Consider the following 144179-nt stretch of genomic DNA (forward strand, 5'->3'; position numbering starts at 1 on the left):
TTTATTTAGTCAAGAAGAAAACCTGACAAAGTTTAAAGAAAGCGGAATAAAAGTAAATGGATAATTTCACTGTTTTTAGAAACAAAAATTATTTTTTGAACAAAAAAGTTAAACAGTTAAAGGAAAATTTTAAAGACAGCCTATAATGTAGTATAAAATTAACAATTTTGTAAGGAATTCAAATTGATGACAAAAGATTCACAGCTCAAGTATTGTTTTATTTAGAGGCATCTATTTAATAAAACCTGTGACATTTTTGCTGTTCGTGAAGGAAAAGATTAACTGTAAAAACTGCAAAAATACCAGGTTTAATTACATGAATTTAGATTAATGAGGTGATTGCACTGCCTGCTAGAGAAATAGCAGAGTTAGTTGGTCAAGCTAGTTGAAATACCAAAAGCCTAGCTCCTGTGGTACCACAATCCTAAGAGGTTGAGTTAGTTGCCAAAGAGGGAATGTGTGTTCTGTAGACATGGTTGGCAATGAAAGAAATCACTTTTTTTTTTTCCCAAGAAGGGAACTATACAAGGGGAAAGAGGTGCAAAATGAGGAGATTCTTCCCAAGATTCACTTATACCCCTATATCAGTACATTAGGTCATCAGAAATTATGCCTAAGTATCCTTACAAAAAGGCAGCGAGTATATGCATTTTGACTTACTCTCCCCTCATAGTTTGCTATGAATTTGTCCAGAGGCTCATTTGCTCTGTCTCAGAATGGGTTGTAGGGGGGTGGGTGTGAGCATTTTCTTCAGTGTAAAGTCTAACGGGTTAGTTTTAATTTATTAACAATATAAATTGCCAGATTTTGAACTGAGTGTACTAATACACCTTCCTGTTGATTTCCAGGAAGGGAGAGAAAGGGGCACTTTATAGAGAGAGGAATCTTTAGCTGAGGAATGGAATGGGCAGCTGGAGGTGGTAACTGTTTTAATTTCTGGGGGGCAAGATTTGCTAGAGTTTGTCTGTCAGCAGGCTGTGTGTGCCTGCTGTCTGACACGTTTCTGGGTTTAGTAATGTCTCTTAGTACACACACGACTGATTTTGGAATCTTCTGTAATACTCTTAATAGTTGAGTTATGTTAGGTATCCAGAGAGGACTGCAACAAATACTGTAAATAAACTTACTATGTTTCGAGCAGAACTCAGATTGAATTTACTTGTAAGCTTGTTGGTCATACCTATTCCCTTCTGGGTAGAACTTTGCTGTCAGTGATTAGATGGACTGGTTAAGCAGATCAAGCATGTTCATGTGATAATGTGACAGCAGAATTGGTTGATATAAGGCTTGTAGCTGAAGGGGCATCTATCCCCATTACGAGGAGCATTACAAAAGGATACAGATTAAACATTACTATGTTATTTCTTCAAGAGTGGGGAAAGTTAGAGAACTAGAATTTCATAATCACTTATATATGAGTTACTTTTAATGCTTTTAAATACATGTTATATAGAGAATGTCTGTTATGTGCAGAGAGACTGACTGATATTTAATCCCTGACCAGTAATTCTATTCTCTGGAAATCCAGACATACAAGTCTGTGTACTAGAATTATTTTTTAAGATAGGAATAGTATTTTCAACTACTAGGGAAGGCAAACCACCTCAATCAAACCATTTTGAGCTCATTAAGAGTTAGCAGTAGAATAAGCAATCTTTTAATGATGTTAGAAATGAAAGGTTGCATCATTCATGTACTCAAATAACTAGATTTGTATAGAGCCTAAACTGTGTCAGACCAAGGATTTTAATACACTGGAGGAAAAAAGTACCATCGTACCACCAAAAGGCATAAATTTGAGCTTTCTAGAGCAGTTCAAGAACTGATGAAAATAATGTGCTATGCCAAAATATATAGAGAAAAAAAATATATGTAACAAAACTTTTATAAATTTTTGTGTATTAAAGCTCTTTCAAGGGAACTGTTGTATTTCATTATTAGAGAAGACAAATGGTGTATAAATATGTAACTGATTGGTAGAATGGGTGTCAAAAGCCAGAGCTCATCTAAGAGGAGAAGTGTTTTAAGACACTAATTTTTCCCTGTTGTGCCACTAAGGATGTCATTGCATTGCATTTTGAAAAAGACTTTTGGTTAAAGTCTTTGGTTGGGTTATCAGGCTATTAGCAGGAATTATAAGAACTGCAGAAATCTGAATGAAACATAACTTTAGTTATGAGTTGTATCATCATGCTGTATGCTTTGTGTAACTCCTGGATAGACATGGCATTCAGGAAGAGAAGCTGTAAAAAGGAGATCAGAGCCTTTCATTTGTTTGGTTTACAGTCTTGTGTCATGCAGTTGGCAACACAACTGTCAGTTTTTTGTGGTGATAGTATGGCTTTGTCATAATGCTTAAATAATTCCGAAGAATTCTCAAGGATAGAAACAGGGTGCAGTAAAAAGGAGTTCAGATCTAAACCAAGTGTCACCTTTTCTGGACAAAAAAAGTTTGTGTGCTCTCATTTTTTATGTTTTCATTCCCGTAAAACAGTAGCACAAGGTCTGTATTTCAGCTAGCTTTTCGTATTTTATGAAGAGTAGTGTTTGGGTTGTACTGATGGAGTTGAGTTCCTGTTTAGAAAAGGACACAGAAGCTGCTTGGTGCTTTCCAGTCACTTCAGCTTCTGAATTTCTTGTAGCTTTCAGGTAAATATGACTTGTTTGGGTTTATTTTCTGTGCCTAAGCATAAATGCATACTATCCTTAATGATATTAATGAAAAGAACATTTAATACTTTTTGAAGATTGCTTTATGGTATGTATGCCTTTTTTTGTCTTCAGTCTGATGTTAAGGTAACGTTTTGCATAATGAGGAAATAAATTTTAAAATAGTTCCTCTGAGTTAAGATTTCTTCAGTTCAAATGCTTTGAATATAAATTAGTAGAAAAAATTGCTGAACATAGATCAAGGAGGAAATGACATAACATTCAGTAGCTTTAGATAAGTTGGTAAAATTTTGAGGATTAGCATTTCATCCACTCATTGAAGTACAAGTCAGCTGGTCACTAAGCAGGTAATTTCTCATACTGAGTTAGACATTTCCTTTTCAGTAGCTCATGCTTCTCTTCTTTTGAGTCCTTCATGAAGCATTATATGCTTACATCAGAAACTCAGTTCTAAAACTTGATTTCTTACTGATTTAATTTTAAACTCTTTGTTCCAAGGGTATTGCTTTACAAATTTTTCCTGGTTGGTTGCCTATAATGTATAAAATAATAAATGCTTCAAAACACCTAAGAGTTCCTGTTCTTCTGCCTGGTATCTTAAAATCTTATACCTGTTATTAGACAGAAGTTTCAGAACCAGGATCACTATCAACTTCTTGTGTATATTTAGCTGTTATATATGGAGAAAGAGATGCAGATGAAGTGTCATACAAATAACTCCTTGTACTGTATTTCATCTTTATCTCATTTTTAAAATAAATATTTTCAATTTCAGACATTTATATGCGTCTCCAAATACAGAAGAAAACTTTTAAGACTAACTGTAATGAAACTTGTGCTGTGAATGTAATTACTCTTTTACATCTTCTATCATTTAGTTTAGATATATTACTTTAAAAAATATAAATAGAAGGAAGTATGTTTTCCAAGAGTAACAACACAGCATGCACGACAAAGAAATCATATTTCTAGGGGTTTTATAGTCCTTGGTGTTAAAAAAATGCCTTCAAAGACTAAACATTGTATCAGTTGTGTTAATTTTCTTGTGTATCTTGCCTTACTGAAAATTAAACACACTGATCTTCTAAAGCATAGATGAAAAATTGCCAGAATAAAGTAGTTTATGAATATGGTTATGTAATTAATCATAGATGATAGAGCATAGTTTTGTTTGTTTGTTGGTTTTGTTTTGGTTTTGTTTTTTTCTAAAAATTACTTTATTAGGTTGAGAGTAAATTGTACACTAGGTTTTGGACAGTTTGAATTAGCACAAACAGGTGCCACTACTAAATACTTTCTTTCTGCACTTGCCTGCTACACAGCAATACATTAAAGGCCAGGCTACTTTATCTGAGCTCTGCAGTCTGAAATGAACCCCTTCATAGTCATTATAAACAGCAGTACTGCTATCTTGATTATACAGATTATATTCTTGAGAAATGATAGCTGATCAAGCTACATTAAAAGGGAACTCTAAGACCATAAATTCCAGCATTCAAAATTCCTTAGGTGGTTTTAGAATTAAAATAGTTAATTTCTATAAATGGGGAAGCCTATCAGAGGAATTACATTGTTCTCATTTTATTTGCTGGGAGTGAGTGTTCTAGTATGTCAAGGTAAGGTTATGCTTGTCTGTCACCACATTACTATCTTCTTAAACAAAATAAAAATCTAAATATTGTTAATCTGCAATGTAGCTTGTTGCCATTTTCTTGTCTTTTCTTGTGGGCTATGATAAAACCCTAAATGCTAAATAATTTTACAGCCTATCTCTTCTGCTGTTGACATTAAGTGAATGAACAGTTAAGATTTCATTTTACTTAGGTTTGTAATCTGAATTTTGTATTAAAATAAAGTTTATTAAATACCTAATTAGTTATTCTTTTCACCAGGATATCTGAGTGGTTTTTTAACAGCATTGAAGTTATCTTCAGAATACTCCCCATTTTACTAGGGGAAATGAGGCCAAGAAATTTCATTCCCAAAAGGCAAAACTACATGGGAAATGCAAATATCCAGATTAAGCCACTGCTCTTTTCAAGTGTTTTGATATCTTTATAATGTTGTACATTTTTTACATATGGTGCATTTCCATTTGGAAGCACTCATTATTCTGCAGTGCTGCAAGATCTGACTCCAGTTATTTCACATTGCCATGCAATAGAAAACATGGGACACTTACATCCTGCTTTTTTCCACTCCTTCATGGCATCGCATTGACCATCAGATCCTTTATTTATTTACCTATGCTTCTATTTTCTGGTTTCCATTGCAACAGCTGTAGCTTTCTGTTTCTGGTTTTCCAGTCTGCATGGGCTTCCTCTCAGCTATTCTGTGTTCAGATGTCAGCATTCACTTTGTTGGCTCTCCCAAAATGCCGTGTGGGCGTTAACTTCCAAGCAGTTGCTCAGTTTTCACGACTGGGTGCCTCATAGCATGGCTTTGCCAACAAGCTGTAATGGCAATTTCTGTAGCACTTTAGAACTTTTAGATTAGGATAGACTTGGTTCTGTGCAGTTGGGAGAGTTTCCAGCTAAGCTGACACATAAGAGTTATAGAGATCTAAAAAAAGAGGAAATATTATGAGAGTAATTTTGCCAGCTTCTGATGAGTATGCGTGAACTGGAATTCTCAAAATTAATGATTTAATGTAGTTTTTCATCCTTATGTAGTTTATTACTGATGAGGGAAATTTTTAAAAGGATACAAGGCAGGTTTTGATACAGAAATAACCTTCCTGTTCAGTTTTCGTGTTCCTAGAAGCAGTTTTACAAATCTATGTGGTTATTTGAAACATCACTTACAAAATACTAAATGCATACATAGCCTTATTATTGTAGTTTTAAATTTACTTTTTTTGAACCTTAACAGAAAAATTCAACTTGAAGAAAACTATCTAACAGTTTAAGAATTTATTTTGTGATTTATTTACTGCAGTTAAAAGAAGCAGGAAAAAGTATTGTAATGGGAAGATGAATTCTGAGCACTGCTAACTCCTGCTGTTATTTATGGTAATTGCTATTTGGAGTTTCACCTCTACAAAGAAAGATTATTTTTTTCGTTAACAAAATGTGGGAGAAGTCCAGATGAGAAAGCAGGCATTAGATGGCACAATATGAAAAAAAGAGGAAAAAGGATCAGGTAAAACACCACATGGAAGAAAAAGCTTTCCATAACATAATTATGGTTTATCCTTGTTCTGCATGGTAAATTTATAAAAGAGGTCCATAAGATGGTTGGGAATTTTGTGGACTGATCAAGTTAAACTTAATAATATTAGTAGAAATATGGAAGAAGTAAGAAATTCCAATATTGGGTGTGTTACTAAGGAAAATACCATTTCTATTAATGATTGAAACAGAAATTGGCAGTGGTAGCTCAGAACATAATGCCTTTTATACTTGTGGAAAACATGACACCTCAATTCAGTGTTGGATAACAATGTGCCAAATATAAAAAGGGATTTTCATTTGGCATTTTAAGTACTCATTCCTGCTTCTAATAATGGTATGAGGAAAGCAGTTCCTATTCTGGCTGGATGAGAAAATGTCTATAAATGAAAATTAGTAAAAAATTGCAATTTTTTTTACCAGCTAGTATAGTTTTCAGTGTAAACTCCTTTTTAATGGCCTTTTCTAGTTGTGGTTGACTTTTAAGTGGATTAAGTATTTTCAAAGAAAAATATGTAATGCCTGTTTATTTCAAGACAAGCACAATTCACTTCCTGTCTGTTAAAAATCTTGGTATTTATTTCCAAGAATATTTCTATTTATTATCTTGTCTTCATTTATGTAGGTTTGTTTGAATTTAGCTTCCAGAAAACATTATAGCTTCTTACTCTATAAATTAGTCTGAGAGTTAGATGATGAGGTGCCTTACTATTTCCCCTTTCCTCTCAGAAATATGGTTTTATATTATAATGTTCGATATCTGCTATTCTGTTCATTGAAGTCAGGGTGATCTATGAATCCAGTGACATTTAGATCATGCTCTTTTATCCTGATGGGCAGCTGCCAACATTCTAAAACGTTTTTTTCTAATCACCAAACGAGAGAATCCTGGGTAGAAAAGTTTGGGATTACTTTGGTTAGAGTATTTTAAGTTATAATTCAAGACACTTTTTTAATTTAAAAGGAAGTATAAAAGTTTAGAGCAGGATCCTTTCTTGTGCTGCCATGATTCTTTACTTTAGGATTGTAGTTCACTTAGAAATCTGGTTCTGTCATGCAGCTCCTCAGTTTGTATCATGTTGCAACTCAACAATTTACTGAGCAATTACTCACACTAATGGAACAACTTGTAAGTGACTGCTGATGACTGTGAGTAATAGTTTTATGGTATATAAGCAAGTTAATTCTTAAAAAGTCAGAGGAATTTAGAGTCCCCTCTCTAAAGCTGGCCAACAAATAAACCCTGTCATGTCATAGGTTTAAAATAATATGATGTGGCACAATGAAATACATATAATAACTATTAGAAATTTTCCATGTTGTATATCTACCATTGTATTTTAATTAGTTTAATTTTGGCTGCTCCAGGTTTTATGCATAAAAACGTCTAGATGTTTGATTCATATCACCTGCTCTGAAAACTGTTTTTTGTATAGTGCTGAAGTCTTTGCATATTAAATAAGTTCATTCAGCCTGAGTAAAATAATGAGAGACTGTCAAAGCTGGTATATATTGAATCTCTGTTTATATATTAATGTGTACTTCAACTATTTACTGATATGATTCCAGGTTTTTTAAGGAAAGAATATTAGTCTGACATAAAATGAAATATCAGAAAAGAGCAATTGTACTTAAGCAGCAGGAGAACATATTTTAGCAAAAGCATTATCTGTGTTACGTGGTTTAGTATATGAATTTCAGGGGTTTATAATAATACTTTTGCAAATGTATTTTAAACATGTAAATAAATAGTTAGAAATGCAGAATTTGGAATGCAACAGACCTTTTAAGTGGAACAAGTACAATCCAGGATCTTGGAAACTGCTGTCCCACATGAATATCACCGGGCTAGCAAGAGCGGTAGTGAACTCAGTACTATGTACAGTATAAATAATGGTCATATTTTGAGCAGCAGGCATCATGACCAGCTGATATTTTCTTTCCTCGGGACCAGTTGTTCCCAAGAGTGCATGGCAGGAGCCATATGATCTTATCAACACATTTGAGAGCCTGACCCAAACACTGACAGAGATTTTGCTGCAGCAATGACTGTCATAGAAGAAAGTCGCCCTTTTGCACAGCAGTTATCCAATGTCTACTTTACTATACTTTCACTTTTTTGTTTTAAACTTTTTGTGAAGATCAGCCTGGCTATACTTAGTCATTTCTACATTGTGAAAGGAAACCGTAAGGAAGCAGCAAGGATAGCTGCTGAATTTTATGGAGTTCCTCAAGGACAAGGTATATTTGTACATACTCTGTTTTCACTACTGTTTGGGGATTTTGTTGTTTAGGTAATTACTTATCTGCTAGCCTCTTTTACATTCAGTTTTTCAAATTATATGTGAGGTTTTTTTTCTGTAGTTGTTGTGTTTTGTATAACAAAAATTATCTGTAGTATAATTATCTGTAATAATATAATAATAATTATTATATTACTATTATAATATTGCAGTAATAATATCTGTAGTGTAATTATCTGTAGGAGTGTTGTTAGATTTTGTGAACTTTTTAGTTTTTTGGGTTTTTTTTAGATTAATATTAAGTTCAAAAAAATCAGAAAAATGGAAATATCACAGCCAGTTTTCTATTAGGATAGAGGCCTATATTTAAGATGGCTGTATATAAATAAGATGGCCAAATACTTCCCCATACAGGACTTTTTTCCCAATTGCTCCTGCTATTCCCCAGCTTACCATGCATAGTTGAAATTTTCCATGTTTGACATGTGATTATTTTGCACCACTCTAGTGAAACTAGTCCAAACATTTGTGAAAATTATGTCTTGATTAAGGTAAAACTTTATTATAGTGATTTCTTCTGAGAAGATATAGTCCTCATGTAGTTTGAATAAACTGTGTCTTGGCAGATATCAGGAGCCTAAGTAACACTTTGTCAGGGCCAGCTTTTTGGCTTGTGTGTGAAAACCCTTCAAATTTTACTGGATTGAAAGTTCTTGTGAAAATTCCTTTTGCTGTTCACAAGCAGAACTTTAGCAGAACTGTTGCCCCAAGCTCATCTGTAGTGATGTACCATTTTCATTCAATTGTTCTTTTGCATTACAGAACACTTTCTTCTAAACTGTGGCTTGCTGGTACATGACTGAGCCCTGATTTTGCTCAGCTTGGGATCCTTGCTACCTCACTTGTCTTCATTGTTGTCCCTTGTATTCTGGGATGGCATCAAGCTGAGTTAGGCAGTGGAACAGGAAGAGTTGTCTTGCCTCTTACTGCCTTTACTCCTCATCCCTAGGTACCACAAATGTGAAGACATAGCCCAAGTTAAATGTAATGGGAGAGACCATAGAAATGAGCCAGAAATGGCTTCAAAATTGAAGATTTTTTCAATCTTCAATGTTGGGACTAAAGTTAGATATTTTGTGTGAGGGTGTTAAAATTTGCAATCCAGAAAGAAAGGCTTAAATCCTAAAGTAGGAATTAGCTTACTTTGCAGAAGATTTACTTGAGATGGATTTATACCATGTGTTTTCTGCACAAGCTCTGAAACTCAGTGTTTTTTACATCTGAGCCTGTTAATGACACCATTTGAACTATTATGTACGTGTGTGTGTGAGTATATGTGCAGATATATAAGTGTGGGAGGGGGTGGGTGTGTATGTATATTATTCACTACAGTAGGATAGGAAGAGCACAGACAGGAATACTTGCAGATAATGGGGAAGGCCTTACTTGAAATCAAGATTTTTTTTTTTTTGCCAGAAACTGCTGGATAGCTCTAAGGCAGCTCTTTATGGGAAGACTGACACACAAGCTGGGGACAGAAGGAAAGAGACTTGGGAGGAACTGGAGAGAAAGGAATAACATGCATTGGGCTGGAGAGTAAAATAGTGTCTATGGTGTTACCTGTTGCAGAACCCAGGAATCTGTAATTCAGTCATGTGTCAAAAGTCTCATCTATTATACATTATTAAGCATTCTAGTGGCTGGCCAATGCAAAAGATGAAAATCTATCACCCTTGCAGGTTACTGTTTTGGTCATGTAGCAGAGTTTTTTATTGATTTAAAGGATCAAACATATGGTAGATTTTATAGTTTTCTGCTTGTTTTATTAAAAGAAAATAGTTAATTCAACTGTTTTATGCTAAAATTGTACTTTTTATGTTTCAACATCAGTGTGCCTTCATTTTTCACTGTCCAGCTTTCAGTGGTTGGTTCTGGATTTATAAGTTGTAAGCACATATTCATACATAATCTGCTATTCATCCATTTGTTGTGACTAACAGCAGCAATCATTACTCTTTGGGATGGAAATAATTCTCCTCAAAATTGTTATCTTTTCTTAGTTTACTTCTGTGCCTGTGGAAGGAGATATGCTAGTGTCTGAACTCTATGGCATGTTGTGGGATTTGATTTGTTGGTGTTGGTGAAACACAGGGATGCCTCAGTAGACTTTATATAATTCATGTAGCAAAATATCCTGTTAAAAGTGACATCTAAAAGATGTACAGTAAGGAATATGAAGCATGAAACAGCTTAAAACATTACATTGTAAAATTAAATACTGAGTGTCCTCCTAATTAGTGATCCATTCTGTGTTTTTTCTCAAGTAGCAGAAAAACCTTGGCAGAAAAAAACAATGCAAAGAACTACCAAAATAGATAATTAGCCTAGCGTCTGTCATTAGCTAATTGAAGTTTATAGTATTTCAATAAGTAATTCAAATTAGAGAAAATGTTTCTTTTCATTTTCTAGTTTTAACCTGATTACATACTCTCAAAATTCTGTTAGCACTGGTATTTTAGGTTTGCTTTTAATAAAAAAAAAAATTACTTATTGCTATTGTAATGTCTTAGCTAGGATAGAATGCTATAATTTTGAAGAAAAAAACCAAACCTTTGGAAATAATGTGCTACTAGGCACTGGCATTATTTCATACTTTCTAAATTGACCCCTTAAAATAAGTTAAAATAAGTTTAATTGAATTAAAATAAGTCTTTTAGGAAGTCTGTTTAATTGAGGATGTTTCAGGTACAGAGCAGTAGTTTTTGGTGGACCTCCTTTCATCAAACTGAAGGTGTAGAGGTCAGTTTTTACGTTTCAAGGCTGACTTGCTTAGGTTTGTTACTTTTTCTTTATTAAGAATATTAAGAATAAAATTTTCTTTATTAAGTATAAGGAGACAGCTTTGCCTGTGTCATCTGCTTTATATGGTCTTGTTGCTAAGTGTTAGTAGTGAAATGGGTCATACTTTGTTCCTTAATATTTCAGGAATATTTTCATTTTCAGTAGTCAGCAATCTACACTCCATCTATCCTTTGGATCTCACATGTATATGAATGGAAGGATAATGTCACAATAACTAATTAGAAATTATACTGTTTATGTGGCATCAAAATACAGGAACTAGATCAGTGTTCAGCATCAGCTAAGCCCAAAATAGTGCATGTAAAAGCTCTACTAATTATAAGGCACATTAATTTGTTTAAGGAAATAATGTCTGAGTAAAACCTTTGTGTGTAGCTGAAAGGTACCTTCAGAGGTGAATTGAATGCTCTAGGATCAAATATACATGAGTTGTCTGGCAAATGTTTGGCTAACCTGTTTTTAAAATGCTTAGTAATAGTAATTTCTGCGGCATCCTTATGCAACCAATTGCAGTTTTTACTGTTCTCATCACTAGACTGCTTCCCACTTCCCCCAAGACTGACCTAAATCTTTATTTCTGCAAACTAAATACATGAAATATGACTGTTTCTCTCTGTGTATGAGAAGTAATCAATTTAAGGACTATTATCATGCATTTTCCTACTTCTGCTGTTTTCTTTCTTTTTTAGAATAATGTAAAAAAGATTTAACTTCATCTATCCTCCTAAGTCTTATTTTCTAGCACCTGGAGTTACTGCAGTTGCTCTCTCTTGGACTTGTGCCAGTTCATAAATAGTTTACAGACATCTTTACTGATGTCTAATTTCCCATGTTAAACAGAGTGCTCCAGCTGAGACTTTATGAGTGTAGCCGGGGGAACTATTAGTTGTATACAAGTGGAACACTTATGTCATGTGCCATGTATATGGCACCCTATGTAATACCTCCTGGAATGATGCTGCCCCTCAGCAGTAAAGTATTTTGGATAGAGTCTGTAGCCTGTAAACCACATGTTAAAACAAAGTCACTGTATTGTTCATTTGCTTTTTCCTCTCTTAATACTGTGTACTGGCCTTCAGCTAATTTCATGCTGTCTTGGAATCAGACAATTTCTCCCTTTTACTTGTCTGTTTTGAATTGTTTCCCTCTGAGCAGTTGTAGCATCTACAGTTTAGTATCATCTACTACTTGCATAAAAAGAAATACATTATTCTATCATTCACAGTATTAGAAGCTTGGATAGCACCAAATGCAGGACAGAACTCTGCAGTCTTTTACATTTGCTTGAAGTGAAGACCTGTGTCCTAATAAGTTATTGGAGTTTAATACTTTTTTTTCAGTGAAGTCAGTGTTATTAGTACCATAAAAAAATGAAATGAAAAAAGGATCCGTTCTATTATAAAGGTGTCATTTGTTGGGTTATTTTTAACTTTGGCACTAATTCTGTAAACACTTATATACACTTCCCCCATTGATTTGAAAGGACTGATTAGTTGTTTGGAGCCAAGTGCTTTGCAATCAGGGACTAGAGTTGTGTTGAAAATAGGTTGTGGTGACTAGTGTTTATTTATTGTGTTGAAGTGAACATTTACATATTCATTGCATTTAAAACTTTGCAAAAGTCAACATTTTATTCTTTCTTAGTGGATAGTCGTAGTGAGTATATGTTTGTTCCATTTTAAAATTCTGTGCCCTACAAACTGATGCAGAAGAATAACCTAGCTTGAAAATTAACTTTGGGTATATTTAGCTCCTTAGCAAACTATGTGTAATGACAGTGATCTGCACAGTAACATTTCTTCTCTCATGGTATTTCCGGATCCGTGAAGAGTTTATAACTCAGCCTTTTGTACAGCTGTTGCTGGATGAATGCTGGAGGGTCAAAAGCAGCTTTTAGACTCTTCCTACTGTACTGGCTAACTGGTCATATCATGAAAGTCCTCTGTGTATAGAAGCACTGGGTTGGAGCTTCAGATGAGTTTTATAGTTTCATTGCTTTGGGATGAGGTAGTAGTGCTGTGATATGAGGTGATTTCAAAGTTTGTGTGTCAAATCTAAAGAATTAATCAATTATCAGATATTTTGGGTCTATAAGATATAAAGTCTGCCAACAAATACTGGTAAGATCTTGGTTTGTATGAAAAAGCCTATATTTCAGTACTATAGATAACTTAATAGAAGGAGGCATAATTCCCACTCAGACTTTTTTATAAGGCAGAAAGTGTTTTATCAAAAGTAAACCTGATACTCAGTTTTTGTCAAAATGTATTTAGGTACAAGCAGAAAGTGATAGAGAGGAACCTTCTTATGAAAAAAAAATAATTTGCAGAGGTTAACATAGCATAAACAACAAACAGCTAGTAACATACATATACAGATACCTGGGGTCTGATAGACAGGCTAAGTAGCTCTGAGAATAAAAAATGACTTGTCTTAAATATCCTAATTTTTAATGTCACTTCTCTTCAAAAAAATTTGTATAAAATTTCACTTTATCCATAATTTCACTTTATCCATCTTTAACAATGTAAGTTAAAGTTATTTGAAGGCAGAAATTGTCTTTATAGTATGCTTATTAAAATACATGCAGAACAGGAGAGGTGAATATGCCCTGGTTTCTTCTAAGCTTAAAAAAATTTACTCTTGAATAACTGCAGCAAATTCTAAGTTACCCATCTTTGCTGTATCTGCCTTGGAAAGCTCAGTACACCAGTTAGGCTAAATTAAGCCATTGCCAGGACTGTGGTAGTTCAGTCTACTGGAGTCTCCATCTTCTTCCAGAAACAGGTAGATACTATGAAGTTTTCTGTTTCCTATTTTTTTCTTGTACACTGAGAACTGCTTGAGTAGTCCCAAGAGACTGGTCCTTAAAATACAACTCATAAATAGGCAATAATGCCATGTTTCACAGTCAGAGATCTACTGTTTAGAAGGCTTGTTGTGAATGGTTAGAGGAAAGTTTTCATATTTATTTTATCTGAACAAATTGCAATTGATAATGCCACTCAGCAACAGTTGTTAGGTAGGGAAGATCAGCATGAGACATTTTCTCAACTTGCATTCCACAGAGATCACAATTCTATTAATAAAAGCTATACAAGACCTCTCTCAGCTTCCTGGATACAATAGAGATTCATTTAGCAATGACAGGAATGTCGTATGGCATACCTATTCACCATACCACTTCTGTAAGGCACCACATTTAGCATTTGTTTTTCATTTGCAGCACATAAGCTAACGGTGTAAAAATGCTTAAGATAGTGTGAATATTCTTTTTTGAAAGTTTAGAAGGGGGGCTTTTTTGATGGAGCTCATCACTTTCTCTTGTATGCCAAATAACTTTGCCTAGTATGACAAATGGCTGCCAAAGGAGAGTCATACTTCACAATAAAGCCAATAAGGCACTTTTTTTTGAAGGAAGAAAATAACACCACGTATTAGACAAATACCAGGACATTCCTTTTTGAAGAACATATTCTACTTTAAACAGGTTTTGCTCAGCGTTGTCTGATGCAACTAAATTGGCATGGCCAGGGCCCTGACTTACTTGCAGCAACAAAAATCAAGAACATCTGTTGGCGAGCATGTTACTTTTAATTCAAATTTTTCATTTTTTACATCCCTTATCTTAAAGAAAATTTCTGAGGCCACAGAAACTCCTAGTGAGTATGTACGCTGGAGCCTGTTTGCATGCTTGCCTCCCTGACAGAAACTGATACAGCCTGTCATATGGATTTGTTTGTGGGGTTTTTTTACTCTTCCATGTATGTCAGGACCTCCTTGAGGTCCACCAGCTGCATTTTTTGGTTGGTTTTATTCAGGTGTGTTTCCTTGAAATGTATTTTTTTCTGAATATGGACCTTGCCACCAACCTAGGCCCCAAGGAGTGTACACTCTAAATTCATATGGAAATGCCCTTCATCAATTGATTTCTGTATTTTTCTGTGTGAAATGAATAGTAAGCTTATGAAATACTATAAGTACAAAATGAACATTATGAACTCCGATGTAGCTTAAAATCTGGGGTTTTAAAGGTGCATAGCAATAAGTCTGAAAGGCAATCCTGGAGCAATCTGTCTGCAAGGCTTTAAAGATGTTAAAGAAAATATGCAGAAGAGTGCAGTACTGGCTTGGGGCAAGCTCAGTTGTACCATCTCCACTGGTCTTTCTTGCATTGGTGAGGCACAAGGCAACAGGGGAAGACCAAAATAGCAAAGCTCCGTGAAGGTGATGTTCCTTCCTTCAGTCGCTGGATTCTTATGGCCAGGGTTTTGCTATTCACATTCCTCTCGCGTAGGGGATGTTCTCAAACATTCACAATGCAGGCAAACAGCGAGTGAACTTCTGCCAGTTAGATGATGATGGCTTGAGGGGAATTGCATAGCATGCCTAAGTACTGAGCTCTGCCCATGACTGCAGCAATGCTGGCTGGTTGGCCATAAATCCTTTGTGGCATGCTGCATCTGTTGCACTAGTGGATGTTACTCTGCCATGTCTGGAGTCTTTCTGGCAATTGATATGCTCTCTCTCTTTATGGCTGTTCTTTCACTGTAGTTGACTGAAGATTCCTTCTGGGGTGCCCTTTACTGCTCCTATGCTGACTACTGGTTTCATGCCTGTGAATTTCTTTCTGTCAATATCTGAAGCTCAGGCCTTCTTGGTAACTGATTTGCTTAGGTTCTGCCCCATGACTTCTGTGATTTAGTTTCGTTTACATATTAGCAAGTATTCTGTGTTACTGCTGTCTTGTGTGCGTGAAGAGTCTGACAGGTACACATTGCAAACAAGCCAAGAAATGTAATAAATGTGTTATTGTTCCATATTTGATTTCTGGGAGGCCTGAGACAAAGCCTTTTTTCATATCAGAAGTTTAAATCTTTTTTCAACCTTCAGTTATGATTCCCAGCATCCAGGGACACAAGGTATAACAACTACAGAAATCTCAGGAGAAGAGGTAGGAAAATTACTATCAGCCAGCCATGCTTTAGCTAACATCATCATCATCATTGTGGTCATTATCATCATCATCATTCTGTGATTCTGTAGGTGGCCTTATCACTCTCTACAGCTCCCTGAAAGGTGGCTGTGGTCAGGTGGGGGTTGGTCTCTTTCTCCAGGCAGCAACTGGCGGAATGAGAGGACACAGTCTCAAACTGAGCCAAGGGAAATATAGATTGGATATTAGAAAAAGTCTTTTACAGAAAGGATGGTAAAATACTGTAATGGTCTGCCTGGGGAAGTAGTGGAGTCACTGTCCTTGGATGTGTTTAAAAAAAGATTGGATGGCACTCGGTGCCATGGTTTAGTTAAGGTGCTGGGACATAGGTTGGACTAGATGGTCTTGAAGATCTCTTCCAGCCTACTGATTCTGTGATTCTGTCATCATCATCATCATCATCATCATCATCATTATTTTCTACTACTACTACTACTACTGCTGCTGCTACTACTACTACTACTACTACTGATTTGGATTTCCAACTAAGATTCAGTAATGAGATTGTATTAAGAGTATACAATAGACTTTTTTTAGTGCTTCTAATGATGTAAAGCAATGTCACTTTATGCTTAAGTAACTAGTGACCATGAAAGCATTATCTACCTATCTGCTGGTATTTGTCAAGAGGACTGGTTGGTGACCTGGTTAATGCCTAAGCTTCTGGTTGACTTAAATCACCACCATACTTGCCATGAAGAATGGCTTGATGCAAGAACCTATTTAACAAACAAAAAGTTGTTCCAGGCCTTTCCCTGTTCTGCTCCTAGAGCTTTGTCCCTGTACTTTTATGGTGCATTTATGTTCCTTGGCATTGAGCTGGCACTGCAGAATGTAACAGTGGTACCACTGTGGCCTTGTAGGATGCTGTTTTTGTCAGTAACCACAGTTCCTCAATCCTTCCTAAAATTTGCTTCATCTTGGCATCTTCTATAGGGAGGAATGTTCAAGATTTATTCTGATTCATTTTCGGCGATATCAAATGGCAGGCCACTCCTGAGGTCCTGGCACTGAGCCACAGGGAGCCTGTCTGTCATTTCAGTTTTGTGGTTGCAGGGTGTGGATCACATGAGCAGGAAGAGTCAGTTTCTAGTCCTGTTCCAGAATGTAGGGTGGCAGGTTCCATGCAGTCACTGTGACCCCATAGTTATCCTGATCATGAAAACAGAGTAACCTGAAAGTACAGAACAGTTTTGGAAGCAAGGTGGGTCATCAGTTTTCTGGTTTGAGATGGCTGCACACAGAATACTGATCTGTGACATTTCAAAATGGTGCAATTATGTGCAATTTTTCCTAAGATAAATTATTGTTATAGGAGTTTGGACTGTATTGCATTGGACTGCATGGTATGTTGAAAGGTCAAGAGGGTCTTGGGTACTGCTGGTTGTATTAACACATTTTTTGTGTGTTACCACAATTGCATCTCTGTTGCCTTAAAAATAGTCTTGAAAATAAAATGAGTTCCCTGCTGAAAGGGAGGGACAAAAATTTACTTCTATTTTCATTCCCATCTGTTGAGAACTGCTGCCCCTTTAAACTCAGAGCTATGTGCTGACATGGAAATGTTGAAACTTTATTGACATTTCCTTCTATCAAAATCTGGACTAAAACAATTTTGAAAGTTTCCTTTAACACTTCTTCCTCTGGGTTATAAATTTGGACAGAACTGATTATTAATGAAATGTAACATAGTGCTTTATTTAAAGCTTGTATGCTAAATTAGGTTAAAATTCCAAACCCATCAGTAAAGTCCTCTGGTTTCCTTACTCTCAAACTGTAGCATCTGCTGATTCCTCTGGCTACTTTTTTGAAGATAACTGTATTACTTCCATGAGTAACTGTAATCTAAATGCTGACCCTAATTTCTTGTTTGTCAAGTCAGGAAAAATAATGGTCAACTGTATTTTTTACATGCTTGGACACCTACTTAGACTTCTGTGAAAGGTTTTCTGGCAGATTTTGCAAGAGTTTTGATGTGTTCTATGGAGAAAAATCTGAACAACAGAATCTCAAACTAAGCCAAAGTAGTTTTGCAGTTTTGAATGTTAATATTTTTATTACCTAATGAAGTTGAAGGATACTGATTTTTATTTTGTAGCTAATGTAGTCCAGGGCATAGATGTTCAGGCTGACATGAGAAAGATCACAGCAGTTCCATTCAGAGGTGGAAGTGAAATAGCATGGTCTTTCAGCCTTACACCATGGTTTTAACCATGTTGATTCCCTCATCTCAAGTATATTTTTAACATCATTTCAGATGATTTTTGATGCTGTTTTAGTTTTTTTGGGTTTTTTTTTTCAATTTTGTATTTGTGAACAAATACATTTGTTTTTTACATTTGTTTACAATGTATTTGAAGTCTTATTAAAGACTTTTTACTGGAGGTTGAATGGTTGGGCCTAGCAGAATTTAGTGAAAAGTTTCTTCTAGAGTCCTGAACTAGATAAGGTTTGCCTTCTTTAAAGCACAAAAATGCATATTTCTTAATGTCCTCTAGAGTATTCAAAGTAACTCAATAAGTGGCAAGCATCTGTGGAATATCTCTGTGTAACAGAGGTACTTTTCCTGTAAGCCATGCTTTGAAGGTGGAGGGTTTTGGGGGTGGTCTAACTGTGTTGGTAGCTCATTGTTTCCTGTGCACTTGTCTGCACAAGAGAGCCGCTGATGCTGACTCCTGTGGGGCTCTGCCTCTTTGAAGCCATGGCAGCTGTCTGTGTACCTGCTGCTTTCCTGCCAGTCACACCTCCCAGACAAGTAAGAGAGAACAGAGGCTGGAATCAATGTGGAAAGCATTTGTATGAAGTACTTCCAGGTTTGTTCCACTCCTGTAGAAAGGCACAGATTCATTCTCAGCTGACAACCTCACCCACAAAAACTCCCACAAAAAAATGTAGATTTTTTTCTTGCCAGACCACTGTCAATTCCTGCTCTGCAGTCCCAGATGCTTTGCTTGATCCTGATCCTCACCACCTTCTCCTGAGAGTCCTGGAATTCCATTCCAAATGGAAATTTAAAACTGAGATGAGCCTCAGAGCCATGGCAAGTGCAAAAATGTCAGTGTTTATTTCTCACAGGAGAATAATGCTGGTATCTTCCTGCACAGGCAAATGTGTACACATCCCTAGTATGCTCTCCTGTTAATTCCTCTTCCAGTATTTGTTTACTTGGAAGAAAGCACTACAAAGTAACATATAATTCTAGTATTAAAATAATATTTTTATAATGTCCCTTTTATAAGTTTCAGATTTACACGCAGAGTCGTGATTGCTGGATATCTTGAAGTGTTTATTTCAGTATGGGAGATATTCTGATTCATTCAGCTAGATAAAACCTGAGGAAAACAGTTGTCTGAAAGCAGCGTAATGTCTGTGAGAGTGCTGTTTTCTTCTTGTGAGAAAAGCAGTAGCCCACCTGCTTCTGCTCTGTAAAGGGTGTAGTGTGATTCCAAGCAAGACAGTTCTCTTGTGCGGTAACTTCAAGGTGAAATTTGCAGCTGCTCCTTCTTCTTCCCCTCACCCTACCTAACTATAATCGTGCCTCTGATTTTCTCCTAAAAGAAACCCAAGAGGGATATAGAAAATTTCACTAAATATCTGAGCATTATTTCAGAATTTTAAGTTTTGTCAGGTACCTGAAAAGAGTAATATTAGTGAAACTCAGCAATATTGATTTGCTTGTTAAAAATTTACAAGTGGCTAATTTATATATCTGTAGAAGGACATAATGAGGAAATGCCAGGGAAGTAAGGTGACATTTTAATATGGTATTATTACAGAGAAATCAGTGTCTTCTACCATGATGGAATTTTATAATTGATTGCATCTCTGCAGATTTCTGTTGTATAGTATCAGCCTGATACATGGTAATGAACAATAAATTCTAGCACACTTAAAAAAAATATTGCTTTGTGCTTCTTCTGACAAGTCTACAGCCTTACTTTCATAATGGCATCAGACTTTCAAAATATTTTATTTTTTTTTTACTCAAAGCATGCTTTTATTCAGGACTTAGTTTCTGTTGACATTTGTAGGATAACTTGCCCCCTATGAAAAAAAACAAACAAGAAACAAATCACAAAAAACTGGGAGTGTTTCATAGTTTCATGGATTCTCCTGAATTCTAAAATCACTCCTAATTGTACATTACATACGAGTAAAACCTGATGCAGCAGTAATTGTGGTTACTATTATTAAAAGAATTTCCATTCTGATAAAATAATTTTGGTTTTCTCTTTTAGGCTGCTCAGTACTCAAGCAGCAAAATATTTGAATACTTATGCTTTAAGAATCTGTTTCTTTTTTGTATTAAATGATTAAAAAATTAACACCTTCTTTCCATTTAAATCATGTAAATAGTTAAGACTCATGCTGTAGCTAAGCTGATTCTTTCTCTGTTTTAAAAATAGAAAATGCTGGAGCAGTCCTTCCCTTCCCCCACTCTGTAGTCACTAGTCCAAGCTAGTAAATGTTACTGAATGGATTTCAGTGTTGTAGCCATTCTACAGTAAGTACAGCAAGATTCTTTGTGAAAAAGCGAAAGGAGGAAAAAAGGTAGTAGGAATCATTTGTGGATGTTCGTCAGAGCAGAGTACCTGCACCAATGACAGACAGGCTTTCCTCGAGAAACAAATCATGACAACAAACACTGCTGTTCAGAGGAGCCAGAATCTCCCCAAAAGACGCCTAGAAAGTGTAGGGGAGTGTCCTGCAAAACGGAAAGCTAGCTGGGGTATTCTGACCAGCCAAGGTTAGTATAGCAGCCATTTCAGAAACCGGGTACTGAAATATGCTGAGCTGACCCAATTTATGATGGTCTAGCTATAAAACTGAATTTTGTTGTTTTTTATTTTCTAGCTGTAATGTGAATGCATGCTTTTGTTAGTGGCACTTTGTTGTCTTGCATGGGTTAACAGAAGGGTACTGAGGCTATTTTTGTTCTTTCTGCTCTCTTATCAGCTGATCTAAAATACCATTTCTTGTTTATCTGCCCTATTTGTTTTGTGCAAGTGTTTAAGGCTTGACTTACCCTGACTTTTGCTGTCCTGTCGCAAGGTAACTGGATACTGAATGTTAATTGTTTACTATGAGGAACCAGGGAATGAAAGGAGGGGGAGGAATAAACTTTACATATAACTTCATGTGTGAGGAGTCTATAGATAGCTGAAATACGAGGCAGTAGACGAACACAGGTGACAGAATTGTTGTCCTGTACTAAGATACTAAGGACAAAGATATAATTGTAAGGCTTTGCATAGAGAAGTACTTAGGAGGTATTTAAGTTGCTGAACACTGACATTTTCAGCAATAAGGAATAAATTCTGTTGGAAGTATTTAGGACTCCTATTGCCTATATATTTTCCTGTATATTTTTTTTCATCGTCCAAGTGTGTTAAAGGGAGCTCTGAGTAATTGTAAGAGCCTTAAGAGGAATTTTTTTTAAAGAGTGATCATAATTCCATTTAATATTTGTGATATCGTAAGGTTTAGAGTGAAACAAAAAAAAAAAGAAGTCAAACTTGAAATTTCTGACAATATGATGTAAAATAAAAAACTGGAAATGTTAAAACAGTCAGTGAAAGGAGTAGACAGGAGTTCATATGTTGTGCATAAAGGAACTGTGAATTTACTGTGTAAAATATAGCTATATGTTATAGAAATCAGAGTTATTCTTAAAATACCTTTGATGATTTCCAGTATTGACAGTTTAAGACCTAAGCAATATTCAAGAATTTAAGCACCAGTTTCATTATCTTCTGAGTAAATATTTGAATGCAATGATACTGTATGGTTGCATTTATTCATCAGCTTGAATACGCAGAGCATCTTTTGCCCTCATGTTTTTCACTGTTTGGACTAAGATTTCCTGACCTAAAGAGCATTTTTTTAATGGTCATTTTAGCTCATTAGGTCAGTAGTTTCCAAAAAATCTTGGACAATATCCCTCAGCTGAAAAAAAAATTCACAAGAGTTTATCAGCATTAGTACTAGCCACTCCATTATATGGTTGAAGGTTAGGCTCTCTTGCTACTCATACAAAGAAATAGCCACAATTAGTCTAGTTTTGAAATTCTCAGAATCTAACTAAAATATGGAAATTAAAATTTCCTGAAGAATCCATATTAAGAGGGTCTAGCTGCTTAGAACCTCTTTGTAATTGCCGTGCTAGGAAAGATATACTAATTTATTGATAGACATCCTGAAGGACTGAGATACTTCTGTTGCACTTAAGGCTTCTAATTGTTGCAGTTCATTTGAATAACAAGTATCTCTTTTATCAAGTCTGAAGGATATTTTTTTCCCTCTTTATTTCATCCATGGAGGCATCCAAATCTGACTTGGCTCCACAGGCACCCCTGCAGAGCAAAAGAAGAGAAAGTCGTACTGCAATGCAGTCTGTAATTAAATAGACAGATTGGAAAACGGACTGAAAGTGATACAGAGGGTAGAATATATCATAAGATTGGATACAAAGGTGAAAGGATAGAGTCAAAATGGGAAAAGGCCTTCAGCCTACTGGCTTGAGGAGCCACAACTCCAAAATCTCGTGGATGTGACAAAAATCACACACTGGGCCCAGCTTTGCTGCACAATTGCTTGCTGTTTATAAGACTTGGGGTTAGGCCCTGTGCTGCATTCACTCTCAGGCAGGCTGAGAAAATACAGAGAATTCTCAGCACAGTTTGGGAAAAAAATTTTGTGCTTTGAATTAAGGCTAAGACTGTGTTTGTGGAGCAAAATTATTCCAGACTTAAATCTTCAGAGTCTGAACTCAGCTAAGAATGTCCATATGCCTTTTCTGTCACCTTCTAGTTGGGAAGGGGACTGAAAAACCCTTACTTTGTTTTAGTGACTTGTCCAAGGAAATAATAACAGCCAAAGACTATTACCAGCTGCTCCTCTTACTCAGGTCCAATCTGATGTGGATCCAGTAGATGACTGAATTTGGAGATTTTTGTGATTTTATATCTTGGCATACTAGGTAGGGCACACAGACTATGCAAGCTACTTTAGGTTAGAAAAATATCCAGACAGTTGTTGATGCTTCAATAAGATGGAAAAAACAACCTGTGCATGAGCAATGGACGTGGAGCTGTGGCTGTGCTTTCATGTGACACATGAAGGGGCCTGACACACTCCTTCCCACATGAGCAAGGCCAAGCACAGAGCCAGCATCAGCTGCTGCTGCTCCTACCATTGTCATTGCCATCATCTTTACATCGTATAATGTTGCTTCTGTTGGGAACCAAGCAAGCTGTGTTTGGAAATTGCTGTTGTGTTATTCTAGGCTTTTTTATAGAGTTCAGTGGCTCGTGTTTCTGTGTGAAAAGTATGTTAAAGTGCAATGCCAAACACTCTAAATGTTACCTGTGCCACACTGATTTGACCATTCAGTGCATTATACCTCAGTATTTGACAGCACAGTCACATGCTGTGCTCTTGCACTGAGCCCCAGCCTCCTTAGCTGTGAAACATGAATGGTGATCTGAGAATGCATTAGGTTTATACTCTGAAAAAACATACCCTATGTCTTTCTGTTTGATGCAAAGGTTAGAAGGCATGCAGTGAATGGGAGGGAGAAAGGGTTAACATTTTAATGTCTCTAAAAGTAAATTCCATTATTGTCTTTGCTTTGGCACCTGTGTGTTTTAGGACCAATCCTCTAATGTGAAAGCTTTTTGGCTGATCATGGTTATTATTATCTAAAGCTGAAATTTCAGCTCAGAGCTCTCATAGCCACAATTAAACTGTGCTTTTGGTGTACACTCTAATGTTTAAGAACTCAGAAAAAAAATAGTCTGTTAGAATGATTTTATAATTCAAGCATCAAAACTCTGTGTATTGATTCTTTAGTTACACAACAGTATGAATGGATGATGTTTTGATATAGGTTCAGCAGGGCAGTTGAAGTATTCTTTTGTTATAGGGACAATACCATGAAAAAGGCGGTAGAAAATTAACAATTTCACAGTGAGTTTATCATTTGGATGACATGTCTTAAAGGGATCCTGCTAGATATGGAGATAGAAAAAATTTTGAATTAACTTATTCGCCAAATACAACACTGGAATGGCAAAACTAATGTGTAGTCATGTGGTGCAGGTACATTAGAGACACAACTGTGTGGGAAGGTAGATTTGCTATGTATGGTACTTAGGAGTAGGAATTTGTTAGCATTTACATTAAGCTCTGCAAATTGTGAAAGTCTACATTATGATAAACATATAAAGTATATAAAAAGTATACTGGTTTGAGCCAATCAAGTTTTCATTGATTGTATGAATATGTATATATATATTTATATACATTTAGTAATATAGTTAGAGAATTTTCAGATTAGTTGACATATTGAAATGACATGTAAATTCCACTTGAACTACATCTCTTCTTTCAGACATATTATAATAATCTCTAGCCTAAATTCTGCTTCTCTTGGAGTTCTTCAGTGCTTAAACTAGTGGCTTCTGTTTTTTTGGTCATATTTAAATATGGTAATTAAGCATCATAGATGTATTTTTTAAAGTTTAAATCCTTCATTGAAGATTTTTTCAATAGTTTTCCAACATTACATATCAATTAAGTAGTTGACATGCTTCTTTATCTTATAAGGGATTTAGACAAATCAGTAATTTTATAGTGCCACAGTAAAAATCTGTTAGAACCTAATTAGATATACAAAAAAGCAGACACTTTCAACAACTGGAGTGATTCTGTTGATCTTGGGACTCTGTTGTTGCAGAGTTTTTCTCTTTAGTTATTCATCCTGCCTGTTGCTTCAGTTGCCAGAAGCAGAAGCACTTAGAATCCATCTTAAGAAATAAAAGGGAACAGTGCTTGTCTTAATACACAGCATTTGTTGATTTTGCAGAAATAAATATTAGCTACGATGCTTTTCAAATACTCCCAGTAATGAGCTGTGTCAGGATTCTATTTTCAGGTGTTTTTTGATGATAGTGCTTCTTCTGATGACTGGGCCTTGATCTATTTAGCTGTAGAGCAGTAATTTTTTTAAGGGCTGAGCTCTGGTATAAATACTTTCCCAATGAAGTCAGCGAGAAGAACTTCATTCACTGCAGTCCTGCTTTTGAAAATCTAACCTTTAATGTACTTTTTATACTGAGTTTGGGTTGTTTTGTTGCTTTTTGGTGGTTTTTTTTTGGAGACTTCACAAAGTTTTAGAAATAAATACAAAAAGGAATGACTTGACTGGAGGTAAAGACAGTTGTGAAATTATTTTTACTTCGTATTTTACTACTATGATTATAATTGCAGGAATGACTTATAGATAATTGCAGGTAGAAGTAAAGGAGTGAAGTCTGTAGGGAAACATGAGGAAAGTAACATTAATGACTTAGAAATGAATCAAAGTCATAACTGAAAAGCCCTATTTTTGGACATTTTCACTGCTGAGAGTAGCTATCAATGCCCCAATTCAACAACCAAAGAATATTGTAGAACATAACTGAAGGAATAGTGAACTACTAAAAGAAAAACATAGTTCAGGTACAGCAAACAGCATTTGAAACATTTTCAGAATATCTTTGCTTTTCTTTTCTAGATGTATTATGAGTAAGTAGTAAAATAACACAGGGATATTTGGCAGTGCCTCCCTTAAAATCTATGCACTGATTTTTGAGGATACAAAACTGTATCTCTTTGAATGAGGTTAAAAAAGAAGGAGCTTGTCCCTCAGTTTAATCATGTCAAGGTTCTCTTGATTTCATTGTGAATTTCTCTTCTGTTGAAATTCCAGTTAATTTGTCTTGGAAAGCCAGTGCACAGATACTGCCCCTTTGAGAAGCTGTTATGGTGAAGAAAGAAATGTGAAAAACTGGCAAAAAAAGGCAGCAGACTTTTACCCTAAGAAACTGACAACTTGTACACACTCATATGCTCAAAACTGTCTTTACTAAAGGCTGAAAGTTCGTATTACAAGGAACTGCTGATCTTCCAAACATAGCCAGAGTGTGTTAAGGACAGGTCCAACTAGCCAGAGCAGATTTTTTTTATTATTATTATTGTTGTTTTATTTTTTTTTTATTTTCCAGATTGAAAGAAATGAGTAGGATTTATAATTGCAATTGGCTGGAAGTGCCATGGGGAGATGGAGATTTAGGTATTGTATAATAATTTGTAATTTTTTTTTAACTTCACCTGTTAATGCAGTGAATATATTTATTCTTTCTTGTTAATACTTACAAAGCAATGATGCTTTGTAATAGTTTGCCTTTCTGGTAAACTATACCTCAGAGAACTTGAAACTAATGTGGCTTCTGTATACAGTTAGAGATACTTTGTATTCAGCATTATCAGGGACAGTATCAGTAGGGAATTAATGCATTATCAATTTTGGAATAGACTGTGTTTGCTAATACTGCTGTTACAAACACAGTGAATGAAAGCGTTTATATTTTTGCTAATGACTTCTAAGTGAGAGGCATTGTAATTTGTAGATTAGCAGAAGGCAGTAATCTAGGCAAAGAATTTAAAACACCTTTGATGTTTATTTATGGTAAATATTTATGTTGAACATATTCCCTGTGTAATATGTCCCTGTGGTATTTAATGATGAATTACTATATCAACAAATTAGTTGGAATGTGAATTTTCTTTTTTCAAACTTGGTCAGCACAAAATAGTTCCACAACATTTTGCTTTTAGATTTTATTTGTAGTAGAGATGACACAGGTATTTTGATTTTATGGATTTATCAGAAAAAACTGGCTGCTGAATGTCTCATCCTGATGATAGGGATGTAAGTTGGATCTAGGTGCAAGCCAGAACTTACAACAGGATCTGGCATCTTTTGATTATCAAATGTCACTGGAGTAATTAATAGACATTCTTCTGATCCATCCAAGATGGAAGGAGGTGAAGGAAATAAAGGTGAAAAATTGTTGCTTTAAGATCCTTCCTGCATCTTTGTTGTGTTTATACATGGCAACAAAAAAGTCTGAAAAGTAAGTGCATTTAATGGGCATAAAAGCTACAATATTCTTATGATTTTATATGATGTTTTTCCATATAATCAGTTAAGTGGCTTTTTTTTTTTTTTTCCATTGAGTAGGATAAGCTGTCAAGAGAGAGATGTTCTCATCTATAGAGACTGGGGGGCAAAATACCAAAAGCAACCTCTAAATACAGATTTAAACTTGAGGGTTTTTTTCAGCAGTCAGCCAGAGAACATCATAGAACATAACAGAGACATAATAGAAATCTCACTGGTTTTTTTAAAGTCAGGTTTATAAAACCTTCCGCTCATATTTTTAAACTTCTGTGATCAGCTCTATGTAGTCTCATGATAATTTAAATAATCATCTTTGCTTTTGTTTTGCCAAGTTTTTGCTCTCAGTAGTATTCAGTAGTGCTGAGTCACAAAGTGCACTATGTTCTCCAAGATGCCGTCATACGTCTGTGTAAGTTTTAGCCTCATTCACTAACACCAGTGGGAAAATGGAGGTTTTATCTACAGTTTCCTATTGTGCACCATTTCATATGTTTTTAACTAGGCCCTGATTTCTTTTCAGGTTGAGCAGCCTTAATTTTTTTGTCATTCTTGATGTGATCTGAGGGGGGTGTTTATAGTAAACAAAAGGGTACTTTCTGAAACAGGCTAGTGGACAGAAGGAGTCCAATTGGAAACAGAAACAGTGTTTATTTCTGGGGTGTAGTTATCTTAGAGCTTGGGCTGATGACTGCCAGTGATTGAGCAACAGCCTTCACATTTCAGATGCATTGCGTTGTCAGTAAATGCAGCGGCTGGCTCTGTAGGCAGTCCCTGTCCCTGGCAGAGTCAAACCACACGCGTGGAAGAGTCATCTGCCAGTGTTACCAATTCTGCATTCCAGGCTAATTCTCTACGTATCTTCAGGAATTTTGGGCAGCTTGATATAACTCACACAAGTGATTGCATTAGTATTTTACAGTTCTAGTGATTTTGTTCTTAGAGGAATAAATACTGAAAATTCATAATACATTTTGAAGATGTTTCTTCCTTGCACAGCCTCTCAAAACTGAATTTTCAAAATTCCTGCCACAAATCAGTATCAGGTCTGCCTGCAGCCTTGGCTGGCTAGAAGGGTCCTGTCAGTGTGCAGTCATCTAGAGGAAAGGGCAGGTCCTTCAGCAAGAGCTTCAGGATGTCTCTGGAAGCTGGGTTGGGAGTTATGGAGGGTTATGTGTGTGAATGCAGGATTGTTGTTGGGTTACTATTATTTTTTCACCTTTCTCTTTTGGGGGTGATAAATGAAAATAAAGGCCAAACCTTTACAGAAAACTTATCTAATTATTTCTAGGCTTAATAGTTTATGGAATGAGAACTGAGACTGTGTATCTTATTTCTACTATAATAATTTTTTTCACTGTGATTCTCACTGTATTTCTCTCTTTGCACTTGTGTGGTAGCTTCAAATTAATCTTACCATGCATAAAGATTCCCACATTGCTTTTCATATACACCAGCTTCTCTGTAACTTCTTCAGGCAGCTTTCTGTCTGGTTTAAGTCTAAATAATCCCTATATTCCAGCTACAAAGTTTTGTTATGTGTATTAAAAATGAACAATGCAAAAATAGAAGTGGAATATGGTAATTAATGATTTTATTCAACCATATTACTGATATCAATATCTCAATATTTTGTTCTGTGAACAACATAGTGATTTATTAGAGATATTTACAATTAATAATAGAGCACTTTTTTATTGTTTAGAAACTAATCATTTGAGTTTCTAAAGAGGAAAAACTAATTTCATAGGACATTTGACTTCATTCTGTGCATCATATTTTCTGCTTTGCTCTGTGCATTCCAAACCCTTTCTAATTGATATGGCTTATTCAATAACTGTTGTTATTATATAGGTTCTTGGGCAGATCGCTCACCTCTGCATGAGGCAGCCAGTCAAGGACGTCTTCTTTCTCTAAGGACTTTATTGTCACAGGTGAAGACTCTGTTTTTACAATTGCTTTTATTTTATTATTTCATGAATGTTATTTAATCTCTCAGCAGAGATTATTAATGCAGATTTAGTATGCTTTGTTTTGCTTTTTTCACTTGAGTTTTTCAGACCAATACATATTTAGAAATTTTTCATATTATATAGATATAAGCTAGTGTTTAAAATATTTCCTTTGTATGTTTTAACCCTCTCCCCCCTAAAAACCCAAAAAAACTCCAGACACACAAAACAAAATTGTATCTAAATTTATGTCAGTCTTCCCTTCTTTTATGGTATAAATCAATATAATTTCACTGATTTAAGCCTTTGGGTAAATAGTCAGGAAGATACCAGTTAACAGGAAGAATCAATGAAAGGTTCTGGATTTTGCATTGTTGTAATTTAAAAAAAAATGCTAATATCAAAGGGATAGACTGTAAATGCTAAATTTTAATATTATAATATTGTCCTATTACCTATTTCAATATTGAGAAATTATACCATAGAATACATTTGATGAAAACAGGTAGATAAAATTGTTAGTTCTTAAGAATCAAACAACATCTACTGCAAAAAATTTAGAGGGCTTGGTGATTTTCTCAGTCCAGTAAGTGTTTTCTTTGCTAAAATTCATAGCTTTGGATATTTCAGAGCTTAAGTCACAGGATCATAGAATCACATGAGAGTTTAGACTCAGGTCTTTGTGAGGTTTTAAAGACCACCAAGAGTGGAGATGCACCATCCTTTCCCTCATCTGTTTCAGGGTTTCACTGTCCCCCAGTTAAATTTTTTTTCACAAAGCTTCTTGGAATTTTCCATGTTCTGGCTTGGGTCTGTTGCCTTTTGCTCTGTCACTGAGCATCTAAACAGTCTGCATTATTTTATGCCTATTCCTGATTAAAAATAAATTCTCCCTGAGGATTAATTTATTGCAAGTTGAGTTTTAAGCCTAGTTAGAGTATTGTAAATTATTCATTTGAACAGTAGTATGAGGAAATGGCTCTTAATAGGTTTTGTATGATCTTTAAATACCATTTACATCTGTTTTAGGGATACAATGTAGACACACTAACAATTGACCAAGTAACTCCACTCCATGAAGCCTGTCTGGGAGATCATGTAGGATGTGCAAGAATCCTCCTTGAAGCAGGAGCAAATGTAAGGCTTTGGTTTTGTTTTCTTTTATATGAAGTCCAGTTCTATCCTTGGTTTAACTGAGAAGGATATTTATCTTGATTTTAATGTAATTGGTCTGTGCTTACCCTATTGGCTGTGTTTATCTCATGTAATTACAGCTGCCATCTGAATGCTGGCAAATGAGAGTGCTGGGCAGCCACTGAGACAGTAACAATTTGGAGTGAATCTGTTAGCAGAAATTTGTTATTATATTTCTCTTCTAAAATATGGAATGCATTCCTCTACTTTACTTGGTTCCTCTTGCTTTGAGTGGTTTTTAGGAGGTGGTTCTTTTAATCTTCAGAATGCCTGCTGTCACACTGCACCTGTATGGTCTTAAAATTCTTTGGTCTGAGTAGAGAAAAAGCGCTGTCTCTTTTCTGTACTCCTGACATAGGCTGTCTTATCTTTTATCCCAAAATGAAAATGGGACTTTACAGATCAGTTTCAGTGCAATGTCTGCTGACATCAGAGTTCAAGTGCATAGCTTCCCAGGTCTCTGGTCTTTGTAATGGAAATATTTATTGTTCTTAAAATTCAGTTTTCAGAACCATGTGGAATATGTCTGTGTTATTATAGAAAAAGATAAAAAGATACATAGATATTTCCAAAACCAATTTCTCCCTACTTCAGGTAGCACAAGATAAAAAAACTGTAAGAAAAAAATTTCATTTTCCCACCTGGTTTATTTTTAGTATTTTTAATTGTTTTGTTGGGTTCAGGGGGTGCATGAAAGAGGATAGGCCAGAATCCTGGAAGGAGCCTTCTTCCTTTAGTATTATTATTAGTAGTATTATTTCTGTCCCTTTCTTTAGTATTATTAGCCCTCACAAAGTTGCCTACTTTGTCTCCTTACTCTCTCACACTTATTTGGAAATATCCAGTTGAAGAGTGAGGTGGTGAGGTTGCTATTAAAACACTTGAGCCTATGCTTTTAGCTTTGTCTCCATCCTGAGAAAAATCACTTGAACCTGGAGACGAAAACAGAAGAAAATGGCAAATAATCCTCAATTCTTGTCAGAGCTGTGGAGAGAAAATCCCTTTATCCCGTTAGTAGCCAATGTTTAAACTTTCTGTATCAGCAAAACAGGCTCAGTGCAATGATTCTTTTTATTTTAAAATTATTTACTGCCCAGATGTCAATCTTTAGTATTCCAGGTGTATTTATCCAACATAGTTTAACAAGAATAATAGTAAACTAATTCCAAATGAGAAGCATGGTAAGAGGAAGACAGTTTCACAGGGGCTGGTCAGTTAACTTGTTATTTTAACTAGTACATTTATTTTTTTTTTTCATTTTATGCAATTTATAACTATTTCCTCTTTAAAAATCTACCTTTCTTTCAATTCTTTTTGTAAATAGATTTTATATATTCTAGGTAAATGCTACCACAATTGATGGAGTGACACCTTTATTTAATGCCTGTTCGAGAGGCAGTGCAGCATGTGCCGAGCTCCTGTTACAGTATGGTGCCAAAGCTCAGTGGGAGTCCTGTCTGCCATCACCAACACATGAAGCAGCCAGCAGAGGTAAGAAATTACCTCCTCAATAAACATGGAGCAGTTGAGCAATGTCTCAGCAAGAGGGTTAAGAAATGTGTGTGGTTTTGTCCATGGGAGAGCGTACTGAAGTCGAGCAAACTGTCATGCTTTGTACTGACAGGTCACAGTGAATGTCTGGAGGTACTGATATCCTGGGGTATAGATGTTGACCAAGATCTTCCTCATTTAGGAACACCTCTGTATGTAGCTTGTGTTTCACAGCAGATCCATTGTATTCGAAAGCTTCTTTATGCAGGTATGTCATGATTTAAATAAAAATATTACTGGTCTGTAAAATAAGCATATTGTGCTCGCCTTTGAAGTCAGCTGTGCTCAGCCAATTGAACTGGAACCCTTGCTTGCAGGGTTCTACTTCAAAGTTTATGCTGATTCATGTTTTCTTATAACTTACTATATCTTTTATTTTTTGGTGCCATAGTAAGCATAAGAGGAAAAAAGGAAGCAAGACCAGTAAGAATGAATGTTCAAAATTTTCAGCACATACAGCAGCTTTATAGTATTAATTTTCTTTAGGAAAAACAAGGGAAAAAATGAGCTTTGAGAAATTTCATATAGTAATCATTGAGATTTCAATCAAACTATTTTAGCAATGAAGTCCCACTTGCTTTCATTCTTCAGCAAGTTCTGACTTTTCACAAGGCATAGAGGCTGAGTTGCAGAGGGAAGAGGTGAGGTAAAAGGCATCTGATCCTAAATTTCAGATTATTTATTTAATCAGTGGGTAAGAGATGTTGAAGGCTCGCTCTGTTTCAGCACAAGTCCAGGAACACTACTGTCATAGCTGAAAGACAATTTTCTGTATTTCAGGTATTTACATACAGGGCTTTTGCATCCTGCAGAGCAAGGAATTAAAATGTATATGTGGATAATTCAGCCTTGCTATCATTGAACCAGAATAGTTTTTTTAGTTGATTCCATGCTATATTTAGAACTTAAACAAGCAGTTAAAGTGTTTCTCATTGAGTCCATCTCCTTGGATGATTAATTACCCTATGTCATGATTTTTTATGTTTAAGAACAGCAAAAGTGTAATTAGAATATTTTGGGATTCAAATACTACCGTACAGAAAAAACAGTAACTGAAGGGCATATTCTACATTTGCTGGTGCCCTGAAGTAGAAAAGGGTACTGAGGATATAAGTAGCTATTTATTTAAGTTAATTTTTTTTCATATTTTATCAGTTTGTGAGAATGTATTAGAAGTTAGAAAGCAGATAGACAATGAAATAAGCAAAAGCATGGTACTGCAGAAGCATGTGCAAATTGTTAATGTTAAGAAGAGTGAATTATTCAGACTTCAGACCCAATTGCTAGACCTGTGACATTATTAACTTATTTTACTCAAATGGGCATTTAAAATGCAAAAAGTGTTGATTTAGGGAGGAGAGCTGGTACAGAGGGCAATTTTTGGTCTCACAAGGTCAGTAAGAAGTCTGAAGAAGGCTTGGTTTTAGATGAAGCAACAGCTTGCCTGCAAGGGAAATTCTTCCATACTAGCTAGTTTAGTTTAACTCATGTATGGATTTTTTTTTCTTGAATATGAATGCATTAGTACAAATTAATTTAGGCCATTTTAATTTAAAACATGTTAACAATTACCTATTAATATTAAAGTGTAATAATTAGAACCCATGGATTGGGAGAATTAATGATTTAGGGTTTTTTTTTCCTATTAGCTTTCTTGACTGTGCATCTCACCTTAATTAAAATTAAAAAAAAAATTATAGATTAATAAAAAAAGGTTAGATGGGATGGCAATCTATTTCAAACCCTTTGCAAGCTTCAACATGTGAAAAATTATAAAGTGTCCAAGATTCTTTCTTGATTTGGTGTGCTTACAAAAATGTACATACAAAACTTCAGTTTAGTGTTTTGTTGGTTTTTTTTTAAGACTCAAATAAAGAAAATATGTTTTTTATGTAGTGAAAATTGTCTTAAATGTGTACAAAAAGTGTTTTATTGTGATTAGGCAATAGTGATGCTCATGTTCTCTGACTGGTACCTGATACCTCTTAATCTGTTTGTACTTAGTACTTAGGTAATAAAACCTAGGATAAAAAAAAAAAAAAAACCCAAACAAAACACTTACGTGATTAGTTATAGATCTATGCAATAAAATTAATGAAGTGGCTAAATGCACTCTGGTATTCCAGGCCAGTGGTGGTTTTTCTTTGTTTTGTAGCCTTGTCTTTCTTACTCAATGGCAAATTTAATTATCTTCTTACGTCTCTTTATGTGCATCTACCCACCAGGTGCCAATGTACAGAAAGGAAAGAATTTGCAAACTCCACTCCATGCTGCTGCCCAGAATTCTAGTACAGAGATTGTAAACTTACTCCTCGAATTTGGGGCAGACATAAATGCCAAAAATTCAGATTTTGAGAGGCCTGTTGATTTAGCTGCCCCAAGCAGTTTAGTGGAGAGACTGCTGCTCTTCCACGAAGGTAAGTTTTACATGTTTATATTTGAAACTGAAACTTGTATTATTAAAAAAAACAAACCCACCTAGAAAAACCCCCAACTTAACAGTCCAAACAACCCATGTTATAGAAGGTAACACTGTGCTGTATGAAATGAATAGATGAGCATTCAGGTAATTTCCTTTCTAACTACAAACATACTCAGCAATATTTAGCTTCAGGCCAGAGCCCATTGACCAAGCAGCATCAGAATTTATACAAGCTGAAAAAGTATAGTCATATGTTTATTGGGTGTTTACACAAGTAGACATTAAAGCTACATTTTTATTCATTTTTACAGACCTTGTTAAAAAGAAACAGGTTAAATTTCAGGTTAAAATATTTCATTTTGGTCAGCTGTCATAATATTTTTAAATATATATTTTATGTTCATATAAAACAAATTATTTTGATTGTGGGCAAAAGGCATAAGAAGTGTAATTTTCTAAATTTTCTTAAAAAAAATTATAAAAACCTGAGAAACAGGAGACTAAAGAGTCTATAGTCCCTCAAGCCTCTTAAAGGTCTATCTGCTTTGGAGAGAGAGAATATTCCAAAGGGAGCTGGACTTGTTCAGACTAAACTATGTAGAATGTAAAAATAAGCCACAAGAGAATGAAACTCCTTGAATAACCATGGGCACCTCTTTAGAGGTGAACTGACAAGTAAGACTGATTCATATTTTCCTTCGAAAAACAACTCTGTAGTCTGAATGCTATTAACAAAACCCCTCTAAAAACTGTCTATTTTCACAAATTTACTAAGACTAGTAGTGTTTTTAAAAGTTAGAGCAAATAAAAAAAATTACATGGCTTGAAACAGATATAGGTTTATTGTCCAGAGAAAATAGCAGTGTTCATTTTGAAGGAGTGGGGGTTAGAGTGGTAAAGACATGATTAAATAGTAAGACCACTAAATACGGTCTAGGATCTTGGAGTATTTTGCCTGGTTATTCTTGTTGCAGTGATGCATTGGTAGTGCTGTAGCAGGTATGTAACCTGTTCTGTGAATAAAAAACCCCAAAACAACAAGTCTGCAGGTTTTAAAGTTATTGACTTCAGATATTTTCTTGGAGCTGGTTTTTAATTTTAAAAAACTGACCTTGGCTTGCTTTCTTTAGTATTTCCCTACCTATTATTAAGGTTTAAGCAGCTCCAGTCTTTACCTTTGAGGGAAGAAAGGCAATAAAGGAAAGGGAATGAAGAAAAAGGTCAAATTTGAAAAATGTGAACTTTTTTAAATTTTTTTTTTTTTTTAATCCCATTATTGTGCAAGACTGTTGTAAAACAAAATGCTGGCTTTTATAGTTGTACAATTGAACTCTTTTCTTTATTGTTTGCAGCTACACCATCTTCTCTTTGTCAGCTCTGCCGACTATGTATCCGAAATTACATAGGAAGAGCTAGACTGCATCTTGTTCCACAGCTCCAGTTGCCAACAATACTTAAGAATTTCTTACAGTACAGATAACATAGTAATTAACTGATAGAAACTTAAATATAGCAAGTACATTTTCTTCTCTCTGTTTATTATGTTTTATCTAAAGAACTGCTGGGCGGAAAAAAAAAAGCCTTTTGCATATTGCTTAAAAAAATTGTATCTTTGACACCTGGTGTTGGTAATGTAATAGTAATTGGGAGCCATTCAGCAACTAGTGCCAAGGTGCTAATCCAGCTGAATTAAATAAGTGTGCTGATACTCTGGGACATGATTGTATAACTTTATCTTAACCCTTAATAGCTTTAGTGCTGTTAACTTTAATTGTGTTCATGTTTTTAAAATCTGTTTGACACACCTGAACCACAAAGAGTTTCTTCATTATTATTTGTTAAGTTTGTCCATTTGTATTTTTAAATTTCTGTTGTTTGTGTACCTAAAAATATTTGGTGAGGGGTGCACTATATGCATTGATAAAAATAAAACAATTAGACTTTGATTCTTTTTCTTTATATAAACAATTCATTAATCACAGTGAGGAGCTTCCTTTACTCTTCCTCACTGCCTGTGCTGTGAATTGTAATTAAACTGATGTGAACACAAACTTAATTTTTTGTAGAATTCTGTTTATTGGTACAATTAGTAACTTACTTCTCAAAAGCCTTACCGCAGAGATACTTTTGATATACTCCTGTAAAACAGAATTACATGGAAACTTCCCTTATCTTTTCATAAAAATGCTGTATCACAAGCATTTAATTAGCATATTAAATAATTATTTGCCTCAGAGAGAGGCATATTTTAATGTGTAGTATCTGTGAGCTTTCTGAAGTGGAGATGTGGATACTGAATCCACAAGCTCGAGTTCAGGAGGTGATTACAAGGTTTCAAACGTGTCAGTTTTCTGTATCAAGATGGGTATATCTTGATAAGGACATTACTTCTCTTACTATCCGTTTTGTAAACATTTACCTAGCTCCAAAAATCCTATTGCAAATTCCCAGAATACCCCAGCATGCATTTCTGTGAAAAGGTATTGTTCAACTCTAGCCAGAGATGGAATGGTGACACCCCCAAGAGACATTAGAAAAGCCTAGGGCTTTGCTCATGCCCTTGAATTTTTGATAATTGTGATCTGAATAGATGAAAATGCAGCACTTATCCTTCCCCACTTCTCATTTGGTGTTCCTTTAAGAACAGATTACATTCTCAGCGACTGATACTCAATTCCTACAAACTAAAGCATGGGACACCTGAAAACTTGCCATTTGTCCTTGGTGATTCACCCTCTTCCATTCCTTTTCAGTGACTCCTTTCAGTATTTATGTTTCTACTGGAAAGATGCTAAGTGAGGAACTAACTGTAGAGGAAGCTTTCACAAAGAGGAATGCTTACTCAGTTGCTAAATTATATGCACCTAATAAAAAGTGTTGTTGTCTCGACACTGTGTTAAATAACCTTAATTTGTTTCTGTTCCCTGCAAAACCTCTAGTTAGGGGTCTTTTCTGGAGAAGGAAAGTCAGATACAAATATGAGGAGCTGCTTAGGAGTCCATCATATCCTAAGTCTGTACTGGGGTGAGTGTAGTGTTTTTTGTTTTCATCCAGGAATCAGCAGTTTGTGTTTTTAGGTACACTATTACTGTGTGTTACTTTGACAAACAAGCCAACTTTGAACTGCCAAGCCAACCACAGCACTGTTGAACCTTTCCACGTAGAATGAGCTCATTTAGAGCCCCACCTTCAGGTGTACACATTGCTTTTCAAGTTTGATCCAAAGTGGCAAAAAAAGCTCTCATGTTCTATACACCTGTATCAGTTTGGAGCAAACATGGCCATTCTGCTGTTCGGAACACAACTAGATAATGTTAAAATTTTTGCTAAGAGTCACACCTGAGTCCAAACCATCTCATTGCAAATAGGTGTGATCATGCACTTGTGGTATTTGCAATATCTATTCCCACCATCCCCCCTGATCCCTGCCACCATCCAAAGAGCAAACAAGACCATCTTTGTCGTTTACAAGTATTTGGTGCTATTTTTTTCTGTAATTATACAGAATAGGAGACTAGTCAAAAGAAACTGGCTTTTGGTAATACCATTACTTTGATCTCAGGCAAGAGGCACTTTTCAACATAAACTTAAATCTTTTGTGAACAGATAATTACGTGAAAATTGAGTTCATTTTGGCAAGCTGAACCGAGTTGGATGGGGCATTGTTTCTGTTACTATGTGACAGGGACAAACAAAATAGGGAATAGATGTTGTTGGCCTGGCAGGACTATGTACTGGAACAGGTTTCTGGCAGATCAGAGCATGCTATTGCAACATACTAAAAACACAGAGCAATGAAATACCTGGTGTTAGTACTTGGTAAAAGCCATTCCAAAAATAATGCCTTGTTTAGCCAGAAATGAAAGGAAACAGGTTTGTTACTGTTCTCGTGCTGTGAGGGCCATATTCCAATGTGGCTTTGATTGGTTGAATTCTTAGTATGAAATAAATGTTAAGTAATGTATTAAAATACTATGAACCAGGATTTGAAGCAAACATTCACCCAGGTCAGAGCACTGTTAAAGATTGTTCCAATAAAGCCCTTATTAAATGAATTGTTATACCAGTTAAAAAGTGTTCTAAGGCATTTTCTGGAAAAAAAAAAAAAAAAGAAAAAAAGAAAAAAGTAGTGTAGTATGTCAATTCTGGAAAGAAATCAAGCAGTGAAATCCTGTAGGCTTGTTGAAAGTATTCCAGAGACCCAGAGTGGCTACCTCACTAGTGGGTGAGAAAGCAGGTAGAATACAATGATACACTATTCTCTTTGTGTTTATCCTGGGCCTGTCCTGGGGTTGGGGGCCGCTTGGCTCTGGCCATGCCCAGTCCAGCATCACTGGCCCAGCCTGGCGAGAGCCCCACACAGGGTGGAACAAACAGGGCATCATTCCAGTCCACAACGTGGGTTTAAAGTGCCAAATCTCCTATCTCAGACTGCAGCTGCCAGTGAAGCTGTCTCTGAAGCTTATAAACATGTCAGCACTGTTGGACAGATTATTTCCATAGAACAATGGATTTGGTTTCGCAGGGATGTTGAACATAACTGAGATTTAATAGTAATTGGAAAGCAGTAGCTGTGTAGCTTCATATGTTTTTTCATTTAAATGGAAATATGACTTTTACAGAGGAGTCAAACAGTCTTTTGAAGACAAAGTATTCTTTAATATTAAGGGGAAGATACCTGTATTTGACTTGCTGTACTAGACAATGAAGCTACATATTAGCAAACAATCTGAAATTATTTTTGAAAAGATGAACTAGTTGACAGTTGCAACCACAGCTGTAACAGCAGACACAATTACAACCTTTTCTGCATATTCCCCTCACTCACCACTGTACAAACAACTTTAAGGAAAATGCAACCTCATGTTATTCACAATGACTGTTACCTGATGGATCCCCAATATAAAAAAAAACCACCCTTTGACTTCATTTTTATTACTTTAGTAAGGATCTTAACCCTTACTCTGTAATTTAGAGGGAGTAGATTTGCCCAAGATTCCATGTTAAGGCACAATTTATGTGCAACACATTGATGTAGTTACACTACATATTTAAGATATTTTAACTGTGAAATATTAGTAAAAATACTTGTGATACAACAAAAGATTTTAAATATAGTAGAATGGTAGTTGAGTCAATGCTTCAGATCCCAATCATCAGTCATGGGGCTGTGTGTTCAGTTCTTACCTTTGCTCTCCACCTCTGTATCAACAACTTTTACATATCAGGTTGTATGATTTATGTATTAAAAGACAGGTAGTCTTTCATTTGACAGAAGCAAGATCAGATACTGACTGCTGGAAAATTCTTTCAAAAACTATGAATTTTAACTTCTGAAACTGAATTCTTCTTCTGCAAGCTCCATGGAACAAACAAAGGAAAACCATTTTCAAAGAATACTTGCAGGAAATAAAAGATTTGGTTCCAGCACCCAAGTACATACAAATATGGGGATTTTAGGGTACAAAACAGCTGTATTCCCTCCACCCAATATATTCTTATATCAGAAACCCTGTAATAATACTCTAGAACATTGCCAGAGTTAAATTTTGCCATTTTAAAGAGGGAGGGAAGAAAACAACCCAGGATTTTCTTTTATTTGTAATCTCCTTTCCAGCATGGTGGCATTGTTATTTCTATAGTTAAATCAGGGCAAGGCTTACCTCTGTATTGAGGATTGTTTGATAGGATCTGCTAAATAGAGACCTGATACTATTTACAGTTTTACAACAGTTGCTATAGAAAAAATTCTGCCAATTTTTAATTACAGCCTCTTTACTTTTCATATAACTATCAGGAATTTAAATAAATTTAAAAATTTGTTTTAAAGCAGCAGCAAAAAATGTAGGAACAGATAATGCAGATTTCTGCTTATGTGCCATCAGTTAAGCTAATAAAGAGTATTGTAACCAAGGCATCTTTTCTACAGGTGAGCAATTCTGATTATAAGAATAATTAATAATAATAATATATTACTTATAATTAAATTCCATACTATACACACCTTTAAAGTTTAAATATTTTTAGTATTCTATTGCCATAACTGTTTTTCCATTTGAGCGCAGATTTAGTAAATAAAAATATATATATGCACAAGTATTTATTTCTGGTCTGTCATACCATATGCATGTTTATAACTAATACAAAATGTAAAAAGAAAACAAGCATTTAAAATGTACATAGCATAGTTAAATAACTTCAATAAATATGCTGTTTGTTCCTTACAAAGCCTTTGTTTAAAAAAAAAAAGTTTATAAAGAGTTTTAGCCTCTAGTGAAAGTATAACAGGGAATGTTGCCAAATATGATCCTATTAGAAAATAGAATTTTGTAATCTAGATAATCTAAATAAATAGATAATAAATAGATATTTATTTAGACAAATTTATTTGTCTAAATAAAAAAAACAAAAGTGACCTTCTATTTGTACTGCTATTAAAGCATAATAACAAGTGGATGAAACAAAGCATCTACTCTTTAAATTTTACTTTTGCTATAGAACCCTACACATAAAAATTAGTTTAAATTAAAAAGGGGGACAGTGTGAAATAGCCAAAATATTTCAGTTATTCTAAAAACAGGTTGCAGTTGCTGTCAATAAAGTCATATTTGGAAGAGTATTTATGGGTTTCACAGTTTGTTATCAGTATTTTGGTAATGTGTAGATAGTTGCTTACTTTACTAAGCACCTATTTACACAGAGTTGACAAAAATAATTGTCTGACGACAATATTCTTACTAAAAAAATGGCATGGCTATATATGAAATTAGGACTTTTTCTTTGGATTATCAAATAACTTTTTTTCTTTGGATCCTCAACAAACATTTGTATAGAAATCCTTTCGTTCTCATCCTATAATTTTCAAAGTTCAAGTAACTGACCTTCAGGAGGAATCAACTACCACCTTTCTGTCCTTTGACTATCAAGGTTAAATCAGCATTAACCCCCAGAGTGTTATTTTAAGCACTGTAAAGTACAGAGGAAACACCTCATCAAAATGGGTTAAGTCGTATTCCTGTTCCTAATGGTGAAAAAGGATTTGCTTTGGCCCACATCAAAGCATCGTTTAGTGAAATAGCAGATTTTCCATCTTCAAGGAAGAACACAGGACCCTGTAAAGCAAAAATGTTTGGGAAGGGAAAGAAAAAGAAATTATACATGTATTGTATAAAGGCCACAATAGAAAGCACATTTTATCTGAGAAGAACATAAAAACCTTGTTTAGACCTATCCACTATGCTCACACAGAGATTTTTCCCCACTCACTTAGAACTTTGATAACAGCTACACATTATGAATTGAGGGCACTTATGCTCCCAAATCTGTCAACCCAACTTCTCATAATGTTTAAATTTTTAGTTTTATGTGTTTTGTTGGTATTTTCCATATGCTTGTCAATGATTCCAGAATTAAAATTATCTTGAATTAGAAACTGAGGTAACAAACACTTTTCTTCTGAATACCGTCCATATTTCATCATGTCTGTCATTATTTCTGCTGATCTGTGCTTTTTCCTATCTGCAAAAAAGCCCTGATATAATGCCTCTATAAATTGTTTGAAAACAGAGTCTACATGCAGTCCACAGAACACTTTGAAATACTCACTATGAAAAGGAAAAAGTACTTGTTCATGTGATGGAAGAGCTATTTGCTAATTTATTAATTTGACAAAATCTGCTCTTAAAGCTGCATTTCAATTTCAGTGCCTTCTTAAAGAGTTATGCTCTCCAACTTTGCTACGTAAAACTTGTCAAGCCATGCAAGTAGGCTGCTCTACTTTAGTATTAACTGATTTTGATTGTTGAGCTGATCTGCATGCCTAAAGCCATGACTCCTAATGTATGCTAATCCAGAAATAAGGATCCTGTAGATGACAAGCTGGTGACACCATATTTGCTATTCTTGTTGAACGCATTGTAACAGTGGCAGCTTTACATGGCTGTTAGCAAATGCTGAGAGTACAGCCATTGACAGAAACCACTGATCTAATCTGGAAGTGTTAAGAGCAAGTTTTTTGAGATTCATGGTGAGAAGTTTAGAATTTTGTTTACCTCAAAAATCCCATTAGCATTTTGTAAACTCCAGTTTTTGTCACAAAACTATCCATCCCTCTTAGTCCCTAAACCACCCTGTTACTCTTTGGGCCAACATCTTCCACTGGACAGAGGAAACAGACTCGGCATCACCTAGGAAATTAAATTCACACTGAGGCATTGTCTGGAGTCAGTGTTTTCAGGAGTAGTGTTTTCAGGATCTTTCAATTTTCTCTTTAACAAAATAACAAGATATGTTAAAGAGGTGTTACAAGGACTAATGTGTATTAATCATAAATCTCAATGTGAGTGATGAATAAATCTATTTGAATATTTAGTCTTCTAATATCTGGATTTAATTAGGCATGAATTCCAAGTTTTATACTATGCATTTCCACAGTGATAAAAACCAAAACCAGAAAAATGTTAGTATGTGGTTGAAGACAAATAATTTCCTGGCTTTTATTCAAGCTGTGTTGAGGGAGCAGCCAGTAAGATACATGCACTTTAGACACAACATTTGGCAAAGGAAATCTTTCCCATGGAAATGAAAAGGTTTGGTATTTGGGAAATGACAACTATTTGATTGGACAATTCTTTATGCAGCCTTTCTTATATAGAAGATGTCACTGCCTGTCACCTTTAAGTCTGCTCCTGGACCTTTTTCCAGCCAAATGGTGGGAGGGACCTTTGATTTATGGCAACCTCACAAGTAGTCAATGCTATCAGCAAGAAAGAATACTTCAGCTCTCCAAAACCATACCTGGATCTTTAGCCCAGTCAAACAAGAGGTATGAACATCTGAATGACTGGGAAGATTTGAGCCAGTGACACAGTCTGGCCCAACCATTCCTTTCAGAGGCTCCTCCTGAATTCGCGATACTAGTACTGAATACAGCGCTCTCTGTGATTCAGAGGGTGGGGTGCACGGCAACTCATCCGCAGGCCTATGAACATAAAATAAATTTGGTTTTCAACTTCACTTCCTAATTTGTGTTAGAAATTAAGATCCTCAAAGCAGTGACATTCAGACTTTACAAAGGCAATAAATATACAACAAAACAGTTAAATACTATGAGTCTTACTCATGGTAATTTTATATTTTTCCACCTACCTATTTGATTGTGTGCAAGCTCTCCAAGCATCTAATTCCTCAGAAAGCTGTTCAATTTTCAAAGGTACAGATACTTCCCGTCTTTTTAAAAGCTGACTGAAAAGGAATACAAGTAGTTAAAGTCCAAACCAGTCCTGATAATGACTACTTGCTTATAAGCAAAATATGATAGACAGTAATAAAGTAAAATTATTTTTGATTGGATATGAACTAATTATTGAAATAAATTAATCCTGCACAATATACACTATATTAAACTTTGATAACACTCATACTAGATATAGAAGTATAGCTTTTGATTTAAATTTTATCTTAATTATCCCTATTTACACCTTATATAATTTGCTCTATTTTTTTAAATTTTAGGCCATTCTATATTTTAAGGGTATATGTATTTATATTTCTTAATATTGTCAACTTTACTAAAATTAAGGATCTAATTTGCCTATATATGCTCCATATGGCAAAAATGCAGTTAGAGAAACACAGTTCAACACATGTTTTGGGACAGCCTTGTTTCACCTGCAGAAAACAGTTTCAAAGCCCTTGCAGAAGCCCTTGCATTTTTTTATTTATCAAAATATAAGGGGCAGTTACTACCTCACCTAATTCAGCCATCTTTTGTTTGTGTTGTGTTGTGATATTGTTGATTAAAAATGTCCTGCTTAAGCATGTCAATTGTCCAACTTAAGCAGGTAAGTGTCCAGTTTAAGATGGGCTGGAAACTAAAAATCTGTGAGTCCTGAAGATATTGGGCAATCCAAGAAGAAAACTTTGAGCTGTATTATTCTGTAGTTCTTTATATCCCAGGATAATTGAAAGCTTTACAGCCAAAAGTAACAGAAACTGAGTTTTAAAGACTGCTTGTTACTAGTGTATTAATATCCATAATCAGACTAGCCCTTCTGTAAAAGCTTGTATTTCATGTTGTTATTTCTTTAGGTTCAGAAAAGAAAAAAGAAACCAACTACAAAAAAAATGCTCCTTCTCCCAATCCTCTCACCAAGTTTCACACACGAGGATAGTGAAGAGGAAAGACATGTTTTAAATTTTTTGAGACGGGATGTGAAGTGGGCTCAATGTATGGCATATGTCATAATAAGGACTGAGATTACTCAGAGTTAAGGAAAACACAGTATTACCTTGTGTACTCATACAGTGCAGGTACAATGCTATTGTACTGTCTTCTGATAGCAAGTAAAGCACCAACATAACCACACAAAATCAGCAACTCATTCCGAAATCTGTAAATGAGCAAGTATCAATCATGAAAAACAACATATATTTGCAAAAACATGAAACATACTCATATTCAAATTATAATTTTAAAACCTTATTTATCCATCCATCCATCCATCCATCCATCCATCCATCCATCCATCCATCCATCCATCCATCTTTTGTGAAGAATATATGTTTGCTGATTATGCTTACTTTCTGTGTCATGGACTTCTTAAAACAGACTCCATCTGCTTTTTATTGATCTCCATTACTAAATTTTTAATGGCACATACAATGCGATTCTAGGCACAATCATGTAGAGTTACAAAAACAAAATCACTCAGACCTTTTAATGTAATAAAAGTCTAAATGTAAATAAAACTGCCCCAAATATTAGAGTCGATTTCAGTTTCACCAAGTTTCCCCAACTTTTTCCTCCTTTTCGTTCTTCACATGAAAAGGATATATTGTGTATTTGTGTATATTGTGCATACTTGTGTAGGCACCTAGGCCTAGCTTCAACTGTCCATCATAAAGGTGAACCAGAGCTATCCAACTATTTTAGAGTTAATTCAGAGAGTGGCAATCCAATGTTCCTTAACACTTTGACATAAAAGCCCACATGACTTGTGATACCACTTCAGGAAACTGAAACCAGAGCTGATCAAAGTGAAGCTCTTCACATAAGACAGCATTGATTCACATATTGTAAATACTCCACAGAGAAAGAAGCATTAAAATATCTTATTTTTCTTGCTAAACCTTCAAAATCTGGGAAAATCCACATTCTGTTCTCCAGACTGGAAACAAACATGCTTGCTGGAATTTTTTTATGTCCCTCTTCTGTTAAACAAAAAAATTACACTAACAGTGTGCACCTATATATATGCAATCTGAAAGATTCCTTTAAGAAAGTTCCACTTATTCTAAGATAGGAAAATATACTCACTCACTACACTTAGGCAACATTAACTGTTCAGTCCGTATGTAACTTAGAAGATCAAGATACGGAAAGACTGAATCTAAAGTCCAGTCTGAGCCACAAAGTTGTTCTGTTAAAAAATAAAAAGAAAAATACCTCATGAGGGAAGTTATAAAAATGACTTTTGCTTTAAAATTGTTCTTCATCCAAGTACCTACCTTTCACATACTGAATGCCAACAGGGAGAGCCTTTTCAGGTTCTGTGCTTAACAGATAGTACTTTATTGTTTCAAATACATCCCCATCTGCCTGGATTGTCTCTGCTAGTCGCATACATTCTTCCACATCAGGAAGATTACACTAGAAAACAAAGATTTTGCCAGAAAGTGACTGAAATGTTCCAATACTTATCTAAGATGCAGAGAGATACTGATGTTTGCGCATAACAATAAGAAAAAATTCTCTCTGTTAGAGTCATTGAAAGACATACCTGCATATAATGCATATTAAGAAAGCCATCTAGACCACAGCAACACTGGAAAAGGTTCTGTAACTAATTTAAGCTGTACCAGTTTTCATTGCTAATGTTTTTGTGAAGTTTTTACTACTGTTTAATAAATGTTCAGTCTGAGTTGTACTCTAATGGAGTCCAACCAAAGCAGACCCTTCCACTGCTGAAGAGGAAAGGGGACATTTATGGACATTACAGGCATAAGATGTAAAACAATACAGACCACAGAAAGTTGATCTGCCAAAACATGATTAGGTTGCACATCTATTAGGTTATAAATCATATTGACAGGTAATTCTGAAGATCATAAGCTACTTCAGAAAGTAATGTGCGTCAGGGAAAGAGTGTACAAAGGAATGAAATAAAGAACAAAATTTATTGTACAATACTGAAAATAAAGTCAACAAAAAACTAATAGAGGTGGAAAGGATATGTTACATATAAGATTGTAGAGACAAATTCATCCTATGGTTTTATATGGCCTTATGGTTTTTGAAATTAGTAAATAAATCAATACAAAACCTTATTGGATTCAGGTAAATTCTTTTATGATGTACCTTTTCATGCAGGTCATTTATTTCTGCTATGCATCCAGGATAAAAAGCACACAGTTTTACTAACTGTAGTTTATTATCAGGAATCATCATAAGAAGATCAACTGCTAAATCCCTGCACAAATAAAAGAAGACATGTAGTTATTCTTGATGATTTGTAGTAGAAGGAAATTATTTTCTCTTTTATATTCCTGTTATAAAGAAGATTTTACTGAAAAAAATACTATTTCCACATAAGTGCTGAAGCAACCTCAGTCTCTAAGACTATTTTTGTTCAATAAATGAGGCTTAATTATTCATCTTATTGGAAAAGTCATTCATTAATTTTCTGTTGCTTTAGTTGGTTGAATTAAACATCTATTCTTAAGCAATTCCTAAGCATCAAAACCATCTCAAAGTGAAATGGAAGAATATGTGAGCAGCGATGGGAAAAGAGAGAAGGAATCCTCAAATATGACAGAAGAAAAGATGATGATGTGGTTCTGTCATGAAACCATCCTCAAATTTCAGGCTTCTAAAGCTTCATGACATCAACATAGAACATCTCTCATCCAGAATGGCTTGGTGCTCATGTGACATTGAAACAGAGAGATTATATGAGAAAAGGATATGATGCTTATTTTCAGCCTTCTCAAAGGAAAATTGTTTTAGCAAACTAACATTTCTTACATTTTCCTAACTTTTTTACCACTTGTTACCCTGTCTTTCACACAACAAACAGCAGAATGGAACATGTGTAATATTAAAAAATTATTTGGAAATTGTTCTATTTAAGTTTTAATAATTGGTTATTCTGTGACTCTTCTGTACATGCAGATGTAATTTCTCCTGTGAACCTCAAGACTGACTTGCCCTTGTGTAAGGCAAAAATTCCTACTGATTTACTCTGGGTTTTCAGAATATGGTCCTTAAAAATGTTCAAATAATCTATTATGCAACATTTGCAACTGCTTTCTATCTCACTTTCAAGTATTAATCACAATTAAAAATTAGGACACTTAGGAGAAATTTGAAAAGCTTGTGAATTTATTAAGGAAAAAAATAAATTTAAACTTTCTCCAAAAAAGCAAAATACCTGTATCCAAGTGATGGGAAGCTAAAAGAAAGATATTGAAACAGTATTGAACAAAATTTTGTATTACTTTACAGAGAAAATATCTGATGGAAAATAATTAAACTACAACAGCAAATCTAAGGGTTAGAGTAACTGAATTCAAAACAAAAAGAAAAAATCTTTCTATTTTATGCCTTCTGAGAACCTAAAGAAATTAATGCTCAAAGGTCTTTAGAAAATCTGTGATACTATTACTATGCAACAGCCACTTTTCCAAGTTACAGAAGCATTCTTTCAGAATCTAGGATATTTCAAAAGTTCTTAAGCTATTTTCAAGATCACTTAATCATATATACTAATCTTCATAAGCACTTTAAACATTTTTTAAGTGACTAGAAATTGTCTTGTCAAAAAAATTATATCCAATATTCATTTGAAAAGAAGTAATTCAAAAAAGCCCTCATATAATGGCCTACAAATTGTGCTACCTGGAATGATTTTGAAGAATCAAACTGAAAACATTGTCGAGTATAAAGATAAAAATGAGATGACTGAGTTTGCATATGCAGAATTCAGTATCTCAGGTCAAATATGACTAACTTTTTGAATAATAAGAAGTTGCTTTTGACAGTATTTAGGTGTTTAATACAAATAAAAATGTGTCCTTAAACACTCACACGTGTTCTAAAGGCTCTAGATTTGGGAAAGTGTGTGAATGTTTAGTTTAAAATTATTTTTTGGCTTGATTTTATATTTTAGAGAATTTCTAAAAACAACCAACCAAAACCCAAGACACATTCCACCAGTAACTGATTTCTTTATTAACCTATCAGGATCCCTTTGGTATTCCTTTTGTTGTCTACAATTAAGTGCTTTGCTACAGCGAAATGTTTCCAACTGATGGATATCCCTAAGCATAACAACCAGTAAAAAAAAAAAAAAGAGGGGAGCCCTTCAAATATCAGAGATCCATGAACTCCAGCTGCCTTATACAGGGTCTTATGAATGCAGTTAACCAAGGGGATTATGCTGTGTGAAAATCTCTCTATAACAAAACAAAGAGATCATGAATCTCTGATTTTTTGCTACAGAATATAAAAATATGCTGTAATGGCTGAAAATCAGAATCCAGGATTTTAGGATGTTCAGTATAGCAGTACAGTGTGTGAAACCCATTGAAAAACCATGTATACTTGGGCAATATGCAGCTCCTTTACACCACTTTAAAATTTTATCACGTATACCCATGCAGACTTCAGTGTACACAAGCATTAAGTTTACAGAAGCTTTATGGACATGAACAAAAATGCCATACCATTATAAGCACTAATTGCACCCTTGAGATCAGAACAAGCTTTTGTTATGGAACTGGAAAAAATACTCAGTTTTTTGTAACTCTACATCCAGTGCTTGCTTTTGGAGGCTACAAAAAATCACCCTTCACAATGAGGGCAAGGAGATCAAAGTAGGAGCTTCAGACACTTTAGAAGCTGCAGATGGAGTTGTCAAAACAGCTCTATTCTAACCTGGTGCAATGCAGACATGCTAAACCATTGCAAAATAAAAACAGCAAGTCACCAGTTTCTTATTTTATTTTTCTGTACAATGCTTCATTGTCTAATGAAAACTAAATGCTCTGTAGAGAGGCGTTCCACTATGCTTCTCTCAGGCTACCTCTAGATTAGCATTAGCAATAACTAATAATAGATTAATATTAGCATTAATTAGCATTAACAATCTAATAATATATTAACATCAGTAAATACTAACTGTAGAAGAAAAACTGATCCTTAATTGTTTATGTATAGATTTTCCTTGAAATAATTATTACAAACCAGTTATACCGCTGCCAAATATACCTTAGGAAAGTTTTCTGCTTTTTCATTGTTAGATAAAATCCAAGAAGTTGTATTCTTCAAAGTAAAACCACTACAGTCAGGAAAAGAAAATTTACCACAGAAGGATTCCTCTATATGCAAGAGAAAAGTTACTTCTGCAGAATTAAATACTAATCCTGTTTCATCCTTATATCTTTGCAGGAGTCTTGTGCTCCTAATACGAATAGAAGATAATTCCTCAGACTCATAGTTTTATATTTTTCAGTCAGGTACTTAAAAATCACTTTACATAACCTACTTGAGTTTTCCTTTTGACTTTTTAACTCAATTCCAGCCTTGCTTTTTTTGAAGCAGCTCTTTTTATACAATACAAACTAGGAGTTCATAAGCTATCTATTGTCCATGTAGCTAGGGTTTTTTTCAGTGGGTTTCATACTCTGACAATGACTCCTCTCTCATTTACAATGCATACGAAATGTATTTTGAGATTAAAAGAGAACATTTGCGTGCCATGTACTTCAAAGGTCTAATATAGCAATTCTTATTCAAGCAGAAATTTTTATTCTCCCTTCCCATGATGGTTTGATCTCTACAAAAGTTTCACAATGATACACCTTGATTGTTTTGTGCGGGAGAAAATTTTAAAAAATCTTCTTTGGATTAGGAAATTCTTACCATGCTATTACTGCCATACATTTTCTTGCTAGTAACTCTAGGGCATAATGTGTTGCTTGTGCTGCACTTTCTCCCAAGACAGTACCCACACTGATTGCCAGCTCCAGTTCATTTCCACGAATCAGGTTTGCCATCGCAAGCTTGCTCAACGGAGAAATTATATCATTAAAGGACTTAAGCATTTTTGGACATTCATCATGTTGAACATATGACATTCACTTATGCGACTTTTTACAGAAGGACAAAATATGCAATGATTAAACTCAATTACATGTATTTTGGGTCTCTTGAATGAGTAAATAATTCTGCACTATGTGTTAATGTGTTTTTAAACAACCAAATAGATTTCCTTTAGCAGAATCTTCCTTTATTCAACTGAAGAGATCACATAAATATGATACCCAAAATGCATGCTAGGAATTCCATCTAATCTTAAGGACACTAGCATATAAAATGTATATTTCCCCCTCTCTTTCAATGAAAGGAGACTCAAAAACCCAAGAAAACTGGAAGGATTGTCCTGTTCTTACTCTCTCTGAGCAATCATAGTTACAAATAGGCATAGCAGAATGTCAAACGCTAGGAGACTACACAACAACTTGAATATGCCTATTTAGAAATATAGGCATTAACTGAATCTCAATTTATCTCAGATTAGCTCATTGGGATGGAATTATATTTACTTGGGGGGATAAAGGAGGAAAACATGTTAAGTCAGCAACAACAAAATCCAGATAAAATGAGTAAAATAAAATCTGTAAAACTACAAGCAAATAAAAAACAATAAAATGTTTCCTACATGTCAGTTCTATTTTTTTTACTGAGGGGTGGGGTTTTCTTTTCCTATTTACTTCTTCATTTAGACGTAAATTCTTCAAGGTAGATGACTGTATCACCTTTAGCACAATGACTTCCAGTTCTGAATGGGTATTTTGAGCCACCATAAATACTAACACTTAGATGTATATATCTAAGGTACTTAAGTATCTTTTATTGTCTAAAATAGCAAGATAGTATAAATAAAATTCAGCAGCAACTTGCTACCTTCTGTGCATGAGAGAAGCCTACAGAAGCCTTGAATTTAATAGAATCAAGGGAGTTCTGCTACTAACTTTAATACTATAACTAACTCTGCATAAATATAAAAAAATGCCAAATACCATTTTAGAATGTGATACATGAATTTCAAAACATGTGGAGATGTAAAAAGGAAGTCAATGTTTCCTTTTTCATTGTTAAAGAAAAATAAAAATTACCTCTATATTTTCAACAGCTAGATGACAACATGCTGCAAGCACTGCACGGCCATCCTGGAAATACCAATCTGCCAGTTCTTTACTGACCTTCTGCAGGAGACTGAAAAACAAAAAATGCATTCTGCAAAGTCACTTTTAGGTTGGAGTGCCTTGTGTCTTAATTTATGTAAAATTCACCACATTTGCTTCTGTACCCTAAAAGTTGCTATATTTTGCTCACAGATAATGATACTACTAGCTTGAAAAATGCAATCTGAGCTTCATCCACTACTTATGTTGGTACATACTGAGGTATTGGAGTACATCAGGGCAGGAGGTTGGCAATGGACTTTGCCCCAGGCCCTGAGGAAAAAGAGAAATCTCCCACATTTAGGGTGACCAAAAGCTGACCCACAATGCCCCCAGAAAAGTGATATGTAAATAATACTAGAAAGTTCTATAGCTTCTCTGTTATCATTGGTTAAAATTTGGTGCATTATTTTACATATTCCTAATCTCCTGTTTTTATTGGTCCCTTACCCTCACACTCCACCCCTAACCTACTTAGTCTGTTTCCCACCCTGGACCATGGCCTTTTGTTTGCATCCCCTTACTGTGCACAGTTTATGTGTTTGTTGTTTTGCTTATTAAAGTTCTTTATTTTCAGGTCACGCAATCATGCCCGTCCCTCTTTATTACAACCACCCTCAGACCTTGCTCTGATTATCTCTGAGGTAGCACCCGGCCAGACCATCTGGGCCCAGCATGCTACACTGAGGTGGGTCAGTCTCCCAAAGTTTACATCAGTAGGAAATATCTCTTCGGATTGACAGAAGAAAAATCAAATATTTGGTTATCCAATCTGTACCTGTAAACTCTGCACCAGTATTTCTCTAATTGCTCAAAAACTGCTCATGTAAATGAAGTAACAACACACCCTCAAAATTATTTTGTTACTACACCCCTAACTTGATAATGTAATTCAAGTTTTTGAGTGTTATTCTAGACAAGAAGAGGTGCATATTTGGGTTTTTTTTTTTATAGGCATGGACAATGAGAATCATAGAATCATAAAACGCCTTGTGTCGTAAGGAACCTTAAAGATCATTCTGTTCCAAGCCCTTTGTTAAAGGCAGGAATGCCTTCCCCTAGACTGGGTTACTCAGAGCCCCATCCAACCTGACCCTGAACACTTCCAGCGTTGGAGCACCCTCAGCTTCTCTGTGCAACCTGTTCCAGTGCCTCACCACTTTCACAGTGGTGAAAGTGTGACAGTGAAAGATTTTTTTCCTAATATCTAAACCCACTCTCTCAGTTTGATCTTTATTTTACATTATCAGAACCTTCACTGATAACAAATAGTAAAGGTTCAGGAAGAGATTATATGTAATAATAAGGGATCACAAATACTTGTTAATGTTAAATCTTACTCACCAAAAGTCCTCAGTTACTATCCTATATATTTTAGTACACAGGAATGCATCTTAAATATCAAGCAGGTGAAATGGACATTTATAATTATAAAACATACATGTGAAAAAACATTTTTTGCCAGGAGGCACAATAGGGTAACTAGTGTAGCATAAGGTAGTTAGTAACTCTACTAAGTACTAGAAGATGTAATATTTTGTTGAACTCTGTATTGCTGATTCCAAATTAAACCACTATGCTTTATCTCCCTTAATGACTTTACACTCTGCAGTAAGATGAGGTTTATAGTTATAAACTAGAACAACTTACTCATTATAGTCATCTGTATTGTTCCCACCAACATTTGAAGTTCCGCTTGTTGTGGAGAGTGGTAACATCTGTATATTTCCTTCACAAGCTGCCTGGAAGTGAATAAAATATAGATTAATTATTGCAGAATTCAAACTGAATATGAAATTAATTTTTTCAAATAATCAAAAATAATCTAAGACCTATAAAAAACTTTCTAAAGTTATAACAGTTATAACAAAGAAAATGTTTGAGTGTTTAAACTAATGAACTTATTCCTAGCTAAATCCTAGCCTAGGTTTTATTTAGCCATACAGGAATTCTACCAAAGCAAGAGACTCCTTCCTTCCTATGCATTTGTGCAGGATCTTTCATATATTTGGATATAATGGATGGTGAAGGCTACAGTCTTGATTTTTACAACCCAAGGAACTCTGAGGGAAGGATGAAGTCCATAGATACCTCTCAGCAGATATACCAGTAAATCTGGAAAGATTTGGAATATAGTGGCTTAAGGTGAACTTTTCTTTGTATCTGGCAATAATTTATTTCTAACATTGAATATTTCTAACATATGAATAACCCAAGAAATGTGGGTTGAAATTAAATCAGTTATTTCAATGAAAGTGGTGGCTGGTCAAGGGTTGGACTCTGTGATCTCAGAGGTATTTTCCAACCTAATTTATTCTGTGGTTTTTAGAAATTCTTTCACATGCTTTAAGAGGTAGCTGGGATAACACCATTAAACCTCAGGGCTCAATTACAATGGAAGGTAAATTCTGGCATTTTGTTGGTCATTATTATCTTATTAAAGCCTTTGAAACAAAGGCTATTCTATGAATTGTAATATCTCTGCAATACTTCTCTTACATAAAAAATTAAGATCTTTCTGAAGCTTTAACTTGCTTTAAAGTTCAAACATTTTAGCTTGTTAAATCTGAGCATGTGTCAAGTTACATTCTGTACATTATTCAGTTATTTATCTAATACCTACAGGTGATTTCTCAGTAGACATTCAAGAGAAATCAAATCCTACACTAATTTGATGTTAAGGACAATACTGTCTGTGGAAAATCAGGTACCATTTCAAGTGAAATGGAACACATCAGTTTTCATTATGGTGATTTGGTTGCAGTTTAGAAGAATCAGGTTTTAAATCTATAAAAAAAAATGAGGTACCTCCTTCTTATGATTTCTGTATAAAAACTGGTCAATACAACATGGAGGTAAAGACTAGGGCATCATTATCCAGCTGTTTTCCTAAAGTGAAAAGAGCTAGCCTTTTAAATATGCATGTCATATTCTGAGTTACAAGCTAAGAGCTAAATACATCTCCCACACTGGTATATATGTAGTAATACCTGTGCAACAAGTAGAGCTTCTTTAAGCTGACCTCTTGAAGTAAAGAAAGAAACCAGTTTCTTCACATCTCCAATAGCTATACAGTATGGGATGACATCATCATTTTCTTCCTGAATTAACTGATCAGCTCTCCTAATTAAAAAAATGAATAAATAAGCAAGAAAGATCTGCATATATGAACAATCATCAAACTTATCTATATGGTGTAGGTGTTAGATGAAGCCAAAAAAAGTTCACTGAAACCCATCTGTCTTTCCAGACTTACAAACAGTGAATACTGCACTAAAGAGTTTACAAATTTGCAATTTATGGTCAACCCTTTGATTCTTGTACACAAAGGTATTGTTGAAATTCTCCACATTTCCATCCCAAAGCTTACTGAACAAAAAGTAACATCACTGGAATGCTGCAACAAAAAATAAGCATATCTGGTAATAGTATCCATCCTTCCCACTTGTCTGTGTCCTTTTATGGACTGAAGCTACAATTCACCATATTTTAATTAACTTACCTTTGCATTAACTTCCTCCAATATTTCATTGATACACCAGGTGCAACTGAGAGAGCTTTGTCCCACTAGAAGAAAGCAGAAATACATTTACCTTGATAATTTCTCTTTGAGAAACAGACATATTTTAAACTAGTGTAACTTTTCTTCCATAAAAAATAAATTTGTCAAGAGTTAAATAAGGAATGAGTTATGCATATGTTAATAAGTGGAACAAGATTACTCTTTAGGGGACTTGTGACCCATTCATTGCCTCCCCATCTTTGCTAGGGTAGCTGGTTTTCAGAAACTGTAATATATTTTTATTCTTCAATAGTGTTTTGATATTTTACCTCTCCAAGTTCTACCATTAGTTCACAATATCGCTGAATTTGTCCTAATCTTAAATGTATTTCTGCAGCTTCTTTGAGTCTTTCCTCTTTGCTTGGTGCACCAATACCACCTCCAAACTTAGACATCTTTACTGTTGTCAGTTCTTGTGCCTTGGACTGAGAGAAAAAGAAAAAAAAAATAAAAAGATTAAGTTTTCTGTGATAAAAACAAATTTTCTTAATGGACTATTGCCAAATATTACAGTGGAATATAAAGGTTATCATTTAAGAAAAACATTGTTTAGAGAAAAGGCTAATTGAAAGAGATTTCAATGAGATTACAGTGAACTATGTTTATGTTGTTAAAGTAAATGTGTTAGTGTTTTGTTGTTGTAAATATACATTTTCCTTGGTTATCTTCCTATAATAACATTTTTTTTTGTATTCTCATATATTATAGTAATTTACACAGATGTCCCTTATAAAAATCTTGATATTTTGAAACTTAAAAAAAAATATTTGTAAACATAAACCATACAGAGCTGAAAATTGTACATATTGCCATTATAATGATGTCCACGTAAAGAAATAACAAAGACGGTAGGCTTAACTGGTAGACAACAGGCTCTGTGGTCTGATCTGTCATGCCCCATTAACCTTATGGCCAAAAAATTATTTATATTCCCAACTACTTCAATTTTTATATTGGTTGGGAAGATAAGACAAAATTTCTTCATCTGGCAGAGTTTGAGAAACAAGCTGCAACAGAATTATATGTACAGGGGAAAAAAAAAGCAACGGGAGTTTCCTATTTCAAGAATTCTCAGTTGAATTCTATCATCAATGCACAATGACAGCATTTGGATATTTATGACTTTGCAGTACCATATATGGAAGATGAAGAATGAATTTTGAACATTCTTCACCAAAGTAAACTGCCATGAAGACCAATGGCAGCTCCCAAGGATCTGTCTTTTGTAAAGAACATACTACATTATCTTTTTTCCTCAGCACCTCTACATTTTTTATTATTCTCATGCTAAAGTCTCCCATGCATCTCTTCTCTTCCTAAAAACAGAAAAAACAGAGTTGCTCTACATCCTTACTTCAGCCTGAAATGTGTAGGTGCTGCAGTGCTATTACTTAGTTTCCTAAGGAAAAGACAGTATTAGCAGTCCGTAACAAGCAGTCAGCATCACCCTACCCCATACTTTCTCTTAAAGCTCTCAAACATGATTCTGAGTCAGCAAGAAGGGGAAAAATTATTTTAATTAATGTGAATGCTCAATCCAGGTCCACAGAATAACCAGCAATTACTGTAGTTACTCTAGGTCACCAGAGTTTTAAATGCATAAAATCATGTTGCAGGGATAAACAGACTGCTGGCACTGGACAAGGCAAGATTTAATGTCTTCTCAGACTTACTGGCTGAGAAAACTGGTTTTTTTGACACATGGACACACAAACAGAGCTTCACAGGATTAGCAGAACAGCTGCTATTATTACAGTTAACAACACAAATAAACTTTAATCACTTGAGAGTCATAGGGGATGTAGGACACTCTTAAAGAGCCTGTGATTTTACAGAAGAGCCAGCATGTAACAGCAAGCAACAGGTGATACCTGTCAAGTATTAGCCCTGGGGCTGGCAAGTGCATTCCCTGATCCATACTAGTAGATCTTCTTTTCTCTATTTTCAATCCAGTCATTAGAGTATGGGATTCTTTAGTACTACAAATATGTAGTATTTGCATATTCTACACAAACTGTGTATTTGGTCATATGTTCATAAATGCAGCTACTAATAAATTTATGGCCTAGTACTTGAATTTCCTATTCTTATCCAAGCCACTCTTAGGCTGCATATCTGTATTAATGACAGGTTCTCGCTATTCCTTCTTCCAGTGAGCTGCAGAACATATTTCTGCTGACTCCCCCCATTTTCAGACATGAATTCCCCTGTCTGTACATCTGAACATAGCTACACACTTCATGTTTATATAAACAAATAATTTGACTTTGCTGAACATAAAAGTACAGTGTATATAATAGGCAAGACAAACTTGCTTCATAGCTGAAACTGTAGTGACGGTTGCTTTACAATTTCTTTTAACTGTTTTGTAAAATGCTATTCTAGTTAATAACTGTAGCCTAGCATTTTAAGACTGACAACCATTTCCACACATTGTGCTTCACTTACCAGTCTAAATCTAATGAGGTGTTTCATATGCATAATTCCTTTGCAGTAGTTTTGTGGAAGCAAACTGTCATCCTGTCCTTTTATTACAGCAACCAAATCCCATAAATTTTTGCTGCCTCCTGGAGGCTAAAATTATTAGGGAAGAAGAGTTTTATAACAGTTATGTTCAAGAGAGAAACCTGAACTTATAAAGACATTGGAAAACATTTTTCAGTCAACTCCAAGAAATACAATTTCAGTGAATTTCAATATTAGAACCTTTATTATGAAACAGGAATTAGTTCAAGATACTACAAGTCCTTCAGTCTTCTTGAAGGCTGTAAAGATACAGTGAGATGCATGAACCTATTTGGTTACGTGTGGACATAGCTGAAGGCTCGCCATTAGAGTTTTTCCTTTTGCTCTCAAAGAAATACAAGCTATCTTGTGTCTACTGCTGGCACAAAGCAACAGTCTGGCATGCTCCTGCTGGCACGCAGGAGCTGGCCCAGGACTTGTTTACCACTTTCTATAAAGAAAAGGCATGGGCCAGGTAGAAAAGAGCCTCAACTGCCACAACCTGGTTTACTATCTTAATATCAAACCTTAAAATAGACACACATAGTATAATGGTATATGCACAAAACATTTTTTTTAAAATCAATTTTAAGAATTTCCATTGGTCTAGCCTTTGAATCAAGCCTTCTGTACAAACAGGACAACAGTTTAACACTGAATGAAGTCTAGAAGAGAGCAAGTATTCAAAAGTTTTAAAAAATCATTAAACCTTTGACCTAAAGAAGTTTTTCAAAAAACAACAGCATTACAAGTTTTGAAGTCAAATTATTTCCGAGCTGGTAAAAAACATAAAATTCTACTAGGGAAACCTCCCCCTCAACCCACCCCCCCCTCCAAAAAAAAAAAAAAAAAAAATAAAAAAGACTACTCTCTCTTTTTTTCTGTCCACTAAAATTCTTACTAGACTCCTTACAGTTTAGCACAATACCTCATTTTCTGGACTCAATAAGCACTGAGCAAATCTGATCAAAAAAGCTTTTGTTCTTGGAAAATTCTCATAGTCTTAAAATAATTTTACTCTCAAATCAACATGGGAAACCAAAATTAATAACTTCTGTAAATAAGGAATTCCATAAATATATTTTAACAAAAAAGAAAATTTCTAAGTTTGAAATGGAGAAAGATTGTTTCATTATTTCTAAATTATACACTTCAATTTAGCTAGAACTCAAACCAAGTATTTTGGATGAACTACGTCTTTTTAGATCAGTGTTTTGACTTAAATTATGACAGTGTTTGACACAAGCTCCAGTAGTAGTAGAACCTGTAGTTCCAAGTTACTTTGTTCTTGTTCTACCTCAAGTGCAGCTCCTTATGCAGGTAAGAGCTCACAGAAACCCACATTTTTAATAAATTTCCACTGAGAAGCTGCAGCAGTTTATAGAAAATATTACAGTGCAATGGAGAAAGGGAGATAGATGGATACTAAGGCATGGGTCAAGTGGATCTACATTTCCTAAAACATGAAGAGCAGTTTGGGCACAGACACTTGGGCAGTTCAGACTTTATCAGTAATAAGGGTATTCTTTTGATTAATTAAATGATTAATTAAAAATTTAAAAACTCTAATGCAGTTTGATTAAACACATAATTTCATTTTCTTCAGTAGAAAATTGCTGTCAAATTAACCTTTCCCATAGAAAATGATACTATTTCATTAATTTAACTTTGCAAAAAGCTGGTCTGCTTTTTGCAAAGCTAAATTAATGAAATTTGTTTTTCACAACTGACAAACAATTCAATCATGGACATTGTTATATGCCAGCCAGTTAAGAAATTAACTGATTTCTGCCTATTTTCTAAGTTCCCTTCAAGAAAGAGAAAAAAATTGGTAGAGAAAAAAGAAATCTCTATTTTGGAGATTGACTTCAGAAAAGAAAGCCATGCACATTGACATCATCCCTAAGTTTGCAGAATACTTACTGAAAAAAATTCTGAAAACCATCTTAGTTTTTTTCCTTGAGGATTTCCTGACAATTTTTCCAATTCTTGTTTAATATCCCTGGAAACTTTACCACACAGCAAAGGAGGAGCTCCAGACTCCACAGCGCGATCTAACACACACAAAGATTTATATATGAAATTAAAATAAACAACCACCAAAGGAATAGGAATATTAACATAAAGAAAATTAAAACAATGCTTTATACAATTTTCTTACCTGTATTGCCAATAATATCATCCCAACATCTGTCTGTTATGATATTTATTTGTAGAGGGTTTATAAGAGGTGTCAATGACCAGAGTCTCACGGTGGAATCACGAGAGCAGGATGCCATGGTAAATGGACGACTAGGATGACATGTTAATCCTAGTAGAGGGAATATATAAAAATGTAGTCAAATAAGTTTATCTAATAACCTGTTTGATTAGATTACTTTATATATGTAAAAACATAATAGAATGCATTTCAATACAGAAATAAAATAAAACAAAATTTGAAAGATATTACCATATACATCTGCACCATGATCATAAACTGTGTCCAAACATGTTCCATCTCTTGTGTCCCAGACTCGAATTGTATAGTCCCAACTGCCAGATATTAGAAGGTAAGGAATTTCAGGATTCCACATCAGTCCCCGTACTGGAGCTGTATGTCCACTAAGAACATTTATACAAGCATCTTCTGTATAATCCCATATCCGAACGGTACTGAAACAGGACAAAAGAGAACAATCTACATCAGATCACCTTTGAAATATAATTATCTCTCTCCTTTAGCAATAATTTAAGCTTCTAATTCATCATAATATTTATTTGCATCACATCAGGGCTCAAAGAGTTGTAGTGAAAGGGGTTAATCTGGGTGGCAACTGGTCATCAGCAATGCTCCTCAGGGTTCAATTCCAGGGACAGTCCTGTTCAATGTATTTTATTGTCAAGAAGTTTGCTATCAAGTTGTGTCCTGTCATGAATCACTACACTATGAACTAATAGATTTTGCTTCAAGCATAAACCTCTAATGAATGATAATGGGAAAGCAATAGAAGCCAATACTCCAAACTTTACAAAATATCCTTTATAAAAATATCTTGTATAATTTGCAGGGAAGTAGCTTAGAATCATAATAAAATGCGTCCTCCTACTTACCACGGACTGATGTCCTCTCTCTCAAAAGCAATGGAATCAAACCAAAAAACAGAAATACCCAACACTCATTAAAATTCTCTGCAGATTCCACTTAAGCATACTTTTGAAAAATATCAAATAAGAGCAGGTCTTGCACCTGTTTCTTCAGACGTAATGTAAACATGTGGTATCCTCCTTGTGCTATTCCTTGCAGTAACAGTATCAGGCACTGACCCTACTCTTGGGGAAAGCATTTGGAAACTTGCACTACTACAGCAGTTGTGACAATTTTAGATGATCCTGCTGCCCAAATACTACGTAAAGCTACGAGCAAAGCTAAAACCTGCATCTGAAATGGCAGAGATTTAGATTATTAAATATTGACAACAACATTACAAGCAAAGACGTTTGTCCAATAGTCCTGCTTGAGGTTTAAGTTTTCTAATAGTTCAGAAATACCCACCCGTCATCAGAGCCACTGCAGAGGATTCCTTCTCTGAGAGGAGACCACCGTACATGAAACACCTTTGCAGTATGCCCGGTAAAAACTTTCAGTGGTTGATCAGAGCTGGTTGCCAAGTAATACACACGAACATTTTTATCCTCACAACCAGTAGCTATCATATCTCTGCAAAATAAAAAACAGCAGTATCCTTGGTCACAGAGATGACGAATGTTTTTTTAAATTAAAAAAAAATATGATGTGCAATTTGCAATTATTTTTTTAAATAGTGAATTTCTGCTTCTCTTTTGTCTCTTCAAGATGTAGCTATTGATAATTCAATTAAAAAAAAAAAAATCAGAAAAAAACCTGATAAAATCCATTAGTTGCCATGGGGGAATATATTTGAATTCATCTGACTATGCACCCACTACACAGCTATTATTAAACTGAATTACTATATGTTGTTTTGGAAAAAAAGCTCTTGTGTCATTATTAAGAATTATGTACAAGATTTACATATAATCACAAGGTATTTAGTTGTCTGCTACATCTTCATCTTAGCAGTCATTACAAGGACACCAATTTAAACCCCTCTTTCCTGGTATTGAATGTCTGTTTCCCCCCACCCCCCCCATTATATATTCATCTAGATAATTTTTTTTTCTCTCATCAATATGAAACGATCCTCCTTCGAAAGTTAAGAAAATTCATGCCAGTCAATGAAATATACTACTGGGAAGAGAGAACTGCTGTAAGTATATCCTACTTTGGAACAGAAAATTTCAATGTTTTACTCTCTAACAGTGAATATCACATTCTAGATAACTTTGTGTTACTTTACTGGTAATCAATTTAAAAAGTCAGTTCTTTGGGTTAATTTTTACTTACTTGTTGTTTTGACTCCAATCGCAGCCAAACACTGCAGCTGGATGTTTGTACTTGTGAAGAACATTGCCATCAATGGTTCGAATAATACTGAAACCAATTACAATGTGATATTATAAAGAAAAATACATTCTGGGTAGGCTATCCAAAATTAAGTTTTATTCTGTGCAAATAAACCAGAGAGCAAAAAGATACACAAAAAGAATAGGAGAAAGCTACAAACAATATCAGCCCCTCAATTACAACATTTAACTGCATGTCGATTGTACAACATCTAACTTGACTTCAGAATCTCAGTTTCTTCAGAGGGGCTTTAAAGATGTTAACCGTGGTACATCTTTCTTGAACGGATCCTCATGGCCCAGAATCAAAGCTGTAGTCATGGCTTTAAGGTACAACTAGATCTTTATGAATTAAAAAAGGTTGATTGTTTTCTAAAATTTCTGCCCATTATGTTTGAGCTGGAATGACACAGGTAGCAGAGGAAACAAATGAAGAAGGATTTTTAAAATGTACTGAAACACAATATAAGCAAAATTGGTTTCAATGGACATTCATGCGTTTTTAGAAATGAAGTATTATACTCCTGTGACAGTGCACTTGTAGTTATTTTATTCTAAAATAGTACTTTTTAGGCCTTGAAACAACAAACTAAAGAAATATTAAAAATTAACACAAATAAAGTTGGATGGTTTTTGAAAAGTGTCTTCTACAGATAAGAAACCTAGAAGGATATTCTTGTCCAAATAAAAATCAGTATTTAGTTTCACTATCAGTGTGTCTTAGACACTATTCCTTTTGAAAATATTTTCTTTATTTTTTTCTTAAAATCATGAAAAACATACCCTAACAAATACAGAAGACTCATACAAGTTTTTTCCAGTAAGAAAAGTTTTAAAATTAATTACTGAGAATATTATCAAAATTTATGGACTTGAGAAGTGCATTTAGCAATTTTTTTTCTTCCAATAACACTCACCAAAATCCATCACTGCTGCAGGTTGCTATTCTTTTGGAATCTTTATGACTCCAGGCAATGCAGAAGATTCCATTCTTTCCATGCTTCAAAAAATGCAAAATACCTATCAATAAGAAATAATTCACCTCTTTTTCTCTCATCTATTGACTCATCTTTTTTACTTTATTCTCCTATGGGCTTCAGCCCTTTTCTCACAGTACAGTATACTGTATAAAACCACAAAATAATGAGTACCTAATATAAGCTGGATGTTTGAGAATCCAAGTCCAAAACATTGGGACTATGGAGATAGGTAGTAATACTTCTATAGCCTCCAGGATCCAAGAGACAAAACCAGATCAAGCTGAAGAATAAGCAATCCATAACTATATAAACCTGAAGCTTAAATAAAGAATAGTGTGGACAATCAGAGGGACCTGCTCAAGGGAAGTGAAGCACAAGTTGTGTTCTCTTCTGTCCTGCCTGTTTCAGGGAATGATGTAGCAAGAAACAGGAAGATCATGCAGATGAATAATTAGATTTTATACTGGTGTTACCCGCACAATTTTGGAGGTTTTGATCACAGGTCAGTTTATACAACACCAAGCCTGCAGGCAACAAATGGGGCCCAACTATCTCAAAGGAGAAAAAGGATCTTAGTTCAAGAGTTTTTAGGGTTCATTGTGAGAGCTTTAAACAAGTTTGGAAAAAGGCCAGGGCCAGGCTTGCCAGATAGAATGTGTAGGGAAGGAGAGAACAATAGAAATCACTCCAGTAGCATAAGGAGGTTCAAGAGGCAGTATCTAGAGCAAGCACAAGCAGCCAAAGACTTAATCACTAGGCAGGACTATGGGACATCCCTTTGCATCTCCACTGGGATGTGGACACAATCAAATACTTCTATAAAGTGCCTGTACCCCAACACATGCAGTATGGGGAACAAACTGGATAAACTAGAGATCTGTGCGCAGTCACAGATCACCGCACTGTGATTACAGAGACATAGTGGGATAGCTCACTTGACTGGAATGTTGCCACAAAAAGCTACACACTGTTTAGGAAAGAGAGAAAATTCAACAAAGGCAACTGCAAAGGGTCCTGTACCTGTGGAGGGAATAACCACAGGCACCAGACAGACTGGGGCTGATCTGCAGGAAAGCAGCTCTGTGGAGAAGGATCTGGGGGTTCTGGTAGACACCAAGCTGTCCATGAGTCAGGAATGTGACTTGTGGCCAAGAGGCCAATGACATCCTGGGGTGCATTAGAAAGGGGATTCCAGCAGGTCAAGGAATGTGATCCTGCCCCTCTACTCAGCCTTACTGAGGACACATCTGGAGTGCTGTGTCCAGTTCTGGGCTCCTCAGGACAAGAGAGCTTGTGGAGAGGGCCCATTAGGGGGGCAACAAAAATTATTTCTCTTACAAGGCTGAGAGAGCTGGGCCTATGTGTGAGAAGTCACAACTGAGGGGTGATCATCAATGTCTGTCAGTATCTGAAGGGAGGGTGGCAAGAGAGTGGCTCTGCTCAGTGGTGCTGAGCAAAAGGACAAGAGGCAATGGGCAGAAACTGATGCACAGGAAGTTCCACCCAAACATGAGGAAGAACTTCTCTATTGTATAAGTGACCAAGCACTGGAACAGATTGTCCTGAGAGGCTGGAGAATCTCCCTCTCTGGAGACATCCCAGAACCATCTGGATGCAATCCTTTGCATAGTGTTCTAGGATGACCCTGCTTGAGCAGGGAGGTTGGACCAGATAACTACCTATGGTGCCTTCCAACCTTCATTCAGTGATTCTGAATAAAGGTTAGTTACTTGGAATAATGAAGTTAGCAGGCATGAAAAATTGTGCTATGAGAAAACTCAATTGGGATGTGTATCAGGACCAGTTTTACAAAAAATATATTTAGCAGTACAAATGAAAATATCAGTATTGGAAACCCAGAACTCCTGAAGATAGGTATATTTGTTTTCTGCTCATGCCTCTTCTCACTGCCCCACCTCTCTTCTTAAAGAGCATCCCTTATGCATTGATGGAGATCCTACACTTAAATAATTATGTCTGTATAATCTGAAGATCACAGCTATATACTAGGAATACACAAAATAGTGTAAAATACTACGGCATAATATTACACAACTCCTTCTGCCAATAAAAATTATGCTACTATTTTAGGACTTAAAAATGCCTGGATAAATTTCAGGTAATACAAGGCAAGCCATTAAATGAGTCATACTGCTTAGTGTGCTGCAAAATGGAGCTTTATTGATCTAGACTACTGAAAGTTTTTTCTGGCCCTTATGTTTGAAAATACAGAACACAGTTTTCATTTTGATGCTGAGTCCGTATGTCCATATATATTTACACAATTAAGAAGGAATCAGCTATGCTTTTGCCATGTGTCCTTACATGACCAATTTTAAGATAATGGAATCCATCTGGTGCTTCACCACTCTCATATTACAAATCCAGTCTTCCAGGGGAAGTAAAAATACTTCTGCCACATGTGTAAACTGGCACCCACATAACTCCATAGATTTTTATACTACTTTATACTACAGCATCTCCATGTACTTTGGCCATCTCTATTTACGGACACTAAAGGGAATGACTAACTTCCACTTAATATAGACAAAAAAAGAAGTAATCTCATCTTACCTCACTGAATCTGGTTATCATTTTGCCTTTTCGAACATCCCAGATAAAGCCACCATTTCTGGATGTTCCACCTGCTATGCAGTTCAGATTTCCTTTAAAGAAAAATGTTTTTAAATTATTACAATAATTTTAAAATCATAATATTGTTTGACAGTGGTTCTACTTTAAATTGAAAAAATGTAATATGAACAGAAGACATCAATGGTACATGAACATGAGTTTTCCATAGTTTAAGGCCAGCATTTGCTACTAAGTCATAAACATCAATTTCAGTGAAAGCCTGACCTGTTTTTCTACATTCCTGTTTTGAGGAATGGTCAAATAAAAATTGTATTGCTGTAAAAAGTATCTTAATGCCTTCTGAAAGTCTTGCGTGAAAAAAGTTAATCATGATGCATATGACTCAAACTGAAAGACAGGTAACCTTAATGTTGCAACTAGACCATTTTCCTTTAAAGTTGCTTATGTATAAAGACAAATCATAAAAATGAGAGAGAACATCTAACAGTATTTTGTTTTCTTAATCTTTCACCACTGCTGCACCTAAGACCATCAATAATGTAATTGAATCTGTAACTACACTCTTCAGGGTGGAAAATCTAAGTACAAAACTCCACAGTGAGAACTTGAAAATTCAAGTCTAATCCAAAAACCACCAAATTCTCCTCACCACAGTGACTCTCTATCCCAATATAGCTATGCTTCTCATAAATATCAGATTTATAGGAAAGTTTTGACTGTTATTTTATTCCAAGCTTCAAAGGCAGAAAAGACAATCTATGAAGGAGGAGTCTATAGGAAGGAAAATATATAAAATGGGAATAGGTAGGAGAATGATGGGGAAAAAAAAAGGAGAAATCAGTCTTTTCAAAAGTCCTCCGAGACCAAACAAATGGTGGCATGCATTAGATTATATATCAGGAACAAAGTGCAAGGCAGATAGGAACTCTCTGGGAGTAAGGGGAAAGAAGCACCAAAAATTCTGGCTAGGAGGGACACGGTCATAAGGAACAAAAGCTGAAGCATGTTCTTCCAATTTACTTTTTTGTAAAAAAAAATAAAAGCAAAAGCAACAAGCCCACACCCCTCCTGCAGCAAACTATTCATTCAACATGAGATACAACTACAAATTAAATTTAAACCTCAAAACTAAATAAACAAGCATAAGCACTGTATTTCCATATAGCAAGACAAATTATTTGTGAAGAGGTGTAAGATGCAAGAGACTCTGAAAAGAAAAAGTGCAAAATTATTTCACATATGCAGACCACATTAAGCTTCCTACCACAATATTTTTTTCCTGTCAGTTATTATTTCTTAAGAATTTAAAAGTGCAGGTGAGAACAGAGAAATGAATTATTTAGATTTTTTAAAAAAATACATCTGCTGTCCCAAGAAATGAAACACAAAAAGGAAGACAATCTACTGTCAACTATTGACAACTATCAAAAGTGTATTTTTAGGTACACCAAAGAGGGTTACAGAACAGTTTGGAAAACAAAATTTCCCAGTGCCTCCACTGATTTGTCTAAGAAAAAGTAATGCTTTGCAGAAAAGACACCTCCTATTCTAATAAGTTTAGAGTTCTTCAGTGATTAGACTCCTACACAAAGAAGGAAGAAAAACAGCTAAATACACATGTTCCACTATTTAATCACAAAATATAATCTGAATTCCTTCAAGCTACTGCTTCTCATGCAAAGCACATTATGTCATCTGCGTAGTGCCATGTTAGAAATGTTCCAGAGATCTTCCTCCCTCCATTCTGAGAATGAAATACTGGGAGCATTACTCAGAAGGGTAAGCTTCAGCAAGGTCTGAAGCACTGAATTCTGCTGCTTTAACAGATAATTAAGTTTTGTTTAAACCTTATAAGATGCCTTCTATATAAAACTAATACTTTTATATCACAAATTCTGCAGTCAATGCTAATTCAAAGAACATTTAGACATACAGCTGGATATTCTTACCTGGAGCCCAAGAAATGGAATAAATAACCCCCTCATTACCAGGAGATGTATAAACTGCTGATAAAGTATTTATGTCCCAAACTTTTATTGTGCCATCAAATGAAGCTGTAGCAAGAAGATCAGGGTTATCAGGTTTGAATTTGCAATCAAAGATGGTCTCAACATGTCCCTTAAATGAAACAAATATTTAATCCATTTTTATTACATTTGATTTTTTCGTAAGTCAGACTCTAGATCAAATTCTAAAATGCATTGTATTTAATTTACATGTCAGATCAATTTAGAGTTCCAAAACTCCTTTATATTTAGGCTTATCAGTCAAATTAAAAGGCAAAAAATAACCTGGACTATAACATGCTCTTTCATCGATTATTATTAAAACCAGAAAAATTCTTTCCTGAAACCACAGAGTATACAATGCCAGGAACTTGTTAGCATTTTCTGTTGGGACTATGTTGCTAAAAAATTGCATTAAAAAAACTAAGCAAAAAACCCCACCAAATTTAAATTTTTTAAAACAGAAACAGTTTTTCACTTTTGGTAAAAAGACTGAAAAAATAATGCTCTGTATGTCGAACATGTTCTACAAGTTGTCAACTACCCCACTGAATAGTCTGTGTTTCTAGATACAAACTAAGCTTTATTACAGTTTAAACTTCTATCCATTAGAGATTTCATGTATCAATTGGTTGTTTCCAAAGACATGCATTTGTAGAATTTAAGTCGTCAAATATATGAAACACACAGGTATTATGTAAGAATTTTTTCCAGCCTCAGTTGCTTTACAGGACCAAATCTAATGAAAATGGAAAGAGAAAACAAACCAGCAGCCTCTATTCAAATGCATGTGGGAGTACAGCTGAAAATTATTTGGATTTTGTTTGTTTGGGATTTTTTTCAGTGAAAAGGGAACTTGGAAAGAGGAAAAGAAATATCTTTAAGAACCTCAATAACCAAAAGTCTAGTGAAGAAGAAGGTAATCTGTGTTAAATCCATTTCTGAATTTCAGCTTCAAAGAAAATTTAATAATTTAGTCTTTGTAATGTTAAACTGAGTGCATTCACCATATAGCTCTCTGATTTGACTCAAACTTTTATTCTGAATTATAGAAAGCCCACTAGAAAAAAATTCTGAGAAAGCCATCAAACTAAAATTTCAATTAAAAAAATAAAAAAACAAAAACAAGTCCTTAAATCGTTATTTCTGGTTTAAAACAAACCATCAGGATACTTTCAACAAAATTCAGTAATTTCCAATAAAATATTGCTTTAAACTTCAGAACTGTCATTTTGTTTCCTAGAAATTTAGACTCTTTAACAATAGAAACTGCTTTACAGTACTACAAAAACTTCATTCTCCAGTTTTTTGCTGTTAGAAGTGCATTAGCCAAATAAACTCTCTATTCAAAGATAGAGATGAACCATACCAACTCTCTAAGGAAATTCCACTTTTTGGCTCCCATGTCATAAAGCCCCACTCCACCATCCATGAAGCAACAGACGGTATGACCAGGAGGAAGCGAAAATGCTTGGTTTTGGGTTAAAGTTGGAGGAGGAACAGCCTCACTTGTTGAAGATATATGGTGATTTTTAGTAGAATACTGTGATGAACATGCTTAACAATATAAAGCAAAAGACAAAGAGAGAAGATTATTTCTTATTTCAATAATAAGTAAAATTCTAAAGAGTAAAATTTTTGTATTCTAATGAGTTTTAAATCAAAAGAAATGGAGAATTTCTTATGAAGCCTGGCCTACTAAAGAAGGACCTTAAAAAGTACTTGATCCTTTATGTATTTGTCTAATCCACTAGCAGCAGAAGGCACTTTAATTAAGAACTAAATAGCTGACCAACCCTACAGAGATTGATCTGGACATAACAAGACTCATAAATAAGATTTTCTTAAGTTGCAACCATTACAATGAATAACAATCAAAATTACACTTACACTTTTTCTTTGGAGGAGAAGTTAGCACATGCAAGCCATGGAAACCAGTTTGCTTCAATTTAAAATTATCTATAGGTGTTGTACGTGAAACATTCCAAACACGTAACACACCAACCTGAGAATCTGAGGTTTAAAAAAACAAAACAAGACACAGAGATATGTGATTTGAGGACTGATTTATACAAAATTACAGCGGTGAATTAAACTTCAAGTCCTAAGAATAATTTTATAAGCAGGCACTGTCAACTCCATAGAATTACAGAATAGTTAGGGATAGAGGAGACCTCTGGAGATCATCTAGTGTAACATCCATGGCATCCTATTTATTTTCCATTCACTACTGTGGCCATATCACTATTAACAATAATCATTATTAGCATTAGCTATTTAAACACAGAGTAATTCTATGGAACCTCTCTCATTATAAGATATTTTGCCAGTCTTAGTTTCCTTATTCATTAGTTCAACCTGAGCTGTAATGTCTATGGTGTAGAAAAGAGGAAGGAAATAGATTCTTCTCTTCTTTTAATTTTTTAGATCTTTGAAGTGGCATAAATTAGTACAATGTCTTTTTATTCCTATTCCAAAAAGAATTAATATCTTTTTTTTACTAAAGGGTGCATGAGGAAAATATTATTTAGCACAAAAAAATTGTACAAAGTAATATATTTATGTAGCAAAAATTTTTAAAACATGTAAAAACTGCCCAGCGTAGTTTTATTATTTTCCATTTTTTTGTTATGGTCTTTTTTTTGTACAATTCATGTATGCTTCTACTTGTAAAATTATTATAAAACCAGAAAAATATAACTTGGAGTGTCAATTTTGAAGACTCAGTGCTGTATTTATCTTTGTATAAATCAGGAAATAAAAGCCTTACCTCCAGTTATAAACATTCCAGGTGCACTAGAAACCCAGGCTAAACACTGAACAGATGCTGCTGCACTGGGAAAACTGAAAGTTGTGATACAGGACAGAGATTCAGAATCAACTAGTCTAATGCCATTATGTAAATTAGCAACAAGAAGGTAATCAGTTGACAAGGGGTCCCACTCCAGAGCTGTAACTGGGTCCTCTTCATCTGTTCCTTCAAGAGACTCTGGTCTTAAGATATGTTTCTGATTTTTAGAACCTTTAAAGTGCACAAGAAAACAAGTTATTTAAAAAATAAATCAGATATATCCTTTCAATAGTTACAAGACTGGCAAACAATTTTTTCCTTTCTCCCTGAAATTTTCACTAGCCTGCTCTATTGTTTGCAGCAGTGAAATTAATGAAGCTATCTTTGCAATATTTGACTTAGAGTATTTCTTTTTCAATCAGATTCGAATTTATGTTTAATATAGCAGAAAACAGAAACAGGCTGTCTGCTTTACAAACATAATTTTATAGGAAAGGAAAGTATGCCAAATCATGTACATTGTTCTAAGAATTTTTGTGAGTAAAGGTCTGCAGCACAGCATAAAATACAAGTCATTTGAGTGCAAGTAAATCTGCATACCACAGCAAATACACACAAAATAAAGGCAGTATGAACCAGAAAAACCCTGTGGCAGTAAAGGCTTTTTCTGAACAACTGCCTTTAGACTTTTTTCTTTTTTAAAACTATGTTTGCACCTACAAAGTGCTTATAGATTCTGTATCCAAAACAGACCAAGAAGTATCTAGTCTGACACCTACAAAAAAAGATGACATATTTCACTTGATGATCCATATTATCAGCACCCACATTTTCCTTAATATCATATTTATCTTCTACTTTTTATTTTTTACAGAGGTGAATCTAAGTTTTATAAGACAGTGTACACTCAAAATGAAATAGATCTTTATTTTTGAAGTTGTGATATAAAAAAAAATAATTAAAAAATTTACTGCTTTTCTAGAAATAAGGAATTGATACCTTCCATTATTCAGCTTCTATCTAATTTTCAATTTTAGTACTGGTTCATACACATTACATCTAGGGCAACTTTATAAAATCAGGTGCCAGAAACGGGAGAAATAATTTAAGACTGCACAACAATTAACAGCCTAAACCAATTTTTCAATTCCTTTTTTTTTTTTCACTCTTCTGAAGCATTGGAAATAACAGAACTATGATAATTGTTTTAATTTGCCAAAAACTTGAGAACTCCCACTTTTTTAAACAATGTCCCCTGCTTACATCACAGGTCACCTTTTTGTTTTACTGCAAATCAACACTGAAATGGAAAAAAAAGACAACCAAGCAGAACTGTCAGTTTTCAGTTAGCTAGACAAGGACTAAAAGCAAAACGTGACTGAAGCCATCCATATTCAAACACTTCAGCCCCAACCACCTGGTGGGAGAGTATAAGACTTTATGTATCTAGCAGCCATTCAGTTTTACTAGTGTTTAAAAAAAAAAAAAAGCAAGCAAACCTCATGAAAACCCAGCTGTTAAATTTTGTTTTCCATTAAAAGAAGACATGAACAGTATGAATAATGCAACTGAGTCACAGGTCATATAAGTCAGCTGTGCTTATTTTGAGAACAAATGCAAGGGAAAATATTTGGCTCTATACGACTGCATTGAATCTCCCTAAAAATTTGGTATGTATCTTATATTCTTGTGTATATTTTCTTTACACTAAATGTTCTGATGCATTAATGCATGGTCTAGAATAAATAAAAAAGAAAATACAGCCATGGGAGAAAAAACTAAGTAGATAACAACAGTGAAAAAAACCACTGTGTAGTTTACTACTTACGCAGAAAATTTTTACCCAGCTGCGTACAAACTTTCAAATTTTATTTCTCTGTTGGAAATGAAGAATCTTATGCTGAGAACAGGACACAACTTGTATTTTTTTTTTAATTTTAAAATGATTTTAATAAAGATGTGTAATATTACAATAATAAAGAAAACTATCCTAAATATAGAGAAAGACAGCATTCATGTGATAATCTAACCTAAATTTTGAGTCGATGAAAATAGTTTTAACCCCAAAAGTAATGGATAACTTTCCTTAAACAATTTTTTTACTGCAACTTGAACTGTGTTACATACAAAACTGCTACTGACTAGATTTTTTTAGCCTTTATTATATTTTCATTTGCAGAACATAATTTTGATATTTTAAATATTTTTATTATTATTTCTGTTTTCATATTCAAATTATTCTAGACAGACTTCATGAAAAGTCTCAGTCTGATAAATACCTAGATATTATCATATTAAAATTTATTTCCTTTTCCCAATGCCAGTGCTAATTCAGCTAGCACTACAGAAGCAAGGGAATGTCTTCTCTGTGACATCCTGTGTGACAACTTAGTAGAGTGAACTGAAGGAAACAAACACGGAAACAACATGGCACATGGAAACTATGTAAAATTAGCACATTATTTAAAGAACAGTTTTTCACATAAAGCTGAAAATCAATTTTTATTCAAGAAAGAAGAAGCGGTCAGGAAAAAATTTAAATAGACGACCTAATACAGATATCTGCCTTTGAAGAAAACTATGAAAACAAGTGAAATTTTATGTTCAAATGAACTTATCAACAGGACACCTTCTTAGCAGAGAACTAGACTATTTATGAAGTATGCACAAATGTGTGTGGTGGATTTCAGACAAAAAGAGGTAAATATTTTCCCATCTATCCTTTGACAGAACAGAACCATGAAGATAATATTGTGACTTGAGATTCTACCTATAAAATTGCAGAGGATTATAGAACATGAAAAAGAGGTCTCCAGAACAAATGCAAAAGTAAGAAAGCTAAAAAAAAGACTCAATTCTTTCCATTCAGAAGAATAAACTTGCAGGAAAATATAGTTCAGTAGAAGATCATGGCTGTTACCATTCTCAGAAAAAAAGTGTTTATTGCAGTTGTCAAAAAATTGCAGTCCTATCTTGGTCACAAAAAGGGAGGAGACATAAAGAAAATGCTCTGAATTCTTTATTTAAGAAAACATATTTTTGTGATAGGGAAGGAATAGGAATATTATGAATCAAGAACAAATTGTGCAGAATTACATGCATATGGAGAAACAAGAGATACATATATAAAACTAAATATTTTGCTATATGGGTTTTACCTGGTTGAAAAATAGATAGGCTTCCATCAGTATGTCCAAATACCACCTTTCCTTTTTTCTTTGGATGCCATCTAAACAGACTGATATCTGACAAGAAACTATGTGCTTCTCTATGCACAGTTACCCCGCTGTCAGGTCCTGAGATGGTCCAAATGTACAGTGGACCCCTGTGGGACACAAATGCTACTGCATCACCTGCATTCCAGCACCAGCCAAGGGACGCAGGAATTCCTGAAACATACAGGTAAACCTTGTAAGAACCAGGATGCGAAATTCAGTGTAGTATTCCTTGACCCAGTATCAGCAATTGTCTTGAAAAACAATACAAATAATTGTTCTACATAAAAATTGCTAGATTGAAATTTAGAGAACTGTGTGAACATCTTATGGAGTAAGAGTGAACTACAGACTTCCATAGGCAGGAAGTAAAATTATTTCCCAAATTACTTTTATGCTACTTTAATGAGCTATATTTCATGATATGTACACTTCATCAGTGCCAAACACAATCACACATTTGAAAGAGGATAAGCCTGATCCTGCAAACAATACTTTCATTCATTCAGAATTTCATTCACTACTGTTTTACTGTAAGTTATTTGCTATTAAGATAATAAAATACTGAGAATTTCAAGATGTGTTTTTCGTAAAATGAAATTTAGAGATAAATCTAACAGAAGCAGATATTTGTGACAAAATTTGAAAGCTAGCTCTGTAATAAAAGGAAACTCTTGCTAGCTTCCTTCTGAATACATGACAACTTTAATTCAGTTGTCTAATACCTAATTGTAGGCAGTTTCAGAATTTTGATCTTAACATCTCCAACCTTCATCATCCTCATAAGTTAATAATGTGTGCTTGAAGGAATAAACTACAGTGAGACAAATTCCTCAAGCTGCAAACTTAAAACTGTATTTAGACACTTTTATATGGCAGTGTAAAAGGGACTAAAAGAGAAATCAATTGAAGGTTTAAACATATTATCTTAAACTAGTTTCTAAAATTATTAAAATATTAATAACAACACTTCTTTCATGTGTAGTCATTGGCTGAAGCAGATTTTTAAACAAGCAATGCATTAAAAAATAAGTACCAGCATGTATATTCATGCATGAACTGATACAATATTTATTTTAGAATAGATTAAATCACTGTGGATATTTTTTGGATTTCTTTTGTGTGATGTACAAAAGAATATATGTAAAAGATTTCCAGAGGTATCCCTAAATGCTCTGGAGAGACTAGAATAGGGAAGTCCCAAAATAGCTTATTAGATCCTGAGATCCTTGACTGTTCTTGGGTCACACTCACTTTCCAAGAATGAAAATGCAGGAGTCAAGGACACCTGATGAGATTGACTGTAAGAACAGAAATACAGATACTGGTTTTGACTAAACGGCATAAATCAGAACTGGGCAGGGAAATGTAACTGTAACACTGATGCTTAACTCTCTAGACTTGTAATAAAATCTCCAGCAGTTTCAAGGCCTGAGACAAGATTCAGGTAGACAAAAACTCTCCAAATTCACTGATGATTTAGACCTGAATCTGTTAAGGCTACCATTTATTTGCTTTCACTTAGCTAAAGTCATCGTGAAATTTATTGTTTTAAAATTCGGTTATTTGTCCTTTTATACAGTGATGAAAATAATGTTGGTTTTGGGTTTTTTTCCTCCCCTGCTCAATAAGAAATCACTATCAAAGTTAATTCTTGAACTGGTCAACTTCTTTAGAGAAAAAGAATAATGTCTTTCTTTACCAAATACGAGATGGCTGACAGCAGTTTACTCCAATATTATTTTCTAGAATAAACTACAACAAATCTGACATGAATATTGTGTTAGGCAATTGTTAAAACTCCAGCCTACCAACTATAGAGTTTACACTGTATCAAGTATTTCTCATACCCATGGATCATGCTGTATGGATAAAACAGATCTCCATGTCTAAAATACCTTTTGTATTGTCCAGCTTGGCCACAACTTTCTGTTCATTCACATTCCAGATGATCACTAAACTATCTGCACTGGCACTTGCAAACACGTCAGGGTTGTGAGGACACCAAGATATGGCTGTGATTGTCTTCTTATGCTCAGACATAATAGCATGGAGCTTGAATTCATTGTATCGGTGATCCAGCTAAACAAATAGCAAAATTAATGTTAGAAATACATTTTTTGTAAACTTACTTTAAATACTTCTTGGTTGGAGAATATTTCATATAGCAGTATTAGACTTATGGATGAATTTATTGTATATTTAACTATTGCCAGTACCTCACATCTCAATAAAATAAATTGTCATACATTTGACTTGGAAAGAAAGGTTGCCAGGTACCAAACTATCTGAAAAACTGTTTTATGTCTATCTTCCTGTCACTTAAAAATTATTGTATTTCAGTTAGAAGTGTACTCAAGCAATCCTAAAATGCTTTATTTATAGGCATAGTAACAATCATTTAGTAATCTCCGAGAGGATAAACAGAATATAAAAATGAGTTTGAAATCCTTCTCTTTTTTTAAATTACTTAGTTAAAAATATATATAAAAAATAAAAAGCACAGACATAACACAGTAAATTTTGTTCATTTTAGTTCTACTACCAGTATAACTCTTAAAATTAAATTAAGTACATTATTTTCTCGCGTATTTCTCAATCTGAAAATTCTATGTCAAAGCATTTTGATTTTTTAGATGCACAGCAGCTGCAAACTTCAGAAGACAACAGTGCTGAGGAGTTTAGGGTCTAAATTAAATAAAGGTGGGTCACTGAATCCTCAGCTTTGAACCATTTTAATCCACTATGCAAAAGACTTCATTATACTACAGCATTAAATGGAATTGTGGAATTTCTTCATTTCTCCCTCAGAACCCAGTCTTTTATCACTGAATCTCACTCATCTCAAATGTTTGCTGCACTGTAAGTCCGTCTTCTAAAAATAATTCTTGACACATACAATTTCAGAGGTATCTTGAATGGAATATTGAGCTTTACATAGACATCTTCTCAGCAGCAACCATACTTCCAAACATTGCAGAAACATTTGTTGAAAGGGATCAAAGTGAGATCAACAGCAATGTAAAAGTGTAACTAATCTGTTAAACAAGAATAATCTTACCTGATAAATATAAACAGCAAGGGTAGCACAGTAGGCAAATCTGTCCCCACTAGCGGCACATATATCCTTATTCCATGGCTGACATCCAGCAGCTAAAAGTCCCACTTGTTTCACATGTGACATTTTTGCCTTTAAAACAGAAATTCATTAGACTCCAAGATGACAGAATATTAAAGAACAGAATAATACGTTTTTTGTTCCCATATATAATTTATATGTCTACTTTAAAAACATAACTCGCCTGAGGTACAAATGAATGTATCTGAAATAAAGACAAGTAGATGTTCAGAGGCTTCAGTGCCACACAAGAAAGGGTGCCTAATACCATTCACACCAATCCATTTGGAAGAAAAGGGAGCCAGGGAGGCAGCCCATAAAAACTTGAATAGTTCTTGACTTGTACTAGCTGAAACTGTTCATCATGTTCATTTTCTTCCACAGTCTGGTTCAATACTTTCTCTATTACAGTTTAATGCCTTCTCTGCTCTCCCATTCATCTCCCACTGACACCCAGACAAAATAAACCATATTCTAATAGTTTTAAGTAAAACCAACATTTAGAAAGCTCTTCAAACCACTTGCATAGACCAACACCATCATAATATCCTTCTTATTAACATCCTTTCAGTAGAAAATGTCTAAATTTTCTTAATATTTACTGCATAACAAAAAGAAGTTGAAGTGAGCTGTGAAAAAACAAAAGCAAATCTTAGGGTAACAATACTGTACAGCAAACTATTCTTTCTGTGTCCAAACCAAGTCCCACAGTCCCAGCTGTACTCAGAGTGAGAAAATTGACTTCAACATAAAAATGCAAGAATGCTTTGCTGGGCCAGGCCAATTATTTACCTAGCACCCATTTCATTCAGGATGTCAACATGTTACCTAGTAACAGAATGTCTCAGGGTCACATTTATGCTGTGGACAGATAATAGACTGAGGGATATTAGGTGGAAAAATATTACATAGAATATGGAGGATGACATCTTTAGGTCAAAGAGGTAAGACTATAATCCTGAAAGGGGAGAGCCAAATTAAATTTACCAAGTGTTAGGTACCATTTCAAGCTCCACAAAGGAAAGGGAATTAGTGAGAAATGAGACTTAAAAAGCAATCAAGTATTTTGAGGGAGCAACAGTTGATGAAGCACAAGAATTGGTTATGCAATGCACTGCTGTGTAACAGTTTAGCACAGATGTTGCTGTAGATCAGTCTTGACCTATTTGATATTAAACATACAGAAGGGGAAATATTTTCTGAATGACAGTAGTATTAAGACACATACAGAACAAACTTTATACAAGTCCTGCAGTTGTGATCTGTAATACCCAAAGGAGCCTATTGGTCACTATTAACTAAAAACTGGTTGCCTAATTAATATTAAAATTTGATTTTAATATATTTATACAAGGGATAAAAATAAAGTTGAATGATTAATTGTATTTTTAATTTTTCTCCTCTTTTTGCTCTTTCTGCTTGACAGCTAAACAATAATGAATAATTACAGATATAACAATGTTTCTCTCACCTTGAAAAGTATGAAAGAAGAAGAAAAAAATTTAAGCAACTTATTTTGGGGGCTTCTTCAGCAGAAGATCAGTTGAATATTTGAGACTGATCATCTTAAAGATATCACTGACCTTAGTTAAAGTATTTAAACATTCTGAGTGAGTACTAAACATTCTGAGTGAGTACTAAATGACTGAAGGGAATTAAATGCTCACATGAAACCTTTGAAAATTCTGGTAAAAGAGACTGCAAAAGCAGAACAGAAATATACAAGTTACAAGATACAGTTGTTACAGACTAGTGCTTTGGCTCTTAGACTTCCTTTCTGTCTGTCAATAATAGTAATTCTTTCAACTTCTGCAGCAAATTAGAGATTCCAGAGAGAACATTTCTATAAATTGCATCATTTTGCAGCTCCTTTGCAATCCATCTCATGTTCTAAATGATATGAGTCCCCCAGAGAGAAATTGATCTAATTATTTAAAGAATCAACATCATGAAGAGGCAAAAATAGCCTCCAAATTTCTAATTTTGCCATTTAGTGTTCTTTACTGTTCAGTAAATTTAAAAATTGCAGAGGTCTCTTCTGCGCAATTAAACTGTAAATCGCATATGCAAAGAAATAATTGGATTTGGGTCATTCAGAACAGACTTCTAATTCACATGAAAAATAACTGGCACCACCAACAATCACTTTTTCTGAAATTAATATTCCTCAGCTGATTAGACAATTATTTTATGAAAGCACAGACTATAGGAACTAGAAATTTTGGATTCTGTTCTTGATTCCAGGGAAAACAATGGTTAAAACTCTAGGTGTGTCAGCAAACTGTTAAGGAACATTAAAAAAGCCACGGTGAAGTAGGAGAGAATTAGATGTAAACTATTAGATTATCATAGGTTTAGTTTCCAGGTTTACCACCTGAAAACCATGAATATATGATTGATAAAAAATTGATAAATATTTAGAACCTAAGACTACACAACTATTTACTTCATAATAATAAAATATTTTTCCCTCTTTGTACAGATAATATTTTTTTTTTTTTACCATCTTATATGGGAGCTAAGAATTCCTGATTTGCTGAAGTTTAAGTCTGTAAGAAAATATGACTTAAGTCTTGCTTAATTTGCAGTTTGATTACAGGTAAAATTAATCATAAATCTAAGATCTCTAACAGATGCTAAAACAGAATTCCATGGATTTTTCTTTCAGAGTAACAACAGATTTGTCTTGTCGGATTCTGCAGTAATCACTATAAAAATGCTGCTAATAGTTGAATTTTTTCAATTTTAGATGAAAAATGTTGCTCTGTAATATATTGTTATTTCACTGAGTTAAGAATTCATGCTTAATAAGTATTCTTAAACTTTGACTAGATTTTCCCTATTTATATATAAAAAGTTACATACATAAAATATTCTGAGCTTTATTACAGAAAAGAATTTGCATTTTATTTACTAATTTTTATTGTTTTAAGATGTTATTATTTCCTGCTCTTTGTAATGATATACCACTTGACAAGAGGAAGCATTTGCCTTGAAATTCAGTTTGACAGTACCTAGAAGAAGAAATGATGGCTGTGTGGCATACTGACTTGCTCTCTCGTAGGTATCATGTATTAAAGCAGTTTCCTGCAGATCTTTTCAAACATTATAGATTTTTGTTAAGCATATTTAACAGAGTAAACAGAGTATAAAAGAGAAAGATGTATTCATCAGAACAGCCTGAGTAAAATGACAAAAAGGTAAAAATGCAGCATTACTGAAAATATGTATGTTTTCACAAATGCATTTTTATACAATAGAGATTTTTTTATACTTTGTAAAAAAGCATTTTATTTTGAAATAAGGGACGTAGATGTAATTATACTGGACTCTTAAGTCTACAATGAAAAAAAACCCTGTGCATGTAAAAAGCGTATACCACATTGGGAAAGCTAGCAGTGTGTGCTCACAGTTTCCAAGGAGATGAAGGAAAGAGGGAGGACAACAAACCCTTTCTTTTCAACTGGCAGAAGCAACAACATTCTAGGTCCTTCCTTGTTGCTTAATATAGAAAAAAACCCCAACAACCAACCACATTAAACTGAAATTTGGTATATCATAAATATTATTTTAAAACAACAACTGAATTGACTAGGTACATACCATGGCTTTATATCAATAACTTAAAGATAAATGCCTAATAATCCCTACCTTAGAATAGGTATCATTTTTTGCAAAGCACTCTAGAATTCCCACGTTCATTCCAATACCTTGCTGGTCCCAAAAATAGAAAATATTGTTCTGATTGTAGAATGAAATCACTTTACTTGACAGATGGAGGAACTAAACCTTGATGTTCACAGAATAGTGCAGTTACTACAGGATGCAGGAGAAAAGACTGAGTGTTGTGTCACACCACACAAAACTGCAGTGTTAGTAGCCTGGCAACTGCAGCTCTTTAACAGGCACCATTTTAATTTTAATCTAACTCCTTTTTCTCTGCTTCACCTCCTCAGTGTATTTCATTGCTCTCTGTATTTCCCAATTGCACTACAATAACACTAGTAGAATAACAATAGCTCTTTAAACCCATCACTTAATACTTTCATTATCAATACAGTGTTTGTATGTTATCAATATCCACAAATGTATAACCATCAAGCACAAGCAACAACAGATGTTCACATGTGCTCTGATTGTGGTCCACGTGGTGTATGACTTATGCAAATGAGTCCATATGCAATATGGCATGCATACAGAAGTGGATATACAGTAGCCTTATGTTAATCAGTGTGCTTCTGTGTATACAAAGCGTAGTTTCTTAACAGCTACAAGCAGTAAAGTGGCCTCTGTTTCTGTTCACTCTATTGTCATTATCTTCCCATAAGGTTTGTATCTTCTCTTATGTGGAAAGCTTGCTGTCACTCCTGTATGTTTGAAATATAAAACTGTTATATCTCAACCAGACTATTGTCCCAAGGACATATTTTTGTCAGCAAATCAATGATAACATAATAATTAATAAGCTCTTCAGTGATACAAAGACATTATATCACATTATATCTTCTTAAAGACATGGGGTATACTAACCCATCTTTGGAAGGAAATAATTAGAGATGAAAATGTCATCTGTGAACCACAGAGTTTCAAATTCATTACCCTATGCAGTGGGACCAGTGAAAAGCACCAGATAATGGACAATCATTTTATCTTTCTGAAAGCACGAATGTCTTCAAACTTATGAAGAAAACTTAGTATGTCTGCAAGACTGAAAATTACTTCTGACTGAATGCCTCAATAGCACTGAGACTCATGTAAAAACACAAATATAATTAGCACTGGTGTACTTCCAATGGGACTGGGAAACACCAAGCACATTATAGCCATGTTAAGAAATTAAGTTCATATTAATTTGTCCAGACCTATGAAATACAGGGTAATCATAAATACTGTGGTATATATGCAGCTTAAAAGCCAATAGACAACTTACAGTATGAAAACTTTGACAAAACAAACAAAAGTTCTTCCTACTTTGAAGTACCACAAAGTGCTAATGAATTTTCAGTCTTGATATGGCTTACTAAATTGCAGTTACTAATGCAGGTCTCGGAATAGTCTGAGACAATACACACTAGCAACTGCTTCTAGGCAAAAAATAAAGTCTGACTATAATAGTAGTGACAGTCACAATGTAGAAGAATGTAGATTATGTAGGTTTGCACATGTATTTGTTTATTAAAGTACTAGGCTGGTTGCTAGTTTACCACTAAGCAATATAGACAGCAAAAATTGAATAAGTTTTTTCTCATTTTGTATACAATTCATGGTACACAGGCCATGTATAGCTCCCCAGATAATCAGAAGGCTAACCATAGTCAGGAAGAGGGTGCCTTGGACAAGACTTAGAATTTCAACAAGATTCCTCAAAAATACCAGAAGCTTTGGCTAGACTTTTGCAACCAGAATTTGCAGATGACATTTCCTAACCTATGACAACCTAGCAAGTGTTCAAAATGTGCATTCACTTATCCAGACATTGACCAGGAAAAGAATAGTCTGATTTAAAATATTATTTGAAATGAACAAGTGTTCTGCTAGTGTTCACAGACATTTTAAACCTCCACAATAAATTTGGATCCAAATCACTACCAGAATTGATTTAACCACAGGATCTCTGGCTTCACAAGGGAAGAAGTTGTGGACCTTTCCCTAAAGTTTGAAACTTGAAATCACAGCCTGAGACTTACAGAAACAAATGCTCAAAATAAAACCCAAATATATTAATCCAAGATAGATACCCTGCTTAGAAAACAGAAGGCATTAACATTAAAAGAATAACATAGTAAGTCTCACAAAGTAGTGATTTTGACTGTCTTGACTATACTATTTGTACATTTAACTAGAATATCCTTTATTGTGCAACTTTAACAAGATAATCTAAAGAGCCATACTAGGTTTGAAACCAAGCATGGAGAAATGCTAACATTTCTAACAATATATCACCAGCGATGTTGGACTACACACCTAATCAATATGAAACCCTCTAGCAGTGATAACAAAGCCATTATCTGTGGAGTATTGCTCAATCATAGTTTGCAGATAATGTGTCTAATACACAGAGATACGTATACAACCATGTCTGATCACAGCATAAAGCATCCAAGACAGCATAAGTTTCTCTTCTCATCTTCCAGTCCAGAGCTACAACAATCACCAGAAAATTGCTCTTCTGCTGGCAAATTGCCAAGACTGGTCTGATTTCAGATAGAGTTACCCCTTGACACATCTCACATCTGAATCCCTGATGACAGCTATTAAAAGGTAATTCTACATCTGAAACATCCACATCATTAGTGACACGTAAAATGAGAACAGTGGAACAGTATTAATACCTGCCAGTTTTTTATACTTAAGAGTATATAGCAGCCATTATCGAGTTATACATAATAATACAATGAAAGCAACTGCCTTCAGTAGCATCTCCCACATTCTAATTCATTAACTGACCATATATTGTGAAAACAAAAAAAAGAAATCATTTCATTATATCATGAAATATAAGGTACCATAATAGAGCTTAATACAGTGAAAGAAATGTGATTTAAATTAATTTCTCACCATAAATCTATGAAAGTAGCTTAGACATGCAGCTAATAAATGCTAAAAAAAAATTCCAAGTTATCCTGAAAATGTTGCTATAGTAACAACTCCTCCTCAGAAAAATATTAATAAAAACATAAAGCGATCCAAGATACAACTTGGAAATGACCCTAGGTAATTTAATATCTCCCAAATATTTTTGTTTGACCCTATTACTATTACTATTTTACGCCATGCATGGTATATTAATGCCTTCTAAGACGATGAAATGAAATGCTTGCTTTCCATCTCATTGCATATTAAAAAATTATTACTTGTTAAATTATGTAACCTAAAAAATGCAAGTAGGTGGTTGTCACAGTTACAGTAACTTTTATCCAGCTAGCAAAATTAATTTTCAAAAACCACATTTTGGATATGCCTTATTTATGATTCAAGACCTCACTAAAACTAATACAAATCTCTTTCTAGTACCACTATAGAAATACTACTATCAATATAATAATAAAGAACATCTTAAAGGAGAAAAATATAAAAGTAGTAAAAGAGAAAATATTACTTTAAGCAATTCTTACTCTTTGTTGTCCTTCATACCAATCATCTTCATCAAACCAATGGGAAATATAAGTCATCCAAGCCATGAAAGAAGGCACAGTTGAAATAAAAAGTACAGAAACTGAACACATATAAGTACAATAACCCCGTGCTAAAATTTACTCAATACTACAACAAGCTAGTCAAAGATCAGATCTGAAGTCTGTGGTATGAATTGAGATTAATAAGTTTTAAATTCATAAATATATAATCTGATATACTTTTAACAGCAATTTAAATGTTCTACCTATTGGATTTTCTAATGGAAAACAGAAATCAATATGAAAACAATTATTAGATTATATATTACAGTATTTAAAATTAAAGCAGGTTAGTGCTTCAAGATTCATTTTCCTGTGCTTCTGAGCTCTGAAAATGAGGTGCTGTTTGAGTTTTTCTTATCTATCTCCTAAAAAATTACTTTCCTTTTTTTAAAAGGTACTATCTATAAAATGCAGTTCAGTGCACAAAAGCTTGTCCTGAAATGTAAAATATCCTCAGAATGATGGGGAACGATTTGTTTTGGTTATGTAGGGAGTGGTTTCAATTGGCACAGTAGGAGGGGCCAAAATTATCGCAAATACCAAGCATCAGTTTAATATGCTTTTTTAAGAGGGGAAAAAAAATAAATCTGCAACTCCATTGTTCACAGCCAGCAGAGCCTAAAAGGCTCAGCTGCAGCCACGAGCGCCAGTTGAAAAATGTAAAAAGCCTGATTTAACTAATTCATCAGAATGGATCTGATTCTTTTCTCATCCTCAGAAGAGTTTCACATATCTGACAGCATTTACTCCTTCAGCAGGTAGTACTGGTATGCTTCTAAGTTTCACATTAGATTTCACAGTGCATTATGCTAATGAAAATGAAAGGTAAAAAGGAATAAAAGCTGTACTACCACATTTCTATACTGCAGCAATATACTTCATCAGCTGTGCTGTTTAGGAGACATTATCATACAAACCTTCCTGACTGCATGGTTACAGCAACTATCAAATCCTCAGCAGAGATTGTGCAGGCCCAAAAAAACCCAGTTTCTAAAGAATCCTAGGATCCAGTTAACCTCTGCCTTTCTATACTGACTTAACAAGCTGTTCCCCACAATTTGTAATATAATAAATTCAAAATCTAAATAGGGAAGTCCACTGTTTAATTAAAACTTAAAGCAGGAAAAGAACAGCTGGAGGTACCAGATACTAACTGGTCAGCATTACTTACCATTTCCACGGAGCAACTGCGTACATTGGATGTGTGTATTGTGGATACAACGGATACATTGTATATGTATGTGGATACATATGGATGGATGTAAATGAATGTGATTGGACGTTACCTGTCCTACCCCAGAGCGTTTAGTTTCCATTAAGGGTACTGTGTAGGTAGGTGACATTCTCCAGGAGAAAAGCAGCAATACTTTTGGTTTCCAGCCTCTTACTCAGAAATTCTGACATCCAAGGAGAAAGAAACAAACAAACCAAAAATACAAACCATACATGCAGAACCATGAATATTTAAATCAAGACACTCAGTAACAGGAAGTAGCATTCCAAGATTATCAGATTTTTTATAGTTATACAGTCCTCCATGTAAATGGATACAGACACAAGTATGTACAGAAGAACTTCCTATAACACCACTGAAATTTTTCAAATTATTTGCCCTTTGAGATTTCAGCTCAAATATTAACTATGCAAAGTGCACAGACTTGCATAGTCTCATAAACTGTATGAGAAATACGGGACTAATTCAGTCACCTCAAATCACAGCACTGAAGAAATCCCTGACCATAACCATGATCTATGAAAAAACAATAAAAATGTTACTCATGTACCACTTCTGTGAACAAAAATTTTACAAATTGTTAAAACATATCTACATTATTACTGCTTGTTACGCATGAAAATCATGGTTTCAAGTAAATTAATACTTTCCCATTAAGGAAAGTCTTTGCTTTCAGGGTGTTCTGTCTTTTTTTTATAAGGGCACATACTATCAGGGAGATCTTGATTGAAGAATTACAAGTAGTTCAATAGTAACAAACTTGTTTCTCTTTTATGCCTGCCTATTGGTTTTGCATGGTCTGGGGTTTAGTACTGGGAGGGGGTGGGCACAGAAGTGGCTTCTGTGAGAAGCTGCTGGAAGCTTCCACCATGCCTGGCAGAGCAAATCCCTGATGGCTCTGAAGATGGACATACAACTGGCCAAAGCTGGGCCAATGAGAAATAGTGGTAATGCCTCTGTGATAACGTATTTAAGAAGGAAAACAAAACAAAGTGCAGTTTTTTCTAGCCAGAGAAGAGGAGGAGGTGAGAACATGTGAGGGAAACTACATGGAGACACCAAGGTCAGTGGAGAAGGAGGAGGTGCTCCAGGTGCCGAAGCCAAGATTCCTCTGCAGGCTGTGGTGAGACTGTGGTGAAGCAGCTGTGCCCCTGCAGCCCTTGGGGATCCACAGGGTGTTCAGAGATCCACCCACAGCCCTTGGGGATCCACATGGGGTTAAGATATCCACCCACATCCCATGGGGATCCACAGAGGATGCAGAGATCCACCCACAGCCCGTGGGGATCCACAGGGGGTTCAGAGATCCACCCACAGCCCATGGGGATCCACAGGGGGTTCAGAGATCCACCCACATCCCATGGGGATCCACAGAGGATGCAGAGATCCACCCACAGCCCTTGGGGATCCACATGGGGTTCAGATATCCACCCACATCCCATGGGGATCCACAGGGGGTTCAGAGATCCACCCACATCCCATGGGGATCCACAGAGGATGCAGAGATCCACCCACAGCCCGTGGGGATCCATGGGGGCTCAGAAATCCACCCACTGCCCATGGGGATCCATGGAGGGATGCAGAGATCCACCCACAGCCCGTGGGGAACCACAGAGATCCACCCACAAACCATGGGGGAGGTGCCCATGCCAGAGCAGGTGAATGCCTGGAGGAGGCTGTGATCCAGTGGGACACCCAGTGGAGAGAGAAGCCCTGCTTCCAAGCTGGAGCAGCCTGTCCTTGGAGGACTGCACCCTGTGGAACAGCGACCCATGCCACAGCAGTTTTGGGAGGACTGTTCCCCTGTGGGAGGGACTTGCATTGCAGCAGGTTTGGGAGGACTGCTGCTTGTGACATTTGGAGCCACTTTGGAGAAGTTCATGGAGAACTGTCTCCCGTGGAAGGGACCCCACGGTGCAGCAGGAGTAGGACTCCTCTCCCTGTGCAGAGGAAGAAAACCTCGGGTGAGGATCTGACCAAATCCCCATGCCCTGTCTCCCTGTGCTGCCAGTGGGAAGGAGGAAGGCATTAGGGGAAGAAAGGATGTTTCTAAGGGCTTATTTTACTTTTCATTATCCTCTTGATTTTATTAATAATAAATTCACTTTGTAAATTGAGCCTGTTTTGCCCTTGGAGATTTTTTTTCCCCCGGTCCTTATCTCAGCTCATGAATCCTTCATTAATTCTTCTCTCCTCTGCCCAGCTCTGGCAGGGGAGGGTGAGCAAGCAGCTTTTGTGGGTGCCTGCAGTTTGGCCAGTGTCAAACCACAACAGCCTGTAGCTGATCCACCATCTATGTGATCTGAGTTTTCTAGTCTCAATACCAACCTGTCAAAACAATGAGTCTCTCAAGATAAACACTGTGACTCACATTTAGATTCAGTATCATCAGGGAAGCATGGGCTAAAATGGATATGAATATGGTATTATCCTGTCAATAAACTGGTAAATATCTTCAACTCAAAAGTACAGATGTAATTAAAATCTCAGGATAGCAGATGGAAACTTAAACTGCTTGAAAATATCTATCACAATTACCTGTAAATAAATTAAGAAGTTTGATGTTAAATTATACATGAAAAACAAAGACAAGAAAGACTGCAAATGCATTATAAGGCAATTACATGTTTTAGCCTATTTCATCATTCATCTCCAAGCGCTAGGAAAACTATTATACTATAGTGTGCTGGTTTTGGGTTTGTGCTGAACAGAATTGACAGCACAGATATCATCATTAATATAGATTACACAGAGCCAAGGCATTCTCTGGGGGTGCATGAAGGAAATTCAAGCTGGGACAGCTGGCCCTTATTGACCAAAGGGATATTCCAGGCCATACTACATCATGCTAAGTACGTGAAGGGAAAAAGGGTGGGGGAACACATTCACAGTGACGGTGTTTGTCTTCCCAAGTAACCACTGATGGGGCCCTGATCTCCTGGAGATGGCTGGGCACCTACCTGCCCATGGGAAGCGGTGAAAGAATTCCTTGTTTACCTTTGCTTGTGTGCTCGGCTTTTGATTTCCCTATTAAGCTGCCTTTATAGAACCAGAACCCACAAGTTCTCTGGCTTTTACCCTGCAGATTCTCTCCCCGATACTGCTGGTGGGAGAGTGAGAGAGTAGCTGAGTGGGTCTTGGCTGATGCTTGGGGTTAAACCATGACATACAGGTAATAACAAAATGTATGTATGTGTACTATATATTATAATAAAAAGGTGAAAAATCTCAAAGTGTTCCATCCCTTAAATCGTTGTAATTGTTATTATTATTAAATGCTTTATAAGTAACTTAATATACTCAACCTAAACTCCAGTTGGCACCTCCATCTAAGTGTTCTTTGATCTCAATTTAAGGACAACCAAGTGTACTATAATATATCAGACCAAAAGAGACAATCTTCAACTTGTATGTAGTCTTACAGTATATTGCCCAATAAACTTGTTTAATATATTCTAGAAGGAATAAAAAAAAGACAAAACATCCTATTCATCTGATGCAGAAACAATTGTTTAATTATTGAGCTGACACAAGAAGATAGCATGAAACTGTGTCAGGGCAGGTTCCAGTTAGACATTATGAAAAGGTTTTCCACTGAGAGGGTGGTCAGTCATTGGGACAGATTCCCCCTGAAGCTTTCATGTCATTAAACCATTCAGATTTCACTGTGCATCTTGACAATGCTCTTAGTCATGTATTTTAGCAAGGAGCAGGACATTGGACTCAATGATCCTTACAGACCCCTTCAGACTTTAGATATACTATGATTCGATGATCAAACTTGTGCTGCAGACATTTCACACTCCTCCCTTTGGAACTAGGTACTCTCATTTTAGCTCATTTCAGATTGACTAGGCATACATACAAAAAAAAAACTAAAACAGTCAGAAGGAAATGTGAAAAGGATGTTCAAAATTATGATGCTTTAGCCTATGAACATCACAATGTGTCATCAAAGTTTAGCACTACAATAGTCAAGAATTACAAGAAACCAAATACAACCAGCCATCCCACTGCCCAAAAAAATTTATTTAAAAAAAATGAAATTAAAATAAAAAAAAAAAACAGTGGTTATTTTCTCCTTGTATTTCATATGAAATTCGATCTTCTGGACATTCCAGTGCAGATATCTGTTTATTATGAGAGCAAGCTACTACCTTGCTCTTTACAAAAGACATGACCCTAAGAATCTGGAAGAATATTCTGGAGAGTATATTGGCCTCAATCCCTACGCGCTAAAAAAACCCTGTACATAAATATAACAGACATGTAAAATTTACCTAGAAAACAGAGGATAAAAGATTACATCTTAAAATAATGTCTTATATTGCATCGGAATGAATAAACTGATGCTACTCTCCCATGTTATCTGGCAGTATCAGAAGTCAGCAATGCACTTCAGCTATGAATAGAGATTTTCAGAAATGGATGAAAGGTAAGAAACATCTATTCTGATCTTCCACTTTTACCGCCAAATTTGCTGTTAATTAATAATTTTAAGTTCATATACTGTGACAAATCAACCATGCACTTTTTTTTCCAAATACATATTTAACTACTGTTTCTGTTTAGCTATTATATACAGAAATATTTGGACATTTGTCTGTATAACTTCTATGAAAAGTCATGTTTGATATATTCTTGCCATTAAACAGAAGCATTATATATGTTTCGAAATTAAGAATTATTTTCAATTGATTAGATTTTTACCTCAGGATATTTTTTATCTTTGCTGTACTCGATTCTGTGAGAAAACTTCCTGCCAATCCTTGTAGACATAATTTCATGGTATGTTCCATCATAACTCTAAAAATTATCTGCCTTAACTACTGAATTACTAAAGATCAACATGCTGTGACTTTGGATTGATGATACAAAACTCATTACAGGCATGTCTTCATAACAAAAATGCACAACAAACAACCAACCCAAGAATAAAATACTTAAACTTTCCTTAAATAACAAAAGTATAGAAATTCATTACTTTCATAACTGATATGCCATTATGCAAATTCATTACACCAACATCTATAGTAAAGAAGTCAGCTAAATCCTCAGGTTTTGTTAATCAACTAGCAGTTTAAGAATATTTACACTGAGAACACAAAGCATGTAATGATGCCAAATATCCTAAAATACAATGCTTAGAGTAAAGCTGCACAAGAACCAATTATATAATAATGACACACCAAACCTATACTTCAGCGATCTTATGTCATACGAGGTCAGGCAAGAATTAGATTTCCCTAGACTTCCCCAACACCTATCAAGCTACCAATGGCACAGCCATAGCAGGGCTCTAAATAGTTGTCCTTTTTTATTTTTTCCCTCACTTGCTCTTTCCCAACAAGCTGTATGGATTTATCAGGAAAAGATGACATACAAAACAACCAGGCCACCTCACAGTGATTAGAATAAGCTGTTAGTAACAGATGTACAACACTATCATCACCACCAGATCTACACTGGGCTGAGACTTTCACACAACCTTCTCACAAGCTATTTTTAAGATTGAGCTTTATCAGTTTACAGAGGAGATTAAGCTTTAGCTACCTACAATAGCAGTGGATTGGACTTGACCATATATCTTCTTAAGGATGTTCCAGAACGGGATTTTAAAAATAAATTCAATGAAGCTTTATAGTCTTTTTGCAAGAAAATAAATTAACATTTCTTCAGAAAAAAATTATAAGCTTATATATATTTAAAGTACTACTTTTACTATGGCTTAGTAGATGCCATTCTAATTCTGTGAAGAATACATATAAGAAATGGCAAAGTTAAATATCTCCAATAGTGTCCTTGGTCAAAAAAGACAAAAAGGGCACACAGTATATTTACAGAGAAAAATTACAATCTTATTCATAAACCTATGTCTATATTGAAATACTTGTCTCAGTTTCATAATCACTGCTTGTATAAAATTTGAATGTAGTCAACATTAAAGTGACCCAGTCATGATTTAACCTGGCAGGTAGCTAATTCCACATGGCCACTTGATGATTTTTTGGTCTGTCAACAAATAGTTTATATGCCAAGAAACATATTGCATGCATTTTTCTGAATCACGATCACAAGATTTTATCTATGTCTAGCGAAGTCATTCCATTCTAACATATTCTTCACATATATATTAGATTCTAATAAATTTAGATTATAATAGTGCAGTAGTCCCCTGTCTGGAATTATAATGCACACATTATAAACTAAATGTTTTAATTATACCACCTTTTTATACTATAGTTGGCTGGTTTGGATATTAAGATAAATATAAATTAAATCACAATTACTTTAAAGTACATTTCTAAGGCAGATATACGAAATAACATAAACATTCATGTACCAGAAACTTTTCTATGAAGAGAAAAAAGTCAGCATCTGTAGCCCAAAAAAGACTACAAAGAAAATAAACTAAAAGTAGAAAAATAATTCAATTAAATAAACCAAATTCTTTCTAGCTGTGAAACTCGAGGTAAGATTTAAAATCAACTGTATTTGTTAATGGATTTGCTGAGATAAGAAAGGTTGAACAGTCAAAGTGGCGATGACGTCCAGCTGTATATCAACTTATTAATTTTCCAAATTTGAACTAGTAGTTAAAGCTGGATGTGGGCAAGAAAAACTTGATTTTATTAGAAAAACAGGTCAAGTCTTGAAAAACTTTTTTTCCATTATAATGTTCTAAAACATGAGATTTTCTGCCTTAGGAATTTTTACAGAGCAGTCAGTTTAACAGGTTTGTTCTGACACTTCAAAGCCACTTGTGCCCAAATGTCCATAAAGGCAAAAGAAACCTCAACATCACAGCAAACCCCAAAAATAAGAAGCTCTTTAACTGTAAAAAGATTGCCCTTGATTATCTGGGAAATCAGAATGGGATGCAACTACATACCTGTTCACAGCCAGCAGTTAGGTATAAAATATGCACTCTAGGTTAGCAACAAACGATTAGTGTTGAGAAGTGCTCTTCTCAACACTAACCTAACACTTGACAGCTGAAGTCTCAATCTTTCTTTCCTGAAAGCTAAACCGTATATGAAACTGATCTGGATCAGACAAATCATCTTTCACTCAATTATCATCAGTCCTCCATCACAGGCATTTTCAGACAATAGGTAATAACTTGGAAAGAAATTTAGGAGAATGAAAATAGTGGCATTAATTACTTCTCTTAGACCTTGATTAATCTATGTGGGGTAAAAAATTAAATATATTCAAACTCTAACATAAAACCTCCAAATGATTCTTTAGCCAGGTTGAAAAAGATAATATAGAAGTTTAAAAGCAAAAAATTATGTTTCAGACTGCCAACAAACTAGGCCATTTATGTCTCATTAAGAAAGAGATTATAGAGCATGTTATCTAATGGTACTAGTAAATGTCAACAATTATACCTAAAACAGAAATAAACTAGATCTTAAAACATATAACTCAAAGGGATGAGATAAACATTGTGTGTTGTCCCGCTCCCTCCCCAACCCCCAAAAATATGCAAATAGAGGTGCTGGGTTTTAAGAGACCATGAAACTGAGTACATACTACACAACTATAGTACATCAAACAGAATGGAATCAGTCAAAAGGAGAGAAAGAGGGAAAAAAAAGCCCTTACAAAATCAGTCAAACATTGGATGTAATAAACCATGGGAAAAGTATGAACCACCAACAGGACATAGCCAGAAGAGATGTACAACATTTTAGGAAAGATACTGTCAACACAGAAGGAGGCCTAGCACCATTATACTGGTCATTCATGCATTATGTTTGGTTAGCCCACTCAAGAGAGATGGATTTAAACATTTAGATACAAGGGTATAAAAAATAATGAAAAAAGGAGGCAATGATCAGAGATACAGATATGTTATTTGAATCAAGATATCATACATGCTAAGCAGCTGGGTTCAAATTTGTCATGTTGGCTAGAAGGTAGGTGAAGGTTCCTGAACCTGAAGCAAATTTATTGTCAGTAGAAGCATTAAGAACAAAACTCCATTAAGTAGGGGAAAGACAGTATTAACCTCGTCAATATAAGACCTATAATATACAGCCCAAGGGAAAAAAAAAAAAAAAAAAAAAGATTACATCAATCCTTTTCCACAGCAAAAACTGCTTCTGAGAGCATCTATCATCAATAAATAGGAAATTAGATACTGGACAACAACAACAAAAAAAAGATTCACCACTGATGAAGATCTTAAAAATCACTATCAACTTGTCTCCTTACACACAGTTTTCCCACACAGAATTAAACAAAATAGTCCAAGAGAAAAATGTAAGAAGACTTAGCAGAGACAATAGTGCAGTCAAAGTCATCAGCATAAATTAAAATACCAACAAAGAAAGAACTGGAATAGACAAGTTCCTACACTTGACACTGCCTCGAGAACTAATGAATTATATCGTTAACAAATTTTAAATTATCAGGCCTTTACTGATAACCAAATAAATCCCACATATACCAGAAAACTCAGAATCTCCAACCAGTACTAGAACAGGATAAGGAATAGATGACCCCAATGGATACAGTCAAGGGTGCTTATAGGATGCAAGTGGGGAAAAGATTACCATAAAAGCTTCTGTCATTCTCCGGTGCCCATAGTACAGCTCAGCTGCTACCATAAATAATGGCTAGCCTGAGTGATAGGATGTCAACAAATTGCCTATACCCTGCAGAGGAATTCACACTTCCTACAGCCACTTTCTGCAACTCAAGTGTTATATTGATACTTACTTCTCCTCTTGTCCTGGCTATATATTGATCTATAAAAGAAATTATGTCAGTTACACACCATCACCACCAGGATTTGGTGAAGAAACTCTTACTGGCAACATCAACTTTAATTTGCAGACTGCAGGAAGAGGAAATACTGCTTTCCCTAAGTTATAATCTCCTATTACCACTGTTAGAAATAAAATACTGAACTAAATGGACCATTAGGACACACCAAGGACCTTCTTATATTGTTCTTGCTACGTGGGAATTTTCCTTATAGCAGATGACCAAGTCACAAGTTTATTGATGTGTTATGGGTCCTTTAAACAGTCAGAGGTACTCAAAGAGTCTAAGATTTGGTATAATAGAACATAGAGAACATTGAAACTGAGGAAGAAGACTGCAGATATCTTGTCAGGAAGGATAATTAATAAGTGAGAAAAAAAACAGTAATTAAAACAATAGTCCGACGAGATTTTAAAATTTTCGCATTATCTGTATTCTTCCATGCACATTCCATATTACCTTTGCAAGTTTTTTATACCACCATATCTCTGTATGGGTTACAACACTTTGCCAAAGATGACTGCAATCTTAACTGATGCTTTTGAACAGATTTGAAATACAAAACATAAATAACAATAACACAAAGTCATCTAGACTGGTTTGTGCAAGGCATTTATTTTCTAAAAGAAACCTTAAAATGTATCAGTAAGTTATACAGTTGTGCCTGTCATTACGAAAGAAATGTCACAACGGAAGTATATTTTCCTTACTTTAGGACTACAAAAAATTAGGAAGTGCAAAGATTATGAACATTTAACTTCTTTTAAAACCTGGGAAATATGGTTTACCAGAAATAACTTAAGGTAAAATAATTCTGTACTAAAGTTTGAACATCTTACTGTTTACCCTATGTATTTCTTATCAGAATTCTTCCCCTTTTACACTCTTATGAATAGCAGATAGTTGCATAATGTCATGGCAAATTTATTAAACAAGGTACAAAAACAGATGGCCCAACACTCCTATAAAAAGCTTGTAGAATTAGAAAGAGACACAATGAACTTCCCAGCCCATGGAGTTTTTCAAAGACAAGTGCATGGCAATCAGAAAGAGGCTCTTGAAGCAACAGGGTTTAGCACTCAAAAAGTACATTTCTAAGTATTTATTATCTATATCATGCCATGGTTAAGCCCACTATTAAGAACAGTATGGTCTTTATCAATTCTAAAATCCAGGATTATGTTCTTCATTGAAGCAGTAATTAAAGATCTTGCTCAGACTTTGATTTCATACCTGCCATCTTCAAGTTTTCCAAAACAGTTTCTCAAATTGTTGCATGACAATGTCTATGTAAAGCAACATCTCTTAAGATACCAGAGGAATTTACTGCACAGAAAACAACCCTTAAACTTAGTTCTTTATTTGCAGTCCGCTCTCTTAAATTAACTTCCATAAGCTTTGCTTACTTAGCCTGTAGTTTGCTTTTGAATGATTTTTTTTTTAATTCTCTAAACTTGATTTTGCTTCCCCCTCCCACGCTCGTCCCAGCTGGGAAAAGCATTTATAGTATAAACAAGCCCAAAGCTCTCCCTCCCTGCGGAGGGTAAGCGTTTGCCACGCAGCCTCCGCCTTTACTCGATCTTAAGTTCGTGTTTCTGCACAAGCACGTTTGGAGAGACACACACACAGTAGTAGGACAGTCCCCAAAGCAGTGCAAAATCCCCGACAGTACCGTCAGACGGCTCCTGGATGCTTCAGACACCGCCCGCAGCCCCCGAGAGCTCCCCGGGGCCGCTTCTTGGAGGTGGGCGCCGGGCGGCGCGGCCCGGCCGAGCCCCGCACAACCTTCCGAGCGGTGCCGCACGCCGCGGGGCAAAACACACCGCTCCGTGCCGCACCCCCCTGCCCTGCCCTGCTCTGCCCTGGCCGCCGAGCTCCCGCCCGCTCCGCGGGGCCGGCCGCCGGCGCTCTCTCCCCGCCTGCCTCCCTCACCTGTCCGCCCGCAGCGCCGGGCACAGCGGCTCCGGGCACAGCGGCGCCGGGCACGGCAGCGCCGTCTCCGGGCAACCCGCGCGCCCGCCCCCGCCGCGCGTTACCGGGCAACGCGGCGGCCGCACGCGCAGCCCGCGCGCGGCCCTGGCCCTGGCGGCCGTGAGGGGGGAGCGGCCCTGGCGGCGCTCCGGAGGCACCCGTGTGCGGCTGGGCCGGGCGGCTCTTGGGTTTGGGGTTACAGCGCTGGGGCTGGCCTGGCGCTTGGGCTGGGTGGCCTTGAAGGTCTATTCCAACCTTAGCGATGCTGCGGTTGTGTGACTGTTCAGTGCGGGTTCGGGCCGGGGCGGCGGCTGTGGAGGGGAGGTTTCAGTGCTCGCAAGCCGCATTCCCCGATAGCTGTGGGGGTACCAGAAACCAGCGCCAGGAGGGAAGGGCGGATTTTGCACCCCACGAGGATCTCCGAGGGGCGCTGGTCCGTCCCCAGACGTCCTAGTAGTCATGCCAAGCACTGTAAAGTGACATGAATTTTGACTCATTTAGCAGTATCCGCACCTCGTTAGCAGAGACCGTGGCTCCATGCTGAGGGGCAAAAAGGAACTGCAGACTAACGCACTGATCCCATCAAACACGAGTCACAAAATGCATTCCACCAGATCCCACTCCACCTGGGGTTATCACGTACACACGTGGGTCTATGATTCACACTTATTGGGAAGCACCCACTTGTTTTTTCTCTTCTACTTTTTCCCTCCAACTGTTTGTGCAGCTGGGTGGTGGCTTGCAGTGTGGAACTTGTTTAGTGAAAAGTATTTTTCCTCGAATTATGTTTCAGACAGTAAAATTTCTCGGTCCAACTCAGTTTATTACCATTGCTGTGTTTGTGTCAAAGTGATGAAAACAATGGGAAGGTACCCAATGGACTGTGAAACCACAGTCCCGAAGATAGTTCTTGATTTCTTTCAATAAAGCTAACACAATCCACTGTACCTGACATGTATGCGCACCCAAATAAGAAAAAATGTTTTCTTACCCTCTTCTCTGCAAAAAAGCAACATGTTGTTTGAGAAGATTTGTTGTACCATGTAATTCCTGACAGATTATTCTTTAGCAGAAGGAACTGAGAAGAGGTGGATAAGGAATCACTTTGACTGTGATCTACTGGGCAGAAAATTTACAATATACGTCACCTGCCAGGGAAACTTTTATTGAATTTGCTTCCTTCCTTAGAAGACTATGCTATATTTTAATCTAAATGATCTTGAAGGTCATAGCAACCATACTTGGTCATAGTCTCAAGCACTATCTGTTTTCCACAGCCAACAAGAGTCAGTACAAGAAGTGGGTGCAGACAGAGAATGGAACAAAAGGCCCTTAAGTATTATACTGCACGAAAGCTTCTAGCAGAAGTAAATAAAAAAAATAAGGAAAATAAATTTATTCTTTCAGTCTTGATATTGTATCTTTTGGCAATTATAAACTATGAGATTTTTATACTAAATGTTGCATTCAAGGTCATGGTTATGTATCCTGTACATTTTTCCACCATCCTAGACTTTTGATCTCCAAAGCATCTCACAACACTGAACACTAGTTTAAAGTCAGCATTTTCATTTATTATTTTTAAAGTGTCCATCTGGAAATCCATGTACTCTCTTTTTAATGATAGCAAATAATTTTCCATTCAATTTTTTTCCTATCCATGCTTTCCTAGCTCTTTTCAGCCAACCCTTCCAGCAACTGAAGAGATCTAGCCTATTTTCACTCTTAGATAAGATCTAACTGATAAATTCAAATTACCAGACTTGTTGCCTTTGTCTTGTCTAGTTAAACTTCATTCTTTTGGCCAAGGGTGACTGAGACCGGTTCACAGGATCATGATATAGTAAAAGAGGATGATTCAGATTAGAAGGACCTTCTGAGACAATCTACTCAAACCTCCAGTTCAAAGCAGGGTGAGCTATAAGGACAGGACAGATTGCTCATGGATTTTGGCAGTCCTCCACTGAACTTACTCCCTTTTGTTGATGCCTTTCTTATGTCAGGGGCCCAAAACTGGAAGTGGTATGACAGATGTGGCCTAAAGAGTGCTTAGTAAAGAGAAAAAAGTTCAAAATGTAAAACAGAAAACAGTTTTAATACTTTCTCTTTTACATGCTAAGGATAGAAACATTTCCTTTAAATAGTTCTAATCACATTTGTGTGCATAAAGTAATTTTCTCTGGATTCTGAAATTATATTTAGCACTGCAATCTCTGTTATGTTTTATTTTAATTACTCAGAAAAGAAATAGAATATTTTTACTATTAGGAGTCTTGATTAACATAGGCATGCCTAATAACTCCTTTATGCAAGGTGTCTAGCTCTACCCCACTTGTAAGAATAAATCCTACTTTTTCTAACTTCTCTGACTTTCAGCTTAAGAAATAAAGGTATCAAGGTGAAATGCAGTAGTTTATGGTCATCCATGTCCAACATACATAAGATAACCTTCTTATCTACAGCATTAGTTACTACAGCCTTAAGTTTTTGCAGAATTTTTGCTTGTTTTGTCTCAGCCACTGAAAGCTAAGCTGAGTAACTGAACTTTTTTCAACTAGTTGTTTATTATTCTTACCAGACCTCTGTATTTTCTCCTCCACTTATGTTGTTAAAAGAGGATACATTTATTGCAGTTAAGAATATTCAATAAAACTAGTAGAAATAGAAATTTAAATGGATTGAAAATGTAATTTCAATTCCCATCATATGCAGAATCAATGAGTACTTAGAATTTTGGTAGCTTTCATTTTATTCCTATGGTATGAGTGACCTCTGGTGGGAATATGTAAATATTATTTTAATTTCTCACTAAGAATGTTTTTTTCTTTTCTCCCACTAGTTATCCTATTCACTTGTTGCCTGGCAGGGAACATATGCCTTTCTACCTCATATTAATTTAGGTAGAAATTATATCCAGCAAATGATTTCATGTGGAACTCAGGCTGGTGGTTATCTCCCCCCGTTTTTTCTAAGATTCCTTACTGAAAGGTGTCAAAATGAGAAAATACTTCAAAGAAGCTTAATTCATTGTTTCATGCAGTTGTTTAGGTGCATACAGTCTTTGTTGTGACTAAAATCAGTAACATTTCATAAACTATTTTAACAGAGGAATTGCAACCTTGGCAGTGGTATTGATGTTTGTTGGTAGTTACAGCATTGGATTTGCCTAGAATTCATTTCAAGAAATGAAACGCAATGAGTCCAACATCTGTAAATGAGATCAGACCAAATCAGAAAGTCCTGCTTGTCTTTAGTGATTTGCACAATGTAGATTTTGAACAGCCACTGCAGGACATGAGGAAGAAGAAGGTGACAGACCCTTCCTGGCCGATAATTAGTGGTAGTTTTCAAAAAGTGGTAACCAGGGATAATCACTACTCTGAACAGGATGGCAGACAGGCTCTGGCTACCAAAGCTAGCACTTAGATGAGATTTGCTTTGAAGTGCTGGACCAGTAGGTCATTACTGTTTTTTTTCTCACAGGAGTCCCTCAAGATCTTTCACAGTCTTGCACTGTGGAAGTGCTCAATAGCTCAGTTTCCTAAACACTAGTAGTTTAGAATAAAATTAGTTGTTTGCTCAAATCTATTGAATGTATTGATTAGATCATTACTGACTATAATGGGAATTTTAAATACCTAAATTTAAATAATGTCCAGAGTTTTAGTGGAAGCAGATGTTTAGGCTAGGTAACACCTCTGTCCTGGAGTGATACTCACCATGAGACCCTTGCATATTGCAGAGCTGCTGGCCTAGATAATCTGCTGAACTTGAGAAGACTCAGGCCTGTGCTGTGCCACACATCCCATCAGGCTCTGAAGCCTGTGACTGTAGAACACTATTAGCTAGATCATTGTGACAGAGGAGACTGCAAGCTTGCTCCCACTTGCCAGCTGGTGGCTTTGCCATTATCTAGAAGTGCAGTAGGAAGTTTTCCTCCAGATATCTATCCTGTTCAGGAGCAGAAATGATTAATATAGTTATATATATATAAAAAAATCCTATAGTAGCTCAAATGACCAACATGGTGTAGCCTTTTCTACAGGCAGGGTTTGTCACATATTGACCAGGGGCCTGTTCAGTGCTGCACAGCTTTGAGCTCTTAGTGTCTAAACGAAGGTAAGATTACATTCACTATTCTCTATTTCTTTATTTTTTTTAGCTATTATAAAGAGAATTTTAACTTATACTTTACAGAGTTCAAGTAACTTTCTAACTGGGAGCATAATGGACCAGTATCTTGTAATACAAAACCCCTCCTTGTCCGATTTTTTTTTTTTAAGAAATACTGGTGGGATTTCTAGCCTACAGAAAAAAAGAAAAAAAGTAACCTAGCAGCAAATATTTTAAAATCAAAAAAGAGTTGAGGCTTCTCTTGTTCCCTTCTTTAGGTTTTGTACAGTTCCAATTGGCTTGGCAGAATTCCTTCAAGGTAGAAAATGCAAGGAGCTGGCAAATGTAATTATATGTAACTCCTTTTATTATAGATCAGAATTGACAAATTTGATGCCCTGGAATAGAGGTTCCCTGAGAACATTATGCTCTTACACATCTGTATAGGAACAAGCTCTTAGCAACAGTACATGCAAGCCTTTTTGTTAAAGGCAGTACCTACTAATGTAATGGTATGTGTTCAGGCCCTACAGCAGTAACTCATGTCTATGTATGGGTCTCTACAACCAAGATCTATGATTAAACCATAGAGATTCTACTTGAAATCATTATTTCCTTTCTACAATGTCTCCTGTAGTGGCCCACTATAGCATTTTCATAGAATAACAGAATCCTAAGGGTTGGAAGAGACCTTCAAGGTCATCAAGTCCAACCATCAATTTTGCATCATTAAATATCAAATGCATAAACCCGAGATGGTAAACCAAAGAATTAACTTTTTTAGCTCTGCTGGATATATAAGATGTGCTCAATGGACCTTTTGATGTAAAAGTACAGTGTGTTCTCCCTCTCAATTGTTTCCTTCTTCTCCTGCATATCCTTTCTCAGAGATAAGGAAGCAAGGGAGAGAGAAGGATGGGTATAAATGGTTTTATCATTCAACCCTACTAACAACACCTCTTATTTCACAGGTAGCAATCATATTTTGTTTCAAATACATTATTTCATGGACTTCTAATTAAACTTTTTCATCTCATATTTAGCATGTGAACACATCTCACCTTAAATCCTGGGAACTAGGTTCCTTTCTTTTTCTTCTGACTATCTTGACACTATTTTGAACTAATAGATTAAATATGAGAAGCATATGTTAGGAATTTTGTTTTATAGCAACTAGGAAATAAAATTTTTAGTTTTAGATAACTGCAAAAGCTGGGGTTATATCAGATCTTTAATGATGGACAACTTTCTACTCATTATTAGTAAGTCTGCTGGTAGAAAGGAAGAAGCAGTACAACTGGTTCAATTGCAACAATAGATGCCAGCTGTACCAACATTTTGTTATTTTAAATCAATTGTTACTCATGCTGCAAGCTCTTAACACTTCCAATGAACTTCGATGTTGTGGCACTGCTAAGGCCCAGATCTGCCAGCAGAAGAACCAGATCTATCATCAGACACAAAGACTGAAATCACCCCTTTGGCTAGGAGAGTCTGTCATGCTCAAACAGCGATGGCTGGATCCAGGTGAGGTGGGATTAGGTGATTTCAAATACAGTGCTGTGTCCAGTGCCAGCAGGTATGTGGGCCATGGAGCTCCCTGGGGCATGCCATGGAACAGGGATATGTGGTAGAGCTGTGTGCTGTGGGCAGGGACCATGCAATCACGGTGTAGGATTACACTACAGAGCACGTGGCATGTGTGAGCCAGACATCACCACTTCAGGAGATGGAGACTGGAAATTGGTTGATGACAGGGTTTTCTGTTTTTGCTGAAACTTCAGTTTTGTGGTAGTCCTGTTCATTGTCAGTATATTAAATTGTGTAACTACATTCTGATCTCTTCCCTCATTGGTTTATGAAATAATTTCTTTAGTGTTCTTACCATATCCCCCCCTTCTGTTCTGCCTTCTTCTTCTTTCAGTGCCTCATCTGCACCTTTTATCCTTGAGAAGCCTTTCAGTGACCATATGCATAGCTAATTTTCTTCTATCCCTCTTCCTACTGTGCTTTTCAGAGTATTTAAATCTACCTCAATGTAGCCCCTCCTTAGCAGGAGTTCTCCCTGCTTTTCTTCCATCTTCTTCTACTGTTATCTCTTGATTATAAGTAAAATCTGACAGCTTAAATAAGGGATGGTTATATAGTCAATACACAGTAAAATTATGTCAGGCTGTGACAGTTCTGCTGAAGAATTAAAAAGTCAGAGTTCACATACTCCTTTTATTTTTTTCTGTAGAAAGACATTTTGAGCATTAATCCTTCATATGCAAAAAATGGAAGATTAAAGAATAATTCTACTTAATTAGGTTTTCTTTCTATCTTTTTTCCTTGCCCTTCCCTCCTGCTTGCTCCCTGATGCCATTCAAACTCTTCAGTTTTCATTGAATAAAGTAGGATATTATGTTTCTTGTCAAGTGCTTTCATGCAGGTATAATTTCTTAATGCTTTCTTATTCATCTCTGGAAGCTAAATCAGTCGTTTTCAAGAAAGCAACACCACAGATGTAACTGGAACAAGACCAAGTTCCAGAACTGAGATCTTGTTGCTTTCAAATTTGGAGCATCATGGCATCTACATAAAATAAGGATAATACTGTGACTGCTTTTATAGAAGCAATGCATTTTAAATGCTGCTTTTTAAAGAACTTTATAGTAGTAAGATCCAAGAGTAAAGAATTTGACCTTTCATTATATCAAACAAAATTTTTGTCCCTGATTTCAATGAGGGCAAGATTGTGCTTAGATATACTTGAAACAGAAAGATAAAGTCTGCTTTCAACACACTTTCAACATGATAGAATTTACTGAAACATAGTGTTAGGAAAGTACAGCAGAGCTACTACAGTAAATAAAAAAATTGTATGATTCATAAAATATAATGCAACACTGAAAAAGGGTCAAAACCATTTTGTTTAGTCTGCCACACTTGTTAAATAATGGCAAATATATGCTTGACTTGCCTAAATGAATTAAACATAAGAGTAATGTACCCTTCAACAAAATAGCTAATTTTTTCCTTTCATAATGCTGAACATTTCATAATGCGGTGTCAGTGGATACATTCAGTAGAAGCCAAATCTAGTACTTATTCTGTAGCAGATTTACAAACTCTGTGATTGCTATAAATGTCCGTTTTGCTGCTCTCTAAAGCTTAAAAGGTAGAGCATTCTAATTTTCCCTTTTATCCTGAAGTAGTTAAGGATATTTTTCAATTTCCTGCTGTTTTTACTCTTCCCCCACCCGCCCCCTTTTCTTCACTTTTTTCTTTATGTTCTTATTTTGTGCTATTTTTATCTGTAGATTGGGGGGGGGGGGGGGGGGGAAGAAAAGTGTTTTCCTCTCTGCAAACCCTGCAGCTTTCAGAGCACTTTTGTCCAGTAACCATCTCAATGTTTTTGCCTTATTGCTGGGAGACCCCACCTCCCGACCCTACAAGCTCTGCTTGTGGAACTTGACGGGTTCATTCAACACTACTGAGAAATACATCAAATAGCAAGGCTGGCTTTGTGGATAGCTTTTCAGGAGTATTTGAGTCTCTGATTGGGGAATATGGAAGAGTAATGTTACCTTGTTTGCAGAGGAATCAACCCACCACAGAGGGTGGTGGGCTGGTTATCAGGGTTTTGTTTGTTTGTTTCCTGCGCTCTTTTTTTGTTGTTTGGCTGTGTTTGGTTTTGGTCCCGGGTTGTTTTTTTTTAAGGGGGGGAGAGATGTTCTATAAATTGCTCGTGCTGTCCTCATGTCAGGATGCCGTTTTTTTTTTTCTGAGAAATGGTGCTTAGCTCCGTAAAACACAGGGGGGTAGTAGTTATGCCCACTGCCTCATCAGCTCTGCACCCCATTCAGGCTTGTTTATTTATTGCACAACAGAAAGGTAATTCACATTCGGTTTGCAGCGTACGCCAGTGACATCAGCGATTCGGCTCTGCTGAATAACCTGGACCGATGAGAGGCATTTCTTTAGGGCTTTCTTTACAATCTGGTAACGTTCCGATACCAAAATTTTTCAGACCAGCTATTTAAGAGATGTACCAAAAAAAAAAAAAAAAGAAAGGGAAAGAGAGAAAAGAAGAAAACAAGAGCAGGGTGAAAACCTGCCGGGAATATTCTCCCGCTGTGACGGCGGGGGGATGGCGGAGCGCAGCCGCTGCAGCGGTGACGTCATGCCGAAGGCGCTGCCGAGAGCGCGCCCAGCAGGGGGCGAGCGCGGCCCCCGCAGCCGCGGCCCCGCGGGAGCGCGCACGGCTCCCAAAGCGGGAGCTGCTCTGGAGCGCAACACAACGGAGCCGAGAGCCCCGCCTGGAAAAAAGCTGGCTCTGGGCGTCCTGCGTTCTCTTCACTGTGCTCGGTACTGTCTTTCCCTTCCCAGTAGCCTGTGGTAATTATCTCTGGTCGATGGAAAAACAAAACAAAACAAAACGTCGCCCCACCTCCCGCTCGCCCCAACCCACCCACCCCGCAAAAAAAAAAAAAAAAAAAAAGAAAAGCAGGGATTACGTCATCTGTTTTTAAAGTGAGTGGAAATCCTTTTTCCTTGAGGAGTTAAGGGAGGTTGTTTTTCCCGCAGCCTCCTGCAGGTGGAGAGCTGGAGGATAATTTAAGGTCTGATGGAGAGCACGTCATATGCGGTCGGACACAGAAGACAACGCAGTTCCTAGTCTCAGACAGGAATTTCTTGAAGACAAAATTGTCGATCTTAATTCAAGTCGACGCCCTATCATAAAAACAGCCTATTTTTTTTTTTTTCCATTTTTTTTCTCTTATTGTTTAGAGCTGTTTCGGTTCACAGAGGAATGCAGATCGTATGAAAAACAGTGCTTCCATTGCACAAAGCCGAAGCTTCTATCAGCTTCTCAGAGAAGTTCCCCCTGTAGCCCCCTCCCCTGTTACAAAACCGTGCCTCATAAACCCAATACAATTGGTCAAATAAATAGTTCTGGAAGGTGGTTGTTTCTGTCTTTATAAGTACATGAAGCAGTCCAGTGCTTGCTTCAGAGCTGGGTAGACAGTGGCTCGACAAGCTTGCAGCAGTCAGTTTTCCGGTAAAGAAAATAAAATATACTGCCAGTAAGGAGGGTAAAGGGAGCGTGTTGAAGAAGGCTTGTTCCAAAATGTTGCTTGTGAAATGTGCGACATCTTGGTGATCTTTGAAAAGAAGAATGCTCTTGCTTGTGAAAAAAACCCCAAAACTCTTTTTGTAATAGCATCCTGAGTAATTTTATGTTTTGTGAGAATCCTGTTGCTAATAGTGAAACCGATTAGGGTGTTGTAGGACACACTTTGACAGAATCCCCATATTCTGAGAGGAAAAAAATTTCAGCTGATTTTTAAAACTATAATTATTTCAATAACATCGTAAAGATAGTAATTTGAGTTCTTTTCTCATCTTTTAGTGTAAAAATTGTATAGGTCATGGGACATGGCTAGTCAGGATATTTTTGTAGGTATGGACTTTTGTAGAGTATATATATTATATATACCTATTTTTGTAGGTATGGGCTCTTCTTTTCCAGTTTGGAAAATACAGTTGCAAAACTAAATCCAGTTTATGTTGGTAACCTTTTTTCTTCGAAGGAAATTATTACCTGTCTCTACTGATAAAGGTGTGACTTCAAATGCAGCAAAAATTTGTGAATATAGTCACCATGCAGGACACAGATGTTGAATTTAAAGATGATTATAGTGACAGTTTTCCTCACCCAACTGATGCTAGTATGATGAGTGTTGAGATCCTGTCACTGGTTGTGCTAGATTTTCTTCCTTTAGAAGATGATAGAGCCTATGCAATAGAGGAGATACAACAGTAGGAAGCACATATTGCAGCAAAAACTCCAGGCAGAAGTAGCAGGTGAAAAAAGGTCTCTGTCCTTCAAAGTATTGCTCTTCATATTTTGTTTTATGAATATTTGCACTGGTGTTGAGAGGCAGCAGGAGGAGTAGCCAAGGAAAACACTTAACTGAGAAAGATGAAATTGAACTTATTAGACCAAATGTTTTTTTGAAAAGACAGTTTGAAGTGTAAGATTTATCTGCTTTTGTATTATTTGGGCAATGAGGAGAAAAGGTTTTAGTTTGATCCACAGGATTTTTTTTCATTTCAAAGCATGATACTAATAAACAATTAAATACTTTCTGACCAGGTCAATGTCATTGGTCTTTCATATCAAAAAACTGTTTAAGTCCTTCTGAAAGTACTGACATTAAGCATGATATCTGAAATGCTTATTCATTAGTTGCCATAGCCCAGAGAATGGCTTAGACCAGGTCCCCTTCCATGGTAATCTTCTGAGAAAAGTGTACTTTTTGAACTCGTCTCTTATATTAATGGCCCAGTAATGTACCAGTTATTGACACTGAATGTCATAAATTGTCCCTGTCTGAAGGCAGGTACAGTTTGCTTATAAGTAATATAACTAATATATCTACTGTTTTTCCATTTAAAATTTGAAGATCTGAAGGTGATCTCTTTGGGACTCTGGTCAATAGCCTCCCAGACCTCTGTGCCTCCTAGGAAATTCTGGGGGAGAGGAATGCTAACTATGTGAGAGGAAGACTGAGTTAAGGGTTCATATAAACAATCTGAGACTGCTACATGTGCATCCAATATTGCTATTTCTTGTCTTTCTTTAAAGATTATGGTGATAATGAGAGATCTTCAGTAACTGGAGAAAGCTAATACACCCACTTTCAAGGGGGAAAGGAAGGATGTCCAGAGAACTGTACACAGCACGGTCTCATCTCACTTCTTGGGAAGATCATGAAATAAATCTTTCTGGAAGCTATTATTAGGCATAGCAAGGTAAATAATGTGATTCATAACAACCATCGTGGCTTTCCTGAGGACAAACTATGTCTGACTAACCTGATTACATTTTGTAATGAGGCACCTGTCTCTGTAGATGAGGGTGGAACAGGTAAACAATTTTGTTTACCTTGATTTAACCAAGTATTTTGACATGATTTCTTAAAGCATTAGGGACTAGTGGCCACAACACAGGTGGAAAGCAGCTCCACTGTATGTCTCAAAGGACAGAGGTGTACAGCATGATTTCTAAGGAGTGTCTGCACTTTAGAGGCTGATACTCGTGCAAATATTGCTTAACATTTTCATCATTGACCTGGATGATGGCAGGGAAAGTGCCCTTTTGTTTGGGAATGACAGCAAAATGGGTGGCAAAGCCAGCCAACCTCTACGCTGGGGTATACACAAGGATAGCGTTCAAAAGGGCCTCAGCTACCCTGACTGTGAGGAACGTGGGGAAATTCGGTAAGAGCAGATGTACCTGGGCTGGCATAACCCCATGCAGAAGCATAGGCTGGTGAGTGCCAGGAAACAGCTCTTTCCTAAAAGACCTGAGGCTGAGTGAGAATTTAAACATGAGTCAGCACTGTGTCATGAAGGCTGTCTGCCTTGCTTGGTGGTCACAATATGTGTAGGCTGTATAACAAGGGAAATGATTCTTCCCCCCATTCAGTACTTGAGATTGCATCAGGTAAGTACAGCTCAGAGATACATCCATCCTTCCTCTGTATCCATCAGGACATTGCTAAACTGGAACATGTTCAGCAGATGGCTATCAGAATAGTTAAGGGGATAGAGCACCATGGAGATTTTTGGCTGTTGAAAACAAGGAGTTCTCATTTCATAAAGGGATAAATATATGCAATTATTTAATAACGAATGGATCATTAAAAATTGTGTGCTTTTAACACCTAAGATTGTGTGGGTAGGGAAGTTCTGGAGTGAAAACAAAATCTAATACCTAGGAAGTAGTTTGGAAAAAATACTGTTCTTTCCAAACATACAAAGGTTAAAAAAAAAAAAAAAAGTAGTATTGACCCTTAGTATTCCAATTTGCATTACGAGAAGGATTAAAAATAAACAGATTAAAGGAATTTTATGATTGGCTTATTCACTATTCTCCTTTTACACTTATTCTAGTCTGCTTTGGTTTCCATAGCTACTAGTTTAATCATGATGCACAGAGCTATTTCTAATTACAGTATATGCCAGCATAAAATTAATTCTTTGAGTATCTCAAGCAAAAAAAAACAGCTTGCAGCTTGTTCTTTGACATTTTATTATCACAAACCCTGAAGTAGCACACTAGCACATCATATTTAGTCTGTTCAATTTTATTTAAAAAAAAAGTCTTTAAATATATACCTGCTTAGATCTGTGTCAAGGGAGACAGGTTACAGAAGGACTGTATTGTACCCAAGTCTGATGCATTAATTTCAAATTATATAGCACTTGTAATGATCAGTGGCTATTATAGAAAAAACTTGTCATACTGAACATCCAGTGTCATCTAGTTCTGTTCTCTGCCTTTTATCAATGTGAAGTTTCTGTGACATCTTTAAATTCTTAGGCAAATACATGTTTTTTCCTTCCAAAAAAAAAAGAATATAGATTAGACATACTTCTGGCTTGAAGAACTTGCAAAGACTCAGGTTCTACAACTGAGTACAAGTGAACCAGATATACAGTTCAGTGAAAAGTTATTCAAGTGCAATGATTGCAGGTTAGGTCACAAATTAATCTTCCTTTGAATTCAGTAAAAGTCATTTTGTGAGTAAAGAATGTGAATTGGGACCTGAATGCATTTCTAAGTAAGATCTAGAATTTTAAACTTCTAAAATGATACACTGACTTTGCTTGATTTAAGAGTTTTAACAATATTTAATTAGTTGGAAAAGCTTATGTGCATATTTCCCTTTAATGGAATGGAATTCAATGGAATATTGCATGGATTGCAATAACCAGTGTCACTCCCATTTCCTTCTTCCATAAAAATTCTTGCTATATTCTATAGTGAAGTCTGTCTTTTTATACAACGTGCATTATATACTTGTATCTCTTAAAAAACTTTGCCAGCCTTTATTGATTCGATTACTTCTAAATGAATTTTCACATGTACATCAAAAGATGCTGCACTCATAAGATAATCATTAGTGTCTCATCGCTTGAAAAATTATCTGTAGACTGAGGGTTTTAATTAGGTTTTTTAATGTTAAGTCCATCTTGCTTCATCTTTAGCCATCATCTCCAAACTTTCTAAGCTTTCTTATGTAGAATTTTACTGCATGAGATGGCTGGTCTACTGCTAGACTTTAAAGGTATCATTTAACATTTTATATATATATGCTTTTTTCAGGTACATTCATTCTGGACTTGTGTTGCACCAAATGAGAATATGCTTTTACTGAAAAATGTATGACTATTTCACTTTCTCAACTGTAAAGTATTTTTTTTTTTTTTGAGGGTAAATATTAGTGTAGTTAAAATACCATTCTGTGAGCAATATGTAAAAATTGTCTTTTCCACCAGTACTGGTAGAGCTATCAATTTAAATTGACTTGGAAAAAAATGAAACAAAGTTAAAAGAAACCAAACCAACCAACCAACCAACCAAAAAACCCCAATAAATAATAAAAGTAGACTCACTAAGTTTGATGCAGAGTGCTTGGAATGTTTCTTTTTATGATCTCTTAGCTGTTGGGCATTCTCATCCTGTTGTGATTAAAAAGTGCTGTTGTAGTAAATGAGAAGGAATAATCAATAGAAGATGGCCTATAGCACAGCACAGTCAAACAAAATCCAATCTAAAAACTCTCACAATTCATTATATACTTATATATCCCCATGAACACTGTTTTAAAGTTGATAGGCATATATTTGTTTCAGAAACCATGGGGCTGTAGTGCTAGTACAAAATAGTTTGTTTCTCTCATTGGAACGAACTGTGAAATTCCTTGTAGAGTTTCCAAAAGGATTGTGGATGCTTGCTTCAAAATGTATTGACATATTCAAGTTTATTGGTGGGTTATTTGAGCAGAATGGTTGGCCATCATTTATTATTGGCAGATGGAATTGATATCTCTGTGTTACAGATTATCATCAATTCAAACCTTGTTCTGTCCTGATTCTTCAAGCCTAAAAGATACAGCATAGAGTAGGCTTACATTCATTTGTATTAAATGTCTTGAACATTCACTTTTTTATTTCGGTTTTTGAATGAACTTATAGCTATCTTAGTCTGTTTAAATAACCAAATAATTGCTAAATATTTCTCTGGTAAACTGATGAGGGAGAAAAATAATAAAGAAGATACACAAGAACCAAAGGATCTTATGATAATCTATTTTTATTTTTCCTCATATTTAGTGATAGAAGAAGTGTGAATTGATCTCACAAAGTTAAAGAACTTAGTGTTAGCCAGTTCAGAGATAAAATAATATGACTTGTTTTGATGGTGGCTGAATCCAGTGAATCTTACTAGATGCAAGGTGGCAGCTTCTCTCTGTTTGCAGGCAGTCTCTACCATGCTGCTTCCCAGCGGGCACACACATATACAGACACAACCACACGTATTGCAGGGACATCCAGCCATTGCAGTCACCTGCAAAAACACAAAGAGCATTCATAAACATGAGCAAGAGGAGCCAGACAAACCTAATGACCTTTTTCTTGTCTATATGTGTCAGGTCTTTTTTATTCCCTGACTTATCTCCATTTTGCTGGTCTTGTTTCTTGTTGATTCATCTTGGTCCCTCTGCATCTCCATCCCTGTCTACCCTAAATTAACAATTTTTATGTAATTACTTCTATGCAATGGGTCACCACAGTACCTATGGTACCACTGGCTTTACACTCGCTATTTGATAAAATCAGATCATTTTGTTCATCTAACTGGGCAAATTATTTGTATTGTTTTGTCTAAAATGGTGTTTGTAGTTGTTATTGTTGCTAATTGGAGGAAATACGCAGTTGCCTTAACAATGGAAACAAACTTTGGTAACAACAGAATTGTTCATGTTATTATTCAAGTTTTATTAACCTTTTAAGTGAAACATTAGTTAAAATGTTATTCTAAAAGGCTTTAAAAATATTCTGTGTGACATTTAGGGTATGGGGCTTTGTTCTCAATGTAAACTGCAGTAGTATGATTTTTTTTTAAATATCTAATGTCTTTGAAATACAGTGTATTCTTTATAAGCAAAAAAAATTACTGTTTAAAAAGCATGAAATGCAGATGTTTAAAATTATGCAAAATGCTTATTTTGACTCAATGGGTGTTCCGATGGATGATGATGCAGACATTTAAATTTCATAAATGATTGCTTTTCAGAATCACTGTTAATGAAACTGAAAAAATATCAGTATCTCTCTATTTTAGCCTTGAGCAGTACACAAGGTCTAGTTTGAGATGCATTTAGGAAAAGACTTCTATGAGGAGTTATATATATGTTAATAGTAACACATTTAAATTCAAAATCTTTGTAGGAATAATCCACCTATTCCATTTAGTAGTGGTTATGTAGTGATTAAAGTTTTTAAAGTGGGAATTAGAAGGGCGCAATAAATAGCTAATATGCTTGTAGATAGCAGGAAACTTAGAATGTGAGGCAAAGTTGAGCATTCCTAAGCAGGTTTCTATTGAAAGTAAAAGGATAGTATTTTTGAAAGTGAAAAGTCTAAACACATGAAAGAGGAAAATCTCAGACGTAATATTGCAGTACTATGTTTAATTCAAATGAGAAGAGTTTGATGTTTACTATGTGCATGATGTCCCCGCTCTCCCTCAAGTTAAGTCATGGGGATGACACCAGGAGGGAACTCATAGACCACTGGAGTATAAAATTTGAACTCAACAAAAATGGAGCTTACAACTGGCAATGGCACACTTGAGAGTGTCTAGGTAAGGATTAAGTGACAAACAAGTAATGCAGATGTCATTGTGGGAGTTACTTATAGACCACTTAGCCAGGGTGATGACACCAAGGAGTTTTCTTAGAGGAACTAAGAAACACCTCCAAATCAAGTGCCCTTGTTCTTATGGAAGACTTCAGCTTGCCAGAAGTTAGCTGGGAACATCACACAGCTGGCACAGACAGGTCTGGAAGATTCCTAAGGCATTTGGATGATGACTTCGTGATCCAGGTACCTAGGGAGCAAAGTAGGAAAAATGTCTCATTGATTTGTTGATGTTAACAGAGTGGGTCTGATGAGCAAAATGGTGATTGGTGCTTGTCTGGTCCACAGTGATCACAAAGCAATCGAGTTTAAAAGCTTTGTTGACAGGAGGAAAAGTGCCAGTGCCAGCAAAATTTCAATGCTGGATATGAGAGCAGACTTGAGGCTTCTCAGGGAACTAAGGAGTGAGTTTCCCTGCGAAAGTGCTTCTGAAGATGCTGGGATCCATCAGTGCTGGTCACCTTCTTAAGGCATGGGACCTGGCAATTCCAAACTGTCCGAAGCCAAGCAGGTGAGATGCAGAAGGCCAGCTTGGCTGACCAGGAATCTTTTTTTGGAGATAAGGCAAAAAAGGACAGAATATGGCCAATGGAAGCAAATACAGGTGACATGTAAGACACACAAAGATGCTGCTTGACAGTCGAGGGAGAAAATTTGTGTGGCCACAGCTCAACTGGAACTGAAGCAGGCAAGAACTATGGGGGACAATAAAAAAGTTTTTAAAATATAATTATGTCAAAAGTCAGTGCATAAATTACATTCACCTCTCACAGGATGAGCATGGTCACCTCACAGTCAGAGACATTGACAAGGCAGAGGTGTTTAATGGTTTCTTTGCCTCTTCTTTGTCTTCAACATCATTCCTGGGCTATGGGGATCCCAGCATCTTGAGCAGGAGGATCATGGCTATGAGAGTGATAAACTCCCAGTTTACCTTGAACTTGTGTGGGATTTGCTGCTCCAGCTGGATCCCTGTAAATCTATGGGGCCTGATGGGATTAATCTGAGAATATTCAAAGAGCTGGCTGATGTCATTATGAGGCCTCTCTGGATGATTTTTAAATTGTCTTGGGAATCTGGAGAGGTCTCAGTTCACTGGAAACTGGAGACAGTTGTTCCAGTTCTCAAGAAGGGCAAGAAAAATGACCTGGGAGATTTCAGGCCTGTCAGTCTCATTTCAGTGACTGGTAAAATTACAAAGAAGATTATTCTGGGAGGAATTGGAAATCACCTAAAAGACAACACAGCCATTGGTCACAGCCAACATGGCTTCATTAAAGTCCTGTTTGTCAGACCTGATTTTCTTTTATGACAATGTAACCCGTGCATCTGACCGAAGGAAGCTAGCTGATGTGATCTTTTGGTATTTCATTAAAATTTTCTGTAGCTCAAAGGCAAGGAAGCCCTGAAGAGGGACCTGGATAAAATAGAGGTCTGGAAAATCACCAATTGTATGAAGTTTAACAAGGGCAAGTGCTGGATTCTTGTCCTGGGAAAGGACAACCCTGGATGTACCGATTGACTAGAGAGCAAGATGCTGGAGCACAGCACTGCAGAAAGAGATCTGGAGGTCCTGATCAACAGCAAGTTGAATCTCTGCCCTGGTGGCCAGGTGGGCCACTCGTGCCCTGGGGGACACCAGGCACAGCATCAGCCATGCAAGGGAGGGGATTGTTCTGCTCTGCTCTGCACTGGGGTGGCCTTGTCTTGAATCCTGTGTGCAGTTTTGGGCATCACAACATTAGATATTAAGCTATTAGAGTTCCAAAGGAGGAAAACAAAAATGGTGAAAAGTCTTGAGGGGAAACAGAAGGAGGAGCAGCTAAGATCACTTGGTCTGTTCAGCCTGGAGAGGGGGAGACTGAGGGGAGACCTTATTGTCATCTATATCTTCTTCACAGTAAGATGTGGCAAAGCAGGTTCTTATCTCTTCTCCCTGGTGGTAAATGACAGCACCCTAAGGAATGGTAAGATGTGTCAGGGAAGGTTTAGATTGGATATTGGGAAAAGTTTTTTCACCCAGAGGATGGTCAGGCACTGGAACAGGATCCCCAGGGAAGTGGTCACAGCACCAAACTTGACAGAGTTTGAGAAGTGTTTAGATGTTATTGGGCACATAGTGGTGTTCTTAGGGCTGTATTCTACAGGGTCAGGATCTGGACTTTGATGATCCTTGTGGATCCCTTCTAGCTCAGGATATTTTATGATATAATCAGACACAGCCATAACACACGATACTAAATTATTGTGGTCATTGCTAACTCCATTGCTACATAATCTACAGGAACAATATTCCACTCAGTGAGGAACAAACCTAAAGCATTGGCTCAAATAATGTCTAATAGGTCTTTAATAATGAAGATAGCAAGCAAATGCGACAATCATAGAATTAGTCTGAGACTGCTGAAACCTGAAATTGTTTAACTGATAACTGTGGTGTTTAATCTAGAACTGAAGCCAGCCTTGATGGTGTCAGGTAAGTGGCAGATAGCAAAGGAGTGTTTTGTTATTTGGTTATTTTTTTCCTTTAAAAAGAGGTAAGAGGGCTCCCAGAAATTTTTTAGAGTGGTACAGATTACATTTGTTTGAAAATTCAGTCTGTAGTGAGGTATATCCCTCATTTTACTTCTAGAGGTGTCTATTAATGAACTGTTTTATGAGAGCTGAGTATTGGGCTATCAAGATGTTTTGGTTTGATCCATTAGGACTATTTTGAGTGGATTTGTGTTTTATTATGTTTGACTAAACTTATCTGTTTTGACTTTTTTACTAAACTTATCTGTTTAAGGGTGAAAAAGTATTTTAAAGATTGAAAGAGCCTATAAAATTTAGGCTAGCAAAGGATATGTCTAATTCTCCATAAAACGTGTCCACTAACTTTTAGTGAATTCATATTTGCATAGTTCCCAGCATAGTTTATGTATTAATATACTATATATGTGTAGTATATCTATTAAGCATTTCCAGTCCTTCAGGAGATTCCTTATAGCCTGTATAGTGAGCTTAGTAGCAGTTGTAAAAGGATTTTAAAATCTTAGGGAAGAAAATTAATTGCTAGTTTTGGTTCTTAAATATCTGAAGTAGCAAAAGGAGATTGAGGTTCCAAACTGTCATTTTATTATCCACTGGATTGTAAAAGAAACATAAAAAAAAAAAAAAGCTTTTGAGTTAACTTGTCCATGGAAAGAATAAGAGAGGATCACTGAGTGCAGGGCATCTAAAAACACAGCAGCTGAGACATTGATCTTCTTGGGGGAAAGTCAGAAGGCAGAGAACAAAATACAGTCGGAGTAGTTGATAAGGTTTGAGATATGGGTAGGGTATCTGTTTTTTTCTGAACATCAGTTGGGAAAAATGAGGAATGTCCCACCAAGAGAATGCTACAATTTGGTGATGAGCATGCATCATTATAACACTATTTGAGTTGCCTCAGGCAGAAAAGGAAAATTGCATCTTCCATTTCACAGGTCAGTGTTCTTGGATTGTACTGTGGTATAAAATACGTTTTCTTTTTTCTCCATCTGCATTTTACAGTAGAATATTTATCATCTAATTATTGAAAGAGAAGCAGTTGGCATTTACCCTCCTTCTGATGCCTACTTTACTGGAGGTATGCCAGAAAAGGGATAGATTTTTATACATTCTGCATTTCTTAGTCTTCCTCTTGGTTAATCCTAGACATCCTTCTGATTGATGAACATGATATTATTTATATCCTTTAAAATAACAAGCTTTGTTCCTGGAGTCCTCTCATAGGATCTTAACTTGTGACCAAGCAGATAAAATTAAGGTAACTTATAGATGCCTAAATATTTTCTTATATCTAATTTTTATCAAAGTATTAAAAAGATCTGAAAGCATACATGAAAATTTAACTGCACACATCTCAAATCAGCAAGAAGCAGGAGACATGGGAGTTACTTGCGTAAATAGTTTTTTCTTAGTCTAGTGCTGTTGTCTGGGAAAGTATTCAAGCCTTAAAGAAAGAACTATTTAATAAGAATCCTTGCTATTGCCAGTGAGCACGCACACTTCCATGAACTGACTAACTAGGCCAAGTTTTCCTTTTCTTGTTATTTTTTTAATACATTGTTTTCATCAGATCTTTTTTAGATATTATGATACAATATTATAATATAATATTGATAAATCATCACCTGTGCATCAGTTCTAGATGGATGTATTGAGCCTCACCCAGCTGTTAGTGATTTTAATTACTCTTGTTCCCCTTGCTTGGATTCACAAATGTGTAACTTGCTTCTGAGTCATTTCTGCACAGAGCATACAGGGACCATCAAACTGAACACATCCCCAGTCATGTGACTGAAACGTCTGATGCATGATTTATCTTGAATCATACGCTGTATTTTTCTGGAACAAACAAGATATATTTGCAACAGCCAGGAGCATAGCAAACCTCACTGGTTTTCTAAACAGACATTGCAGTAAGCTCTTTAAAAGAGCAGAAAAGTTAAAGCTTATCCTAGCTTGTGCCAAGAGATTTAGACTGCATTCCCAGTCCTCTTTTCTGTCTTTTTACTTTATATGCAGGGACAACTTAGCCTCCTTGCTTGTTTCACACACATTTTCTTTGCTGGATATGTCTGTGACTTTGACTGCTTAATCCAGATATTGCTTATGTATTAGGTAATCTGTGAGTTTGAACCACATAAGATGCAAAATCATTACACTCATATAGTACAAAGCCTGCCTTGAGTTACTGGGGTGTTTTTTGTTTCCCAGACCTTTGGAGAAAAGCAGGTCCTCATCTCATATTCACTGTTTTTGTAGGCAAGTTCTGGATTGTTCCCTGGCTTAACCTGGGATACTGTCCAGAGGGTCTGATTCTGACATGCCTTAGGAAAGGAGTTGAGGTGTTTAAATGAGAGAATATTCTATAAATATGTAATATTAAAACAAAGCCTGTAGCAACAGCTCTCAGGTGACTTTAGGAATCTTTTTGTATAGAAGATTTCTTTTTTTTTTCATTTTATTTAAAGGCTAACAAAATTTTTAGAATCTTAAATGCTTTGTTCTTTAATAGAGGTTTTGAAAATTAATATTCCTGTCACTTGAACAGTACTACAAACAGAAAGCAGTCTTACTGCCAAGTGACAGTGAATGCAACAGTTGCTTTTGGAACTGAATAGAGTTCTTTTGATATAGTTTATACTGTGAAACATCTAAAAATGTTATGTACTTTTCCACACTATGTAAGAAGTAGTAAGAGAATGTCAAAATATACATCTTTAACATAAGTAGTGTGTTTACTTGTAGATTTTACTTTATATGCCCCAGAGTGTAAAGACTTTTCTTCCCCTAGTGAAATTCAGTAAGTGTTGAATTGGAACTGTATTTATAACAGAAAATTTATTTCAGAAACTACTTGGCTCAAAAGAATAAGTATGTTAATTTTAACTAGTCACATTCAGCTAAGTTTATTCCAAAAGTAAAATAGAAATTTTTGTTTATTACTGTACTATTTTCTGCCTTCCAGGCAAACTAAAATAATTTTGTTCCTTCTTATTTTGAAATTATCACTACCATTGCATTCTGAATCCTAAGAAAATCTACAAAGATTTACTCTAAATTAATTCATTTTCATATTGAAAATACTGTTATATATTTTTGCTATTTTAAGGAAGGATAATGAAATGGCTTTAGCATGTGGTGATTCATACTATGGTATCTGTATGTATGTATGCTATGGCTTTGTCTGTATTGAATTGTATTTGATTGGAAATATGCAATAGCTTATTTTTGTTTTTTAATATATAGCTGGAAAATATCTTTGGAGCAGGTAGGCTCCATAGATACTAGACATAGATACTAGAAAATGTTTCTTTTTTGTGTAAGTGCAAATTGCAAGATTGTTATGGTTGGTATTTATATCTGACCCACACTGGCAAAATATTTTATTTAAATGTTAAATTTGTTAAAGTATTTCTTTCCATCTCTGCATTGCCTATTGAACTATTAACAGCAGAATGCTGCATGTTCAGATATCTTTATTTCACTCTCCAATGGATATCTGAAATTAGAAAGTATTCCAACAACAGTTACCTGGACAAGGGGATTAAGTGCACCCTCAGTATGTTTGCAGGTTGGATCGATGGGCTGGGGCCAGTTGTACAAGGTTCAATAAGGCCAAGTGCTGGGTTACAACAACCCCCTGCAGCACTACAGGCTTGGGAATGAGTGTCTGGAAAGCTGTCTGGCAGAAAAGGACCTGGAAGTGTTGGTCAATGAAAGCAGAATTTATTTGACAGGTATGTGGACCTCTGGAATCTCCTTTGGCCTCCCATAGAGCAAAAGCACATGAGGGTCTTTCTTGTATCTTTATAAGGTAGTCTAAGTTTCAGTTATTTGTATGTTCTGGTAAGCTGTTCGTGCCCATGATAATTTTTCCATGTATAGCACCTATTAGAACTATAAATTCAATTCTTACTTACTAATCTTAGAACTATATTTGTAGTTTGAATTTTTTCCTGGATTATCTGAGAATTAGAAGACTTTCTCAGGAGTCCAAGTGGACACGAGTGTCAAATGCCCACATTTTAAACTTTGGGGGCATATACTGGCCTAAGAGTCTGCTGTCAGAAGGTGCAACTTTCAGGCTATGCCCTGTTCACTTTTCATTACTGGCTCTATGTGATAAAGACAGCTTAAAATAGACACTGTTTTAGTTTAACCCTATGATGCCTTGATGCAAGAGTCTTGTGGAGAAGGTACTGCATGCTGTCAGGCAGTCAGTAGTGGTGAGCAGGTAAAGGGGAGCAGGTGAAGTACCACAATCTGCTGGGAATTCTCAGTATTCTTGACAATACTTCCAGATCAATCTCATTAATTTTCTCATCATTTCAAGTAAAAAGAGCTACCAGAGCAAAAGACTGAAATTGTATTCTACTTTAGATATCTTCTATATATTAATATTGATTAAAAATCACAAGCAAAACCCAGACCATCTCCTAAGAGAAGCTCATTTTAAACATGTCAGGCTAAAGTTTTGTCTTCATTGCTCAACTAGAATCCTAGCATCTGTATCTCTGGCCTGAAGGCCTTATCCTTTCCAGGAATGGTCTGCAGCCTATACCTGCTTTTATGTAGCTGGATAAAGATGAAACAGATGGCTGGTTGCAAAAGAGAATATAAAACTGCATAGAAATATTCTAAGTGCTCTACCGCTTCTCATCTTGTTTAACACAAGGTCATTTTGTGATTTTTTTCCTATCCAAATCCTTCCTGAAGACTAAAATTTGCTGTGGGTTGTAAAACTCTTAATTCCCCACCCTTAATGGCCTGATGAAAGATTGAATAATCCTCATGAAAGTTAGAACATTAACATGAAGTCCACAGAGGCAGAAGGAAACCACGAAAGCCTAAAAAAAGAAAGATCAACAACTTCTGATTAAACAACATGGTATTTTAATTCTGTCTTGATTTAGCAGATGAGTTAAAATCAGTGGATTTTGAATAAAATCTCTTCTACACTGTAGATGTAGCATGTGTCTGATGCAAGTTGATATTCAGAATAGAGGTTTCATCCTGGGAAGCTGTTTACTAATTTGGGGTGACCCAGCTTTTTTGATCCTTAAGGGATAGTGTTCTTACTTTTAATGAGCTTGAAGATCTTTATGCTTAATTGATTAGTTAGATTCTTAAAGTAGTAGTGCATGAATTTCTTAGCTTGAAAAATTATTTCTGCCTGTGGTCCACAGTGTTTTCCTGTATAACCGTGGAGGAGGCAGAACTTTTTTTTTTTCCTGTATAACCGTGGAGGAGGCAGTCTGATAGTGTTTTCCTTTTTTCACTTCTGAATATGGTCCTCTGTTTTGACCCTGGGTAGCCTGATCTGTTTTTGTTTTAAAATATTATTCAGATGAATATTCATGCTAGATTATCATTTGAAAAGAGGAGTCAGTGGAAGACTGATAAGCCCACTGCTGCAGTGAATAGAGTAAAAGATGTTTACCACATAATAATACTTATTCCTGTTTATCAGGTAGTGTGCTTGGCATCTCATCTTCTAAGACCTATGCATCTCCTGATATATTCACCTGAGAATAATTTGCAGTCTGCAGTGTTCCACATTCTTGCTATTTTGTTTTGAAGAATGTAGTACTTTCTTCAGCAGTTTTTGTTAGACAGTTTTCTACTCTTCCATGGGAAATCAAAAATATGGAAAAATAAGGAACTTTCATTGTGGCTGATTTCATTTAGTTTTGGGGGATAGCTGGGTCTCAAATTTGAATTTAATATTTGAAATTGAAGACAGTAAATACTGATATTTTCTCTGTAGTTCAAGGAATAAAGTAAAATGGTTGGGGGTTTATCTGACTTGCTACCAGTCATGATGAGCCCTATTGAAATCAATATGGTTAGAGTAGTATAAAATCAGTGTTGAGTGTGTATCAAATTAAAGTGAACAGTATTTAGAACTGAGAACAATCTATGTAATTTCTATAGCCTAGTATTTTACCTTTTACTATCACATGGAGCATCACTGCAGTCTCCACAAAGACTTCCATAGGACTGTTATGCCTGGCTAAATTCTAACAAAATCATTTTGAGAAGGAGTTGACAGAAGACCTTGTTCATAAGCCCTATTCCACCTACTATAACCAAAGCTATAAATAACCCACCTGCTCTCTGTCTGCCTGCTGGCATATTTGCTGACTTTCCCTTTCTTTTTCTTAACTGACATAGTTTCTTGTATGATATGCGAACAATGAAGACTAGGCTTTTTTAAAAACAATTTTTGATAGCTAACATTCTAGCTGTTTCAGACTTCCATGATGGTGAAAATTTGATAAAATTTCTCTCAAACAGCAGGTAAATGGTGGTGATGCTTCAAATTAGTTTTGCTTAGCAATGACAAGAACTGTCATCTAACCCTATGTTTTCAGAAAGACCATCTCAAAGTGGACTAAAGCTCTCTTGAGACAGGTTCAAGATCAAGTTTTAATATTTTATTTATTTATTTTCTTGTGGTCTTAGGAATTACAAAGTTTGCAGAAAGCTCATTGAGGGCCTGGATTGGTAGATTAAATGCCAACCTTTCAAGGAGTGTCAAGGAACAGATGAAACAATGTCTTTTGCACTTGTGAGACTGAATTTATAGCTTCACTGATCTAACAATTCTCTGGAATATAACTATTGTTTAGCAGAGAACAAGAAGTTACTTTTTCAGAGCCTATGGTAAATTTCCTAGTTGTGAAATATTTATTCTATTTGAAGATCTTCTAGATGTTCTGAAGAAGAGAGATTGAAGATTTTAAATGCTAAAAAAACTAATTATTACTTGGGTTTTAATTTTTGGAAATCTGTCAAGAGTTCTGTGGTTTTCAGAGAGAAAAATAAAGGTCAACCCATCCTGACTCAGCTTATGTATAATAGCTGATATTGTGTAATATTCAGAAACAATTCAAAATTAACTCGAGGAACATGTAATTGTTCCAGCAGCATCTCTTGTAACCTCTAGGCTTAGTATGTGTGCCCTTGCTTTTCAGTTCCATAAATCCCTCATTTCAATACTTATAATCCATGTATTATATCTAAATGTTTCTTAATACCAATATCTTAAAGCATTGAGGAAGTATGATGAAGAAAGGGAGACTAATTACTCCAGTTTGATGAGATGGTTATTCTTAAAAATAAGAAAAAATTAAATTTCTGAATTGTCAAACATCACTTTTTTATATGTAAACATATTTTATATATTTATGTATATGTATATATGTATGTAAATATATTTTAAATGTTCCATGAAAAGATAATGGTTCTAAGGACCTCGAGGAATATAATCCAGCCTTTCATTTTTAATATTGTAACCTAATAGCTGGTTGGTTTTTTTTTCCAAATGAATTTGATGACTGTGTTTTAAATAATGAAATAGCTTCTGGTGAGGCAGAGCTAGAGATGCTTGTAAATATCAGTAAAATTCTTGGCATGTTAGAAGACAGGGACTGTAATCCCCACAAATGGAAGGACAAGAGGATTTTGCTGCAGTTACTAAATGGAAGCTCCTGCCCAAAGATGTGTTAATTTGCAATATATACTTTGGAGATGGGAGTGCTTGCTGGTGTATAATTCTTTCAGGCTATAATATATCTGTATATTCAGTTGCTATAGGAACAAGATTTTAGAGAGAGTTAAGTAGAGAGTGAACTGAGAACTTAATGTACAGCTCTTTCTGATGAAAGAGATGTCCTCTAATTCTCACATCTTGATGCCATCTGGACTATAGTTCAATATTATTTCACTATGCCATCTAAGTTTCTTCTAAAATATACTTTTGATCATGCTTCAGTAATAAATGCTGAGTACAATAAACTATTTGAGTGAATAAACTGTTACTCTGGGGGTGGATAATTCACAGCTATAAGTAGAAGGCTTAATAACAGATCTCAGTTTCCTTTTACATATGTTGCATATATGCCTGTAAAATCCCTATGCATACATGAAACTTGCATAAACCTTCAAATAAAAATTCTGGAAATAACCATACCAAATCCTATTTAGTCTTCTGGTGGAAGCTGGTGCCTGATCACTGTCTGTTTTCAAAGTTAATGAACCTTTCTTTTAGTTATATTGACTAAGTAATAAATGGCATCAATGACTCTCGTTCTTTGTGTTCGAATATAAGGGCTGATCCTGAGAAATGTGGGACTAGTCATGAAGAGAAAGGTTTCAGATGACATATTTAGATGTTTAAAGTAGAGGAAAAAATAGTCAAAATAGAACTCTGCAGCAGTAAAAGCTGTATGGTGAGGATAATGATAGATTTAATGAACTGAGAATTTGACAGGTTTTACAGAAGCACGGTGAAAACTTAGAATTGAAATGCACCAAAATATTTCTCTTGTTACAAAGAAACATTCTCTGGGTAATATAGGCTGCTACAAAAGCTTTCGATTCTTCTAACCATTTTCCCTGTTCTCAGTCTTATGGATGTCCAACTGTGACCTGAAACTCAGAAACTTTAAGAAAGAGTCTGTGCTCCCTGCTGGATCCCCATTGCCTCATTGCAGGCTCTCTTTTCATTTTATCTTTTCTTTTCAATTTATTTATTTTTTTTATATCATAGACAAGTAATGTTACGTTTCAGACAGTCTGTAATCTGTCTTACCTTTTGACTGAAATTTAGTCCTTTAGATTTTTAGTATGTCTATGTATTGCAGATTCCTTCTGCATAAAATCTCCAGAGAATCTTTCCTCTTTTTCTGTACAACTCAAACTTCCAACCTCAATCTCATTTTGAGATGTAACAGAGAGAAAAGTCTTTTCAGTTAAAGGAAGCTTATGTAAACTGTCTATAATATAGTTTCGCATTTTATGATAATATTTTATTTTAGTTTTGTTTCTTTGATTTTTGAAATATCTCTTGTGCCTCAGGTACCCTTCTTATTTTAAATAATGATGTGATGAAGTGGAACCAAGAAATTGAACTGAATTAGTTTTCATTAACTAGGAGCAAGGATTTTTGGTGTACATCAGGGTGTATGTGTTACAGACATGACAGCTGGGAAAAGTATTTCTCCATAAATCTATGAAAGTATTGACTGAAGGGGGATGTTGATCCTTATTAGATTGTGTTTTCGATTTTCTGAATGTGTGTGTCTGCTGAAGGCCCTCTGCAATGCCAACAGGAGATTAAAGACATTCAGGTCTGTATGGCAATAGAATAACTACTGTGCAAACAGATGCACTCTCTGAACAAATGGACAATTTGAGAAAGGTGGTTAAAGTCCCAGAAAAGGAAAGACACAGTATGCATTTTTGAAATGTCAGATCTGCCAGTTTAATTTTTTCTGTGTGGAACAGATTTTATTCTATTTGTCAGCGTAACTTGGCTAGTGCACATAAAGGAAACAGTGTGTCTAAAATATTAACACCTTGATAGTGTCTCATATCAGCAAAGGGGAGAGGAAAAAGTAAGTACTTTCATCTAACCATAAGATCTATGCAAAGATATTTGGAATATTTTATTGAAAATAGGTGGAATTTGTATAAAAAGTAATCTGATAAATTGAAGAAGATACCTGAAAGCAACAAGTTAAAATCAGCAAACCTGAGGTGGTTTGGGATGTTCACCCTGGAGAGAGAGGCTTTTGGGGAGACCTTAGAGCCACGCTCCAGTAAAGCATGCAAGAGAGCTGGAGAGTGACATTTTACCAGGGCAGGTAATGATAGGACAAGGGATAATGGCTTTTCACTGACAAGAGGGCAGGTTTAGATTAGATCTTAGGAAAGAATTCTTTACTGTGAGGGTGATGAGGCACAGGAAGAGGTTTCCCAGAGAAGCTGTGGATGCCCCATCCCTGGAAGTGTTCAAGACCCCGTTGGATGGGCTCTGAATAACCTGGTAAAGTGGAACAGGAGCTGGAACTAGATGATCTAGAAGGTTCCTTCCAACCCAGACCATTCTAATGAAATTCAATGAAATACATACATATGAAGCATTGCACTTAAGTCTAAAGCAAATGAGAACAGCAGAATAGATGGAGCTGTCACAGAAAATGCCAATCTAATGCTGGGAGATGCTGAAGAAATCCTTGCATGAATATCCTGAATGTGCTTGTTTCTCTTTAATATTCCAGTATGGTGTTAGAGGGCATCTGTCAAGTTTTGTCCTTTACTGCAATGGAGTGATTTATACAAAATGTCAAGGCATAAAAGGAAGGCAAAAGTAGTAATCGAAGGGTTGGATAGAAAGACTCCTCCAGCTCTCTCATAAGAGAGGAAATGGAGAGTAATGGAAAAATAAACTATAGTTTATGAGAATAAGGATTGTAATAAAATTTTCTCCAAATTCAATCCTCCCTCCCCCACAATGGGATAAGATACCAAGTTCCAGGAGGAAAAACCAGTATACAGAATATTTTACAAATTATGGAATTCAAAAAGCATCTACATTAAAGAGCCAAGTTTGTTCAAAGTAAAGTTGTATGTTTTCTACTTCAATTGTACTCTCAGTTTATATCAGAACGGCTTAATACCTTTTCGTTCATATTTATATAACTTCTTGTGCTCTGAAAATTTATCATTTAATATGATTATTTAAAACATTGTTTCCATTATAAAATGTATTTGACTTAAAACTATATTTTTGTATTATATGAAGATTGTGCATACTTAGGTGAAATTAGATGGAAATATGCATGATTCCAAAATATAGGATAAATATCTTTATTAAGAAATATATACATGTGTATTTATATGTATATATGTGTATTTATATATATATATGTATATATATATACAAACACAGATATATATTTATATGTATATATATACGCATATATACATATATATATACTCACTCACTTCTTATTGAAATATATGTTCTGCACAAAGTATAGTTCAGGTTAATATAAGAATGTTTTTGTTGTGAAGAATATTTATTTTTCATAAAAGTACACATCATCACATTACATTTCTAAGGACAAAAGAGAAACTAAGGAAATATAAAAATTTGTTCTATATATTCTATAATATTTTATTTATTAATAAAATAGTATTTTGTCACCTATAGTACACCCACATTATAACAAAGACCCATATTCTTATTCATAATTTGAAAATATTTTTGGACACTATTGTAAACAGAAAGAATGCAACTTCTTTTAAACAATCCTGTTTAAAGTTTAAATAATTTTCTTTCATCCTTTGTGGAAAGAAAACTTGTCTTAACAAGTGCACATATAAGAACTAAGAGTTTCATTACCTGACTCTTTTGCAATATGAATTATTAACAGTCAGAATTATTTCTGTGTGGCAGTGTCTCTTCAGGTATGATTGAATATCTACTACTGATGGAGCACTCACAAATTTTCGAAAGTCAATGAATTTCTTGTTTAAGAATTTATTTCAGATCTTTCCTATAATACTTGCTTAATATTATATTGATGAGGTGCTATGATAACTTAGCTACTTAGATACTTATTTAGTATATATTGAATATACTAATGTAATAGAAAATATTATTCTGTAGTGGGTCCCAGAGAAGTAAAGTTGTGGTGTTTTTTGTTTATTTGTTTTTTTGGTTTTTTTTTTTAATGATCCACAACAGGATTTATAAGAATAAAGTTAGAATTATTACCTTCTTAAATATATAAAACTCAAAATGATTATATCAGAGAGAGCAGAAATAGAAGAGGACAGTTGTAAAATTCTGCCCACAGTGCTCTAGCATGTGGGGTCTTACTCAAGTTAGTTCAGTGGCTTTCTGCTCTACAGTCTGCGGACTCCTGCCTGGTCTGTGAGGTGTTTGTTCTTTGAGACTTGGTTGCCTGCTTCACACTCTGCTCAGCACTAATCTTATTCTCTTTGCTTGAAATGCAGCTTGAAGCTCTTTGGTGCCACTTGTACCTCCTCCTCTGTGTGCTGCCTACTTCAAAGTATCTCCACCATATGCATGTTCAGTTTCTCCTTGGGAAAAGAGCAGCCTTTCCCTGCCACCCATTCTTTTTTTTTTTTTACTTTTTTCCCAAAGGGTTGTACCTTAGATAGTCTACTAAAGTCATATAGCATAAATGAAGAACAAACCAATGAAACACTGCCTGCTACCTATGCATATTATTTTAATTTCAGTATTTTTTAACACCATTATATCAATCATATCAGTAAACAGAATTACAGCCTTTTACTTTGGTTCCTTAGGGACTTTACTGTAGCATAATAAAACAAGTAACATGAAAAACCTTTTAACTATAATGAAACTCAAGAAATTGTTTAAACTTTTATGAAGTAAGTCGATCTCAAACTGAAATAATCTGAATGGGTATTCTAGCTGCATCTGGTTATGTAATAAAGGCATCAAACCAGTGATATTTCCCCCGGTATTAGAATAGTGATATGAGTGGGAATTTTAGTTTATAAGAGTTGTCTTTCCTCTATTTCATTTCAAGTCTGTTCTGCTATTTTTCCTCTCATTTGCTTCTCTGATTCATTATTCTTTTTACCTTTTTCTTTGAACCCTTCTTTTACTGAAGAGGGCTTTACAGAAGGGATTGCTTGAAGCTGTTATGGGGTAGATTTGACTTTTTTTGAGATGTTTCTCACCCCTCATTTTCTTCACTTTTTCAACAAGTTTGGATTATGCAGACACTCTTTCTTCCTTTCTTTCCTACTGACTTATCACATAACTGCCGACTTGGTCTGCAGTTGATTCAGTCCACTTTGCATACAGAGGCAGTTCAAACAGCTGTTACTTAGCCAAACTATGAAGTAAGCATTAAACCTTAGTTGTTGCAGGTTGGTCAGTGCTAAAGTCAGTCCAGTCTTTTTCTGATTGGAGACGAGATTTACATTCTAAAGATTTAGTTAAAGTATGAGTTTCAAAGACAGTCTGCACTGACCTGGTTAATATTTAATGCCTGTTTTTTCTTTCTTCTTCCATGGACTTCATTAAATTTTCTTAGTGTAAGTGTGGGTAATAACTTTTTAGTCATAGGGGGTGATCCCCACAAGGCTATGCTTTACATGTCCTTTTTCTCATAATAATAGTAATATGGAACAGTAACCAGCCCTTTTCTGTGTTCCAGTGCCTTTCCATGGATCTTTTCTAAATCTAACTTCTGCAAAAGTGACATTCCCCTGAAAAAGATGCTTTCTTTTGCAACATATTCAGTTTGGATAGAAGACTTGTGGGGATGGAGATAGGGCCAGTTTGGATTGCCATGGGAAAGTACTGCAACTGGAACAAAAATGAACAGCTGCTCCCTGGTAGATCTGTGTTGCTGAGGACAAAAGGTGCTGTGACAAACTCCCAGGTCTGTGCACCCCACAGTGCAAGGGCAAACAAAGTGATGCATAAAGTCCTGAAAATAGCTTTACCTTTTTTACAAGTTTGAATCTGGGAAACTGACAATGTGTACCTGCTCTCTGACCTAAAACTCAGACATGGTTTGTGTGGGTGTCACAGGAGTTAAATCCACAGATTCCAAATAGAATATTCCGAGTTGAAAGGGACCCACAAGGATCGCCAAGTCCAACTCTTAAGTGAATAGCCTTTACAAAAGAGATGAATTGCACAGTATATGACAGATATAAAGGCAAATATTGTATATCTAAAGAAATAAAATATCCCATCTTTCTAACACTGTGTCTAGCCACAATGATCCTTAATGCCCAAAACCTGTCACTGAATGTGTGGTCTGGTAGTTTTATGTTGCCATAGCATAATTCACACTAACACAAAAAAATCACAGATGTCTCGTGCAAATAAAATACCTTTTTGCTATTCTGTGGGGCATCCTGAACTGCACTATAACTAATTTTGTTTTCAGAAAATCTATAGGTAATAGATGCATTTTCAATACTTAAGGCCCACACTATTGTGTAAGATAGGCTACTTAGCCATAGAGTCATGTATCTGAATAATTATTCCATGAAGTTTTGGCTTATACTGTTTCTTTTTACAATTAGTCTGGTGACAGCTTGAATGAAAATTAGTTGAGTGACATTAACTAGATGAATAGCATTCATCTAGTTATTAATAGACCTTGAAAATATTTCTGTCTTCTGGAATCATTCAGCTATTTTCTTTGGCAGCGAATGTCTTAATGAAAATTAAGATCATAAAGGGAATGCTTCTGTTCTTACTCAGATCTTTTAGTGCTTTTTGAAAGCTGTGTTTGTGGTTTCAAAAAGTGCTGTACTCTTTGCTTTTTATTTTATCACTGGGCTTAATAAATACAACAATAAACATTTAAAAATAATAATAAATAATTCTGTTTAAGAATGAACATTACTTGTGTGTGCATCTGTTTGGATGATAAATGTACATGTGTGTTTGTATGCATAACAGTTATATGCATTTGAATAAAATAATAATAAATAAAATATTGATCTATTTTTCAAGATTTAATCTTAAATAATATAATTTTATTCACATCTCTCAACTTCTAGATTGGCAAATGGCATTTGTTAATTATGTTAATCTTAAAATACTGTGAGACTGTTACTGTGGATTAAAGTCAGCTCTTTCGTTTGGCTTCCAAAACGTGGGGATAGAAGGGATATAATGGATATAACTGAAATTGGAATGTGAGCTGATTGTTCTCCCCAGTTCTGATAAAAAGTGATGGAAGTGGATCAGCAGATAGACACTTAAATTAAAATATCTAACTTACATTGGAATTTAATTGTAAAATGCTATTTTTATATATCCACCAAAGCAAGGTTTCCTGCATAATAGTCTAATAAACTGTTCAATAATAGATGAATTTAAATAACAATTAACATAAACACAACTAACATTGCAAACCAGTTGAAAACAGTTCATAATATCTTTTGCTACACCAGAGAACATATACTCATTCAGTGATTATGTAATCATCTCTGGTGGAGGTAACACAATAGAGCACACTGAATTAGAAGGGATAATTGCAGTGATAATAACTAAACAGATTGGTTGTTGGAACCATAATAACTTTTTTATTTTTTTGTATTCCAGCTTTATTTCAATTTTGCAAAAGGTTTTTCTGTTTTTCTTATACTTAAGCTTGCCAAAGGCATGAAGTGAAAAAGGAAATAAAAGCTGCAAAAAGCTACAGTTCATATTGCAGTCATAATTTATCTTTATTCACTGCTTTATAGTTTCTTTAGGTCAGAATATGCAGCACCCTGTAGAAAGAGTGCCAGAAATCCTTATTAGAAAGATGATGTGGACTAATCTGCTTCCTACACTGTGGCTCATTGACATCTACCTTGAACATGAGTATTTATTTTCAGTCTGAAGTTTGGTGTCACTAATTAAATCTCTGTATCTAGATTTGTCTGGTAATTTGTCTTTTTTTTAATGTTGTAAGCAAGTAAATCATCTTTTGAACTTTGAGAAATATGGGAAAATGTACATTTGCTGAATGAGAATATTCAAAACATGAGATGAAATTCTGATTTCATAATGGTTCTGATTTTTAGAAATGGTGGTGTTGAAACCTGATCGTACACATGTAATAGAAAATTAGGCATTTTTGTAACCTTTGCTTATGGTACACCTTATAGAAGGGGTACCATAGGGGTGGAACTGTGAGAGAAATGTCCAAATATTTGATTCTCTAGATTTTCTGTAAAAGACTAAGGGCTTATGTGTCACAACATTCACACAAAGAAGTTATAACTGATATTTCTCATTACTGCAGATATGGTCCAACCATCTCCACAAGAAGGTTGTGATTTGGATTCCAATTGAATTGTTTTGGCTGCTACTTGTTAGTGCAAATTATTGTACATCAATGTGTACAATATTATGGACATATCCTTATGAAAGGCAATAGAATGACAAATATCTATTTAGATGACATGTAATTCTTGCCATAATTTATGAGGAGAAAATTGCTCATGTAGTTTTACTTAGAATAGAGAAATAAGGAGATATGAATTTGGAGCCTGTAATTTCAGTGTTATTTCTGTTAGGCAAACTCACCAATCACAAATGAGTGTAGGCTGAGATAAAGCAACTCCAGTTAACACCATAACAAGTGTTTAAGTCCAGATAATTTATTTCATGCTTACAGAAGGTGTAGGAGAGAAGTGAGGATTTGGACAGGTAGTAATTATTAAGTGATTATGTACAGTAATATATCTTGAAAACAGAGATTCAAATAAAGTAACAAAAATGACTGAGGCTTGATCTTGCACTGAGTTTCCTGTTGTAGTGCCAACTTGTTCTGAGTCTGAGACCACCAAGTGGCTGAGTATCATGTTAAAGTTATGAATATGAAACCTCTGTTACTAATCTTCAGAAGTTTCTAATCTTTCTTTCTTTCTTACCATTCTGTTGCACTGATGCCCCACACCCTTCCTTTGATTTTTTATTTTTGTGCCTGTTTCAGAGGATATGCTATTGCATTGCTGTTTTGCTCCTTTTTGTGATAGGGGATTCGTTTTAATGTTTGAAATAAAAAAAAATACTTTGGGGCAGGTCCATGTCTCTGATATTTTTCCTTTTGACAATGCAGGTCTGTGCTACTTCACTGAATTTCTAGGCAGTGCCACATTATAACTGGAAAAATGTTGTGGTTTGCTTCCACTTTCCATGTAATTAACATTCCTGGCTGACTAGGAACTTAACAATATTGTATACTTCTTCAAATGCTGTATAAGGACTTCCAGGGAAAAAAAGATCAAATAAATAGTATGGTATTTTTATCAATATTTATTATAAAAAGTTGTACATATGCTGAAGTGCATATGTTACATATGTTACATATACTGAAAGTTGGGATCATCAGGTTCTGCTAATTAGTAGACAAGATGCTGCTCACATAACAGTTTCATGAAAATGAAAATTTTGTGTCTCCTTTTTTCACAGGTTATGCCATCTGGCTTCACTTTTATTCAGTGCATGAATAGCATGAGCTTTTAATTTTTATCATGTACAAAGTGCTAAATTAATTCCTTGATTTCCTGTTTCTTCTAAATTGCTAGCCTAATTAAGAGCTCACTTAGCAGAATATTGCATATTAATCACATGGCCTCTTTCACTAACATGCTAATTTATTAGGATAAAATAACACTGTAACCCTTCAAGACATGGAACTTCCATAGTGTTTCTATTCATAATATCTAAATTCTCAGATTTATCAGCAGATCTCATCACCCGGTATTACTACTGAGTTAAATATATGGCATCAGTGTTCAGCAATGGAATTTTAACTTTCTTCATATAAATATTGCTTCCAGTCTCTCTTCTTTGAGGCAGTATCAGCTGTATAATATGAAGTTGGACCTCCTTCACGATTTTCTGTTACTCTAGTTTAGTATGTAATTTTATTTGGGGAAATCTGACATAGTGTATATTTGCTTCTGAAATTTAAATCCAAACCCTCAAATCCTCTCAAGTATATGAGATCAAATTTCAAAATTAATAGATTTTTAATGACTATATTGTTTACTTAGTTTTTACTATTGCAGCGAATACTGGGTGTGTATGTGATTTTAATTTTTTTTATCATTATCAAGAACAACTTTTATTGCATTATTAATTGAATAGAATGGTCACAGAAAAAGCTGTTTTTCTCTCCATGCTGTCTAAAACTCAGTAAAATAATGTGAATTGTATGAATTGAATGGTTCCACCAGAAACAATTGTCCTGGCCATACACTTGAGAATACAGATGTGCTTTATATACCTTGATGCTTCAAGGCTGATTTCTACATGTTGAACTTAAATTGTCAGGATGAATAATTTCAGTCCTGGTGAGGCTGAATCTGGAGTGCTGTGCCCAGTTCTGGGCTCTTAAGGACAAGAGAGACATGGAGCTTGTGGAGCACATCCAGTGAAGGGTGACAAAGATGATTGATGAACTGGGGTGTCCCTCTTATGAGGACAGGCTGAGGGAGCTGGGCCTGTTCAGCCTTGAGAAGGGACAACTGAGAGGGGACGTCACCAATGTCTGTCAGTATCTGAAGGGAGGGTGGCAAGAAGATGGAGTCAGGCTCTTCTCAGTGGTGCCAAGCAATAGGACAAGAGACAATGGGCAGAAGATGATGCACAGGAAGTTCAAAATGAACACAAGGAGGAACTTCTTTACTGTGCAGTTGACTGAGCACTGGAACAGACTTTCCAGGGAGGTTGTGGAGTGTTCCTCATTGGAGATATTCCAGATCTGTCTGGACACAATCCTGTGCCATGTGCTCCAGGATGATCCTGCTGGAGAGGGGAGGCTGGACCAGATGACTCACTGTGGCCCCTTCCACCATTACCCATTCCATGATTCTGTGAATTTCACTAAGTGAACTGGTCATGAAATAGATGCAGGTTCCAAATGCTGGACTAGATCCTAAAAGTTTGTAAATATTGGTTGGTGACAGGGTTAGTCTCACAGATTATTGTATATTTTATGTAGTTAGATATCTCTGAAAGTCCAACACTTCGCCTTCAGTCTATTTCATATGCTATCAGAACTGGATCTTTTAGTTGATGTTTGAGTAGGCTCAGCAAATGATGCACTTTATTCAAACTGTATTAATAATTTTCAGCTTTTATGGATTTGTTCTATGATTCTAGTCTCATTCTCCATGTTTGGAAGAAGCAATACTTAGATACCCTCCTAACTGTCAAAACATGCGTTCTATTTATGTGCCTTTTGTCACTTCTGTCTTATCCTGAAGAGATATAAGAACAGTCTGCAAAAGCCTTTTAGTTTTAAGAACCAACTTAAACCAACTTTTTTAAAAAAACTCTTGTAAAACAGTAGTAGTTCCTGAAAATTGGCATAAGAATTCTAATATTAGAAAAGAATGGGGTGAAAGAAATAAATATTTCTATTCTAATCACTATGATTCTGAATTCAGTCAAGTGATTAAATATTTCTTATGAGACTTCATTAATCAGAAACTGAAAGAACCCAAAATAATTAATGCAGTCAAGTGGGGTTAAAGGAAAGTAGATCTTGCTTGACAAAATTAATGCAATAATGTATTTAAAAGCAGACAAGGGATGCTGGAAATCAGTGTCCTTAAAAATGTGATACAATTTTAAAATGATGCAGCATAGAGTAGATGTTGGTTGATGGCTCCCAAATTCATTTTAAAGGGTATATATTTTAAGAGGTACTCTGAGGGCATTGATTATAAAATATTTAAGGCTTTTTTTCAGAGATCTGGAACAAAATATGAGATCACTGGTTATAATGAAACACCCAGAGAATGCAGTGCATCTTTTAGCCTAAAAGAAAGGTTCTGAGATGGTCACATTCTGAAGTATCATACAATAAACAAAAGCTTGACACTAGAAAGCTGTTTAGTCTCATCAAAATGACATGTGGCTGAAAGCTGAAAATGTTTTTCAGGCCAAGGTTTACCAGGCAGAGCTTTAATGGTGCAGGTAGTCTTGTGTTGGGAAAACTTCTTAGTGGCTGTTGTGGTGGTTCTCTGACCATGGACAAGTATGCATAAGTGGGATTAATTACACACCAGGAAAACTTGATGTTTTTCAAATCTTAGAAAGTTGAGGTTTGTCAACATTTTATTTGCCTGCTGTGCATATATGTTGTAGAACTGGTATGAGTTGAAAATAGTTGACACGACTAGTGTATCCTATCTCAGGATTTTGTCATAGCCACGACTTCACCTTTAGGTACTAACTCATTTTGGACTGTTCTGTATGTACAGTTGAAAACTGAAATTGGAAGAGTTAAAATCTGTGGGACTTTAAGGCATAAGCTGTGCTTGAGCCTCTGCAGTGCTGGGGTGTCTGTGCCCTCCAAGCACAGCCAGTTGTGTATTGATTTTTAATAGCTTGGTCTCCAGTGGCAGAAGAGTGTTTGCAGGGACAGGACTGTGTTATGGTGCATTGTTCTGAAAATATTCAGTAGCTGCTGAAAAGAGACTTCATGGGAATTCTAAATTTTCCAATCACATTCCTCTAGTGTAAATTGTCCCTTGTTTCATCTGTTACCCATTATTTCTCACCCCTTTGCACAAGACTTATACCACCATAGGACACCACCAAAAGAGAGTTTAGAAGTCCCTAGAAGTGTTAATCTTGCAATGTTGACTTCCTTCTTTCTCCAGGATGACCATTTTTGCCATTTCTTTCTCCAGCTCCAGTGGGAAAGGGCCTGGAGACCTATCTTGTTCTGCGACCCAAAAGGACACACTGCTTTTCTATCCATTCTAAGTGCTCTGCAGCATTACCTAGATGCTGTTTTAGAAAATCTGGGTTAGTGGCAGTGTTCTTCTCCAAGAGCTAATAGAAAATCAGCTTTAGAAATAGATAGATATACATGCAATTAATATTGTAAAAGTAAATGTGTGATTTTATAAATTACAGTTAAATTAAATATCCAAGTCAATGAAACATCTACAGAAAACAATTTTTCCATTTGGTGGAAGGTTGCCTTCCTTTTCTTTGTGATCTATATAGTACAATGTCTCAACAGTATAAATATATATATTATATTAATATTAATAATTTCCCTAAAGCCATCCATGTAATAGATGTGCTAATTCTCTTAGAATTGCATAAATAATTCAATTTACTTTGGGGAATTTTTGCTGTATTTTTTTGGCATGTTGTCTTGAACTACTACTTGCCCAAGTAGATTGTTGATTCTTGATTACTTTGGTTCAGGAGGCTGGAATGAGGCCTACTACTTTTGTCTTTAAAACATTTAAACAGAGGGTTATTCTGACTTTGAACCAGGAGTTATGTGTCCATTATACATAATACTAGAAAAGAATAGGATAGCTGTCAGTCCAGATTAGAATCCGAAGATGGTTCTACAGAGCTCTTCACATTTGTGTGTGACCTCTGTTGACTTCCCTTTCTCATTTCTGCTTGATGTCAGGGAGAAGGAGTGAAAGGATGTTTATTCACTTCTCACAGCAACGCTCCCCAACACACATCTTCAGGGTTGTGTTTCTTAAAGTAACCATCGACCAAGCTTCAGCAGTTCTCTCTCAGTGTATTTGCAAGCTGTTACAACACTTTTAGCAACATCTTTTCCTTCACGGTGGAAATATAACAGAAATTATGACAATTATAGTGGAATATATCACTGGAAAGAAATAGATAGCAGGGCAATGACAGGACTGTGGGAGATGGTCATCCATCCTGGCACTCCCTTCAGAAAATGACCAAATAGGGAAATAATGTCCTGATGGAGCCAAAACTTCATTTGTAGTATTTTTATTTTTTTTTTTGTCTCAGGCTAAACCTATATGTTTTCTAGTATAGTCTTCTATTTCTTTTCATGTAATCTTTAAGAAAAATTTGTGGGAGGACATCAAGTTACTGCCCTGTCTTAATTAAACAAATGTCATGGTCTTAACTCTTTTGGAATTCATAAAACTGCAGGATTTGCTATTGTTTTTTTTTTGTATCAGGTAGAATAAAGCTGTAGTATTATGCTGTTAGTAGAAAATTAATCCCAAATATGATAAATCATTATAATTTAAGAATTAAAATGAGTTTTATAGAAAATGTTCATTTTTTTTTTGTTCATTTGATACTTAATAAGAAAATCAAACAGAAATATTTGTCTTGAAACTATTTATTCTAAGGTTTTTGTTGAGTTTTTTGTTTGGTTGATTTTGGTTTTTTGGTTGTTGTTTGTTTGTTTTGTTTGGGATTTTTGTTTTTGCTTTGTTTTTGTTATTTTTTCCCAATAGCCCCATTCCCTCCTCCACTTCTTGCAGAGGAAAACGTGTGAATTCAGGCTTTACTTGAATGTGAGAGATCGGGATCTCTCCATCTTTGCATTGCATTCCTGTTTTGTTCATTTCACAGGATTTTACCAGCGTAACACTTCTGAAATAAATATAATTTACTGGGACAAAACTGAAATATGGTTGCTTTTGAAATAGAAATTCAGATCTCTTGTCTGTTAAAGTGATTCATCCTTTTTTCCTCTTCACTTTTTAGTCCAGCATCTTTCACCAGCATTCTTGATTGTAGTAATCAATGCAGCCCTTGGTAGTTTCCCTGGGAAAAGTTTGTGGGGTTTATGGTGTGTGGTGTGTTCCTCCCCCAGGTTTGCTTTTTTTGTTTGTTTTCCTTGCTGCCTTCTGTAAGCTTTTTCCAAATGAAGGTTGTTCGAAACAACATTTTTGCTCCCCAAAAACTTGCATTTGTCCTCATTAGCAGCAGCAAAAGCAAGACAATTAGCCTTTCCTCAGCAGCTCAGCCATACTCACAAAAATACAGGTACTAAGTGGTGAACACAAAAATGAAGTGCATGCATCCATCACAGTTGATGATGGTGTCCTAAACAGGACAGAAGCTTCCAGAATGTGATGTCATTGGGCCCAACAGGAGGCTACTGAAAATGAATGGTTGCTTAGAAACAGCAGAACTCTGGGCATGGAGCATGTAGGAAGAGGCCCAAGAACCAGGGCAAGCTGGACAGCTCGCAAAGAAGTTTGCTACTAAAACTGTATTGCTATGAGCATTTCACAAAATACTGCATTACAAAGAGGTTTTTCAGAGTCACCAGATAGCTTGTTTTGACTATTTTTCAGTGAAGATAGCTGCAGGCACTGTGCTCGTCAGTCAACAAAATTGGGACTGTGTTTTAGAGAGAAAAAAAAGAAAGCAGATATTGGACTGTCCATACAAATGTGAAGCAAATAAAACGCCCTGAAGAAACTCCCATAGCTCACTCACACAAACACTTTAAATAAGAGATAAAGAAGGAGGTCTGTAGTTTCTTTTGTCTTGGTTTGCAACTAGGTCAGTTGCATATGTGTAAAAAAATAAAATACATACGTGTAAAATAAAAAAAAAAATTTTGAAAAGTAAAAATAGTGAAATAAGCAATTTTTTAAATATCTAAATAGGGATTAGCAACGTTTACCCAGACGTTGAAATTGTTATAATAGACTTACATATATCTCTGTGTTGGATCAGCTATAGAAATTATTTTCATACAGTAAATTCTAGCTGGTGTTCTATTAGATACTCAAGTTTTCAGGTTGAGGATCCAGTTCCTCAGCAACCCTGTATCTTCTGGTTGTCTTCATGCAATGTTATGTGAATTTGAAAATGTTGTCTTTATATTATGTTCCAAAATAATTTTCTCTTAATAATCAGTTTCAAACATTATTTTCTTTAACTCTGTCTGAATCTCTTAATTATAATTTAGTTAGGAAGTTATTTCAGTCTTTATTCTGCTGTAGCATTGCTCATCCTGTTCAGAGGCCATTTGGAAAGATGAGGTATGACTTTTTTTCTAGTTAGATAGAAAAAGTAAAAATATTCAGTTAATGACTCTGATGCTTTGTTAGGGTTTGAGCAGAGATTTTTTAATATAACATAGCAATATATTATAAAGATGTAGCAATAAGATGGTTTGTTTCTGAAAATTGTCATATATCAAGTCATTGCTGACCACGCTCAAATGGAGCATGATAACTCTGACCTAGAGTACAAAATTTTTCAAGTTTAGCAGTGTACCTTGTCCACATTCCTTTAAAGTTTCTGCATTTTATTAACACTAAGTAGTATTTTAGGATGGCTGAAGAAGTGAATTTTATTTTTGAAATTAGGACAAAAATCAAGAAAGAAGGAAATGATTTAAAGTGGTCGTCTCACAAGGCAGAGATAGGCATGAGTTCTGGAAATATTGGCTGCTATGACAGAAAATGAAAGAGCAAGAAATTAGAAAGTTGTGAAATAAGTATTTCATGAATGACATTGGTAAGGTGCAAAGAGGTGCTGTAAATGATGAAGTTGGATTGGTTCCTGAAATTGTGGTATTGGAAATATATAGCAGACAACTTGGGTCCAGGTAATGTTGTCCAGCTAATGAACCTGACATATAGCTGAAATTCTGAAATTTTGTTAAACTGAGAAAATCTGGGGAGAATTACAAGATGGAAATATCGTTAGGAAGAAGCTGATTACATTTTTTTCTTTTATTTTTCTAAACAGTGTGAAGTAAGAGATCATGTGTTTCAACAGGTAAAGCTGGAATGATAATTTTGCTCAGAACAGGGATCTCTGTAAAGGGACAATTTAGATACAGTTATAGGGACATAAGAAGACTGGTATATTTTGCTTGTTAGGAGAGACTGATTCTGTTTACATTTTTATGCCATAAGTGTGTACTTAAATAGATGTGTAAAATCTTGGGGGGCTGCCATGAAATGGTTGTGACTGCTTACATATAATCAAAAAAGAGGAAGGAATTTTATATATATATACATGCACACACTCACATATATTAAAATAACAATGTAAAACAGCCCCTGACGAGCAAAATTATATGGACTTGTTTTGTAAATGAACTTCATAAAGCCAAATAAAATGTGTGTGTGAGACTTCTGTAGCTTTTTGATAGTTTTATAACTAATTTTTGGACTTCTGAGAGAAAATATATTCAGCATTGCACACGATAACTCTGTTTCCTTCATATGGGTACCACTTAGTGAAGTTTTCTTTCTTACATATGAAAAGTAACCATTTGTGTTCCCTCATCAGTTTGTTTATCTTCCTTTCAGAGGAAGAACTTCTCTGCTTAAAAAAATAGAGTTAATGTGATGTCTGTTAGAGAAAAATGTTCTTCTGAAGTTTAGTGGCCCTTAATGATGTGTTTCTGTAGTCGTGGAAATGAGGATTTTTTTTTTTTTTGTAGGTTTATTTGTTCTGGTTTTGCTTTTTATAGCCTTTCTTTTATAAGTTTAGCTTTGTACTGGCAGTGTTGTGCTTCATCAAAGAAAAATTATACTTCCTTTATCATCCTTTTACTTCCCTTTTATGTCCACTAGAGTTTGATGGCTAATAAGGCTGAGGAAGCAACAAATACTGGGAGATAAGAAGATATTGGGCATGTACTTCACCTTATATGAACAGTCTCAATCTGGCAGGAAAAAAAGGGCATCATTGCAATGAGGCATGCAATGGTAAAGTTAAAAATTGGATTGTACTAAATACTAGATATTGTTAACACTTTCCATCTCATGGATGTGAGCTGCAAAGTTACCAATGGAGGTCATGAAAGCAATCCAGTTTTCACTGTGTCTGTTTTCTGTCATTGACTGAACAAGAGGTCTTTGTGCTTAAATACAGCATCATGTTGTTTACAATTCTTTCATACTTCTTTTTTTCTGGGGCTTGATAAGAAAAATTATTCAAACATAAACATGGTTAATGCTATTTACAGAATAATTAGAAAGTGGCATTAATGAGTTAATCCTATGTCAATTCAGATGACAGGAACCCCTGAGGCGTGTCAACATCAGACAGACCTCTTCAAGATGTCCATGACACACTACACAGAATGTCCATCCGTGGTGAGGTTCAGCATCCCTCACCACCTGCCATGCTTTTATAGTTTTCTTCCTCACCATTAAATTTATCAGTTAAAAATGGTCTGTTTCATCACAATGAAGCCAATAATTTCTGATCTAATGGGTGTGAAATGTCCATGAAGGACATATCATACGTGTTAGAACATCAGACAGGACCATCTGTACATCCTCCTGTAACATCTGCACATCCTCCTGTAACACCTGCAAGCTACCATGATGGGCCAGAGCACGGGGTCATTCAGCGGCCACTGGGGATGACATATGGGTACTAGCTGGGGAGGCTTATCTGGGTCAGCATATACCTCAGGGTCACTAATTCCCCATTATGTCTTCAGAATGTTCCCCCATAGCAGTTTTAATGTAAGTATATATTCAAATGAGCTGAAGAGCTGTAAGATAGTGATACCTGTAAAAATAAGCACAGAAACATTTTTGTGCTGACTCAGAGAAAAAGCATGATTAGGGTTGTGAATTATTTGAAGAAATAGGTTCTCTTTGAAGAGGTAGTTTCCTTGCTTTCAAGAAAATGTGGGAAAGGTTGGAAGAGTTGATACTTGAGAAGCAACTATGATCTCTTTTACACAGGGTCTTCCTTCATGGAAGAACCTTTCTTATACATCTACCTTTGTAGTTCACATTATAATGAAATATGAAGTTCACATTACAGTGAAATAGGTATGCAGTGAGTTACAGCTGCAGCTGGGTTCCTAAGAGGCAGATCTCGTAAACTATTATAAGTTACTGTAGTCTGCTAAGAGCATGAAAAATGTGGGGAAAAATCTGCAAAACCCATGTGTATCTAAGCTAGCTTCCACTCTTTCTCAAATCTTTAGCTGCATGCTGCGCCTCCAGTATCATCACTTTCAGGGTTTTTATCCCTTCTCTGAGTACTTAATTTTTTAGCTGTCCTGTTAATTTCTTTGTTAACGAGTTTCCTTATTTTTAACATTCCCCATATGAACTTTAGTAAAACAATGATTGATATGGACTGTACTTTTTCTCTGTTTTGTCATAGCTTTTTTGTGTGTTGCTGTATATTTTGAAATCAAATACCTCAGTGTTTCACTGATTGGTTTCCTTCTGTATTGATGTACTCAGTTCATCAGTGTCTTCACTTGGGGAAAAATTATATTTCCATTTTTAGATGTGTAAATTACTCTTTCTCTTTAAAAATAAATAAAACAAAGGTATGATATTTTGATGCTAATTATTATTACAGGTATCAACAAAATGTTTAAAAAAAAATCTAAAAAATCTTGTTAGTGCAGGATAATTAAAAAAGGCACATAGCATGTTAGTACTTTATTAAACATATCCTTCAAAAAATTATGGGGGTGGTTAATTCACACCTGAACATCTGAGATGGCTTCATTTGGGTTTTATGTGCTAAGTATACAAAATATTTTTGAAGTGATAAGAACATAGTTTCTGGAGTAGATATGCATTCTTATGATCTACATTGTTAGCAGATAGATTTAGAAAGACAAACAATCTTCATGATTATAAGGCATTACACAATTCAGAAAGGTATTCATTTTACTGTGATGCACACTTGAATTCTTAGTGGTAAAATAATAATAGAATAACTGTCATGAGCATAACAACATTAAAAAATTCCTGATTTTATTCAGCCCATATTTTTCCATTATTTGGACCATAGTCTGAGAAACAGACTGGAAAATGTCCTGAGAATCCATTACCAGAGTAAGTGCTGGCTTTACAATTATTATATTTATACAAGGATTAGTGGAAGAAAATAATTGGTGATACTTTTATTTGCTAAAATTTCTACAATGTAGGGTATACATTTTAATACATGCAAAGAAAGCTTAGAGAACTCTGATATTTAAAACATATCTAAATCAGTAATCAGTTTACCTCTACTAGAGTGAAGGTGATAATTCAGGAAATGTGGTTTGGTTTGCCGTGTTTTAGCCATCTGACAGCTTTTACTCTCTTTGTGGGAAACTTTTTTTTTTCCTTTTGGTCATCTGAAAACTGATCTGTAATCCATTTATGTGATTTAGTTTTCCAGATTAGGAAGATCCTCTAATTATGTTGTATTAAGAGATTGCAATTAGAATTTGTAATGGAATCTTAGCTTGAATACCACCCAAAATGTGCTGCTTCAAAAAAAAAAGTAAGTTTTGGTAATCTTTTTTTCCCACAACTTGTCCTGTTGTAATGTTGCTCTGTTATAAGAATATCGAATGCTACTTTGAATCTTTCAAAGGCAGTGAGTAAGTAACAGAGATTAAAAAAGGGATTACAGGATCCAGGGAGTTCACTGAACCAGCATCATTAAACCGGTGCTCATGGAAGATATTTATAAACTGTTCTTTTGTAGCCTGTAATTGAACACTCAGTTTTAGTTATGGTTTTAAATCTCTTCCTCTGATTTCCTAGGAATGATAAAAGGGTGAGGCGAGGGACGCAGTGGAACACTCAGTGTATGTTCTTTCATGATTTACATGCCTTTTGTTGAGGGGCATGCATATTGCATAAAGGTCTCATTTGCTGGACACTTTGCATCTGAATGGAACTACATAGGAGTATATATGTGTATGGGTGTGTTTCTATTCATTAATCTATGTGTATATATATATACATACACATTTACACATACGTGCATCTTTATATAACTATGTGCACTTCATCTCTAGAGCATGGAACAGTGTTAGAAGTCTGCCAATTTTCTTTTAAAAAAATTCATTTTTGGGTTTTTCTTTGGCATGACAGTTTCACTAAGAGAATGGCAATGATGCCTGTTTTAGATTCCTTACATTTGTTGCATTTAAGCTATAAAAGACAGTCATGCATTGCTCATTAGGGGGTATGCTAAGGAGTAAAAAGCTTGCTGGTAAACTGTTATAAGCAGAGTCTAACTTCTATTATTTTACAAATTGTATATTTGTGATCTCTCAAGTTTTAAAAAATAAGGCAACTAAAATTGTCATTATAATAATCATTAAACATCTATGATTTTTTCAGCTTGACAATTCTCCATAAATCATAAGTTTTCTATGCCAGTGGGAGGACCCACACAGCAGCCTTTTGTTTATTTATCTTTTTTTTTTCTCCCTCAACTGCTAATCTCCATTTTTTGGCTTGTTTTTCCTTTCTTACTCCTTTTGGAGCTTGGATGAAATGGATGCAGTTGGAGAAAAGTCAAGTGTTAGCAAAAATGTAGTTGGCATCTACACAAAGAATCTACTGTAACTAATCCCTATGTCTCACTTCAGTGCCTGGTGAAATCCTGGAGGAGATCATTCTGGGTGTTACTGAAAAACACTGCAGTCATCAGTCACAGCCAGTACAGATTCATGAGGGGAAAGTCCTGCTCATCAAACCTGATGATATCCTTTTAGGACAAGGTAGTCCCCCAGATGAAGAAGGGAAGCCAGTGGATATAATCTTTTTTGTATTTCAGTAAGGCTTTTGATACTGTTGCTGGCAGGATCCTTCTGGACAAAATGTCAAGCACACAGCTGGATAAGGACATCAATGCAACAGGTAAGCAACTGGCTCATGGCTCAGGTGGAAAGGGTTACTGCGAATGGGGTGACATCAGACAGGCAACTTCTTCATTAATGCCCTGGATTCAGGACTCAAAAGAGTACTAAGTGTGCAGATGCTAGTAAATTGGGATTTTAAAGAAGGCAAAGCCACATCCTCCACCTTGGAAGTGTCAACTGTAGATGTATGCACAAACTGGGAAATGAGAGGCTGGAGAGCAGCACCTTGGAGAGAGATCCGAGGGTCATCGTCAATGACAAGTTGAATCTGAGTCATTGTGCCCTGGCAGCCAGGAAGGCCAGCCCTGGCCTGGGGGGCACCAGGCACAGCATGGCCAGCCGGGCAAGGGAGGGGATTGTCCTGCTCTGCTCTGAGCTGGGGCAGCCTCAGCTCGGGTGCTGGGAGCAGTTCTGGGTGCCTCAGTGTAAGAGGGTATAAAGCTATTAGAGAGCATTCAGAGGAGGAGTACAAAGACAGTGAAGGGCCTTGAGGGGAAGCCTTATGAAGAGCAGCTGAGGTCACTTGGTCTGTTCAGCTTAGATAAGAGAAGAATGAGGGGAGACCTCATTGCAGTTTGCAACTTCCTTGTGACCAGTGATGGAACCTGAGGAAATGGTCTGAAGTTGTGTCACAGGAGTTTTAGGTTGGAATTAGGAAAACATGCTTCACCCAGAGGGTTTTTGGGCACTGGAACAGGCTCCCCAGGGAAGCGGTCACAGCACAAACATGACAAGACTTCAGGAAGCATTTGGGCAATGCTCTCAGGTACATGGTTTGTGTCTTGGGGCTGTCGTGTGCGGGGACAGGAGATGGACTTGATGATCCACTTTAGCCCCTCTCCTACTTTATTTTCATACTGCTAGATTAGTTTTTTCTTACAGTTAGTGTATGTTATATGTGTGTTGTGTGTTCTGTGCCCAGCTACCTGCTTAGCTGCTAACTTAGGAGTCCTTGTCAAAACAAAGGACTTTACCATGTACCACCTCTTGAAATCATCAGAAGGTGCTTTTAGACATTCCTCAGACTTTCAAGATAAGACAGAAACTCTATGGAGCCAAAGAGAAACTTGAATGCTTTAATAGACCAATAACCTCCAATGGAACAGAGGCACACAGGGAAATACAAATTGTTGTTGCATGTAGGATGGATAATACTTTTAATCACAGTTTTTCAGCTCAATAAGGCTGGTGGGAAGGGAAGAGAAAACACAGTTTGACTGTAAATAATTCTTCCATTCATCAGACCCCAACATTCTGAAGATATTTGAATGAGCACTTTGATGTACAAAGACCACAAAAGTCAAGGGAATCTCAGAGCACATT

At 35.6% G+C, this 144179-nt stretch overlaps 2 protein-coding genes across 6 annotated transcripts; one reads left to right on the top strand and one right to left on the bottom strand.

Annotated features, from left to right (window-relative positions):
* The first annotated feature begins 7822 nt into the window (after positions 1 to 7822).
* ASB5 (ankyrin repeat and SOCS box containing 5) lies at positions 7823 to 36951 on the top strand. Of its 4 annotated transcripts, XM_014261394.2 has the most exons (8): positions 8002 to 8081; positions 25988 to 26055; positions 28798 to 28877; positions 29925 to 30032; positions 31430 to 31580; positions 31714 to 31848; positions 33866 to 34057; positions 35415 to 36951. In XM_014261394.2, the coding sequence occupies exons 2-8, from the start codon at positions 25998 to 26000 to the stop codon at positions 35540 to 35542; spliced, it is 852 nt and encodes a 283-aa protein (XP_014116869.1). In that variant the 5' UTR covers positions 8002 to 8081; positions 25988 to 25997; the 3' UTR covers positions 35543 to 36951. The 4 variants fall into 4 exon arrangements, with proteins under 4 accessions (XP_014116866.1, XP_005517695.1, XP_014116869.1 ...); XM_005517638.3 differs by lacking the exon at positions 25988 to 26055 and having other exon boundaries at positions 7827 to 8081; XM_088056849.1 differs by lacking the exons at positions 8002 to 8081; positions 25988 to 26055 and adding an exon at positions 20559 to 20688.
* Positions 36952 to 40468: 3517 nt separating this feature from the next.
* On the bottom strand, positions 40469 to 95761 carry WDR17 (WD repeat domain 17). 2 transcript variants are annotated; one of them, XM_088056847.1, is made up of 30 exons: positions 95668 to 95761; positions 76489 to 76617; positions 75326 to 75509; positions 73371 to 73601; positions 70192 to 70443; positions 69312 to 69434; positions 68791 to 68978; positions 67365 to 67533; positions 65395 to 65486; positions 62758 to 62840; positions 61782 to 61868; positions 60912 to 61076; positions 59829 to 60031; positions 59538 to 59687; positions 59300 to 59430; positions 57320 to 57445; positions 55141 to 55296; positions 54812 to 54876; positions 54300 to 54432; positions 52960 to 53051; positions 51241 to 51340; positions 49985 to 50124; positions 47493 to 47513; positions 46421 to 46532; positions 45571 to 45712; positions 45380 to 45482; positions 44352 to 44453; positions 43210 to 43305; positions 42859 to 43042; positions 40469 to 41174 (listed from the first exon to the last, which is right to left on the bottom strand). In XM_088056847.1, the coding sequence occupies exons 2-30, from the start codon at positions 76609 to 76611 to the stop codon at positions 41055 to 41057; spliced, it is 3873 nt and encodes a 1290-aa protein (XP_087912973.1). In that variant the 5' UTR covers positions 76612 to 76617; positions 95668 to 95761; the 3' UTR covers positions 40469 to 41054. The 2 variants fall into 2 exon arrangements, with proteins under 2 accessions (XP_087912973.1, XP_087912974.1); XM_088056848.1 differs by lacking the exon at positions 57320 to 57445.
* Positions 95762 to 144179: the final 48418 nt, after the last annotated feature.

Source organism: Pseudopodoces humilis, chromosome 6 (genome assembly GCF_049639895.1).
Source record: "Pseudopodoces humilis isolate 2021_Gansu_Grassland_sample_001 chromosome 6, ASM4963989v1, whole genome shotgun sequence".
Lineage (NCBI taxonomy): Eukaryota > Metazoa > Chordata > Aves > Passeriformes > Paridae > Pseudopodoces > Pseudopodoces humilis.

What these genes read in the sequence shown, in the direction of transcription:
- WDR17 (XM_088056847.1), bottom strand. Translation starts at nt 76,611, where the DNA reads ATGTCACATGTGAAACAAGTGGGACTTTTAGCTGCTGGATGTCAGCCA. An exon ending in TTGCTGTTTATATTTATCAG is followed by an intron (nt 75,510 to 76,488) that starts GTAAGATTATTC and finishes CTATTTGTTTAG; the next exon opens with CTGGATCACCGATACAATGA. An exon ending in TGACTGGGCTAAAGATCCAG is followed by an intron (nt 41,175 to 42,858) that starts GTATGGTTTTGG and finishes TTTGCTTTACAG; the next exon opens with GGTCCTGTGTTCTTCCTTGA.
- ASB5 (XM_005517638.3), top strand. Translation starts at nt 7,886, where the DNA reads ATGACTGTCATAGAAGAAAGTCGCCCTTTTGCACAGCAGTTATCCAAT. An exon ending in TAAGGACTTTATTGTCACAG is followed by an intron (nt 28,878 to 29,924) that starts GTGAAGACTCTG and finishes CATCTGTTTTAG; the next exon opens with GGATACAATGTAGACACACT. An exon ending in ACATGAAGCAGCCAGCAGAG is followed by an intron (nt 31,581 to 31,713) that starts GTAAGAAATTAC and finishes TTGTACTGACAG; the next exon opens with GTCACAGTGAATGTCTGGAG.